A 110,771-nucleotide genomic window follows, 5' to 3' on the forward strand; every position below is an offset into this window, starting at 1 on the left:
TGTAAATACGAACACTTAGGAGGAGTGAAAGGTGTGCCATGGACACCTTTGGATGGATAAACAGGCTGATGTTGCTAACACATTTAATGTGGGACACTGAACACAGTAGTGCATTTGGTGACCTGAAACTGGGGTGATTTTGGGGCATGGAATGAAGGTTCAAAGGTTTGATGTGATATTACTGAGTCCCAGCAGGGACTTTGGAGCCAAGACTTATAGAAGAAATGAGAAAAAGCAGGCAGCAGAACCTTAGGAGTGATCAATTACAACTTCTTTGAGGAGAGGGAGTATTAGAAATATGAATGAGACAACCAGTCTCTTTAAAACTGAAAATTCTGAGCTGGTACCCCACTCTGGGAAGTCTGGGAAGGACACAAAAAGCTCCTACATGGCACAGAACAGTACAGGTTCAGTACATGTTACACACCCCTAACTAACTGCTGAAGAAAAATACCCCCGGCTTCCAAAATTTTTGCTTGATCAAAGCAGTAATGCAATGGCTGTTCTATCACTGTGCTTGCCTGTTTTCACTAAAAATGGTAGCTGAACAGGATGCTTTGAGGAAAAGGACTGCTTCTTATCTATGTTTTTATCAGTAAACCCAGTAGTGAGTAAACTGGCAGTGTTCCACAGAGACAGAGAGGGGGGTGTGAGGAGAATGTCACTTTGGGGTCTGGGGTGGCACCGACATACCATGCGGTATTTTGGTGGAATGAACATCACATTTTCCACTGCTGCGTAGGAGCACAGGAGGCAATAGGGACCCCAGCAAATGACCAGTGTCTTCAGTGGCAAACCAGTATTAAACTGGAAAACAAGAGCAATAGGTTTATGTTTCACAATCACACACTGCGACAAATCCCACAGGAGAGGTCCCACAGTCCTGTGGTTTGTGTTCAGTAGCAGGAGAGGATCAGCCAACAGGACATGGGACAGAACAGTGCAGTAGCACCAAAGCCCTGATCCTGGGCGTGGGTGGGGTGTGACAGAGGTGGCAAAACACCTTATGGTAGGTCAGATAAATCTGTGTGTGCTAGATATAGAAGCCACGGCCAGTATCTTCTCCTGAGGGGAGAGAGCAATTGAAAATGTAAGTGAAATAGAAGCAATTGAAAAGTAAGTGAAAATTTAAGTGAAAATTTAAAATCAGATTAAAAGGAATGATATTTTGCTAACTTCCTAGATGGTGTTGCAGACAAACTGTGTGAAGCCACTGCTACGCTGGTACAGATGCAGTAGCTGTGTTTCGGTAGGAGGATTTCTCTGTCCTTTATGCTAGGGCCTATCCATGGTGTTCCCAAGTATCTTATAAATATTAATGACTAAGGAAGTGATAATTTCATCCTTAAATTTTCTGCACTGTAACTTGTCTGCACAGCTACAGAGAAACGTGAGAAAGAAATGACATGCTAGTGCATACAAACTCACTGGAGAAAAGTAATAGACATAATAATGAACACTGAGATTTGTTGAAAAATATACAGAGGGCGCAAGTATTTATTCCAGTCAGCTACAAACAAGTCTGCCTGACTGTCTCTGTCAATATAACATTTCTCTTGAGATCTGACTGTCTTTACTGAGTGCAGGGGTTGGGCTGTGCCCACCAGCCATGCATAGTGCCCCAGACTGTACAGCCTGCACCTCAGCAAACAACTCATATAATAACCACATTAGATTCCCATAAACCTGCCACACTGGAGCAATTCCTTTGTTTCCAGCTCATAAAGATTTCTGAATTTCCTCAGCCAAGTGTTAACACAATGTGTACGGGAAGGCCCTTCTCCCCGCATGGGGTGCTTGTGTGTTTCCTTGCATAGCTGTAGTTCTGTCTGACTTCCTCAGCCATAAGCCAAAGGCCTGTAGCAAAGCAGCAAACAACAATCCTTCCTGAGATAAATTTCCCTGGGTAAACACTGATATGCTATTGGCAAATATTCTGTATGCTCTGTGTTTTTTTTTTTTTTTTTTTTTGAGGAGAGTTGGACCAGTGTTGATGGAAGGAAATCAGGATCACTGGTCCAACTTCCTCTTTGATGAGGAAATGTTTACAGCACTAGGCTGGGGCAAATGTGGCCATCTGGTAAAATGCTGACATTTCCAAGGATGGTGTTTCCATGAGCTTTCTGAATGGCCCCATCCTGTGTTGCGCTATCCTCCTACTCAAGTAGCACTGGGGAGTTAGGACAGAAGGAGCTGAGTCAAAGTCTGTGAAAAATTTTTTTTTTCAAGGACTTCGTCTCTACTGAATGCAGCCCTATTTTGTCACAGTGACTGCAGGGGTTCAGGGAGCTTTCTTACCTTAAAGTGCCCAGTTTTCCTGAACTTTTGGTGTATGGACTGATAGGCTGTCAGCATGATGAAGCCTGGGATCATGAAATTGAAAGTGGACAGAGCAAAAAGGAATGTGACATAGTTTCTGGGAAAGGTGAGGAGGGAAGAAAAAAAGAGGGTGTTAATTCAAGTCTAGTGCATCTATGTAAACTTGCTGTAAGTATTTACCAAATTGTAATTTTAAAATTGCTAAAACCACTTCTGTCAATGTGCTTCAGGTCCAGCATTTGCTGGAGGCCAGTGAAGTTGTGCCATGCTGCTGTGTGTGGGACGGATAGTCTTGTAGAAAATCACAACAGGTATTTGTATTCTATACCCAAACACCACTACTCAGACATCTGTGCTGGCCTGCATAAAGCCAAAAGCATTCTGAAAGAGTTTCAAGCCCTAAACCCAGAAAAGATGCAGTGTATAGATGAGTGAGGGAGTGGCAGAAAGCTGAGCACCAGGCTGTCCTACAGAGGAAGCTGACTTTAGCCGTTCCGTGTGCCACCATGCAAATCCAGGCAGCCTGGCCTGGTGCCTGCCTTGTCCCAGCTGCTGGGGGGGGACAATTGCCCCAGGAACAGTGGTGGGCACAGCTGGGAGCGTTTGTGTGCCACCAAGGCCATCCTGGGGGATGGCAGCCTCCACTCTGCTCCTGTGGGAGCTGGCCCTGGCCCTCACCTGTCCCCTTTGCTGTAGTCCAGGGTGCAGCAGGTTCGGAGGGGTTCATAGTCGTATTCTCCCCAGCCCAGTAAGGGCATCACGGCCCAGAAGGCAGCAAACAGCCATGCAAACACCATCATGGAGGCAGCTGTGCTCCACTGCAGCCTGCTCCCTGTGGGAAGAAGAAAGGGGGTCTCCATGCCTTGAACAAAACCACTGGAAACAGCTGTCAGGCCCTTGGGCCTCAGGCAGAAACAAGCAGCTCATGCTTTGTCTCCTGAAGCTGACCTGAGTCTGGAGGAATCAGTCTTCCATAAAATATGAAGGAAGCTTTTAGGAAACAGCAAACTGTACTTCCCTTTTGTGTGTTTTACTTAGACAAATGCTGCATTGCTGCTCAGCTTTGTACCACACTGGAGATACAGCTGCTGTTACAAACATTATATTCTTGTGTTTTGGGAATGTGTTTAAAGACACAGATGAGGCAGCGAGTACAATGAACAGGGTGATGCATTAAACAGTGTTTGAAGAAACTGAGTCCCATTGTAGAGTGTTGGTCAGGTCAGAATTGTGACTCTGCACACACTCCCCAGCCCCTGCCCTCTTCCTTCCTTCCTTCCAGGCCAGGAGTGCATGGCATGTGTGTATATATATCTCATACACCTTGTTCTAAAATTACTGGTCATCAACATATATATGTGAATATATTTATACAACCTGTGAAGAGAGCTTGTTCTAAAAATACTACTGGACAAGTAATTTTGCCCTTAAGATCATCACTTAGCCTATAACAGGAAATGTGAAGCTCAGCATTAGTAACTTTTTAATAATTTAATAATAAAGTGTTCCCTTGTGCCTATCTCATTCCATCAAATACTATAGGAATGTAATGGAAGATTGGAGACTTGAGAAGACAGAGGAAGTGTTTCTTCATGGAGAAGGCAGGCAGGCTTCCTTGCTGCTGCAGGATGTTGTGCTAGCCTCACTGCTTGCATGTACAAAGCTCAGGATAATTTTGTTACTGAGGCCAGTGTCTGTCATCATGCCCACGCTGAGCAACCCATGACGCCAGCAGCACCAGCAAGGAGAACAGTGACTTTCCCCAGCACTCCTTTCTAGTCCAATCTCCCATTAGGGACAATTAATGATGTAATTTTCACTGAGGTTGGGAAGCAATCTTTTTGTCTGCCCTTATACAGCAGCATCATGACAGCAGGCAGGAAGATTCAGGCCAAATTCTGATCTGTCCCTGAGAGGTGAAGGACTGGGGATGAGGTGCATTTATTTTTAGACCTGGTGAAATCAGCTGCTGGTTGACCCTTCAGAAATATTTACACACACTTCAGAAGTAGCTAAATACGTACGAATGTAAAATTAAACAAGCTTGAGATTATTTTAGCTTTACTCAGAAAAAAACAATTTCAGTAGAAGAACGGTGAAAGAATTGTGCTGACCTCACTTGTCCTCCACTGGGAAGGCTGAAAGCAAGAGCACAAGTTGGGAGCAGTTCAGTTGCTTTTGTGCACAGCAGACCATTGCTTTACCTTAAATGCCTTTTCTTGGCCTGATAAAATTTGATGTAATAACCGTGTAGGTCCTAATTCAATTAAAAGCATGTATATGGGGTTCAGCATATGCTTACAGATATAATTCTTAATTAGGGCCCCATGCTGGCAGTCTGGTCTTATTAAATCAAATCACTCTTGTGCCTTGCTTTTCTCTCTTTGAAAAGCAAAAGGGAAGCCTCTCTTTTCCACACAGTGAAATAGTAATGCAGGGAATTTTAAACGATTTCTCTAATTGCTTTGGAACAGAAAGACTGCTCCCTCATCATTCAAAGATTACTAAAATTGTGGTGCCAAAAGATGAACTTTTAGCAAGTTCTAGATAGAGCATGGAACCTTAATCCTTTTGATAATGAAAGACAGTTTTTAGTGATATAATCATAACTATATCTTGGGGTTTAGTTCTTGGAAACATTTATGAATGCATTTTTGTAAGGTTTATGATTTATTCAAACATTTAGCTGATTTTCACAGACTGAAAAATACATCTCTGACACTGGGCTACCTTTCAGCTAGATTTCAGACTGCTGTTCAAAAGGAGTGTCTGAAATAAAAGGTCAAGAGGATTTTCTATGATGGAGGGGAAAAATAGTCCTTTTTTCTCATTCTTGCAAATGGTTAAGTTATAATAGCTGTATAATATTATCATACATATATCAGGACAGTATATGGTTTGTACCAAACTTAATGGCATGCATCATTTAAAATCAGCTAAGTTTATCAAAGACAGGAATATCTGAAAAATCTGACAAGGAAAAATAGATCTCAGTCATAAATGAAATAGGTGTTAGCACCGACTTCATCTGCAGTGCAAAAAGCACCAGTCACTGGTGCTCACAAGTATTCAATTTTTGTAGGAATGAGAAAGCTGTAATGTGTAATAGCTTGTTTTGTGCATTCCATTATAAAAGCTCTTTAAAATAACCTAATTAAGGGATTTTTTTACTCCATTGTTTTTTGTGGTTTTTTTTATTTTGCTGTGGTTCACCATCATCTTAGACTGTCTTGGTGATTACCTCCTGCTTCAGTGAAAAACACAAGAGGTGTAAAAACATCAACATTCTGTCAGGGAAAACTGATACAGGTGCAAAGCTAGATGAAGGGAATGCAGTCAGTGTGACAGGAGTTTGGGATTTACTCCTAATTTGACAGAGCTGACAGCTGCAATTTTAGCAAATGGTAGTTTGGTAATCTTCGAATACTGATATAACAACCCAGGTTACCTTGGTTATTAAGGATTAGATAAAAGTCACTGTAATTCTACTTTTAGAAATTGAATGCTGCTGTGAAATCCCTGCTGGTTTTGGTTGTCTTCTCTTTTATAATATTGAGAGAAGTGTTGTTATAAATCACTTCAGATTTTCTGTTTCCCTCTAATTCTTAAACACAAGTTTAAAATTTGTATTTTTTTTCTTTCCTTTTAAATCTATAACTTTATGCTGTGCTTATGAACTGACCAGGATCCTTCCCCTCTTCCCAAACTTCTAATGGCAGTGTGAATGGCCAGAGAGGAGCTGACAGTGTCTACCTTGATCTAAACTATCACCTTCTGTCCTGAATACCTGGCTGCTGAGAGACAGCTTCCTCAGAATCTGCCCTTTTCTTCTTCACTGTCAGGCACGAACATATAACTACTCCTGCTTTCTCCTTTCCCCCCTAATGATCAAATTTTAAAATATTTTTTCCCATATTGCCAGGGATTGACATTGATACCATTCAGACTCCCCTGCTTTCTCTCCTCTTATTGCATACTTTTAAGTTATCTCTCTAGTTCTCTCCTCTTTGCTGAGAAAGTAGCATCTCATAGACTCCAGAGCCACACTTAGGGGATGAAAAGAGAGTTGCCCAGTGTGCTTGCCTAGAAGTCAAAAAAAAAAGAGAGGGGAGAGTAAAATATCCTGACCTTCTCTGTCACGTGGGGTGATAATACTATTTTCTTCCATATGCCAAGCAATATCAACCTGATTTCTGCTGAGTGACTTGTCTAGTTATCAATACACTTTAAAGGTAGTGCTTTGTCACTTAGGGCTGTGCTCACTTCCAAATCTAAAAACCTGGTCAATTTTCAGAATGTTGGTGAACAAATTTGTGATATTAGAATTCAGAATGGTTGTAAAGTCCTGAGTTATCCTATCATCATAGTAATCTCTTACATTCTCATCAGCTCTTTCTTCCCAGAAATAAGTGAATAACCAAGTGCCAAGCTGAGGAATGCCGCAACGAAGGTTTTCTTGGGAAACTGTTAGGATGTAACAAAAATCTGGGGATGATGCAATTGAGCTTGGAAGGAGTACCAGATCCTGGGGAATGAAGATAAAAGGCTGATAGCTTTGTATTTTAGGTAAAGGTATTTTGTACCCTCTGTACAGGCATGCAGCTCGCACCAGTGTCAACAGGAGTTTAATGTATGGATTGAGAACACAGTATAGCCTGTGGGCTTGGTGTAGCACATCTATGAAATATGACTTAATCTTCCTTGCAATCAGCAGGTGAAGAATTGCATTAGAAGGAGCTGGTTTTGCTGGAATAACTGCAGGGCATGAGCACCTTCTGGGTTTTTAGTTTTGTTGTTCAAAATGTTTGCTTTAGGAGCCATGTTTGGCCATCAGTAAGTAACAATTTGAGCAAAGTAAAGAAGCTTGTGCCCTTAGGGTCTTTCTGTCCTCTTAATGTAGTGTATATTCTTGACTGGAGGAGTGCATGACACAAAAGCATTAAAGTCAATGTGGCAGAGAGTAAAATGTCTTTCCCAGAGATGCTTATTTTCAGGCTCTCTCTTGTAAAATACAGATGCTCCTCTTCCAGCTCCAAAAGCATTTCAGTGTCCAGGGGTGTAGTATGGATTTAGCTCACAGCCTGCATTATCTGGGGCCTTTTTCCAGGCATGAAAAAATAAATTTCTTTGCCTGAGCTGGATTCCTGCAAAAATTGCAGAACAAAAAACTTGGGATCATCAGACTGACCATATTCCCTGTGTTCTTTCGGTGTGTTTTGCCATTTGCTGCTGGACTCATGTGGAGGCTCTGTGGATAAAAAATCTCTTGCACCCCAAAATGCCTGTGTGTTGCACAAAGGGGCTGCTGAGCTCTGTCTGCCCAGTCATGCCTCTGCACGGGCTCTGTTCCAGCCACCATCTCTGCAGAGGCAGCTCTCTGCTCACACCAAATTTACCTATCATTAGTAAACTCTGCATGGACATGATGATCTCTTTGGCACACAGCAAGGTGTTGGATAAAAGCCCAAGATGAATAGATTTTTCTTCAATATGAGGAACTGGATTTTATTTGGGATTTTGTTTTAAAGTTTACTTATGGATTTAAAGAAAGCACGGCGAGAGGATCACAAATTGGATGTGATCTGACAAGGAAATATCTCCTGAAGGTGGTTGAAAATTTCCCCTGTATGGGAAGAGGTCCTTTGGAGAAAAATTATTTATATTTGCTGTATCTTGTGTGTAAGAAAAACAAACTTATACATAAGATACACAAGTAATAAGTATGTGCTTGCTTTGATTCTCAGAAACCTGAGCCAGCTGTCTTTTCCAGCAGGGTAAGGTGGTGAGGTAAACTGCAGCCCTTACTTGTACAGTAGTGATGGTATCGGTCCCAGGCGACAGCAGCACTGGAGCTAATGCTGGCCAGGGCTGTCAGGAAGCCATGGAATCCATGGATTTGACAGCCATCAGAGCCATAAGGCCAGTATCTGTCAACAAACAAGGAATATGTTAAGAAAATGATAGAGAAAGGTGAAGACATGTTCAGAAATTGCATTAACAGAGAGGGTAAAATGATAGCCTGTGCTCGTCCTGAGAATCTGTCTGAGAAACACTGTGAAAAATGTTACTGTGCTGGCTTTTAGGCATTTGCCAGCATTACTCCTGCTGTGGTGTCTCTTACAGTACAACAGCTATTTGTACTCCTAATACTGAGAAGAAAATGTAACCCTGCATCTGTGTATTGAAAAGTTGAGTTTTTTAAATTTGAAATCTACGTTTCATCCAATTATCCAGATCTTCAAGATTTGCCTCCTTTGTGAGGAGGCAATTTGCCACTGCGTGCAAGTCAGTGCAACACAACAAACAGATAAAGACTTGCAGACAAATTTAGGGTCAATCTAGAGGTTTAGTGAAGTGATATTTTGATATTCAAGTAGCTTCTATAACCACTGGTAAAGCTGTCTGGCTAAATGTCTTCTCTAGTCAGTCTTATAATCTGTCAATGATGGTATGCAATCAAATCTGCTTTTCTACTTGCCTGGTAGAACCATGTAGGGTTTGGTGGTGTTGTTTTGGATTGAGGCAGTGAGAAGTTTGGCTATGACTTATGGTAGAAAGAGAGCCATTTACTTAGTTAGACCTCTCTTAGAAGTTAGGCTGTTAATTTTCATGTGGTTCTCCCGAGCATGCTTTAGGAAAGCCTTTGTGCCATACCTGAGGAAGCTGGAGAAGGCAGCGATGAAGGCGTTGATGCAAATCCCGCAGTCGGCCAGGGCGATGCTGAGAACCAGCAGATTGCTGGGCGTTCGCAGCTCTTTGATTTTTCGGAAAGAAATAATTGTCAAGCCATTCAGACAGAAACCAAGCAGGGCTGAAAGACAGAATTGTTTGGTGTGATTCAACTGGAAATTGAAAATAACTACAATGATACTGCTGTTTTCTTTGATGAGAGAACAGTAATTACAGTGGAATCTTATGCAGGGAATAGATCTGTAGTGGTCAGTCTGCACGCAAGTTGCAAAGGCTTTCAGAAGAGAAGTCATAGGTGACTGCTCAAGCCAGTGCTTCAGACTTCTTCAGTCATGTGGAGCAGAAGCAGTTTGATCTTATTTGTAATTCTGCCTTTTGTTATAATAAGAGAAACTGGATTGTCAGGCTCCGTGCAGGGGCACATGGTTCAGGGTTCAGAGCAAGTGAGATGCAGAGGAGGCAGTTTCAAGAGAGCTGGCAGCCAGGATATGCTGCTGGTGTACACATGTCCAGGCCTGACTTTGATAGAAAAATTGTTTGTATTTAATGCCCATTGTAACATTCTTTGTTGTTTAAGCACAGAAATACCCCAGCCATGTTTCAGTCAGCCTGTGTCTCTTTGGGCTTCTGTCTCAGGGTAGCCTACACAGTGCTTGAATTACACCAGCTCAATCTTATTACTGTCCCTCGTCAACAGACTATACATGGAAAGGAATAATCTAATTATGAAAAGCAGTCACTGATAGATTTAAAAAAATAAGTTTATGTTGTTCCTTAGGGAGGGATCCAAGCAACCAAGCTATTCACCCAGCACAGAGCTGTGCCACTCTGAAGCCCATCCTTCACCGGTTTAAACTCAAGCTTTGTCCTTTAATGCCCTTTTCAAGGCGACCTGAATTATTTTAGCTCTCATGAGGATCTGACTCAACATCCAGTCTCTAAGTCTCAGTTAGATGAGAGGCACTATGTCTTTGTGTTCTTCTTGGAAAAAGAAATGCTGTAGCACAGAAAAAATCCATATCCCCTAATTCTGTAAAGTAGTGTAGTTACTTATGCTTCTTGTCTTAATTCTGCAGTTACATAAGATGGATGATTTTTTTCTAGCCAGAAATCCTGCTTCTACCTTAATTGCATTAATGGCTGATGGCATAACCATAGTAACAGCTGATGTGTGTCTATCATTGCACAACATATAACAAAATATTTCCAGGAGAAATATTTGGAGTCATTTGAGATCTGCTGTTTTTATTTCCTCCCTGCCAGATTACCTCCCACCCACAGGGTAAAAGTGCTGTCAACTCTCTCAAATGCAGAGAAGCCTTTAGGAGAGATGTGTTCTGAGCATATTTAGAGTAGAGCTGAAGAGTTATTACTATATCAGATTTTTTTCTATCTTTTCCCTCTTTTTGGAAGCCTCAGGCTTTACCAGATTCTGCTGTCTTGAAGATCAGCATGAGTGCACAAATAGAGAACTTACTAATTTTTTTTAAAAGCGTTGAATTTTCATTTTTAGATCAGCAAATATATTCACTTAATAAAGTGAATGCAACTCATCACCACAACCTTTCTTTGCAAACTGCACTTAGAAGCTGCCATAAGAAAAGGAGAAGTCTTCATCGCCTTTGTCTCAGAGTGTTTCAGAAAGTGAATTAATCCTTGAGTGTTTAGCTTGGTCTTCTAACCCAGATGGCAATAACAAAGTTTTACTGCCAATCCACTGGGCACATTCTGCCTAAAACCCTATGGAAAATACTTATGTTTAGTAAACCATAAATGTATTAGACTACACCTAGTTTTAACTGAAGGTTGCCACGGGGCTCTTTGCTGGAACTTCCACAGGCTGCAGCCCCCAGCACAGGTCAGGGCAGGCAGGGCTGTGGTGCCACAAGCAGGTCCCCAGCAGGAGCCAGCTCTGGGGCTCGGCCAGCCCCCAGCACTGTCCCTGTCCTCCTGCTGCTTTCCAGCCCTCAGGATGGGAGCGCAGGTCCTGCCAGGCGGTGCACATGGCTCAGGGACTGTCGGCCACGCTTAGCCCTGTTTAGGCAGCAGCCTGCCCCTGGGCAAGAGGTAGAAGCTTTTTCCCCTCTCTTCCAGGGAGGAGTGTCTGACAGCATCTCCAGCTTTCCTTTACAGCCAGATACGAGCTCAGGTGCAAGGCAAAGGTGAGCTCCATGTTCTTGGGGTGAGCTAACGAGCATTTATCCCACTCTGAGGGTGCTCACAGCTTCTCCTCCTCTGCTGTTGGGCCCCACAATTCCCACGTCCCCCTCTGATCAGCACTATGCAGGAATGGGATCCCAGGCCCTGGGACTGCCACCACCATTTTCCTAGCTATGAGCCTTTGCTAGCTGCTAGGTAGATATAAATTCACAGTTTTGTTGCAGTCTCTCGATAAGTGGAATATGCCTTAAGAAAAGATCACATTGGCTAAATTAAATTGATATGGTTTGTTACTTTTACCCAGCAGCCATTAATTGCAGTGCTACCAATGCAGTCTGGATGCATGATAACAGTTTACAGGTTTTTTTGGAGCAATCATGTTTGATTGTAAGACAGCCATCACAACCCACAAAACAAGCAGCCCAATTTAATTGAGAGATTATCAGTCATTTCAACTTCTTTCCCCAAAGGAAGATAAAATTGCCTTTAAAAGTCAACAACAAAATATTACATCCCAAATTCTGAGAAGAGAGCTGAGTAGCAAGTACTTCACTGCCACAGCTATGTGTGAGTGCAGATCTTCACAGCAAAGAGCTTGCAGCTCTTCTGATTTACTCACCAGAAGTACTGGTGATGTAGCCACAGTAACCAGGGTCAGCATACCACAAATGCTGCTGTTCACTTCAATTTTCCTCCCCCCCCCTTACAAAAATAATAGGAGGAAAAAAATCTTATTGCTGCTGAGGTCCCACACCAAACTTACCTTCTACCAGCAGGGCAGTGCCAATGGCAAACACTTCTATTTCAGTGAAGCCTTCAGGGAGAGGGTGTGCAGTGACCATTCTTATGGTAAATACGCCAAAAGATTTAACCTCTGCCCTCTGTTATAGCTGTGGGGTTGCCTTTTCTCTGGATCTCTCTACTTCCAGTAGCCCAAGGCTTCTTAAAGGAGTAGCTCACGTGCAAACACATGCTGTTATTATATAAAAGCTTTGGGGTTTTTACTCCCACCACTACAATCCCTGCAGGAATGTTATTAATGATGGGACTAGCATCAGCCCGCACTCCCCCTTCCCCTGCAAATCGTATTTCAGACAGCAGCAAAATGAAAGCATTCATGGCAATTACAACAAGTTCTTTGTAGACACAAGATTAAGAAACCTGTCCAGTTAATTTTGCAACACTGGAAAAGAATTAAATGTTGTGGAACAAAGGAAACATGTAATTGGGGAGTGACCTGAAAAACAAAGGGGCACTCATTGAGTTGATAATTAGAGGAAAAGTATGAACCAATAATTTCTGCAGCTTGTAGATCTTCCCCTCACCCATTTTTTTTAGAAACTGGCCAGTGTATTTTTCTGGCAATGACTGTTCTCTATATTAACATATTTCCTTTTTGTAACTGAGGCTTAAATTAATATGCACACTGGCACAGCTTGATTAAAGACAAACAGAAATTACTGATTTGGGGCCTTAAACATACAAGGACATGAGTTGCTCAGTGGTGAGCACTCACAGGAATCACCTTACTGTCCTTCTGGAGATGTTTGAGGGCTGGAGCCTGGGTGTACAGTGGCTCTGGAGTACCTGCAGCCTGCAGCTTGTTCAACCTCCAGCTCATTGCCTTAACAAGGTGCCACTAGCATGATAGTTGCTTCTTTGATATGCAACTTTCTTCATCCTGATAATCCTACTGCAAAATGGGAGCAGAAAGGGATATGAGCACAGGGGATATGAGCTTCCCCCAGCTCAGGCCCCACACCGTGCTGACCTGGCTCCCTGTTGATTGAGGTCTCAGGCAGAGTGAATTCACTCCAGATGCCTCCAGAGCTTGCTCAGCTCTCCTGACTACATGGTGAAGTTTAGATTTCAGGGGTGCATTTGCAATCAGGGGTGTTGGTTGAAGATGGTGGATTTTTTGCAGTTTTCCTGAAATTTGTGCTTAAAGGCTGTGATGCCCAGGAGAACTGATTAGAGCTTCAGGGCTGTTGTGAAACCATCTTGCTGAGTTTTTTTGATCTCTGGTATTCAATTTACAGCTCTTTTTGATGTAGGTAATTGCCTTGATGGATATGCTCTTCGATTTTGAAGTAGAATTCAGGAGGGTATGATATTTGTTAGGCTATACAGATATTTGGTTTAAGCAGAGTAAAATTACATTGCACCACATAAATCCATTGTTATGTTTGCCTTTCACTCACCTACATGTCTTGATGACAAAGAAGGTGACAGTCCTGCCTCCTAGCATGGCAAATGAATTATATAAACCTGTGTTTTAATAGTGATCCATTGTATGTTCTTGCAAAAAAATTAGTGCTAGATCTTGTAAATGTGCTGTAAATCTTCCTAGCATGATAGTTCTGAAAATGGATGGCTCATTGTAATGCTTGTCAACATAAAGCTGCACAGCCCTTCTAGACTGGGGACACAGATATTTGAACTGCCCTCCTGAGGCCTGTCAGGTATTTTTGGTTGCCTGCCACTGTATTCCACCTTTGCTCTCAAGCAAATCTCCCAGATGTGTTACATTGCTGGTAGTTTTTGTGGAGTGTAACAAAGCCTGTGGTGCAAACTTTGCTCATTCCAATATTATTTCTTCCATGAAAGCAGGCTACTACCCCAGTCCCCTTGGATTTAACAGACCTATATTAGAATGATTATTATTGACTTGTTGACTGCTTTTCTTTAGGTATCCTAACAATTTCCATGTCTAAATCTCATTTAATTTATCAGTGCTGAGTCTAATTACACAAGTCAGTCATGGGCAAACTTTCCAGTGGCAGTTCAGCATCTGACTCAAGTGAAATTCATGTCAACAGAAACTTCCTGTATCAGTCTCTTAACTCCTGTGCTGATGCTGTGTTCAGCTGACTTTCTAAGGGTATGTTGAGAATGTATGGAATGATATATGGTCCAATATGGCTGCTAACTTCAGTTATAAGTTCAGGCTGTAAATGGTTTTCTTCAAGCAAAGAGGAGGTGCTAATAAGGAATAAATTACTGACTTTGATAGAATCTTCTAATGATAGTTCTTTTTCCAGTTGGTAAAACAAAGCTGCATTCATTTCCTTTCTGTCCTTTTTATGTAAGAGGTAACCTCACATCGTGTATTCCTGTGAAGTCAGGGAAAACATGCAAATGATAACAGGTTTGCCAAAGACACTCATTAACTCCTTAGTGATGAAGTTTTTTGTGATGCCTTTCTATTTCATGCACTCTTTCAATAGCTACTTGCTCTTTCCAAATTGAGGGGGAAAGGTCTTTTGCTCAACCTGATGTTATCCTAGAACTTCATAATTTGAATTCCACTGATCTCTTTTCTGCATCTATAACAGATCTATTTCCTTTTACCCTCTCACTCAAGAATATTTCACTGCTTACTAATCTGTTTGCAAGGAATACAAAGAAAAAATACATGATAGGTTCTTGCCAGATGTCCCTATGGATTTCATAGAACTGTATATATTTGGTGGGAGCATATTAATCTTTGTAAAATATGCATTGGTACAAGCACAACAAAAAAAGGTGCAGTGCAAAGATAACAGAGTGCTCATGCACTCTGAATTTTCTTCAAGCAATCAATGCAGATTACTGACACAGTATTTTATATTCACAGCAAGAACTTTGCTAAATTGATGTGTTATTATTCCTCTGCCTTCCTAATTCTTTCTTCTGATTCAAGTTTAGCCAAATTTGACTTTTTATGTTGAAATATGCCTTTAAATGAAAAATGGCAGCATTTCAGCAGAAGCAGGCTGGGAATGCAGTCACCCAGAACTGCAGTTTGGTATCACTGAAATGAGTGGTAATCTTGGTCCTCATGGGAAAGGCTTCTTGCCAAAGAAAAGAAACAGAAAACGCATTGTCTGGAGACCTTCTAGTTGCAGTTGTGTAAATTTGTTTCAGTTTGGTAGGGGTGGTAGGGAATATGACCCAGATCATAAATAGGCACCTGGTGCTGGCCATAGGAGGGACGATGCAGGGAAAAAGTCATCACACCAGTGTGTGGATGGGCATCAGCCCTTTGGAAATGCCTTCAGCCACACCATAACCCTTCTCCTCAACAGTGTGTGTAACACAGTACAGCACTCTGCTCAATCTGATTTTCTCTGCAGCTTTCTCAGAGCTGTTGGAGGAAGATGTAGTGGTGAAGGCCTGGGCAGGCCAAGGGTGCTGGGGGCAGGCAGGAGCCAGTGGCTGTGCTTTGGGGAGCGAGCCTGGCAGCCCCAGCTGTGGTGGGGAGGGTGCAAGGGACCCAGGGCAGGATGGGGGCCAGGGGTGGAGGTGCTGTCTGTGCAGAGGAAGGAAGAGAAAAGGGCTCACTTGCAAGTACAGAGAAAGCATCAAGGTCAGGGATAACACCTGGGGAAAGCTATTTGGCCATGCTGAGCAAAAATGAAGGAGCTGTAAACTCAGTGGGAAGTAAGAAAGCCAGGAGGGACAACTTCAGAGTCAGAGTCAGAGCCAGAGCAGTGCTGCATGAAAGTCTGTTCAGAAAAGGCAGATCCACTACCTGCTCCCCAAATATCACACACTAGCCCTGTGATTGGCTCCATGAGATGCAGCACCTGGGACCAGGCAGCGCTGGCACTGGCTTTCCTGCCTGCTGCTGCACCTCAGTCTTTCCAGAGTCAGAACTTCCCGAGAGGTGGAAAACATTGCCTCTACTGTTGGAGTTACCTTTCCAGAGACAGGTAGCTTAATTCACTGTAAATGGAATATATAATTAATAAATACATGTATATCCACCCAGGCTAGAAAATTAATAAAGTTACTGGAACATTGCAGCTTCCAAGAAGTTTACTAGAACTGCCACAAAGGTACTCAGCCTGCAAAATCTCAGGGCTGTATTCAGGTAAATCAGAGTAGGAAAGCCAGTGACTGTCAGACTGGCAAGGGGGCAGAGGGTTGCTGTGTAAAACACTGTGCTCCATCTGCATTCAGGAGCCAGATAAACAATGCTGGAAGTTCTTGCATGCCTGAAGAAGCAAAATAAAACAGCCACTGTTTCCTAAGCAGAGGTGACTCTGCTGGGCTTAGACTAATACTATTAAGGTCCAAATCAGAAAAGGTGGTTGCAGTCAGCAATATTACTGCATGACCCCCTCTGCCATGCAGCTGAGGATGCTAAGCCCAAAGTTAGCTGATTTTGTGGAACTGAGGGAACTGCACTGAATTTTAGGCAATAAAGGCACAACAGAGATATGGGAATATAAACCTAAGAAAGCGTCACTCATTTAAAACACATCAGATATGGCCATGGTATGTGCAGTCATTAAATTGGACTATTGTGGATATGTGTGTGGGTGAGGCATCTCAGAGAATAGTTCTTTTTTCAGTGAGAATGAGGCTGCTGGACAGACATTTATGCTGTTGTAGGTGTATGTTTTGGTAATCCCCGATAATCAGTTCCTCTGCTCTGTAGAGGAGTTCACAAAGGGTTTGTCCCAGAGAATTTTGCTCTGGGGCCCTGAATGTCCAATCCTGGTGGAATTTGCCTTTGTAGAAGAAGAGTAGAAGAGCTATGGCCATGGTGGCCGGCCCACTCCTCCTCTCAGGTGAGGCAAGAGTTTGTGTCCAGCTTACCTCACTGGTTGCTGAGGGGCTCATTCTCCACTGGACCTGGAGGCTCTGCCCAGCCCTTCCCATCTGCCTCAGCCAGGGCGAGGCCTCTGTGGGTGCCTGAGCGCAGAGGGAGCAGGCAGGGAGACACTGGGGGGGTTGGGTTACACTCCTCCATGCTCTGCCAGGCTTTGCCTTGCTGGGCACTGCTGACCACGACGGAGCCTTCTGCTGCATGGACAGAAATGGGTGCAGTGAGGGAGGTGTGTGAGTTTATCTCCCCACAGGCCAGAGGTCTGACCTCACGTCTGCTCTTCTGCACTGGCTGTAACAACCATGGTGAATATCCACAAAACAACTACCACCGATAGGCTTGTAATGTGCCATGCCAAAAGCTGTGTGGGTTTATTTCTTCAGCGTGTCCAGAGCTCTGTTAATGACTTTGGTCCTCCAGGTCTGGAGGAGCTGCCTTCATCAGCATTAAGTGCAAGATCCAATTTAGAATGACGTCATGCATTAGCGTGCGCTCAGCTTGCAGCAGTGGGAAGGATTTTCCCCTTCACATGTGCCCTGCCAGAAGCTTCTTGGAGGTGCAATTACCTAATGAAACTGATTTAGTGTCTGCCCTGTGTTGCCTGCTAATAAAATATTTCATACGAAATCATGATAATAAGGTATTTTATGGCTTCCGTTTATGCTAATATATGCTGTTTGATTTGCTTTACGCCATATTTTTGTAAGTATATGGAAAAAAAGAAATAAAAATAAATCCTGTCCAATTGCCATATAAAAAATGAGCGACTTAGTGGAGCATGCTGCGTTTGTCACTCAGGTTTAGCTGTAGAGTTTGTGAGGAGAATCTTCTGATAAAACATTTCTGGCTTTTCTGGGAAAAAAATGGAAACTATAATGTCAATTAACCTAATATTATTAAATACAAAGCAAATTTTTTTCTCTGTATTATAACCCCACCTAAGAAAGATAAGAAAGATTGCCATGGCTGAACACAGCTGAACTTTGCTAACCGTAGACTTTGACCTCATTTGCTTTGCATTTATTTACACCAAAAATATAAATAGGAGATCTGGTTCTTCTCAGAGAATGCAAACCAAATTCCTACACTTCAGATGAATGACACTTTCTGACTGCTTCTTTGTATGTTTTTTCCTACAACTGATATTTTTAGTTTGGTGCAGAGAAGAAACTGTTTACTTCCCTTTCTAAGTAAACAGCAAGGAGCACAGTTTTATTATTGGGAGTGCAGAACTGTAAGTAAAGAGCCTAACTCCCACTAGTTTCATTATGGAATGGAATTGTCTGTCATGGAAAAAAATGTTTTTATTCTGTACTGCAAAATGTGTTATTGATTTTAAAGTCTCAAATAAATATTATCTGCACTTACAAGGAAATTATCTAATGAGTGTTCATTTTACATTAGCTAGCATAAAGAGTGAATAACTGTTCAGTAGTTGGGAGGAGGTAATACACTTAAGCCTTAAAAATACCATGAAAATCTAGAAAGCTGTTGTACTGCAAACAGTGCTTCAGGATAAACCAGAATTTTGTGTGGAAGCAAATTCATAGTCTGTTGAACACAGCCATCAGATTTTGCTTCCAGTTTTATTTCTTCCATCTGCTTGAATTAGGGAGAGAGCATGTACATAAGCAGAAGCAGCATCTTGTTGCAGCCCAGTCGTCAATGCTGCCTCATGCAGTCTTCGAAGTGCAGGTACTGGCATCTACTCTTGCAACTTTAGGGATCTCTTTTCATTGTCTTTGTTTCACTGATTCTCTCTGTTCTCTTCTGCTTGCTTCATTCTGAGACTTCACCTCAAGTACTGCATCCAGTTCAGGGAATCCCAACAAAAGAAGGACCGGGACCTGCTGGAGCAAATCCAGAGGAGGGTCATGAAGATGATCAGAGGCTGGAGCATGTCTCCTATGAAGACAAGCTGAGAAAATTGGTGTTGTTCAGCCTTGGAGAGCACAAGGTTCTGGGGAGGCCTTGGAGCAGCCTTCCAGTACCTAAAAGAAGCCTAGAAGAAAGCTGGAGAGAGTTTTTGCACAAGGGCATGCTAAATTGGCAGAGGACAGGTTTAGATTGTATATTAGGAAGAAATTATTTACTGTTTATGAAGCAGTGAAGCACTGGAACAGAATGGCCACAGAAGGTGTGGATGCCCCATCGCTGGAAGTGTTCAAGGCCGCGTTGGATGAGGTTTTGAGCAACTGGTTGTAGTGGAAGTTGTCCCTGCCCACTACAGCAAGTTTGGAACCAGGTGATCTTTGAGGTCCCTTCCAAACCAAATGAAACCATTGAGTGATGCTATGATCTATGCAGCCCGTGAACCAGGGGAATATATCTGCTCCCCGTGCACCAAGGCCTTCCTCCTCCACTTCTTTCTCCTCCAGTTCCTTATGTCCAAAGCCTACCTGTGCTGGTTTCCACTCCTCCTGATGAACCTCTTGTTTTCTCCAGGGTGAGGGCAGACTCACTCTCTTGACCATTCAGATCAAGCCTAACATGGTATCTGTGCCTTGATGGTTAACCCATCATTTGTATCATTTGGTGGTGATGTGTTGATGAAGGATTCTAACATTATCCAGTCAACAGGGAGGGAAAACTCCAACATGTAAATGCTGATAGAACATAACTGGGTTAATAGTTGACTGGTCCTTTTCCCTCCCTTTTCCTCCTTCCAGAGACACACTTGTGAATACACTCCAAGATGTGAAACCTGTTAATGTTACCTCTTTTATTTATCTGGTTTTATTCATCTCTCAGCCTACCTCCAGGCCTTTCTCTTTCTTGCTCAGAAGGGACTCTGTCACGTTAAGTAAATAGCAGCTTTCTTGGCAAAGTGCAGAGCATTAGCTGCTGCTAAGGTATGCTTTATTGATTGCTGTTGATTTTTACAAATTAAGTTTACTTCTACTGCTCCTGACATTTAGTGGTAACTTAAATGTTTCATTAGTGAGGCAAAATTGAGGTTCATGAAAGCAAACCTTACAATACAGTTCTGCTTTCTACAAGTTTATTATCCAAGAGCTCCAGTGGAGGGAAACTACTTTATCAGATGCATTGAAAAGAAAACAGATGCAAGAGGTTAATTATGTTGCATTGCCTTTTCAAGTAGAATTTAACTTCAGATGTTTCAGTCAATGTTGTAAGTATTGAGCTGAGGCAGAGTCTGGGCAGCAAGGCAAGCTGACCAATGAGTACACTAAAAAAACCAATAAGCTTGGTCTTAGCTTGGAGATCATTAAGGGAACTGAGAAATCATTAAATCTAGAAATGGGACCTAATGGAAGTCAATGAGAGAACAACTATGGATGGTTAATGAGCAGCACTGCATTATGTTCTTGTCTCTTCAGAAATAAATAACAAGATACTTGAATTTCTCTTTGAACAAAAGTAAATGTAGAATGTAAAAACAGCAGGGGGAGAAGTAATCCTTTGGGCCATCCTCTCAATAAATGATTTCTGCAAGCCTTAATTAATTATTGGAGTAACTTGTGAAACAAGCTCATGTGAAACAAGCTTATATGAAACTATAGCACCATAAAATGTCTGTTTAATAGTTAGCCCCAAGCCACATCTAGATTACCTTGAAACTTTGAAAGTTCAATACCCAGAATTATTGAAAAATCACCAGCACGATTTCATTGTGAAGAATACAGGTTGAACTCTGCATGAGAAGAGCTCCACTCCAGAAATCCTGGTGAGCAATCTTCGTTAGGAACAGTACTGATGTAAGCATAGTCATTGACCTTCAGGTAGTCTGTACACAGATAGGTGTGTTATTGCTGCACTTCTGAGTGGTAACTTCTCTTTATGTATTTCAAAAGGAAAACAACCGGACCACAACAGTGAGGAAGGCTGGAAAAGTGAGGTGTCTTTGGCTGACCTTAAGAGACAGCTGAGCTTTTCTTAGCATCCCTGAATTCCTGCTACTCAGCTCTGCATCAGGTGGCACTCCGGCAAAGGGTCCCTTATCTGAGCTTAGCTGTGTCAGTGAGTCAGAGCACAGTGGTCAGTCCTGCAGGTGTGTGCTAGCTGGTAGAAACTGAAATATGTACATATTTACTGGGTTATTATCTGTTTATCAGTAACAGGCTCGTTGCCAACAGTTCAATAATTGCTTTATCAAACCAGGAGTCTTTAAAAGAAAATAAAGCCTTTTAATAGCATCACTATATACATATTTTTCTTAGATAGAAGGCTTACATTCCATTAACACAAATAACTGTTTTAAATCTTCCCAATACCTCTGCGAGGAAGTAAATTATTGCTAATTCCTGGTCAGATAACAGTTATCTTGCCTGTGATGTATGTCCCCCAAAAATATATTTGCTTTTTTCTCGCATGACTGCCAGAGGAGGGTGTTTTGAGGGGCTGCTGAAGGAAGAAATGCCGTTAGTGGTTCCGGGAAGCAATAAGCACCTTCATGAAAATAACTCAAGTCCCCATCCTTAATCCCTGCCTATCCTTTTTTATCTGATGGACTCAGCGAGGGCTGGAAGATCACAGTGCGGCTGAAAACAAAAGGGAGTTAACAAGATGTGACCGGCCGATGGATAAAACAATAGGCGAAGCCCTCCACGCTGCCTAGAGCCAGGTGTGCTGCATGCCCAGGTGGCCATGTGGCTGGCGGTGACTCTGCTGTGCTGCGGGGCGCTGGCGGGGCTGCCCCGGGCGGGCGGCTCCTGCCCCTCGCAGTGCAGCTGCGCCTTCCACAGCCTCAGCGAGGGGACCAAGGCCAGGTACGCCGGGCGCTCTCGCGGCGGGGTCGGGGGGTGCTGCTGCTCCTCTCCAAGGATGCTCGCAGGAGAAAATATGGTCTCTGGACTTTGTGGCCATTATTTTTCCAGTTGCTCCACGCTCCAGCTATATTTGCAGAGGATTAGCTTTTGAAAACACAGTAAGCTGATTTCAGAGAAAGCGTTTGGGCATCTCCTCTGTGAGAACCGAAGTGACATAATTATTGATAGTATAATGGCAAAAAGGGAATAAAATTTAAACAATATATACATTATTATTAACTTTTCTGCTGAAAATTCTGGTTCTAAAAGGTTTTATTCTGCTCTGCTGGTTTGTTGCTTCAGCGTGACTAGATTTGATTCATGTTGTGGTACAAACTCAACCATTTACTTTAAAAATCCTTCAGCTGGAGATTTTAGGCATAGCAATAGATTTTAGACAAGAATGAACTAAAAAAATAAACAGTAACAAAAAAAAAAAAAAAGAAAAAGAAGTAGTTCATTTTCAGACTGGAAACTTTCTGTTAAAAAAGAAGACAAGACCAGAAGGACACCAATCTTTGAATGCAAAGCCATTGAACATACATTTCTCTGGAGGACTGTTATAAAAGAGTCCTTCTGAAGGGTAAGCATGAAGTATCTGACTTAAAGAAAATAGAGCCCATATTTTCATAAGGTGTGGTTCACAGCAGAGGAGGTTTTGTGACCGAGATATAGGATTTGCAAAATCCTTTGTAATAAACTTTTTCTAGACTGAAATATTTTTTCATTACCAAAATGAGATATTTTGGAACCCCATGAAATAGCTCTACTTTATTATCTCTTTTATGGTGCTATAGATTTAATACTAGAAACTTTCCCAGTAAGAAGAAGCATTGTAGAGACACAAGTAGTCTGCAATTGCTAAAAGCAAGTGCAACAGCGTGAGAGCCAATTATTTTTCCATAAATGTCACAGTTCCCAGGGGAATTTCCTCTCAGTGACTGGAAAAAGCTGTTGTACATTTTAGTAAGATACATAATGAAGCAAATATCCATTAGTCCCTTAAGGAGCATAATGCCACCTTTTTTTTCTGCATTATGATTCATATTTCTCACTAGAAGGAGATTATCCCATAGATTAAATGTTTAGTGCTCACTGACATAATTTAGGGACACTATGAGAAGCATTCTGCTTTACTGCCATCATCTTTCTCTTAGTAACATTTTGTGATGTGACTACACAAAGTAAAATGTTTTATTTAAAGTGGATTTCTGGATTTTTCTTATTTGGTAGATTTTTATCTTCCTCAAAATCTCAACTTTCAGCAGAGGGTGGGCAGGATTTAATGCCACAATAAAAATGTTGGGTGACAGTAATGCACTGTGTTTTGATTATAAATTAACAATTTAACTGTAGGCTCAAATAGCATTTAAATCTGGGAAGTCTGCCTGAGCAGTTCAGCAATGTTATATATTTTTGTTGATAGTAGAGGAATAATTGCTTTCAGCCAAAACCAGCCTGGTTTTGACAGCTTTGTGATATTCTGTTTATACAGGCAGTTTGATAGGAAAACATTACTTGACTGATCACATTCCATTTCTTGTGGTGTCTTGTTCAGCGAGTGGACTGGAACATGCCCATCCAACCTCTTACCTTTTGCAGGTGGCTTGGTGTTTTGTTAAGAACTTGCCTTTCCCTACTTGCTGATAGGCAAATTAAAATTCAGTCTGAGAGACCTGTTTTGTCTCCCTTTATTTCTCATGGCTCTCTACAATCCCAAGTCACAATTTTTTGTATGAAGGCTGCAAAATGCAGCACAGGCTTTTCATGCTTTGACCTTTAGAGATTAGAAACAGGGAGGAATGATTAAAAAACATAAATCTGCCTTGCTTTCAGTGTAGCATTTTCCAAAGAGTTAATTTTCTGTGCTTTCACTCTCATGGCTAGATGTGCCTGCAGTGCAGTGACTGCTACCATCTTTACACACCCTCCATAGTAACGCAGAGCTTACTCCAGAGTACTTCCAAGGAGTTGTTAGCTGGCTTTCTTATCCTTATTTCTCAAACCAGAGTTCCTCTGTCATATTTAATCTATATAACTTCTTGCCCTTCCACATGTCCATAAGGCTTCTTTTTGTAGGGCTTTTGTAGTTCAGTTAATAGATCCTTTTGTTTAAACTTGCACTAGAATCCTCTGCTGTGCAAGAATGTTGTAACTGATATCGTAAGTACTCTAAAAAAACTGATAGCAAAACCCAACAGGAACACTAAATGGGCCAGATTTGGACTCACACCACTCCAGGAGAGGCACAACACTGTGATCTCTGCAGTCAGAAGGCACATATGAATTACTGCAAGTTGATGTATTTACAGTGATGATGCAGAGATCAGCAAGAAAGAATGACATGAAGAAATCTTGTGAAAATAGAAAGGCAGATCAAAAATCTTGCATTAAAATTAGGTTTCAAACCTTTTCAAAATAAAAGAAAGTCACATCTTTGCTTGTCCTTGTCTTTCCCCACCAGGACAGTGCTGTGTAATGACCCAGAGATGACCCTCCCTCCTGTGAACATCCCAGTTGATACAACCAAGCTTCGGATAGAAAAGACAGCCATCCGCAGGGTGCCAGGAGAGGCTTTCCACCTGCTTCACAACCTGGAGTACCTCTGGATGCCCTATAACTCCCTGGCCAGCCTCAGCAGCATCACCTTCAAGGGCCTTCGTCGTCTGCAGGAGCTGAGGCTGGATGGGAACAACCTAATATCATTCCCCTGGGAGAGCCTGGCTGGCATGCCACAGCTCAGGCTCCTGGATTTGCACAACAACGAACTCACCTCAATCCCTCCAGATGCTGCTCGTTATGTCAAGAACATCACATACCTGGATCTGTCCAGCAATAAGCTGATGACTCTCCCTCAGGCTCTCATTGCCACCTGGGCCAACCTCCAGGCTGTTCCCTACTTCCCCAATGATAACTCCAAGATCATCCTAGGTAAGAGAAGTGCCTGCCATTTTGCAGGGGGCACAAATGTCAAGAGCTACTCATCTCCTTGCAGCACTTTCACCCACTGTGGTTACCACAGCAAGTACCCTGCTATTATATGTATACAATTTAATACCCTAAATAATAAGTGTAAATTCATTTGCATATTAACACACTCACCTCAGGCTCATCACACCCATCTTATTATGCCATAAATTTGATTACTTGCTTGGATCTTTGCAGCACAAAATTTGTGACTCTTGCTTGAGACTTTTTTAGTTATTGCCACAGCCATTTTGGATAGAAATACAAATGTTTACAGCTCTTCATCATTTGTGTGCTCTTTTCTAATAGCACTGTGTTTGGAATTGATCCATTTTAAGCAGAACTAAATAAAAGGATGGATAATTTATTATGCCTAAATTAAAGAGGAATAATGCCACGACTGAACATAAAATCTGGGTCAGAGCTGCCAATTTGTCTCTTCCCAGAGCCTTGTTTATCTGTTCACATAGAATTAAACCCTAGTCTACCCGAACACACCAAGACAGTGCTGCCTCGAAGGACTGCTATGAAGCTCCAAGAATACCCTTTGTGGTGGCAGCTCTAGGCTCCCCAGAGGTATGGCTTTGGGGCAATTATCCATTTTTGTGTCAGGGTGTCTCACAGCCGAGTCTCAGTGGCAGGATGCCCAGGTAAGGTTTTGAGCACATTTCCTAGTTCAGGGGACTATTACATGGCCTTTTAGCCATTGCTCACCGTTCAAATCCATGGCAGGTTGATGATGGCTCAGAGTTGTTGCCATTGGCATGTACAGCCTCTGCAGCCAGGAGTGTGAGTTCAGGCACCCGCTGATCATCTCAGCAGAGACACTGCAACTTTCCTCTCATTCTGGCAAAGACCTGCTGCTCTTTGTTCCCTTGATGAATTTAGGGAGGTGAAGTTTTTAAATCTGGATTTCAGTGGAAAGAGATACAAGACTTTAAAAATATACAAAACAACACCTACAAAGCTTTTAGTGTCCTTAGCAGATGTTGCTGAAGGTTTCTCTAGCATCAGGAGAGGAGCAGGTGTTTCATGATCCTGTTTTGCCAGATGCAGTAACAAGTTCTTTAAACCAAAATTGGCAGTTTGGGATTGCCCATTTCATTCATGGCAAGACTGCCTAGATCATAATTTTCCTTTTTTATTTTTAGAGTCAAGTTATGTGTAAAAATGTTATTCCATTCAATATAGATTAGGAGAGTATTTTATCAAGAACAGATCGTGCCTTGATGCACGTGGCCAAACTGAGTAGTATCCAGCTATGCACAGGTTGATTGTGCAAGGGTCCTAAAAAATTAATGTAGCCATATGAGTACAATGCTAAAATTAATGCAGTAATGTACAGACACTCCAGCTTCTAGGTCCTATCCTGTGGACACCCATAGGAACCATATAGATAAAATGCATGTCCCTTACAGGAGCAGGCTGGAAAAACACAGCTGCGTGTTTCTGTTTCACCCTGCTCGACTGTTTCTCATGGAGGCATAAAAAATCATGAATAATAAAAAGAGTCAGCCCAATCCATTCCTTGTCTGCAGTGCATCGCTGTGACTCCAGAGCCACTGCTTGCAGACTCCTTCAAGAAGAAGTAATTCCTCTGCTAAGTTGCTGGCTACTAGTCTGTGCCAAGGGTGCAAGCTTTTCCACATGAGGACTGCCCACGTGAGCCCACGGAACTGTGCTGTGCAGGGCAGCAAAGGCCTCACTGGGCTTTGTGCTGCTGCTGCTTCAGCTGCAGCTGGGGCATCTGCTGGGGAACCTGGGATCAATTGTTATCTAGTGCATGGACTAGGAACTGCTAGCAAAAATGCCATAAAACAACAAAGCCAAGCTGACTGTTCATGATTTACTAAGTCCCCCTTCGCTTTAACATATTAATTTACAAGAACTGACCTCGTGCCAAAACCCATCACTGCCAGCTCCTCTCCTAAGCCCAGGGAAGAGGATATGGAATGCGCTCAGAAGAATTTTTCTGCAGCATCTTTAAAACAGTTGGAGGGAGTATCAGCACTCTTCCCTTTCAGACAGGTGCCAGCCCCCAGGCATGTCCTTGGGCTGTGCATGGAAAAGAGGAGGTGCAGCCCCCTCAGGGGGAGCAGAGCTCACTCCTGTGGCAGGCAGGAAGCCTGGGAGCCATGCTCCTGGTTTAGGCTTCAAATGTGTGCCTGGGGTTAGATGGCATTAATATCCCTAGTGCAAATTCTGCTAGCTACAATCATTAGAGACCACAACCTGTCCACAGCACAGCTGGATGTGAACATTTGTAAGTAGGATGACACAGATTTAATCAGAATGCAGCAACTTCTGTTCATGGATATGCATTGCTCCAGTTCCAAATTTGCTTTTTCAGTACTATCTTCACAGGTCTATTATTAATAATGTATCATTTTTCCAGAATTGGAATTCAATAGGTGCAAAGTGGGAGAGCAGAATAAAGAAGAGAAATATTCCAAGAGTCTGAAACAGGAGTGTGTTTTTCAATATATCTCTTTCTGTGTGTATAGCCTTAATATAGTTATGGTCTATCTACATTTTTATATACCATAAGAGGCATACTCTTCAATTTATTCCTTAAAACAGTTCTTTCATATTATCCAGTAAAAAATTAGCATTTCAGGAAAAGCACTGATTACCAAAATAATGATAATAACTTAGAGTAACAGGGCTGGAAGATAACTATGACAGGCAAGTAGGATCAGCCACAGCTATTGCAGGTGTGAAAAATGGCATGACAGTCTGGCTAGTATTTTAAGAATGTCCAGTGAGAATTTTCTGGCCTGTCAGACTTCACAGTCTCCTCATGCCAAAAGAATCCACAGCCCTTCTCCCATGAGTACTTGTTTTTTTCATCCTGGAAAAAAATGTGTTTCTAATAAATTCTTGTTTTGTTTCTCTATGTGCATGAATCACAATGTTTTCATGATATGAATAATCCTGCTTTGAACTTAAAGAATATGATTTTGGATCCAGATTTGGAGATACTTCAGCAAGTCACATTTATTCCATTCTGGATCCATCAGACTCAGCCAGCAGCAGTGGGGGGACACACCACTTCCCCCCCCACATACTCCTGCACAGGCAGTTCTTGTAGAGCAGACTGGGAGCCTATCAGACTGTGTCCTGCTGAAAAATAGAAACAAATGTGGCAGAAACAAAAGGTGCTGTTGGAGTGACTTAGTGCCCTCATTTCTTTTTGACAGGTTTGCAAGACAATCCTTGGGTGTGTGACTGCAGTCTGTATGAAATGGTGCATTTCCTAAATTTCCAGTCTCCTAACATAGCCTTCATTGAGCCCAGGCTGAAATGCTTCACCCCCAGGAGCCTTGCAGGAGTCTTCTTCAGCCAGGTGGAGCTGAGGAAGTGTCAGAGCCCCGTGGTGCACACATCTGTAGCCAAGGTGAAGACCATCCTGGGCAGCACGGTGCTGCTGCGGTGCGGCACCACGGGCGTGCCCATCCCCGAGCTCAGCTGGAGGAGAGCTGATGGGGCTCAGCTCAATGGCACAGGTGGGTTTGGTTTAAGCTTTTCTGCCACGTGGAGTGATTGAGGCAGACCTGTACTAGGTGCAATCCCCTCTTGCATTGTCATTTTCTATAGACTATAAAATTACTTATATATTGATCTTAATATTATCAGATAAATGTGTTTTATCATGTGTAGGAAGTTGGTTTTGCTTTGTTTCATAGCAATTGTAGTGAGACAAGTCAAGGGATTTTCTGGAAATCTGTCAGAGCCAAAGAAATGAAATATTTCCAACAGCAGCAATTAGCTGTTTTCAGTTAGTTATTCAGTCACTGAAAAGGCTTCCCACTGAATTATTCTATATTCTATTAATCTATTGTATTGCTAATCCATTAGCAAACATCTCTGGCAGAGAGATGTCTCACGTGAATTCAACTGGGATTCAGATCAGCTGTAGAAGAAAGAAAAGGTTGCAAACATACAGCATTACTGATATATTAAAAGACAAAAAACCACTAAAGTGCTGAAGGATACAATACTTCAGTGGGAATATCCCCAAGGAGTCATCCCCTCTGATAGACTGACAAGCTTTCCTGGGGAAAAAGGTCGGTGGAAGAAACCCTGACGACCTTGTCTGAGCACCTCTCCTGGGGGAAGCCTTCAGACAGACACTGGTTTTGTGACTGACCATGATTTCATTTCCATTCACAAGAAACTTTGGAGCTGTAATTGCAACACTGGTCCTTTAATTTGTGGGGAATTTAGGGAAGAAACCTTTGCTCTGCTGAAGACAGTTGCCCTTAGCTTTTTGTCCTAGAAGTTTTCAGTCAGAACCTGAACGTTCTTGCCTCCAACCTGCCCTGAATACTCCTGTATCCTAGTCCTGCCCTGACTTTCATAGAGGATCTAAACCCAGCAGATAAATTGCTAAGTATTGGGTCTGATCTTCAAAGGGTTACAGGGCTCCTCAGTGCACAGAACAGGGAAGAGAGCAATTCTCTTTAACAGCAGTGGAACCATTTGTAAGAAGTATAATTTTCTGGGATCTGCACAAGTCATTGCTCTGTTGTGCACGATGTGCAGGATGTAGCAGAGCTGCTCCTCATAATTATGTGTACTCATCATGCTGCAAACAACCCTCCTACACTTGAAAGAGAGCCACCACAAAAAAAAAAAAAAGAATGGTATGATTTCCTGAAAGCCTGCACTGAGTTTACTTTGAGCTACAACTGAGAATGATGCCCCACTAAATCAGCTGCTAGCACCTTTCAATAAAAAGTTGGCTGGAAAGATAGGTTATTTCTCAGCAATGGCAGCTTCTGTGCCAATGCTATACTGTGACTATTTGACATACTGGTGTTCTGAGCAGAAAGGAGTGAGAAACAGCCCACAGTCTGTATGTACAGGTAATTGCCACAGGTAGACCCATAGCTTTATGGTTTTTAAAATACTCATTCAGTAAATAAACTGAAAAAGTAACGCCTGTTACCTTGTATTTTGCTGCCATTGGAAGGGACCCTGGTTGCCAAGGCTGGATCCTGATCCCAAGAGGGCTTGGGAGAAGTTTGCATTCTCTTACCTTTGCCTTTCAGACATCTCCCTAGTTTACCTTTTAGCAGGAAAGGGCTGAGACAGCACGTGCCCATCCTAAGGGGGCTGATTAAATAATGAAGAGGGTGCTTTACCATTCCACAAGATCCCAACTCTTTTTTTTTTTTTCTCTGCACCAATAGAAAAAGGCAAAAAAAGCTAGTTTTAGTCTGCAAGTAAATCACATGAGCAAATCAACACTCAGCTACGTACATTTAATTTGGTGGTAACCAAATGTGCACCTGTGTAAGGATAAACACCTGCAATAATTAAGCAGTAGAAGGGATATTATCTTTCAACTATTTTTCCATATACTCTAGGCTAGTCTGTGTGTATTTATTACAGTAAATACAGTGCTTGTATTTTCTTTGCCTCCACAGTCTGCATCTAATGCTCGAATAGATCATGTTGCTGCCTGCTCCTTCCACTCTTTTTAAGTACTATACCTACATAAGAATTTCCAAGCTTTTATTTTTAATGGAAGAACCTTTCCCGTTATGTTTTCAAGGTGTACATCAGTTTGGAGGCAATAGCATCAACTTTTTCATGTATATTCACTTTGAAGCAGTTCAAATCCTGACATAATCTAATTACAGTCTTTTTCTTAGGTTTATTTTGATTTTGTAATGTTCTAGGTGGCAAGCAGAAGTGATGATACTTTGTCATATACTTTATCAAGCAGATATTTGGTGATGGAGTCTTAATATTTTACAAACATGGAATTAGTTCCATTTATTATTGCCTGTTTATTTAACATTTTTCCTGCCTTGCAGTTCACCAAGAGATTTCCAGTGATGGGATGAGCTGGTCTATCCTGGGCCTGCCTGTAGTCTCTTACCTTGACTCTGGAGAGTACATCTGTAAAGCAAAGAATTTCCTGGGGGCAACAGAGGCGTTCATCTCGCTCATCATCACAGACTCAGAAGGCACAGATGACCCTAACTCCAGTGCCAAAGGCACATGGAACGGCAAGACCAGCGGGATGGAGGCAGCTGCCTACAATGACAAGCTGGTGGCCAGGTACGTTATCACCACCTCCACCGTGCCCACCCTGGGGGCCGGGGCGGGCACCGGAGACAGCGTCCTCCTCCCGGACACGGCACAAGACAGCAACCCCCAGAACCTGCTGGTGAGCCCCACCACGGGCCAGCAGGAGCCAGAGAGGATGGTGAGGTCTGTCAGGGTCATAGGGGACACCGACCAGAGCATCACCCTGGCCTGGAAGGCGCCTATGGCAAAAAACACCACGGTGTTCAGTGTCCTTTATGCTGTCTTTGGGGAGAGGGACATGCGGCGGATCAATGTGGAGCCAGGGAAGACCAAGGTCACTCTTTATGGGCTGCTGCCAAAGACCAAATACATCGTGTGCGTCTGTGTGAAAGGGCTGATCCCCAGGAAGGAGCAGTGCATCATATTTTCCACAGATGAAGTTGTCAGTGCAGGAGGGACGCAGAAGCTCATCAATGTGGTTGTCATCAGCGTGGCCTGTGTCATTGCTGTTCCCCTGACACTGGTGGTCTGCTGCGGAGCACTGAAACGGCGCTGCAAAAAGTGCTTTGTGCGAAAGCCCAAGGACGTGCAGGAATCGTACGTCACCTTCGAAAGCCTGTCTCCCGGGGCCAAGGCCAAAGGCGTGGAAGGGGAGTACTTGACCAGGCACACTCCTGACGAGTCCAACAGGCTGCTGTCCGCCCGCTCCAGCGTGGACTCGGAAGCCATACCAAAGATAGAGGGACAGCCTAATGAATACTTCTGCTGACAGTACCTAGGCTGGCTGTCAGCTTGCCCAGTGGGAAGTGTGTGGCTGTACCTGTGACTCTGCTCCAGCACTGCAGGCCACCCTGTCCATGCTTCTGTCTCTGACACGTTCTGGAAGAGGATGCAAGAGGGTAGACGGTGCCCAAGCTTTACAGAAACATGTTGCTCACACCACTTGGAGTTGGCTGCTTTGTACCCAGTCAAAAGCTTCTCTGATAATGGCCTCGTTCTCCTGGACAACTTTTTTTTACTTTTTTTTTTCTTTCTTGTCAAATGAAGTGTGCACACTAAGTGTAAGGACATTAAAAAACATTTCTGAGTTTGCTCTGCTTGTTATTGTTTAGGACCTGCTCTGCAATATGCTACGTATTTTATTCTCAGCTCTTTTGATGTTCTTTTGGTTGACAAGCCAGGGGAGTATTTAGTAATTTTAATAAAAACACTTATGAAGGTGAAGATGGAGAATCTCACCTTTTACATCCCTCATGTTTGCATGAAGCATGCAGCTTGATGATTAATGGATCACTAAACAGAGATGTACACCAAGCCTTTCTAATATGTCAACATAATTACAACTCTATGCTCTGAATTCAGAGAAATGTGCAAAGGAGATAGAAATGAAGAGACAAAACCCAATCCACTCCAAAGAATGCATAATAGAGAGCATTTACTGATTGCATTTTGGCCCCAAACTCTGTTCTATAGACATGGAACAATAGCAAAGGTCTTTCAGTATCAGTCCTAGCTGGCATTTTGTATCTGTATTGTAATTAGCAGAATATGTTTTATACCAGCTGTGCTAGATTACAATCATACAATAGCCTACTTTGCACATTGTGTGTGGTGGTGTAATGCTTTTCCAATCATACTGGAAAACCCACATTAGACAGTTTTGCAAAAATTTCCCAAAGCAGCTCTGTCACTGGTGCCTGTGCTCCTGGCAAAACTGATGGTGAAGGCCCACATGATCAGCCAGGTACTTGTGACTTGGCCAGGGAAAGAAGTTGCTCTGTGCAGAGCAGGAGAAAGTGATGTGGTGTCAGACCACTGGCCATGGACCCATCTGCCATTCCTGACTATGGTCTCAGTGGTAGCAGAGGCTCAGTGCAATCTTTTTGGGTTTCAAACATTTTACAAATTCAAGGACTCTGAAAAAAACCTGTCTGATATTAATCTAGATGTACTTTCATAGTCAGGGTGAACTGATCAGTCATTTAAGTTCTGCAGCTTCACTGGAATTTGAATCTAAGTGCTTATCACAAACTAATTCCCAGATGTGTAATTTTCCACTCAAGCCTCTCATGTAGTAATACTGCATATAACATTTTTGTCTTTGTAATAAATATTATCTATGAAGAAAGTTATATATGTTCTGCCAAAGGTTGAATGGGAAAGATCCAGCCAAGTTGAAATGCAAAGGGATAAAGCTTGCTGAATTGTTCTGAAATGTGTTAGTGAATTTATTGGAAGGACTTCCATCACATTCTGGATGTGTATGTACAGTGTGGCTTAAGAAAATTCACTGGTTGGAATTTTGCACTGTACAGATTTTGCAAGTCCTCCTAGTTCAAGGGTTTCACTTATGTCAGATTACTTGGCCTGATGGAGAAAGCATGTCATTTGATCTCAACATAAATACCAGCAACAGGGATACATCACAAGAGTTTCTGATAGGACTCCCTGTATTCCTTGCATTAATGATAAGGAAGTTCTCTTGTATTGGGAGAATTTGTCAATCCCTTTATAAAATAATTAATGCCACTTCTATCACTGGACTGTGAAGATTTTTAGATTTACAAATAAAGTTTTGCAAAATTATGTATTTTAATGCAACAAATTAACTGATGAAAGATGGTATGTAATAGATCTATTCCCTATTTATAAAGTTTAATAAAAAGTTTTTAAGTTTTTTTCCCAGCCAGATTATTAGAGTCAGGAAAAAACTGTCTTTCCAGTAGCAGTTTTTGTGCTGAGTTGCAAGGATTGCTGTATGTAAGGCTGGGTCCTGCCCACATATGCAGCAGGAGCACTGGGCTGTGCAGAACTCTCCCTACCATGGCCCTGGATGGGGAAGCTCCTGAAGAAACAAGGCTGGCCTGAAGTTTTCCTGTGTTGAATGGAGAGCACCCACTGTCCAAGGACTTTCCTGTAAGTCAGGAGCAGACTGGGAACCAGAAGTATTCACTTTTCAGCTGACTGGAGACTTGAGCTGGGCCACTTGCTGCACCAGCCTTGGTGAGGAGCAGCCCTCACCTGCTGCGAGCCTCGGTCTGTGAGCTGGCTGTGGACAGGCACCAGCGGGGCCAGCACTGGCCCTCTTTGCTTGTGCTCCATCGAGGGATCATCCTGGGACATTCACGGTGGATGTGTTCCATTTTACAGACTCTACTGGATATTTTTTGTACTTTGAATAAACAGTGATCCCAAATAGAATAAACGAGACTTCTCTCATTCCTGTGCCCTCTCTCACTGTCTCATAGCTGAGGCATTGCAGTTCATCTCAGCTGCTGCTGTTCAAGACAAGCCTTTCTCTACTGCACCGGTGGTTCAGACACAACAGGCAATAGGGACAAACTTGCACAAGCTCTGTCTTGTCTGCCATTGGTAAGAGGAGAAACCCTGCACTTGCTAAATTATGAGGGAAATTTCAAACCATTAAGGAAGCTGATGTGATTTGAATGCTCTGAGTCAGTTTTTCAGAGGTATCAGACATGTAAAGATGTACCTCACTGGATTTTCTGTTTGTCATGGAAGGGCTGTTAGGCACCAAGTTTCATCCTCACCTCCAGGTAAGGAGGAAACCATTTCCTTCTTGATTAAAGTCAATTCCCAAGATGTGCTGTAAGAACCAAAGCAAACATCTGCTATTGCACTCCCTCTTAACAAGCTTGGACAGGATATTGCCATGCCCACTAAACCATACTACGTCAACTCATTTTTTAAGCACTTTGATACATGCACTGTCTGAAACACCCAACTGCAGCCTTCAGTGCTTATATCCTGCCCAGCAGTGATTTCTAACACTGAAAGCCATGGCAGAGGGACTAACTGAAAAGCATCAGCCCAGACTTGATTTCTTACAAGGAGAAATGTCATTTCAAGATGGAGTTTGACTCCCTGGCCATAGCTGGCAGCACACAGTGGGTGATCTCTTGGCATTTGCTTTGGCAATCAGCGCAGTCTCTTAACCTCAACTTCCCACAGACACTGTCTCTGTGGAGATTTATTTTGACAGCTTGAGTTTTAGACAGCTTGTTCTGCATTTTAGCTTCAGCCAGGATGCCACAGGATGTTAAAGAGCAGCTGAACTGAGTGGACATCTGCTGTCACAACAGTGACCATTACATTTACAAGCAGGCATAAACTGGGCTGAATTAAAAAGGCAGCAGAATTCCAGTCCAGTAGGGAACATAAGCATAATGACTGTGGCTAACACTGGGGGATTTATTTCCCTTACTTCCCCCTCCCCCCTTCTCCTCCCCCTTCTCTCTACCCTAATTCATCCAACTTTGCTAAGTGATTCACCACTGGACTCTCAGGTTAATACTGAACCTTCTGAGTACACTTGGAGTTGGGACAGATTTAGATAAATGGCCTCTCAAGCAGCAAATAACTATCAGCCTGAACACAGGCAGAGCATTGGCCCGTGGTACTGAATAACACCACTCTTTGAAAGGCCATTTTGCAGCCCTGTAGAAGATAGGTTGGACTGGCAGGAATTCTCATGAGGGAAAAGGAAAACAACTGCAATTCTTCTTTATTGCTTTTTCTGTTGAGCAATTCATTTATTCAAAATAAGGTATTTCTAACAGAGAACCCTGGACATTGTTTTGCTTCCTGCATCCCAGGACACTGGGCATTGTGCACCTTCTGTGCCTGAAGAGGTACATGGAGGGAAACTCCAGGAGTTTCTAAACCTGTAAATAACTAACACTTCACTTTTCATGAAAGATTTTTTGAATACACGATTTAGCTGCCACATACTGTAAGACCCTCCCCATGGGCCATGGAGGAGGGGTGGGAAGGTGGCAAGGAAGGGCTCTACCTTTTAAGCAAAGGAGGTTTTGGGCCTTAAAAGTGGTGAATTCCTGCAGCTGTCCCTCCTGGTGCCATTGGCACATCCAAAGCATCCCACCCCAGAGCCTCCCTGGTGCCACGGCTGCCGTGTCTATCTCACCTGCCTGGAATCTCAGGCACGGATGGGATCCCTCGTGGCTCCCACCTGTCCAGCCTGACTGAGCATGCCACTGATCTGGGGGGGCTTCAGCCACTGATCCCCTCACAGGGAGGTGTTCCATCCCCTCTAGAGCTGAACATACCAAAGCACTGATTTTCTTCTGCCTCTGCTGAAAGCTTCCTATTCCCAGGCCCTGCAGCTCACACATGGACCAACTCCAGGATTTGCTGCTGACACCCAGGAGTTTTCTAACTAACTACATCATAAATAGTTTGTTACTGTTACTGCCTGTTGTAAAGGGTAAAATCATACTATTATAGAAAAATTATTTTATTATAGCATCATTATATATTATATCACAATATATATTATTATTATTATATTATTATTATATTATTCACTAATACCAGGAGAGGGAGATGTTGGAATGCAAGCCCCTCAGGGCACAGGCCCAGAGGGAAATCCAGGCACAGGGATTGAACTGAAACCCTTGGAGAAATGGAGATATACAAAGCCACAAAGTGAAATAGAAATATAGATTTGGAATAGAGATTTTAGCTTTTAGTAGAAGCTTGAGTATATAAAAATATAATATAATATAATATAATATAATATAATATAATATAATGAATTATTTCTTATTTTATTTCTTATTTTATTTTATATTTTGTATAATTTCATTATTGTGAAATTATATTTATTATTATTGTAAAGTGTAAATATATAAAATTATTATTCTAATAGAAATTATAATTGTTTTATTAGGGAATATTTTCATGGCAGACCACAGAAAGAGACCAAAGGCACTGGTGACTGTGGCATTTGCTGGGTGGGAGTGGGGTCCCTGAGTCCCTCTGCTTCAGTGGCTGATGGCTGATGGGGAAGGACACACCATCCCCTGGCAGCTGCCACTGCTGCTCCTGCAGCATCCTCAGTTTAGCCAGGCAGCCCTGCTGATGGGCGTCCCCTGTATTTGGATTGTGTGCCTCACGTGACAGGGGCTGTAGCGGTGCCACCGCCACTGCAACAGCAGCAGCTTCCCCAGGAAACTCCTCAGCAGCCACCCCAACCCCCAGTGATGGATTTACAGCTGCTGCAGCTGCTGTGCTACAGACCAGCAGCCTTTCCCCTTCCCAGCTCACTGACATGTTTGAATACAGGGCGCTTGAAAAATCAAATACTGCACCATGGACAGATAAGGAAGATTTCAGCTAGAAAACCCAAACCATAAAAATCCCCTATGCTTGTGGTTAGACGTGAGGCACTGCCAGCAGCAGCATCCCCACAGGCCCATTCCTTGTGGCCTGTTCCCTGTACATGGGGGACAGAAACAGAGTATCAGTCCCCTGAAGTTTCCCCACCAGTTCATTTTGCTGATTTGCCATGAAATAAAAGCTCTTGTTGATTTAAACACCGCAGAATCAAGCCTGTGTCTTCTGTAGGCTGAAAGCAGCACAACCCTGAGAGCCACATATAGCTCTAAGCTGCCACACTTTAAGCACTTTTCTATCCTGGTCCCATAGGTTAGAGGTTAAGCAGGTTCAGGCTAATCTTGCTTTGCGACCCAGCGTCACACACAGCGGCAGTGAGGTGCAGCCCCTTTCCCAGGCATGCTCCCATGCAGGCTGTAGTGAAGCCCATCCACACTAGATGGCCCCAGGAGAACGCAGAACTCCTTGGAAAGGATCACTGAAACCTGCTATTTTGGCTTAAAAGAGATCAGTAAATTTGGTTACTCAAAATCCCTTCCCAGAACAGCTTAGTTTTTCAAGATGACTGAAAGGCAGTTGGCACGTGTCTTATGAGGGAAGCCAGAGAACAGCACCGAAAATTTGTATTTATACAAAAGAGATGGATTTCCCAGAGACTCTTGTCAGAGAAACCCATGGACTGGCCACAGCTATGCTTCAGAGGAAAAAGGTGCCATGCTTATGCTTCCATGCTGTAAGATCCTAGTTTGGGGAGCAGGCTTCACGCTCACCACGAGCAGAACACACCCTGCACAGCGCTGCAGGCAGGGTTTGGGGGAGGATGGACTGTGCAATGGGGCACTGTGGAAATTACAGCCTTAGTCTGGCCCTTACCCTGGCTTTCTGCCTTGGGAAGTCATTAAAATATAGGAGACAGAGACAGACACTGTGAAATTAAAAAAGAAAAAAAAAAAAGAAAAAAATTTGGCCTGGTTAATTACTTGCAAGTGCTTGGCAAAAGAAGTGGTTTTGGCTCCATCTTCATATTCCCAACCAAATAAATATGTCTGTCAGAATCTCCTCAGCTGGAGGAGAAATGCCAAGAGTGGTCCTGGGGTGGTTTTTAGCACTTGGACACAGACTGAGAACAACACTACATGTCTTCCTTAGGGTTGGGTCCCCAGCAGGATTTATTTCTGCGTCAAGGAAGATTACAGTTAATAGGATTTGCTTCTTGGAGGCTGTTGGCGTGTTTGGTGCAAACCCCTGCACAGTGCTTTCTTAAAGGAGAATATGGACCCTGTCTGTCATATTTTTCTTCTTCTTCTGGCCTTCCACAAGATAAACCCATCTGTTTCATCTTGCATCACAGGATGCTCTTGTTCTCAGGACGGCTTTGGAAGGTAAGAACACTGATACCCCTGTTGTAGCGCCAGTGAAGTGGCTCAGACAGCCCCAAGGAACTGGCTGATGATGTGAGCACCAAAACCAAGCAGACTGATGCATGGAGTGCCACGTCTAACACTTGAATTGTGCTGTCTTGAGCACAGAATGAGATTTCTCTTATTTCCCTGAGATGTGTAGTTACACACATAGCCATTTTTATGACTTAATTGCATTCTTTATGGCAAAATTGGTGTAAACCCCAGGGATGGATGGATGGATGTCTTATGCATGCCCTACAATACCTTACAATTACTGAAGTGCTTGTAGACCTGCATAGGGAACTGGTTTATTGGCCTCAAATGTGGTCTGTGACCTGGAAAATTTTCTGATTTCTTCCCTAGGAGTTTGCTCTGCATGTCTGCACTGCTGAGGCAGATCCCTTCAAACATCCCTCAGGACATCCGGAAAATTAGAATAGAAAATTCTCACCTAACCGAACTGCCTCGTGGGTCTTTTGAGAACGTTAGTGCCTTGGAGTATCTGTGGCTCAATTTTAACAACATCACAGTGATGCACATCAAGAGCCTGGAATATCTGCCAGCTCTGAAGGAGCTGCGCTTGCAAGGGAACAAATTAAGTTCGGTGCCATGGACAGCATTTCAAGACACCCCAACTCTGAAAATCCTGGATCTGAAGCACAACCGGCTGGATGTCCTTCCAGAACACGCACTCCGCTATCTGCCCAACCTGACCTACTTAGATCTATCCTCAAATCAGCTTACCATCATATCCAGGGATGTCTTCTACAACTGGCCTGTGTACCAGAGAAGCCAGCAGACGGAGGGGCCGCTAGAAGCTATTTCCAATGCCGTGCTGGCCCTCCATGACAACCCCTGGATTTGCGACTGTCGCCTGCGGGGATTTGTCCAGTTTATCAAGTCTGTGGGCCCACCCATTATCCTGATGAATTCCTATTTAACTTGCTCAGGCCCAAAATTCAGGACAGGGAAGTTTTTTCACGAAGTGGAGCTCAACAGCTGCACAAAGCCCCTGACCTCAGCCCTCGACACCAACCTGACAGTCCCAGCAGGGTTAAACGTCACCCTGACCTGCTTTGTGCAAGCCAGCCCTTCCCCAGCTGTCTGGTGGACCTATGCACTCAAACTTTTAAGGGCATTTAATGGTAAGCAAAGCTTTTTCTTCTTCCTTTTTTTTTTAAATTAAAAATTTATGCTGTACTCTTCTACTTACATAGGTCTGCAGGCCATCACAGTCACCACAGCAACCCAGTCCCTTTAGAACACCACAGTTATTGTGGTGGCTGTAATCCAAATTATTTCAATCATCCTGTGCATCTAAGCACATCTGACCAGCATAAGAACAGATGCTTCATGCAGGATATCAGTCAAAGACAAAAGGAGCATGGCTGCATTTTTACACAATTATCACACTTGTGGGTTTTAAGCAGCTCTTTCCTCATGATATATGATTGTAGGAGCTACTAATCTTCTACTAGTTGTACATATTTAATAAAAACATAGTTATCTAAATATGCATGTATATTTACTATATATTATATACTACATAATTTACTATGTCATATACTACATATATACACGCACACGTTGTATAATTATATGTGCACACAGATGTATTTGTATGAGCCCACACCCATATACACAGACTTGTATGTTCCTACATTATTCTCATGTATTCCCTCAAGAAATACTACACAAACTACAAAACTGTGCAGCCCTGTTTCCTGCCTGTGTCCATTCATGTTCTGAATGAACTGAAACAGAGGTGGTTTTTTACCTGAAGTCTTGCTTATTTATATTCTTTAGGAAAGGTGTTGTAATATGAGACCTTTTCCTCTTCCTCCCAATCATCCTCCCTCATGTTTATTTTTACTAAGAGCCTTCAATAGGACAAGTTGCTATTTTCATCAGGTGGAGTAAGACATACAGGCAGCCAGCACACAGGTTCTGTGTCCCTAATAAGCCAGCTAACTAAATAGGATAGCATTAGCCCTTAATCCTGGGCTGATATTTGCTTCAATTGCAGTGCTGTAGCAGCACTTGTGTGTCTTTCCACAAGCACATGCTGATTAATTACATACAGTTTCTTCTCAACCACAGCCACACACCTCTGTTTGGGTAGATGACAGGGTTTCACACTGTTCTTAAAACTGCATTTCACTTCCAGCCCAACACTTTCTAGCTTCATACACCTATTTTGGTCTGAGCCTCTTGAGACTGACGATTTAATCCTAAGAGAGGATGGAGCATGTGTCCAAAATGCAGGTGTGCCTCCCCAGGGCCTCTCCCGGCTTGCCCTGACCTCAGAAGGCTGATGGCAGAGGGGCAGCTCGGCCTGTGCCCACAGCAGCTTCTCCAGCCGCTTGCGCTGGGTCAGGGGTCGGACACACCCCGTGTCCCCCACGCCGGGGTGTCCCAATGCGTTTACTGCCTTTCAGACACAACGCTTCGCTATCAGCTCTGTGGGGTTTGGCACGTTCCTGTGCCGCTCCTCCTTTGTCGCTGGGCGGGGCGGGTCCCGTCCCACGCGGGCCTCGGGGCCCAAGAGGGTGGCTCGCCGCTGACCCACTCACCTCTGCCCGCAGTGTCCACGGAGCCCGTCAGCGAGGACACCGTCCGCTCGGAGCTGCTGATCCCGGCGGCACGGCCAGCAGACGCCGGCAACTACACCTGCACAGCCGCAAACTTCTTGGGCAACACCTCGGTGGCCATCAACCTCCGCGTGGTGGCCCCGTGGGCGTCCACCACGCCCCGCGGCTGGGCGCCCGTGGGCCCCGCGGAGCCGGGCGCTCACGTGGAGGTGCGCATCGCCAAGCAGACGGTCTACGGCATCACCCTGGAGTGGTTCGCGGCGGCGGCGGCGGCGGCGGAGCCGGGGGAGACCTGGTACACCCTCCTCGTGGGCCGCTACGACGCCGCCCAGAAGGACACCATCTACATCGGGCCCGGGGTCAACACGTACTCGGTGACCGACCTGCTGCCCGCCACCAAGTACGAGGTGTGCGTGGCCGTGCGCAACCAGGCTCCCCGCAAGGGCCAGTGCGTCGTCTTCGTCACGGGCAGCGACGTCAGCCAGATGGAGCAGCGCGAGAAGCTCATCCACATCGTGGTCATCGTGTGCGCCATGGTGCTGGCCGTGCCGGCCGGCATGTACGCCTGCACGGCCGAGGCGCTGCCCGGCTGCCTGGCCCGCTGCCCCAGCGCCTGCCCGCGCCGCCGCCGCGGGGGCCCGGCGCAGGCCGCGGGCAGCAAGGAGAGCACGCTGGACAGCCTGCCCGCCGGCAGCGAGGACGGGCTCTGCCGCACCGACGGCGGCGCACGGCGGCCTGCGGACCGCCCGGAGCCCGGCAAGGCCCGGCCGCCCCACAGGAACAGCGCCGACCTCTACTAGCCCGGCCCTGCCGCGCCGCGGCCCCCGCCGCACGCCGCCTCGGAGCCACGGGAATGGAGGCGCCCGGGCTGCCCGGCCACAGGTGTGGGGGGAGCTGCGTCTCCGCAGCCCCGGGCTGTCCCTGCAGCACTGTCGTGGAGCAGCGCACGCTGACACACCAAGAAAACCAACACTAACAAAAACCAACCCCCGAACCGAGAGTAATGCTTGTGGCCAAAGGCCAGAAGCGTCCCCTCACTCACCCACACAGGTGTGTCTTTATTTATGTGTGTCCGCAGCTCTGTCCAGTGCCAGGTGCCAGCCTCTCCTGTGTGCCAGCTCCTGGGACAGACAGGGGAGCTGGGCACGCCTGCCCTCACAGCCCGGCAACAACAAACAGTGGGGAGGATTGGGTCAACATGATGAAGGGATTTTATTTTAGTTAGAGAAAATAATTTTTTTGAGCAGAGGTGTTGGTTTTGGGGGTAGTTTTTTTGTTTTGTTTTTTTTTCTTCTTTTTTTTCTTACTCCTCCTTAAGGTTTACGCAGCCCTAAGAGATTCACAGCTTTGGTTGTACCACAAACAGGAGAAGTGCAAGTGCTTGAACCAGGCTAGTGGGACAAGTGGACAGGGGCAGAGAACATCGTGGAGCATGGGGTTGGGAGCTGAAGATGCAAGCCAGGCACATTCCCTGAATGCAGACAGGTGTCTGCCTATCCTGCTGCTTTGAAACCAAAGCTCGCCTCTTTGCTAGAGGGGAAAAAAGCCCAAAGATGCATGTAAAAGCAACTGTCTCCTGCTTGTGAAGCAGCTCACTGCTGTGATTCTCAGAGGTCTGAGGACATGTGACTTACTATTTTTCTTTTTTTGACCTCTTGTTTTCCAACCGAAACATGTGGCCCATAGACCCACAGCACTTGTTAGATGTGTTACAGATCGTCTCAAAAAGAAAAATCTAGAGTAGACACCCCAGCTGTTGTGAGCTTCATGCTGTGGTAGCTTGGCTTTCTAATTGTATTTTGGTTTTTGTTGTGTGTTTTCCATGCTGTCTCTCCTCAGGCCCTATGATTACTCCCCCAGCATCTCCTTCTGCTGTACCGTACTGCACAGCTTTTGAACAGAGCTCTGTTTTGTCATTGCTGACTCTCGTTGTTAATACTTCACAGGACTTCCTAGTCTTGTCAGTCTTTTAGTGTCAAAGCAATAAACGTGACCGGTTTTCAGAATACACAGAGGTCCTCTGCTTCATCTCTGGCCTTTTACAGTTACAAATGGCAAAGAAACCTGGATTCCAAGGAGCTCTGGGGTTTGGCTGCAGGGATGGAGGAGGCCAGGCAGCTTCAGGACAAGTCACAGGGATCTGGAGTGGTGAGGAAGGGGCAGCAGCAGCTGGCCAAGCAGGAAAACCTTGTCCTGGGAAAGCCACCCACAGACACAGCTCATACAGAGTGAGCCATGAGCTGATGCTGGTTGAAGGCCAGGGTGGGGCCGTGGGTGAGGGGGAGTAAATAACAAAGCATGGTCAGTAATGACCGGCCTTCTTCCACCCCAGTCAGCAGGGAGGGACAACAGCATGCTGTAGAGACTGGAGAGAGCCGCTGAATCACTGAGGAAACAGCCAAGGAAAGACAAAACGTCCCCTGACTGTGTGGATTTGTTCGTAACAAGTTGCAGACACTGGATACTGGCACTGGAGACTGAGCCTGCTGCCTCCCTGCCCCTGGGACCATGCTGCAGTGCGCTGTACCACGGGAGCTCGGCCAGGGGCTCGCTGTGGCCCTGCCCATGGCCCGTGCCAATGGCATCCTGCTTCTCACCTCCCCTCCTTCCAGCCTGGTGTTGTCCAAAAACCACACAGCCCCTCTCCTGACTCACAGCACACAGAAGGGTCCATTTGGTCATCCTAAAAAGTGGCCTGGCTCCCTGTGGCTGCCTGGGAACGTAACAGTTGGGCACAAGGCACCATTGCCTGCAGAAGCACACAAAGCACAGAAGCACCTTTTGCAGATTTTTTGAAATTTTTTTTTTTATTAAAAAAACCCATTGAAGTTGAAATACAGAGTAACTGGGAAAGAGTCTCACAACATGGTAATAAAACATCTTTATTGCCTCTTAAATATAATCTCTAAGACTATAAGCCTGTAATTCCTGTTAAATCTGACTTAATTGAATGGTCTTTATAGGCTTTCCTCATTAGAGAATGAACACTGAATACTGGCAATAACACAACACTGAGAAGACAGTGGAATGGGGAATAAATCAGGAACTTGGGGGAACATTGCAGAACCTGCAGTCACCCAGCCAGCAGAAGGCAGGTGCTTGCACAGGGCAGCAGGAGTGGGGTCAGGGGCTGCATGTCCCCTCCCTCCAGCCAGCTTATGGCCAGGGGACAAGGATGAGGTGGTTGGACAGGTGAGAACTTGGCCTCACATCACAGTGCCCCAGGAGGAAGGATGAGCAAGAAGACAGTAGAGAAGAGGAGAGATGTGACAGGAGAGGCTCTGGAAGCAGCGCTCCTGCCATGGCCCCCAGCTGGGACTCTCCTGGATCTCTTGGCTACAGCTGCTGGCTCAGCTCATGGGTGACATGAGCCACGAGCACTATGGCTTCTAGGCAGATTGAATTGAAGTTAAAAAAAGACAAGATTTTCCTTGTAAGTGCATATTTTCATATTCAACCAGCTATCTCCTAAACTGATGAAGTCTTGGTGCAAAAAGAGGAATTATTTCAGCTACTGGAGTGAGAGGAGATCCTGTGGGCCAGGTCTGCTGGTTCAACTGAAATGACAGCTGGAGAACTCTCATGAACCCCTTGAATTAACATGGTGTGCTCCCCACCTTGATGTTCCTGGTACCATGACAGCTCCATTGGTGCTGCCTTCTCCCCAGGGGATGGGGAACAGCCAGGCCCAGCTGAAAAACATCTCTTCAGAAACAAACCTGAGGGGGAGATCCGGTGAGAAAAGTGCTCTGCTCTTGGTGCCTTTCTACCATCACGTAAGAGGAAAAAAAACCTGTCAGCTGCCCTGCCAGTCCCCTCCCATGAAATGTTGTTTAATTCACTCAAAAATACTGATAGGAAAAACCTGAATATTTTATGGAAACCTCCTTTTGCACACACCAGTCCCTGCAACAAGCCAAGAGAGGTGATGAAATATATTCCTTGACACCTTCTGCTAGCAGTGTATACCACCACACGATCTTTCCAGACACTTCCCTGACCAACATATGCAACTTTCCAGCACTTGTCTCTGTCTGCCACTTATCATTTGCCTCTCAGTTTTACCTTGTCTTCCCAGTGTTTTTATTCATGACCTTCTCCTGCTGGGCTCCCACTCTTTTGGGGTGCAGTGTCAGAAGGAGGCAGTGCTGAGTGAGTGCTGCTATTGAACTTCCATGCTCAAATCTTGCCCCTGCTGGTTCAGGGAAGGCTGAGGTGCCCCTCCCATCCCTCCCCAGCAGGCAAGTCCAGGGCAGAAGCAAAGCACAGCATCATGTCAATGTGCTCTGGCAAAACCCAGTGTAAGCTGCAGGAAAATGAAGGACTTCTCCAAGCCTGCCCGCTTACCTTCTGGGAATGAAGGGACTCGGGCCACGAGCACATCGCTCCGCCAGCTGTTGCAAAGCACACTGTGCACAGGACAGAGCAGTGCCACTGCTGTAGGAGACCTGCACCTCGACTCAGTGCTGCTGCCACAGCCAGGACAACGTCTTCAAAAATGGCTCTGGGATTTGAAGTGATGGATTTTCAGACACCTCAAACCCACCTGCCAGACCAGGTCAGAAGAAGGATCCAGCAGGGCCTTGGCTGCAGAGCATCTTGTTTGAAAACTCAAGCTCTTGAGTAGAAACCTCCAAACCAGGGGCAACCCGAGTCCCTGTTCACCTGGGGAGACTGTGGCCAGAGCACTCAGCACCGTGGTCAGACACAGCTGCAGGGAGGGCCCATGGGACACGGCCGAGGGAACCACGGTCATGTGGTTGCAGAAGGTGAGGGGTGGCTATCACAGTGGGAAGCTGCTCTGGTTCACAGGGTGCTGACAGACACAGGGAAGAGACAGCAAGTAAAAACATCCATGCCCAACCACAGTCTGCAGTCTCTGGGGCTGCTGAGAACCCCTAGATGTGGGGCTCCCCGAAAGCTGCGTTCCTCTTCTCAAACCTCATTTTGAGCTCTGACACGAGGGCGTTGTGGGTGCTGCTGTGACCTTTCTTCTTCGGTGGCTTGATTACATGCTTGGGAGTGAGGGAGCCGGACACGGTTGGCACCCGCCACCCTGGGGCATCGCCTCGGGGAGCCAGGGCAGGGGGTGGTGGCGGTAGGGGGGCTGCGGGCGGCATGGCGACAACCTGGACGTTATTGTTGCTGTTCTCGTTGTGTAGGCTCTTCACGTCCTCCTCAACCACAAACTTCTCTGCAGCGTTGCTGGGCCTCTTGAACTTCAGCCACTCCATCCTGACTGTCCGGGATGGCGGCACCTGTCTCTTTTTTATGATCCTTCTCACCGGCATGACTTTGTTGGACCGCTTGTTGCGCCAGAACATGGCAGTAGAGATCATGATAGTTATCAGCACCATTATGCCCATGACACCAGCTAGCACTCCTAAGGCTTTCATGGGGTTATCTTTAGTTTGCATCAAAAAGGCGGCCATAGGCCCTTTGTGAAGAGTCTGTAAAGGAGTACAAAGAAAACACATGACTTACTCCAGGGGACAGACAGTGACCCAGAAATTTCATTTGTCCAAAATATGTTACAAGTAGAACTGATTGATGGAAGTTGTCTCTAAAAAAAAAAAATGAGAGTCACACAGCCAGTCTGGTCCAGGGGTGGAGAATTTAGATGGGGCTGGAGACTGGGTAAACATTATAGTACTGTGAGGTAGATGACTTGAACACAAAAACTTAGAGAAGCGCTGCCAACAAATTAGGGCAGATTCCTGCACGTCACCATAGTGTTTAACTTGCAAGAATGGAGCAAGAAAATAATTGGCTCAATTACTGAGCATGGCATTGAAAAGGATTAGGAGAAAGCTTCTGCTTATAAAATGTCAGTGTACAAACGAGTAGTTAGCAGATATGTGCTGCATTCTGTTTTCAAGTACTCTTTTACAGACATAACAAAACTCTTTGAGGTAGGGGAAATAAGTGGAGCTAAAGAGCTTTGTTTATAGAAAGAAAAGAAATCAGCAATGACATAAGCTACATATGGCATATTAAGGACAAATGAATGGCCAGTTCACTTTCCAGCTCAGCACACTGTGCGTCTTGGAGGTCCCCGTATAATTTTGCGGATTTTGCCCTGCGGGTGGAGCTTGGATCTTTTCACACTTTTCCAGTACATGATGGTGGAGATCACCATTGTAACAGAAATGGTGGAAAGGACGCCACTCATGCATATTCCATATATTGTCCATGGACGCTTCTTGAGGCCTAAAATATAGGATTTTACCCTGGACTTGATCTGGAAATATCAAAAATAAGAGAAATGGTCAACCCTCACATGGTTATATTTGAAAGAGGCCAGTATCTATTATAAATACAGCTGGGGAACTAGGCTGAAATGTGCACAGGATAGAGAGCCTATAAAGTAAAGGGAGCTAAGTGTTGAATTAGGCACAGGAGAGGAGGCAGTTGCAATGATGTTGAACTGGATCCAGAAACAGTAAAAGAAGTTAGGAAGCACATACAAACACCTGGCTGATTGGGAAATAAAGGCTAGAGGCATGGCACATAGATCACCCTTATTCAGGGCATGGTAGCCTATCCTTGGACTGCATTTCCAAAAGAAGTTCATCATGAATACGGGTGGTGTCTGAACACAGTAGTGCTATGTAAGGCCAGGAGATCCTTCAGAAATGGCACATTCACACGCAGGTTTGGTTACTGAGAGTTGGCCATAAAGTGATGTGAGGCTGCAGAAATACAGGGCTGTCCACTGTGCCCTAGTCCCCTGTCTTTGACTACATGAGGGAATCCTCACCCAAACTTTGCATGTCTAGTGAGCTGTTAGAGGTCTAAGCTCCCAGCTCTTGGTCAAAGGGGAGAAAAGGACCTCTCTGGAGCAGTACTCACCATATGCTAAAATAGGTATCAAAGACAGCGTGTATAAGGAGAACCTTGTCAGTAGCTTGGACTCGGACCTCTGCCTTGCAGATCAGATGGATTTCCCTAATGACTCTAATCTAGGATGCCCATCTCTTTGCCCTCCCCAGTCTGTGGGGAAAGATAACTAAGAGTACCCCAGAGTGTGCTTCAGAGTACCTCTTGTCATTAATGTCACATCCATAAACTTGGGGCATGTAAGTTAGCTAATGAACACCTCCTTGTCTTAACTTCTGTTTTTTCACAACCTATCTCAAACACATTATCAAACCCATTCTTCTCTGACCCAGAATGTGTCCCATTGCCAACAAGAAAGCGGCAAAGAAATGCTAGTGAAACTCACAGACCACGTCACTGGGCAGGTAGGGACAAATTTTCATCATTTTGCTGTACAGAGAGTTCTTCCAGTACTTAATTAGGAGTGGACCTGAACTAGAAACCAAAAGCAAAGCAGCCCATGGCTTAGGTGGAGCTTAGACTCACATCAGCTTTGCTGTTCTGCATTACATGGCTTTTTTTTTTCTACTTAAAGCCCAGCAGATGATAGAAATTCTACCCTGGTTTACTTTACTTCACTTCATGTGAAAGTCAGATAAATTGTCAGATAAACCCTGCTAAGTAGTATGTGACCTGAGTCCACCTGTTATGAGTTTTGTCAAGATCTATTTTATAGGAAGGCACTGATGGCTGAAGGGTATTTGACTAGGTATTTGAAAACCTTGAATAGATGAGATTAGACAGAAGTACATGTTGCCCATGTACTACAGCTGCAGAGGTAAGAACAGATAAAAATTCTATGGAGAGTTTTGACATTTGGCTTCGTTCAGTCGCCTGGTCTCAGAAAATCTGGCATCTGTTCAGAGCTTCCAGTGATGAAGAGATGATTAATACCAAAACTAAACCCATTAACAGCTAGCTGGTTCAGCCTCTATTTTAGTTACTTGACCTCTACTATACAAAGCTTTGCCTGGAATTAGCCTTGGACAACAACTGTTCTGCATAAAAACATCAGACACTTTGTAAGCACACAGTGGGAGAGTTTCTGTTTGTCATGGCCATGACACTGGCAGGATAAATAGAAGGAATTACTTGCAATACAGGCCAGGAATGTCATAATCTTAGCCAGGCTGCAGAGAGACTTATGGGAAGTGGACAATTAAAACATCAAGTCCTTGTGTTGATTACCAGCAGTGCCATGTAGCCAGCTCAACAAATAGTGCCACTTTGCAATTGCTGAAGCTGTTATTTTTTCCTAAAAGGCGTGCTGCATTTTGAAGGGTACTGTTTTTTCTGGTGCACATAAAATAAAAGCAGATACATGATTAAATGAAAGCTGTTGTATCTCTGTGGGCCAGGATGTGGAAGAAACACTCTTTAACAATCATTAAGGGAGTTAAAACATCAAAATACCACTCTTCATAGAAGATAATGCTCTGCTGTTTTTTGGGGTTTTTTTTTGGCTGTGGCAGCTTCTCAAGAGCCTTCCCTAATGCATGGGTTGCAGTGAGCAGAGCATGTGGGCCAAGTGTCCTGAAGCTGGACCCAGAAGGAATGTGGTTGAGCTCTTCAATCACAAGAGCACCTTAGGCTCACCAGCTATATTTAGGAGCCTAAGTAAGTAGGCAAACCTGTTAAGAGCCCAAGCTATTGCAGATTATTTGTAGATGTGGCACTTAAGGGACGTGGTTTTGTGATGGACTTGGCAGTGCTGGAGTTGGACTCAGTCGTAACTGTTTGGTTCAATGATTGTGTTACAGACAACTTGGGCTGTGTTGCCTCGAGCAAGGAGATCTGTACAATCTGTGCAATGAACCAGCTGCTTCTGAGGAGTCCACTTCCACACATCCAGTGTTTCTGGGGTTTTGTTCTAGCCTGGTTGCAGGAAGGGACTGCCTGTTGGTGCCCAGGCACACTAGGTGTGCTCCTAAAACACATTTTCCTCTGAAAGAAGTCCACCTTGTATGCTTGGAGCTATGTGAGGCACAGGCGATCCCACAGCATGTGGGGATGATCAGGAGATCATCAGAGCTTCAGAAGTGACTCCTGATGCGAGGTAGAACACCAGCTGCCCCTGCAGGGCTAATCCCAAAGCTCAGTGCTATCACTGTATATGAAGGCTGTGTTTGCATCACTTTGCAATACAAACACCAGCATGAAGCAAGACTTCTCAAATCAAACCAATATTTTTTTCAAGTCCATAAAACTGTGGAAAGAAGAGGCTAACTGCTCTGCAAATGTGGCAAGGGCTGTTCAGTGCCAGCAACCACAGCTCCCATGGTTGCCATTAGTACGAGAGAGGAGAAGATCTCCATGTTACTTCAAAGATTTTTGTCAAGCCTTTCAGTTTAGAGAATCTAAAACTGAGACTCACCAGCTATATTTAGAAGTCTAAATGAGTGGTCAAAGCTATTAAGAACTACAGATTATGCTGTCTAAATACTGACTTAAGCCTCAGTCTGTGAGGAGGTGTAAATAAACGCCCCCTCTACATTTGCAGAATCTCAGTGGAGTCATCAAGAGGCCAAGGGATGCCCCCATCAGGCCAACTTTCAGGAACAGGAGTGGGAATCAGCCTTCTCTGAAAATACCAGGCAGGAATAGATTTCTGAGCGAGACATATGGAGGAAAAAGACTGGCTTTTCCAGCATATGTTTTTTATTCTGTGAAAGGGTATTTTTTATTTATTGTGAAAGGATAGGATATTAACAGATGCCCCTCAATACCAATTTCCATAAAATCAGTTAAATTAAAAGGCTTTTGGATTCTTTTAGCACTGTATTATTCCAAGAGAAGGTCCTTTTGATGTGCAATACTGCTGAACTTAGCCACAAGGCATCCATCTCAAAGGGCACAGACTTGTGCTAATTGCAATGGTAAACGTTAATCAGAAAATATGCCTGTTTAATTACTTACTGTGATTAACACTGCAGGAAACCTCTAGAGGATGCATTCAAAAATATCCTCCTTATCCAAAATCAGTAATACGTAAATGCCCACCAAACAGTGAAATAAGAGCCTTTGTACAGCTGGAGCACAGAGGGATGAAATGCACATTTGTAACAGCCTCAGAGAAAGAGAGAGAGTGTATATGCAACATGCCTACATCAAGAGAATGTTTTCTTCACAAAGTGCTAGCAGTGACTGTGCTGTCCCTGGGACACAGGCAATGAGCAAGGGTTTTGTACGCCGGCACTGCATCTCACGTACCTGCAAACTGAAATCTGTTTCTGCAAAAAAGATGGCATGCTATGGGATAAAAAAATCTCCCAACCTAACCAATCCAAATCATTGCAAGCCATGGAAGAAGTAATAGAGACGTGTAAAAAAGGTTATGGAGGATGTGACACTAGATTAGTAGCCCAGATCCTGCTGAAGAAACCTACTCAAAGAAAGAAGATGCTGTTGCTATCTCAGATTCTCTGTTGGGACTTGGCATCAAGAAGAGCATGGGAAGAAGGGAAAAAACTGTGTGTGAGGAAATCCATGTCATCACATGCTCTCTGCTTCCCCTTTAGACTTCATGAGGAGGGCTCTCCCTCACTTTGTGCCAAATATGTACCCCTGGAGGGGGAGAAAACAGAGCAGACAGGGGACTTCATACAAGACACCATCTTTCATCAGGTACTGCTATTGCTTCAAGCACTAGAAGGAAATTCAGAAAATTCCTTATCCCAAAGCATCAGCTACTTTTGTTTTCCTTCCAGTTGTCCTTCTTCAGCTGGTTCAGGGACATGATGTCCCCCAGCAGGGAGGTGTGGGACACCCTCCCTCCACTGACACCCATCAGCCCCACATGCTGACAGAGAGGTTTCCAGCTCACCCAGAAGGGAAGGGGAGGCTGGTGCCCACCAGCAGGGACATAGATGAGGACTGTGCCTGGGTCCACCTGCTGCCACACACTCCTGAAACGAGCAGCCTGTGAGGAGCCTGGAAGCAAGGCTGGGAGGGCAAGTACTCCTACTCTTGGCTGTAGGCAGCAATTCTTTTTTGTTGTATAAAACCCACCAAAACTTCATTTCCATGAGGAATCCAAGTGCTAACCAGTGCATTTCCTTTGTATCTGTAAGAACAGCTAAATCTCTAGACTTACCACAGACACCCTGCATGCAGAGTCCCCCAGCTCCACGTGGCAGAGCCTTGCAGCAGCAAGCCCAGCCCATGCTCACAGGGCTGGCTGGCCCCAGAAGGCAGCCCCATGCCAGGCACTGCCCTGCTAGGGCAGATGCAAGTCCCCTGGCAGGCCAGCAGGCTCTGAACTGTGTACAGAAACTATCATATGAATGAACTATCATATCACTATGCTGTCTGTAGGAGGAGATTTGCCTCTTTGCCCAGTTTATGTGTGTGGTCCAGAGACTGTCAGGCTAATGATGTGTTTCTCATCTGCTTTAAAGCCCATTTCCTCCCTGCTGATACCCAGTTAAAGGCATGGCAAGACAGTTACAATAAATAAGAATCGTGCAAGCGCGTGCTGCACACCATAAATCGCTGCTTGTTCTTCAGCTGACTTAAAAGCTGGTCTAAGGAAAATCTCAACCTACATGTGCAAGAGTCTTTTAGAGTCTTCTTGTTTCATCTGATATACTGCAATTATTAAACTCCCATCCAAAGTTCTATGTATTTTAAAGCATTTCTGTAAAATTTCTCACTTTTCCTATGTCACTTTGGTTGATTTCTCTGATTTACTTCACTCTGACCCCAGCTGTTTTCCACTCACTTTTTGCAAGGGAAAAAAGGTTTTTTTTTTCTTCTGGATGAAAATAAAACAGCAAAAATTTAGCAGTCGGGATTTACCTTTACTCTCAGAAGTCTATAGATCTTAATTCATATCTAACAATCTCTAACAAAAAGCTCATCTCCCAATTACATTATGCTCCTACCTCTGCACCTTTGCAATATCTCTGATCAAAATATCTTTCACATTTGTGGCTGTAGAATCCAACTTCACCACAAGGCTATAGAAATACTCTGCAAAACAGAGCTGGCAAGAAAACCTCAGAAATGAAACAAGCAATGTCTACCCTTTGGTGCCTTCCAGGGATTGTCTCCCATAAGGATTTTTCTAAAACACTTGCTTACCTCTTCTGTGATATCAATCTTCAGAACTGCTGTGGTACTGAAGGACGGGGAGCCTCGGTCTTTGGCCTGGACCACCAATGACCATATGCAGTCTTTATTGTTTGTGATGTTGTGGATGATGTCCAGAGATCGGATATAGGATTTCAGCTTGATTTCTCCAGTACTTTGGTCTATGTCAAACACATTGGCTGGATCTGCTTGCATGATGGAATAATCCACTATGTTGTTGGGTTCTTCTGCATCTTGGTCTATAGCCTGGTAGGGGAAGTGTGAAAAACAAAGGTGTTATTGTTTGTAACTTTGCCTGAGGACAAACACCTTCTGAGCATTCACTTCTGATAGTATCTGTGCCATGACTGGGCTGCTTTCATTTCATCTTGGAAGTTAGGCTACATTTTCTAGTGAAAAACAGCAGGACTAGGCTCCTTTCTTTATAAATTACTTCTATTTGAGATGAAATAAAATCAGAGGAAAAACTGAACTGTAACTTATCTGTAGAATGCAAATGGTCCTCAGCTGGGAGCTTCTCACACAGTGTGGGGGACAAATGTGAAGTGATAAAGAACAATGGGATTAGCTCCATGCCATAAATTATAGCTGCCTTAATTTTTGTGCTGGGGTATTTATTCTGCTAACATTAGGTGTTGTGTGATCAGGCTTCATGATATGCATTTAAATGTGTGTAACATAGGATGTTCTGCCTGGGAATTGTTATTGCATTTTTTCCACCTTCTGTTCCGCACTGGATTATTGGATATGGTTCTTCAAAAGAAAGGGAACTAAGTTGTGTGGTTGAACACAAAGGGGTGTCAGGAAGGTTACATGTTCAAAATACTGTACTTTCATTCACTTATCTTGTTTGGGCTTCTTGTGATCACTGTATAATCCAGGACTGTCCCTCAGCTGATTGTTCAAATACTATAACAGGACTTTATATTCTGCCTATAGAATTTATTTCTCCTTCTCAGCAGTCAGTAAATACTATAATTCTACACTTTAATCCATTTGTTACATCCAAATGGATGTGCAAAATAAAGCTGCAAGAAAAGGCAACTTTCAGACATTCATCGTGACCCCTGAGAGTAAACAGCAGAGCCAGGGCTTTTCCAAAGCACTCTGCTTTGTGACACACGGTGCCATCGCTCACCTCTATCTTCACCGGTGACCCAATGATCATCGTCTTTTCCTGGATGTTTTCATTGAACTCTGGAGAGTGGTCATTGACATCTAGCACGGTGATAAACACTTCAGCCAAGCTGTATTTCCCATCTGTGTCCTCTGCTTTCACATAGAAATTATACTTTGAGTTCACTTCAGCATCTAGCACAGCCCAGGGCTGGGTGTAAATTATACCTGTTGATGGGTGGATTAGGAACCTGGAAAAGAAGTAAGAAAAGATTTTGGTCACTTATTGTGTGTTTAGATCCCACCTTTGCTCCAGGCTGTAAAGACTGAAATGCTGTGCCCAGACACTGAGAGTCTTCACTTAATTCCTCTCTGGGAGATGTTCCCAAATCTTTCACTCAAACTAGTTTTTGCCTAGATCCTTTAGGCTTGAAAACCAGAGAACTATCAGTGTCTCATAGTTTTTCTCTCTCTTGTGCTATTTTAGCTGCATTTTCCATTAAAAGTCTTTGTCCTCAGTAAATGCTCAGTGTGATGGCCTTCTCCCAGAGTGATTTTCTTGCATTAAGAGGAAAAAAATATTAAACCTAGTTTTACTTTTATTTTTTTTCAGTTTAACAGTACAGTGTAATAGATTATGTCCTGCATAAATTAAGATTGATTTATGTCACCTAAATATCTAAAAGAAGTGTGATGCATATCTTCACTTCTCAGAATAGGTAGGAAAAAAATCTGCTCTCAAATCTCCCAAACTACAGGGCAAATTATCTTTTCCAAAAATAACCATTTTTCCATAGACTGACACTGGAATGGAGTGGGTGTTCAGATTTATCTGTTGCAAGTTCAGTTTTACACATTTGTAATTGCAGAGACACTGTCAAAAGTGTCAGCCCAAAGTTTGGATTTATAGAGAAGATACCAACACAGTGTCTTTTTAACATGGACTGCCACTGTAGGCTCCAAGCAGCAGTGCTTTTAACAGATGAAAGTTTTTATATTTCCTTTGATCAATGTACAAGATAGCAAAATATTTTCTGTATTCCAACTCCAAATGCAATTGAGAGTGATTATAAAAGGGGCATTTAGCAACCCAGAATCTTCAATTGCTTGCATAACCCTGTTAAATACAAATGCAAATTTTAATGACATGCAAGATCTGGAGGTGGGAATAGCTGTGTAGGAGACAGTGCCTGTGCTGCCTCCTCATCTCCCAGCCCAACCTAACCATGCAGACAGCACTCTCATCATTCCCATTTTAGTGGAAGAATAGAAAGGCTCCCACTGGCAGCTTGGATCACCAAAGTAAGATTACCATCAGATTGGTTTAATCTTCAACAGTTAACACTATTTCTCTTACTCCAGTACAACTCATCTTTCTGCCCACGCAACTGCACACCCACTGATGTCATATCCAAGACAGAAACATCGTGCTTCTAGTTGAAATTCTCCTATCTGCATCAAACTGTGTGTTCAGCACATCTAGAGGTGCCAGGGCTAGAAAATCAATCCAGCCTTGCAGAGCAATGCCATTCTGGCAGGAGGAAAACAAACAAAAATACTTAAGAAGGAAAAGAAAAGTTCACATCATAATTTCTTCATTCAACAACATAAGAACAGTGAATCTGAGCAGCCCCATAATGCCAATCAGAATCAAGTTGTGCTTACATTTTTTCCCCCTAAATCCTTTGTCAACAACCTTCTCAAGCTTCTTTCCACCAGCTGCTACATTCTAAACCTAAGAGGTCTGCCTGCATGACATGACCTTTTCTTGCTTCTCTCTGTGCAGTTAGCAGCTAGCTTAAAGACTTAGTGAAGAGCTCAAAATAATCCATCGTGGAAATGCTCCCAAATGTGTATCCTTCTGGCTACAGAAGAGGTTCACCCTTAACATCCTGGATTTTGGACTTTGATTGTGCCTCCTAAATAGCTTTCACCTTAACAAGAAGAGTTCAGCTTTAGCTCCAGGTGGATAACATACAGAGGAAAAAAGATTCTTGAGATGAGTGCCTGAAAAGCTCATTCATTTCCAGCATTCTGCCCTGCAACAGAATATCTGTGACAGCCATGTCACTGATCCCAGCCATGTCTGGGAGCTGGGATGGACATGGTGAGAAGGAGCCAGTGTTTCAAGATGTTCTACCCCCAGCACTGTCCCCAAAGAGAGGGAGAGGGAGGGAGGCATTATCACCAAATCAAGTAACATCAGGTTCCCTTTTTCCTGATGCAGGACTACTATGTTTAAATAGATGAAAGGCTTTTAACACCCAGTGCAGCTGACTTCCAAGTGTATATTCTTGAATATCTTGTCTTCCTTGATTTATCTTGACAAGAGGTATTTGTAAAGCCATATGGAAAGGGAAGGGGAAAAAAACCCAAGAAATTATTTTTTCTGTAGAACTGACTTTTCACAACTAGACCAAAACCTCTCTTTCTCTTACAAGTATCTTTGAAATGGTGATTGAACAAATCCTGTGTATTGATACTTTATCTGCCCTGTATCTTTTTGGGGGTTTGTGGGTAGAATTCCTTGGGTTCATGAAGTAAATGTTTAATGATCACAGTAGCTTTACTGTTGTTTTGTTCACAGAACTCACAAAGAGCATGGCATAAATGTCCTTGGAAATGAGCAGACCAAGAATGAGTCTGCTAGCTTTCTTTTAAAATTATTTCAGAACTCTGCTTAGAGGTTATGTAGTTTTATTTATTTACTTGTTACTTACAGATCTGCGCCTGTTCCATAGATAGAGTACTTGATTTCTCCCCAGAGCCCTGAATCCGGATCTGTAGCCTTAGGAAAAGGAAAAAAGAGAGTTTTACTTTACTAAAATGGAAAATGAAATGTTTCATTTTTCTTTTAACAGGCCCAAATACTTTTCACTCTCTTTGCCATCACATTTTTGGTGGGAAACCACATAAACTAATATGCACCTAGAAAGTGCACAACCAGGAAAGGTCCCCTTCCAGCCCCAGGAATGCTGTCCCTGGTTCCCGGGGGCTCTGGCACAGAGAGTGACACTAGATGGCCCCATCTATCCACAGTTACCTCATCCTCCTTTGATAGAGATGGAGATAATCTCAATGACATGAACACACTGCCAGCTCTCAGACCTTCCTAATTATCAGTTAAACATTAACGAATATTCCCTAGACAAAATTATTTACTTTATATATTGTATTTTTAAGCTTCTGCTTGTTTAATTGAGTCAATTTATAGTAATGAATAACAAAGGTTTCAATCTATACATTGTATTTCAGCTTTGTTTATTTTTTAATCACTCTTGTGCCTGTGTGACTTTTAATAATGCAAATACTACTACGAGATGATATCTCTGTTTCATACTCTTGTTGGCTTCCTTCCTTAGCTCAGGCTTAGGAAAGCTATTGATTTGGTAGCAGCTATTTCCATAAGCTCCTGTTTCTCTGATAGCTCTGAGAAGGTGTTATGCCATTGTACCTGGCCATCAAAATTCATGGTGGTGCTGGTTGATTCATTCATCTTCCTGTTTAAATATTTGAGAATTTGAACAATGTCTTTGATTCCTGCATGGTTAACATAACACACCTGCAGCCCTGCTGGTAGATGTAGTTTTGTTCTTTGGCATGAGCTTGTCAGATTCTCTCACCCCATGATTTTGACCACAGCCTAGTTTAGTACTGTCTAACTTCACTTAAAACATCTGCATACCTGGGACTTCTTCCAGAATTGCCATTCTGAGTACTTGAAACATCTTAGTTTTTCACATATAGTTGTGAATCTGGGTCAAGTACTGAGTTGGCAGCACATGTCTAAATTTTACATGGGCTCCTTCAGCTACACATTCCTGTGCACTTTGGCTCAAAAGTTTTATTGCTTCTGCAAACATTTTTAAAATCTCTTCTTTTTTTGCTGTCCACATCCTAGAATATTTTTATTCCTCTTACCTCAAAGATAGTTATGTTTAAGAGTCTTTCATAGATTTCCTATTAGTTTCATGCAATAACTTTTTCTCTATTGTTTATGTTTCAGTTCTTTGATTCTTCCATTACTGAAATTTGCCTTCAGCACTTTATTATTCTGATTATTTAGTTGTCTTTCTTATGCGTTGCCAGCTTCTGCTGGAGATCTTTGGCAGCCTGCCTCCACCATCCTGACTTGTGTGGCCTCTGCAAGGTGACTTGCATCCCCCACCAAGGTCCAGGTGGCCAGGAGCTTTCTTGGCTTTGTGACATGAGGGCTGTTTCCAGTCTCAGCAGTTGCATTAGAGAGAGGCAGCTGGAAATGCTCCTCCAGCACTCAGGGCCCGTGTAACAGCCCTGACTTTCTTTGTATGAAAATGCAAGATATGGGAAAATCTATAGGCATATTTTTCCCCCTGTGAGAAGATACATACATAGGGATCTTTATTTCCCAGTCCTAAGCACTATAATTTTATATTCCTGCCCTCATTAGCAGTTTAATTATTCCTTCAGCAACCAGGTTCCTCCCAAGAGGAGGAGACTAATACCTACTAAGCAGCCATCATGTTTTCTTTTTACTCATACTTAAGCAAGCAAATCCAGTAAATCCAATTCCACTTAGCCATAACTGAATCTTCCCCCTGGACACTGATTTGGCTGAGGCTTTCTTAATACTCAAAGGCCATGTGATTTGTCTTAAAAACAGATGGCCTTTGTGTTCTAAATAATATTTGTCTGAAACTTAATTTTTTCCCAAAGTGGGTTTTTTTTTCAGTTGACTCTGGAAAGGAATTGGAGTTTGGTCCAGAAGTCAAATGTTGAGTAAGATTTGCTATTTGCCCTGTCCACTATTTTTAAGGTACTTGAACTGTTTCCACAGACACTCAGAAAAGAGAACATTTCTTAAGAAGCGAATGAAACTTACTGTAACAGCAACTACATTGGAGCCCCCTGGGGAGTTCTCAGGGATCCTGGCAATGTAGTAGTCAGAGGAGAACTTGGGGACATTGTCATTGGTGTCCAGCAAGCGAATCACCACGTCAGCCGTTGAGCTGAATTTCTCCGGAGTGTTCACCTCTATTGCAAGAAGCTAAGAAGAGAAAAACCAGAAATCACTACAAAGCAGCTATTAGTTCTCTTAAAGAAGCTCCTTCCACCACCCGTGGCACATCAGTGCACTTTAGCCTGGCTGGACCAGACAGCTCAGAACCAGGGAGATGATGAGCCAGGTCAGCGTGCAGCCTCAGCTTGTTTGTATGTGCTTGCTTGAGATAGGCAGTCAAGCTGTGGGGAGAGGCCTTCAAACCTGTGTATTCATATTAGAATTCATGTGATGGATGTGACTAGTCATAACTAACCAACACAAATCCAAAAACCGTAGCAGAATTTGTCAATCATCACTGGGCAGCTCGTAGAACTTTGGGAAACATAAGCACTGAATTATTTTCAGTAACCGTATAAATTGTGATCTTTTGTAAAGGAAGTTCTTCATCAGGAAAGAAGTCAGGAACAATAAACTGCACCAAACAGGGTAAAAAGATGAGGGAACCAGTTGTTTTGAAGCAGTATGATACCCAACCCAAATGCTGGATTGTCGGGCAAATACAGCAGAATCCCATTTCCCAAAGATTGTGAGGATTTCTACTACTGACTTCATGGCACTTCTACCTTCATTGCCTCATGCTGAATAGGACTTTATCAGATAAAATGAGGGCTTTTGAATTGCCTGTCTCTGAGGAGAATGGAACTCTCTGACATCACACATTGTTATAACTGCTCATCTGAAAGGACAGGCAATCACATAGAGTAAACTGAGTATTCACTGTGTCTATCTGCTCCTTACTGAGCAAAATCTGCTGGATTTGGGGAGCATCAGTAGGATGCCTCAGCTGGTAGAGCAGCAAGCTCCGGTGGTCTGTGTTGGTTCTGTAAGCAAGAAAGAGCAGTTTCAACAACGGGTACTGAGAGACACTGGGACCTTCACAGCATCTGTCCCAGGTGTCTGTATCACATAGGATCAGCACCAGGCCATCAGTCTTGGGCTCTGTGGGGGCTGAGCCCAAATGGCTAACACTGAAAACAATGGTCTAATGTTCAGTTTTCATGCTTGGGCAGAGACATAGTTAACACAACGCAGGAGGGCTCTAAGAAGACAGCACACCACTAATCGACTACTGAGCAGGACGTGAACTGAGATCTAAGAGGCTCAGCTGAGAAATCTGGCTGCAGGGGTTTTAATTGCTAGGAGACGTGTCCCAGGAGCTCCCACAAAGAGGGAGTGCCTAAGGGAGCTTTGGCAGGAGCAGCAGGGCTGCCACAGCACCCCCTGCTCCCCTGGGAGCTGTGCTGGTGCCGTGGGAGCTCATCCTTCCCTGCGCAGGGCCCGCGGCTGATGCTCCCCAGCAGTGGCACCCTGACTGCCAGGGGGGACACACTCCGGACTCAAGGCCCTGGTCTGCCGGATTTGGACAATATGTATCACCTCCAGGTGAAAGCAGAGGGTGGGGAGCTGTTCAAGTTGACAGGGAAAAGGCTATCTCAGTGTCATCTCCTAGAGCTGTGCCTGCTGTGTGGACATTAATAATGCTTGGAAATAAAGAGAAGAAATTAATCTCAAAGGATTGCTTGCAATTACTGCAGGGCACTGCTGCTCTAAAAGAGGAGCCTGGTCACTCCGTTGCTGTGCTTACTTTTGTGTTTGGGAGTCTCAGGTGGTGTTACAGTGAAAGAAATTTTTGAAGGGACAGCCATGCAGACATCAGCAAAAACCTCCTCATGAGAAATCTCAGATCCTAAAGCAGTACAGAGGTAAAATCTTAGTGCTGATTGTGCACATGGAGCTTTTACTAAATTATAACATCTTTGCTGCTGCAATCAGCCCATCTTAGTACACCTTATGAAAGCTCAGTATTTTTACTTTGTTTTCTACACTCATTTTTTTATTCCCTCTCCTTTAAGCAGCCACAGTCCTGCCATGTCAACATGCTGACAACATCTTCCTTCAGGGAGAAAATTTCATCAGCTTACTTGCCTGCAGTGCCTTATGCAGACCTGTATTGTTTGTTTCATGCAGAGAGAAAAAAATAGTGTAAAACTATTACTTCACAGGACTACATGTCAACAATTCATACTTAGGTGCCAGGAGAGCAAACTGGCATGTAATCTCAAAAGCGGTAGGTAAATTTTTAAAATAGAGTTTGATTTTGGCAGCTGACAATAATTTCAGCCTCACCTGGTCCCAGTCTGTAGATGTGAGTGTCTGCAGCATGTCCAGGCTCCTGCCAAGGCAGGATGTGCTCTAAGCTGAAGGAGATGGAGGCAAGAGGTTTGCCCCAAAGCATGGCAGCCCATAACAAGGTGGGACAGCAATATCTGGCCCCTGTGGCAGAGGGACTGCAGAGGTGTGTGAATTACCATAGCTGCGATACTCTGGGAAACCCATTTGAGCTCTTAGCTGAAAATGAAGAAACTCCTGACTACCACCTACATTTAAGAGCCAGCACTAAACAGAAGATAGGTTTCCCTAGCAGCCTTTGCTTCAGAAAGTTTTTCAGTGCATCTCCCAGGCAAATTAGCTTTAATTACTATCTGGCATTTTACTCTTCAAAAATGAACTAGAGGAGAGGGATCTTTGCTTACAGAAAAAAATCCAAAACCCTGAAGATATATCTCACAACAGTTTTGAGAGGTTATTTCTATTTAATGTGTATCTCATCCAAAATTTTAACCAGAATGACTACACTGACAACTAAAACTGGGTAGGAAGTGATTTGAACTTTGCAGGAAAGTGAAGCCAGCAATGAGGTCTCTATAAAGTATTTGCTGCCATATATTGCTACCATATCATCCATCTGCACCTTCTCCATTTGGAATCCAGGAAAAGGCTGCACTTTTTAAGCCAAGTCTTATAGTCTCCATTGGAAATAATTTTGGCAAGTCTTTCTCCAGTAGAAATAATTAAAACAAAAGAATAACTGCTTAAGCTATAAAAATATATATCCTTTTTCCTGGTAATTAATTCTTTTGGTGTTCATGGCAATCACATTACCTACTTTGATTTCTATTGGCATTCATGAGGAGGCCATGTTTAACTCCTTTACTGGTCTTTTGATAGTTTAACCTGAATAAATGTGTGCTTGTTATAATTAGTTTCAGCAGCACTTTATGGCCTTTCAGAATCTTCCACGTTAATGCAGTAATGATGCCTCATATTTTGTAGCATCTATAACCTATAAAGCTCAAAATGGCTTAGGAACACTACAAGAAGAGGCCTGAAACATACTGAAGTGAAACTTGCTAAGGACACAAAGCAAACCATACAGCGAGGGGGAGAACAAAATTGTGGAATTTTGGCTTTTGGACGGTGCAAAAAATGCCTCTCTCTGCATGTTACAAAACTAGCATATGTTAACACTCAGCTAGATTTTTTGGCAGTTTTTAAAAATTATTACAGGAATTGTCTATGCAGTTCTTTGCAGTCAGAACTGAAACATCTACACTCATGTTCAGAAGCAGCTGACAGAAAACCAGACTACTTAATTATCTTGTTGATGAGCCGAAGAATCCATCAGGGAAGGTGATAATGCAAGGTTCCAGCTTTTGGATGAAACTGGTTCTTGCAGGGCTGGTTTAGAGCATGGGTGAGCCTCAGGTCAGCCTGCAAATGGCCGTATAGATAGGCAGACTCTGACAAAGGCAGTGAGCAATTTCGGGGAATTATCTTCCAGTCAGCTGGGGTCTTCAGGCTGCCAACATCCAAAAGCATGATCATGAATCAAATTACTTAGCACTAAGTAGGTAAAGCTCTTGCTGCAGAGAAATTAGGATTTCATCCTGTGAATGTATCATTACGAGTGCAGAAATAACACCCTGAGGGTTCAGTCTAGAATGATTCAGAGCCACCAACATGTACAGTTTCCAGAGAGACACAAAAATCAACATTTTGCATTGACTGGACTAAATCAGTCTGCAGATGCATCCATTAAACCTTGTGAAGGTGGTGAACCAGAGGCAGAAAGGAGTTTCCATTACATTGACTACCATGTCTCTGATAATGCATCAGACAGCTCTGGGTGGATTAAGAAGCTAAATCACATCAGATACAAAAGCCATCGTACTCACACTGTATACACTGAAAAAGAAGACCTGGAAAGCAGAAGTACCTTGAAGGTTAACACCTTGAAGCTTTCATAGTCAATGGCAGCAGAATTTTCCACTATTATTGTAACCTGAGCCTCATTCAGGACAGTTTGAGGAACCACTCGGAAGATGCCACCAGGTCCAACAAGACGGAGGTTGAATTTAGCATTGGCTCCCTGTTAATAAAAGCAGATATGACACTGATTTTTTTCAGTAATGTCACGTTTCTTACAGCCTAGATTGCTCTGTTTCTTCAAACCATATAAAAAGAGAACAAGCCTTACTGCTGAGAGCGCTCTGCTCTCCATCCCTTGGGCAAGAGATCACTAAGAAGCTTAGTTGTATAATCCCTCCAGCCCTAGTCACAAGACAGACACAGCTTTTCTTAAAATAGATTGACAAGCTTGGTTATTCTTTCAGTCTTAATGGAAAAACCCTGCAGCAGGCCTGGCTAAGAGAGGAGTCTTGTGGCAAGCAGCCTTGGGTTTCATGCCACACACCAGGAGCTAGACAGAGATGACACCTCATGCATAGTGGCAGGGAAGTCCTGCCTCTTCCTGCTTCCTACGGAGGAAAGACAACTGAACTGCTCCAGTAAGGGCACACAACCTTCACAAACCCAGTCTCACGGAATGGTTTGGGTTGGAAGGGACATTTGAGATCCCCACATTTCAAACCCCTTGCCACAGGCAGGGACACCTCCCACTAGACCAGGTTGCTCAGAGCCCCATCCAGCCTGGCCTTGAACACTTCCCACGTCCAGCCTGTGTCCTAATAACTCACATGCTGTGGGAGTTGTTCTTCATGCAATCTGCATGATGAAGATGCAGAATCACAAAGACAGGCAATTTCCAAACAGATGTGGAGTATCACATTTTGCACTGATTGGATTAAGCTAGCCCAGGGGTGCAAACACCAAATCTTTTTGAAGTTGATGCACTTGTGGGGAGAGAGGAGCTCCACTTGTGCAGGACAAAATCTGACACGCACTTGACAGCTCCAGGTGAAATGAGAAAGCAAATCCCCTTACATAGATAAACCTTCTAGCCAGAGAGAACATGGGAAGCAGCAGTATTAGGTTATCTAAAAAGGTGAAGGTTCTCATCACTTGTATGCAAGTCGGGAAGAGTGAGCCAGGCTAATTCTTTTAAACCAAACTGGAGCATGTAAGAGAAAAGATGAAAGGGAGACCCTCATATTTCTGTCTTACAGGGAAGATGTAAAAATGAGCTGAGCCTACCCCACCAAACTCTCTGGGTTCACCAATTTCTCAGCGTCATGTTTACACTGTGACAAACAGCCAGTTTCACTGCCTGCCTGGTGCCACGCTCTGCCTATAGCATGAATCCTGAGATGATGAATTTCTAATAATAACTTTCAAACAGGACAACTTTACTTTCAGCTGTATCCCTGGAGAGCTTGTTATGAGCAGTTCTTGAGCAGCTCCAGCTCATGTCAAGAGAAAAAGTATTCAGCAGTAGTCCCTTAAGGGAAACAGAATGACCTTGTATCCAAACTCAGTGGTCTGTGTTGTTTGGTCACACAAATCCGTTCCCCAACTACAGAGATGATAACGGGCTCTCTTTTGCTGGGTGGTAAAGCCAAACACACAAAGCCAGAGCTGCTGGGCTATGGAAAATAGTGCTGATGGGAGAGTGGACAGTCTGACAATACAAAGTCAGACAAAGTCATACAAAGTGTGTGGCACATGGGACTGTGCATGACTAGAAGGGTGGCATGGGACAGGGAGAGAACTGCCTCCCTCCACCAGCTGAGTGATTTCTGCCACTGATATCCACTGAACCCAGATCTGCTCAGAGCCAGCCATGCTGCTGCAGGTCTTCAAGCAGACAACCATGGGACACAGCAATGACTGAAGGAACAGCAGCACTGAGCCCTAAGCCATGTCAAAGAGGTCTGGGAGAGAAATTTCTGTATAATTTTCTAGCAAGTAAGCATGGTATTTCCATCAATCTATAGTCCTAAACCAGACCTTAACCACAGCTTCCTCCTCCTCCTCACTTGTATCATCCACTCCCCCAAAACAAAGACTCTCTAGCAGCTGTGACAGAGACAGACAAATGCTTAATTTTCTTCTCTATGGAATCATCTTGGATGGAAGAGAAAACATTGCATTCTCTGCCTTAGAAGAAAAGCAACCCATCCCCCCTAGACTGATGCCTGGCGCTGTACTAGGAAGCTTCTTGAGAAATCTATACAGTGTATTTATCAGTGTTTTGTGCTTATTTTATAGCCTAACTTGCAGCCTGAATATTTTGTCAGCCTAGATATATATTTTGTCTCTAAAGAGAAGAGATGGGTTTTGTTTCTCCCCTTCTGCAGCACCATCCCCCATGACAATAGCAGGATAGACATAGCAGTGCTTTGAAAGCAGTCATTTATCTGCTCGCTGCAGAGCAGCAGGAGGGAGGGGGAAGAAGCCAGTGGGTTTGATAAAGTACAATGCCATCAAACCAGCACAATACTGAGCACAGTTACAGAAGAGAGTTCTTTCCAATAGTAATACAATTGTCAGATGCATTAAGCTTTTTTCTTGTCACTACCTAACCCGAGGCTAACTCAGATGGATGTCATTCGTACCGTATTTTGCTTAGGGGTCCCTATAGCAACCACTGCCATAGTACCTACAGGTATCACAGGTCAGTAAGACAGCAGGCTGAGATGGATGGAATCTTCTTCCCTTTTCCTTGATCTGGTAAGAGTTAGTTTGGCTTGGGCATAATTTTTAGGAGTACCTAAAATATCATTCCAGTGGGAACGATTAATCAAAGCATGCACTGCAGACCCTGACAGTAACATAAGGGCCAGAAGAAAATGCAGAAGTAATTGCACCTGAAGTTACTAAAGGGTTTGGAACCTCCAAGAAAATCTTCAAAGGGAGTATTTTCTCAGAAAATACACTGGCAAGAAATGAACACAACCAGCAGTTAGGGAAGTTCATAAGGATTGTTCAACTTCAGTCACCACAAGACCTGGGCTGCAGGTTTAGGACCACCCTTCCCATTAGCATAACAGTACATGGCAGACTAACTGAACTCCCGGGTCCAGTCTCTCTGTGGTACTGGACCCTACCACTACTTTGTCTGTCCTAGGCTTTTAGGGAATGCAGGTGAAACAGCTGAGTTTCTAAAATGACATTTCTCCATCTGAGAGCTCTTTCTAGTCTTTAGGAAAATAGGACAGGAAAACTGCATAGTTTCCATTTACCTGATCTGAATCATTGACTGTAATCTTCAATCCCCGTAAGATTTCACCCTCTGGGGGATGCTCGTACATGGTCAGCTCAAACCTGTTCTGGGGACCATTTTCTCCATAGAACGTTGGTGGATGGTTGTTGAGGTCCACCACCCGTATGGTCACCATGGCAAATGCGTGCTCGGAGATGTCACCTTCCTGACTGACTTCTGATGCCTGCAGCAGGCAAGAGGAAGAAAAGAATGATGAAGCAGTTTTCTCCTTCTTCAGATTCATGTTCAGATATTATTCCACATGTACAAAGCACTCTAACTTGTAGGAAGATTCCTAGACTTATATTTCTCTAAAACCTCAGTCCATTTCACACTGAAGTTTATGATGATTAGAAGATTATGGTAATAAACCACTCCCAGTAGAGCTCCAGTCGATTCTCCCTCTAATTTTGTCATCTTAGGTGAAAACATGACTCTAGGTGAAAACAGTTCTCTAAAAACAATCCAATAGAGGTAAGGTAATTGCTTGCCTAAAGTGTTGATAGAATAGAAAAGGAAGACAACGTTTAAATTTGCTGTGGTACCACAGGCAGTTCATTGTCTCATTGCTGCAAGGACTGTAGCCTTTAATACTGTGAGAAAAAAACATACTTGTGGCATTTAGGTAAATATTTGAAGAACTGCATGGGGTTTTTTTGAGATTGAGTCTGATTCAAAATTCTGCTGTGACGTTTAGATGAGCTTAATTTAAAGTGGATATAGATTAAACAGACAGGCATACCTAGCTGGTATTTTTCTGAACCATGAGATCAAATCTGTCTGGGTTTCAACAACTGCAACATGTGGCCTGATTCACTGGATTGAACCTGAGACATTTCTTCTTCCAGGACAGAAACTGGCTGGTATTTTTGTCCCAACAGCCACATCTAACATGCCTTTTTGCTCAAAGGGCTCAAAACCAAAGGCACTTTCTCCAAAGACACTAGTCTGGCAACTGAGGTGCCTGTCACTCTATATGCTGGGTAATATAACACCCTTCTGGTTCCTCTAGCAGCTTTTGCAGCCTGCATGAGCTCTGGGTCACCACACACAATCAGAAGATCAGAAAAGCTTGCAGGGCTTTAACCCATTCTGCATCTGGAGAGTGGCAGCAGAATGCAGTGAAGCAGAGCTGGTAGAGGAAAAAATGGTGCCTGAGTTTAACTGAGCCCATGAGAATCCATGTTCTCCCAGGTAGCTGTACTTGTACCTGCACTGTTTGAGCCCAGGAGCAAGCAAGTGCCCTTGGGGGTGCTACACACTGGCTCTGGCAGTGTGCAATTCCTCAAAGCTGCCTTTAAGCCAGCATTGTCCTTATCACAACAATAATGTGCCGTTCCAATGTGCTGGAGAAAACTGATACAGTCTTCACAATTTAATTCTACATTTTAAACAGTTTTTCTTTAGAAACTGCTTAAAATAACACAGCCTGTCACATGAGTACTGGCTCATCGAGGTGTTAGCTCATCAAGGTGTGAGCATGTATTTGTGTGGGGCTGATGAATGCCTCAGGAGTGGATGCTGACATGACACTGCGTGCTCTGTCCCAGTCCTATTACCAATCATAGATTTGACTGTTACCTATCTCATAACATGGAGATTTCAAGACATTAATTCCCAGTTTACCAATAAAATCTGGAAACACAGAGAACAGGTATCTGTGGACTGTAAAGGACATTGATTCTCTGGCCTCAGAGAAGAAATTAGGACAAGATATTTTCATTTGAAAGAAATAATTTTAGACACTAAATATCCCAACATCAGCAATTAGTGCAGCTTTACACTATCTGGCACTCTGCTCAAATAGGGGAGGGAGTTTCTAAAACAGGTAAAGCCAGCTATAAATTGAACAATTTTGGACAATCATGCCTACTCCTGGCATTTTAGACCAATAGTTTTAAAGTGGCTACAGTACCTACCTTAACTTTTAGTTCATACACTTCTTTCTTGAGCTGATTTGGGCTTTTTATCACAGAAATGGCTCCAGTTGTGTTGCTGATTTCAAATGAACCTTCACTTCCTGCAATGAAACCAAGATGCTCTGGTTACATGCCACACTTTCTTTCTTTGAACAAGCATGGGCAAATCAACTATACTCTTCACTAAGCACATCTTTGTCCATATGTGTGTCCATATGTATCAGTAGATCTGAAGCCACTCTTCAAAAATGAAGGATTTCTATGACTGGTCACAGTGAGATGAGAACACAGATGAGGGCCTAAAAGGGCTTCCTCCCCTAGGAACAGCTCAGTGGAGTTCTTCCCTTATGGGCAACCATCAGCATTTTCCTCTTCCCATCCTGCTTGGGCTCCTCAAGCCTCAGCATCCAGGCATGCAAATTTGGTATTAGTTTTGATTACACTGTCTTCTTTATATGCTGGTTTAAACAAAAATAGACATTTGTCATTGTAAGTAGCAAATGCTTAATTAAGTCTCTGGGAAACAAGAACATTTCTCTCACTAATATCAACTAAGATGAGAAGCCTGACAATCTGCTAAAAAAAACCACAGTCACTTCCCTCAGACAGCATCTTGGGAGAAGTGTGTTCTGGTCTTAAACACTGAGTTGTCAAAAAAAAAGCTTTCAGCCTGTGCAAGGCTGCCCTGAACAATAAAGTTTTTTTGGAGTATCTGGGGTAAACCCCAAGGTTTCTGAACTGAGGAAGAGTCTGACAGAGGCAGGACAGGGCTGCAGGCTGACTTTGCTACTGCTACCAACTTCCATTGATCTAGAGAGAATAGCAGTTCCAGGCAGCAGTTTATTGAGGTTGGTGATTTGTGCTGAAGCAAATGCCAGCTTGCAGAGGGGCAGCAGTGTCTGACCAGGATGTTAGGAACCATCTCACATCACAGCCAAGGGCAGGCTGGTGCCCAGGAAGGGCAGCCCTGATGCTGCCTCATGTACAGTATTGGCCACATCCTGTGCTTTGTGGCAGTCTGCCATTGAAAGGAAAAGAGAGGAAATCCCTTTAAATGTAGGAGATCAAGCCTTCAGAAATAAAGGATGATGATCCCAAAGCCCAGTCATTTTTCTTTTCCTCAAACTCATTTCCAATGCTGATTTTTAAACCATCCGATAGTATCCTCTTCTGCTAATACCTACAATAACTGCAACTTCATTAAAGCACTCTAGACACAACATTGAACAGATATTGACTCACAATACCCAATTATTAAGATACATTGGCCTGCAAAATACATTCTGATTGAGAAGAAGCTAAAGTCAATAGTGGTTTCAAACCACCATACTTCATGTTATTGTCTAGTTATCCCAGGGAAACTGGTAACCTGGAGTATATGTAGCAGTATGTGTGTTCCTCCAGACAGCATGTTCAGAAGATTGCAGCATTTCCTATCATTATCCCACACTTCTGGGATAACACAGGCTTATTAAGAACAAACAATTTCCTTTTTGCTGTTAGTGTTTTCATGTCCTTTAACATCCCAGCCTGCAGTTATTGCAATAATGGCTTGTCAAAAATAATGCCAGTGTCTGAGTTGCAGGAGTAGGAACCTGTTGCAATCTTCTGTTCTCTGTTTTTTAACTTTCTATGCACTAAAAGCATATTCCCTTCCCCTCTTTTCCATTTCACAAAAACAAAGCCCTTTGTTAATGGGCATGAGAAAAGCCTGCTCCCCATTAAGTCATATTTTGTTCTACTTACCTGTTATCCCCTTCCATCTTCCTTTTCCACTCTTTCCTAAACAATTCCCATTTATTTTTATCCCAGTGAACCCTTTTGGTCCTTCTCTATTTTCTTTAGCAATCCAGTATCTTTTCTCATTTATCTTACTTCTCTTTGACATTTTTCCCTGGTTCTTCTGCCTTCACTTGTTCTCCTTACTTATTTCTCCCTTGTTTAGCATATTTTCATCCTACTTACTTGTTCTTGCTCCTCATTTTGCACCTTTCTTTTTACCTTTTCTCATTTTCTATCCATTGTCTCCTGCAACTCTCTTTTCCTTGATATTTCTACCTTTCTTTTACCTGTTCATTTCCTCACCTTAAGAAGGAACCTCAGCATGGGTCTCATCCCACACCAACACAAAAACTCAGCTGTATCTCTCTGTTCTGGCTGTTTAGATCACTTAACACAATGAAGCACTTACACCATAGATCTTCAACTACATCTCAGATTTCTCTTAGGAAGTTTTGGGATCTTTCACACCCATGAGTTGGGTACCCAGTTCTACAGAAGCCTTGTTTTGGAAGGGAGAGTGCATAAAATTCCAAGTCCCCAAAGCTGCAGCCTGGAGTTTTGTTGCTCTAAGCTGTTGTTTTCACCATCTAATGAATCACCAATTCCACTAAGTTTCACATTCATGCTATTAAAAGATGTGTGACAGACACTCTCAGAATAGCTCATGGAAAGCATTAATCTTCTGATAGCATCTGTTTTCTTCCACTTCAGTGTACAGCCAATGTCTCTTCACTGGTAAATATAATTTCTTCCAAGAAATCAGAGGTTTGACTGTTTAGCCACTTTCATCACCGTATTAATAAAAATATCCCTCCAAATGCCATGTCTGGGTCTCCCAGTAAATTATCTCACCTCCCAGATTAAGTGATAGAGATGCTCAGAAGAGTGAATGCATCTCCCTTTACACTTTCTGAAATGACAAGCAGGCTACTGATGCCTAACAAATCAGCAACATTAACAGCTCCAAGCACAGTTCTGTGAAGAAGATACTAAAACTCACTGAACTGAATCTTGGCTATTCTCTGCTAGACAGGGCCCTGAAGTTGTTTAAGGTACCTGACATTATTTTCTGAGATTTTGTCTCAGGTTTATTAAATTCTAGCATATTCTGTTCTAATTTAATGCCAGATGGAGTTTTGAGTGCCCTTCAAATTTCATCTAAGACAAGCCTACTCACCATTCACGATGCAGTAATGAATACTGTTAGGCTTTCCTCTGTCTCCATCAAGAGCAACAACAGTAAGGACCTCAGAGCCCTGGGGAGAAATGGGAAATCACAGTCTGTGTGCTGAGATCAGAGCAGTGAAATTGCAACTGCACATTAATAAACTGAACTCCTGTAAGTATTTCTGCAGTGAAGTGCTGGGGGCAGAGTGGGCACTTGTGCTTGTGCCATATGGGGAGCACAAAAAGGGCCAGTGCCCACTGCCCTGGGTGTGAAATGGCTGCAGACCCTACGTGGCCATGGGTGCCTCAGCCCTGGGGGCTGGCTGGTCACAGGAATGGTTGGAAGTTGGGGCCAAGGACACCTGCCTGGAGCCACAGATGTGGAGAGAGGACTTGGAGCAGCCAATCTGAAACCCAAAGTTTAGTTTGGGACGCTACCAAGATTCCCTCTGGCTGCTTCTGTGTCCCATGGCCACACAGTGTGCTGAGACACAGGCAGCTGCCAAGAAGTCATTGAGTCACTTTGGTCCTTCCTAATTAAGTTCAGACAGACAGTAGAAGCAGAGATCACAGAGCAACTTGGCCCACAGAACATCTAGGACATAAAATTGTGATGAAAATGATGGTGATTTAACTGCCCTTAAACCTTCACTGTCTGTCTTTCTGCACAAGTAACGTGGCCATGGGCCATACGTACAGAATTTGTGTACTGAGGACCATTTGCTCATGTGACTGCTCCTATCAGCTCAGAGGGATGATGAGTGTCACATTAAAATGCTCGCCCAAGTGGCAATGAGCTGTACAATTCAGGCCTTTGAACTAAAGTCTTACTGTTTGAGGCTGCAGAACTGGGGAACATTGAAGTAACTGTCAGTGAATCACAAATGGCAACAAGGAACATTTTCATGACAACCCTTGAGTGAATTTTTCAAACAAGAGCAAGACTCTGTTAAAGCAACTAGAAATACAGAACTGTGTTTATTACCATTTATGCTGGAAGCAGCAATAAAATCTGCCTACTGGGCAAAATGCAGTGCAGTCCCTTTGAAGGTGACAGAGTACTTGTAAATCCTGACAACTCCACCAAAGGAGAAAAGAAGCAAGTTTACAAAATTAACAACAAATGCACAAACACCACTAAAATCAGCTATTGCCTCTTTCTCTGTGGAGTTCATTCTAATGGCAAAACTCACACTGGGAAGGACTGATTCGTGCTTCCATCATTATATCATAATGGTGTAAGTTATGAGCTCAAGCTGGATGTAATTAACATTTATTGATTCTCATTTCCATAGTAAACACTAACTCCTGTGTGCACCTGATAGTTACTTCAAGATCTATATGTAACTCTGCAGAATAAATCAATATACATAATATCATTCATTTTAAACACCTGCAAAGTACAGGAGCATTACTTCTGTGCCCTGCTGAAATGTAAGAGCCTCTGCAGTGAACTGCAGTATATAGTCATGCATGGGCTGCAGTGCACATTTCTGGACAGAAAGGTAAGACAATCTTTCCTGCAACTCAAAGGAAGGTCAAATGAACAGAGTGCAATCACACTGCTAAACTGATCAATAGCCTAATGTTGGGTAATTTCATGGGTAGATACTATTTCTTGTCCTATATATGAAGAAAATTTTAATTAAATCTTATGGATCAGGGTGAAAGGTGATCCATACACAAATCATGTCACTGCTTAGATACAGAGAAAATTCATTAGTTTGCAGCTTCAAGAATATATGGCTGAAAATGACTGGTTGAGTTGATAATCTGGTTGAGTTTAGGCCTGGGAGGCCTTCCTGGCCCATCCTGCCTAACCAGCCATCACTGAGCAGAAAGCATCCTGCATTTTGGGCATGTCAAGGTTGCTTCTCCCCAGGTGATGTCCATGGGATAACACAGAGAGTCTGGAGTATTTGGGCATAAATTCTGTCTGCATCTTGTACAACCAACTGTTGGTAGCAGACTGATCTGAGCTAGAAGATAAAAGTACTGTGAGACCACAGAGAAAACAGACACACAAAGGCTTTTAAGTGTGATGTGTTCAGGTGAGGTGACTGGCAGCCTGCTTAAGCCTTCAGCCAAGTGCCTCTGGAGGTCTGAGCTACAGAAGTGCTATTAGTCACTGTCTGGGTTTAGACCAGTGTAAATGGGCAGAATACTTTTTGACTTCAATGAAAAAAACAGGAAGCCTTGCCTGGCAAATTTGCAGTAGACATAAGGAAGAACAAGCGTGAAATTAGGTCAGCTCAGTTCACCTAGGAGTCAAATCAGAGTTTAGGTCCTATTTCCAGTAAAGCCTATGCCAAAAACCTTAGGACTATCTTGAGTAAGATGGGAAAGGATGTACTTGTTCTCCCATAGATGAAACCAGAACTTACTGCAAGCGTGTCCTCATAGACATATCCATAGTAGGGGGTCCCGATGAACATAGGAGGGGTGTCCTGAACATCCTCCACGTTGATAGTAACTGTTGTTGTGGCTGAAAAGACTTTGTTGTCTCCCCTGAGCTTCCCACCACCATCCTAGAAAAGAAGTCATTGTCAGATGCCTCTGCTGAAGCATGCCTGCAAATCAGCTGAGGCATTGCATGGACCTTATGAGCCTTCAGAAGCACAGATCCAGGAATCCCTTCCCTCTCTGAACATATAGATTTATTCTGTGCTGCCCTATTCCTTTCTCTTTTCCATTTGTCCTGCTCTCTCTCTGATTAGGAAGACAGTTTGCAGTGTCTCATAAGTAATTTCTTATATTAAAAGTGATTGAGCCAATATATGCAGTCATAAATGATCTTTAGAGAAGGGACAGGGAATTCAAGGGCTTTTTCAGGAAAAAAAGAATGCTGGAAACTGATGCAAAAGTTAGTGACCAAGGTCTACAACTTTTCATCCCACCTATAGTCTCTTCAAGAACACAAGACAGTGCACAGTAGTAAGGTAGTGCATCTCTAGAGGGAAATAAACAGTGTACATGCTCAAAGTCTCCTAGGAACTCCAATGTGATAAAGTGCAAGCACAGAGTAGCTGTGCAGCCAAAACCTGTGAGAAAGCCACACTGTGTAAGCAGTCTCTGGGGACTTGGCACAACCAGCTCTGCACAACTGATACAACACAGCCAATTAGGAAGACAACTTGCTATTTCAGAGGCTTTTAACACCCTCAGTCTCAGAGCACCGGCTGTAGGTCAGTAGTCATGCTGGTGTGTAAGAGTGTGAATTGTTCAACATGTCTGCAGTACAAATTCTAAAAATTCCAACTTTTTTTAAAGGATACACTGATTTTTTTTCTTCCTTACTGCCCCAAAGACAGAATTTAAGCCAAATTTTGTTACTCCTCCTCAAATGAACCTTGGCAAAAAACACATGAAAAGGTCCATACATTTTTTAAAAATACGAGCAACTCCAAGTCCCCATAAGTTACAGCAAAACTGCCCTCTTTCCACCCATGTGAGTCTGTGTGACAGGTCCCCACAGGATTGTGAGAGACTTCAGAATCTATAAACTTTTAACGCCTGTTAGCTTGTGCAGCCACAGGCACAGTACTGCTGGGAAAGACAGTGGCAAGAAGGGATGTGCAGCAATATTTGCAGGATTTAAATAAGCTCCTGCCACGAGGCAGCAGGGAAGTGAAAAAAAGAAACATTCACAGATATTTCCAGAAAAGAAATCCATCACTTGTGCTGTGCTGGGTCTAGCTGTGCTCTGTGTCTCACTGTGAGTAGTGGCTGTGGCCTGAATGCCTGCCAGGGGTCTGTCCTTGTGGTGGTAGGGCCGTGCCCTGGGCAGCATGAGGAGCCCTGAGCTCACAGGCTGATGCTTCTTAAAGCCAGGGCTGGATACACCAACCCTTCACTTCTAGGGGAATCTCATGGCACAGGTAACATGAATGAAATGTGGGAAACCCCCTCCCAAACCTTCCAGATGTTGAGCAGAAGACACCTGCTACCTTTCCTCCCTCACCTTTCCATGTAACCCCTGACACCTCCAGATGTTACAGCAGGAGTAACTCTGCTGCCTTCATGTTTCAGCAGCACTTGTATTCAAACAGATCCCACTCAAACACAAGACCACACCTCCTCTAGTCTCACATAAAAGCCTTTTACCTTGGCTACGACAACAACAAAATGTGTTCTTGATTTCTCATAGTCCAGGGTGACCCCTGGTTTGATGCGCAGGACACCGCTGTGACGGTCTATCGTAAACTTGTTAGCATGGATGTTCTAGCAGCAAAGAAAAGAAGAAACAGCCAGAGATTACACATATGGAGATAGGACAGCCATAGGCATTCATCTTTTATTTCATCTGCTAAGGGAGAAGACTAGAATAATGATACGGTTTGGGTGAATAATGTATTTGATGAATTTCACCTCTGTGTTTATGAACAATTCATGAACCTACCACAAGTCTGTCATTATTCAGAATAAATCAGTTACTTGTAATGTAGATTTTAAAAATCTTTTAGTATTTCATTGTGAAAACTTGTGGTTAACTCAGTTAATTGCATGGAAAGAGGTAGGTAGACTTAACAGAAAAAAAAAAGATGAAGGGAAAAGGAAGAAAAAAAGAAATAGTGTTACCCCTTAGTGTTTCAAAGTTCTACTGGTTTCAAAAAACAGCAGGAAGGTTGCATGTATAGATTATTGTCAAACACAGTGGTGGCCTGGTGATTTTTGTGATGTACAAACAAAATCTAAAGGACATCTGATTTTAAAAGAGGCCTAAAAAATGCCTCCCTCCATTCTTCTGAACTGGAGATACCTGTTCAAACACCACTGTTCCTATATCCAGACACAATTGCCACCTCAGATAATCTTGGCCATTTCAGCAGACATCACCACTTGCCTTTATCATACTTATGAAGAGGTTTTTTTTCTGTGCAACTTGAGAATTCTCAGAGACTGTGCCCAAAGACATGGCAAGATTTTTTCAACATAGACATATTATTTATTATCCGTTTTGCCACACGAATATATTATAAACTAGTTACAGAACTTTGAAACTGTTGTCCCTTGGTTCATAGACTATCAGCTCTCTGGAAAAAGCCCTGTGCAAAATTGAATCCTGCACATGGATCATAATTTGTGAAATCAAAGCTAAATTTCAACAAGGCACTCAAGGTGTTCTTTCACAGTATGCCCAAGCTCTTAACAGGATTAGCTTTAGTGCTATGTAAATATCTTTCAACTTGTCTTCATATTCTTATCCAAAATTAAATATTTCAACAAATTTGCTGTGGTTTTTGTTTGCTTTTTTCATGTTTCCTCTTGAATAAAGGCAACAGCAGATAACCTGGATGAAACTGTCTGTAAAAAGAAGGAATTTGAAGGACATAATGCAAAAAATTGCCCTTGTGGTATACAGAAGATCTGTAATACAGAAGTTCAGCTTTAAATCTGGAGCCCTTTCAGTTCTTCACCGGTGGGCAGCAACTGAAAGTTGCTGGTTTCAGGCACTCACTGTTTTGTCAGGGAGAAGATTTAGTCCTCTCATTTCACACTGTGATCCAGGTATCAATTATGCAGCAGCCTGCTACACTAAAGGGCACATTTATGTTTCCAGTGTGTTTTGCTCCCTAAAGAAAGCTATTTCATGCTTTAGGAATCCCATAAGCATACAAGATTACCAGCTAATCTTGCTCTCCCTGTCACTCCAAAAGAAGGGCCAGTAAGAGCCCTGCCATGAGGGGTCCTGCTGGCAAACACAGGAGTGTCAGTGGCAACTCCAGCTCTCCTTACTGCCTGCTGGATCACCCTTGGCTGCTTGCAATTGAACAACATCCCGTCTACCAATGCTTATTTTCTTGTGCATGGTACAGAATTGGTCCTATAGGCACTAGCAGCACACTCAACCCCCAAAATCTTTTTAAAATCTGCTTCCTGAAATCTCAGTAAATGAGAGACAATTTTTGAAGGTACAGACAATACTTTACCTGCAAGAAATAGGTGATACTTCCTCCAGAACCCGTGTCTTTGTCTATTGCCTCAATCTTAAAGATACTGCTGCTGGAGGGAGTGTTCTGTGACCAGAAAGAGTTAGCAGAGTCACACAGAAACAGAAAACCAGGTGAGGTAAAAGAAATGAAAAGTGAGCATGCAGGGAGGCAGAAAAAGAGAGTGATGGTAGAAAGAACATAAAAACACTGAGGGAACCAAAGAGCAGGAGGGAAAGAGGGAAGAGATTAAAACTGGAAAACAAGAAGAAACACCTTGTGAAATAAAAATAGCAGGACATTTTAGCTGAGACTGGGTGTATCCTATTCCCACTGTATTCAATTCTAAAAACTCACATTGACTCACATCTTGGAACTTACCCCCAAAGTAGCCCACCTTAAGAACCTACAGACTTATTCCCCAAGTTTGCAGTGAATATTAAATATCTACCCAAACCCTGAACCAAAAGAATGCAAGTCTGTCCTGCACAACTTGTTATTTTACTGAAAACATATTAGCCCCTGTTTACATCCTAGAGAAGTATATTTCCAGTATGCAAAGGAATTTCACCAACCTCTGGGACTTGGACTATGTAAGGTGTATTGATGAACTCTGGGCTCTCATCATTGGCATCCATTACAAGGATCCTGACTTTTTCAGAAACCTGGAGTAGAATATGAAGAGCATATTATTACTCTCATTATTTATGAATCCCATTATTTCCTTTTTACAGAGGGTTGCAGGGCAGTTGTGCCTGTAGGAGGCTGGAACATCCCAAACATTTCTTGTAATAATCTCAATTAATTTATTTGAGATGAGGAAGAGCTCTAGATTTATCCAGACTTGTACATAAGAAGAGGGTTCCACTTTTGTGGTACCTCCAGTGATGAAGCCCATATCCTCCTACTGGCAGACTGCCATCCTGGCCCTGACAGCATCAGTCCATAAATTAAAAATGCCAAGAAAATCTGTGGAAACAGGACTGGAGGCTCAGTGCCTCAGATAAGTCCTTAATGATTGGGCACGAACAAAGCTTTATCTAGCAGCAGACAAGAAACCCCCCACCACCTTAGCCTAAGCAAATCTTCTTAACATCATGCTAGAGAAATACTGTGGGGGTGGGGACAGGCAGCTCTTAGGCACCCAACACTAGTTCCTATAATGTCACACATTTCTCCAAAAAGCCTCCAGATCTTAGGCACAAATCCGACTGTGCTGGCAGTGAAACTTCATAGGAAGCTGCTGTAATTCTGCAGGCTGCTAAGTCAGTATTTCAGCTCACACTTCATTGTAATTATCCTCAAATAGCTGAGCCAGGAAATGAAATGAGACTTGGGTAACTGTGAGTTCAGTGGCTTTTGGAATAGGAGGTAGGACTCTAATGAGATTATGTTTTCTGATCAAATGAGATGGTCCCTTTAAGGTAATTTAATAGGAGTACGTATATGAGGACAGACAGTTTGACAAGCTACGGCATAATTAAATACTTACTGTACTCAGGCCATCTGAAATACTGACAATAACTTCAATCTCATCTTCCTTCTGTAAATGAAGAAAATTCTTTTGTAAGAGAGATGGTGTTTGTCCTGATTGGAAAAGGGACTGCAGATTTAAACCTGTCTAGGCAGGCAGAGGAAAGTAATATCACAGAGCAATCCCAGCAGAAGCCAGGAAGATCCCTTGGAAGCTCCAGCTCCTTGAACCTTCTGTGGCTACAGGAGATGGTTGCTCTGGTAATCCCTGTTGCTTCCTAAAGTGCTCATAAAAATCAGTCACCTTTCTTTCTCAAGATACGTCCCCTAAAATGGCACTATGGTTCAAAATTGTTCTGTATTAGTGTACAGATTTTTAAAGGGTTTACCAAATATTGTGTAAGCTTCTCAGTAAGGAGATATGAAGGGTTCAATACCTTATTCCCAGAATAAGGCTGGCTTTAGGCATCTTTAACCAGCATAGTTACATCAGCTGAAGGGCTATGATGTACCAGAGGAGTGTCCTGAACCACTGCTTACACAAATCTCTACTTCTTCCTAATGACAGGAGAGTCCCCTGTCTGAGGATTTGGTGACTGTAGCTGCCCCTGAGCTCTTGATGGGATGTGGGTGGGGGAAAATAAGAAATAAAGAATATACTTCTCTTTGGAAAAAAGCTGGACAGACAGCTGCTGAAAAATTTGATAGCAACGTTAGTGGCACAAGTCAACTGGAATCCAATGTGATGGGTGAAGTATAATGTCTTAGAATTGCAAAGTATATTACATGCTTCAGGGGGTAATAAACTGGCCTTGTCCCTCAAAGCCTCAGATCAAATTAAACTGAAAGAAATTCCACAAACACCTGGAGTGGTGCCATTTGATTGTACCTCTCTGTCAAGCTCCTCGATCAAAGTAACATTTCCAAGATTCTTGTCAACAGAAAAGTAACGCCTTGATCCAGCTTCATAGGTCAGGCCATATGTCACAGGATCTCCTTCTGGGTCAGTTCCATTCAGAGTGTACACATGGGTACCTGCAAAAATGATATTCAACAGCATTTCCCTGTGGTTATTTCAATCAGTGAGTGTTTCACTGGCCTGTTCCTTAGGAACCTGGCTACCCTGCAGCAGGAAAAGGCTTTGTCAATCAGGCCCACTTACTGGGAAATATGGATAAGCAGATAGTCCAATAGCCCTGATGGCAACTTTTTAGCCAGCTGGTTAAATTGAGTCCATCAGTGCTGGTTTTTGTCACTCTAGGCCCTTTCCTGTGGAGCTGCACCCAGGCCAATATTGTTCATACCCAAGGGTTTATACAGGCACCAAGCTCTTTGCCAGCTCTTAGCCCAGGTGAGGCAGAAGTGATGCTGTTGTACTAGTGGATGACAATCTCAGCAGCACCAAAAGGCCCTCACAGACCTCTTCTTTGTAGGAACAACAGAACTGCAAACTAGCATGCAGAGAATCTGGCAATTTCCCTTCATGGAGAGCTCCCTCAGGATTAGATCTGAGCTCTGGAACTTGGGAGGTGCAAGGACATTTCATACTTTCCCACTTCCAGAATTATTTTATGCAGAAGTCTTCTTTCCTATTTCACTCCCACTCATTAGTTCACTCTCATTAAATTCTTTACTTGACACACCCACTCATGCTCATACCAATTACTACATTCTTCAAACTCATCAATATATTTCCTTCAGAAGCTGGAGAAAGAGTGTTATTTCTGTTTTTATACATTGAGAAGTTGGTGCCAGTTTTTCCACCAAACTGACTTTGTGTATTATAAATGATAATTCCTGGGGGAGTTATAACACTCATATTTTCAAATCATGGTGAGAGTGTTTATTAGTATTATTTTTTAAACTTACATGTCTGTCATTCTACTGTGCTTTAACACCTTCATCTAAATAACTTCAAGCAGTTTACAAACACCAGTTAACTGAGCCTGAAATATAAAATGAGCCTGAAATATAAACCACTGTTGTTGTTTCCTTCCTATCTGCTGTGCCTTGGGTAAGTTACCTGAGACATTCAGGTTGGAGAGGTTAATTATAGAAACTGCTTTACATCTAACAAAGCCCTCTGCACTGGAAATACTCTAGCCGAGGACTCACTGGGTATTAGTGAGTTTTGCTCATGCATGCAAGCCAAATACAGGATGGAAGGATCCCTGCTAAGAAAGTTAGCATAAAGTTAAGGCTCAGTTTTGAACTACTCTGGCCCTGAGTTTGACAGATGTTTAATTCAGTAAAAGGGATAATTTTTTCTCATCTGCTCTCTTCATAGATCACTGACCAGATCTGTAAGTTTGTGCTTAGTTCTAGAGCTTTGCCCACACCATTGACAGGTCAGCTTCTCAAAGGTTTCCTCAGTTTTGCAAGGCAACCTTTTAGACCTCATTTGCTTCTTTCTTGGCATTCAAACTGTGAAGCTGCTCAGGGGCCTTAGTGGCCATGGGACATCCAGCCATCAGTGGTGATATTTGCAAAGCATGGCTGTCTTCTTGTCATAGCAAGAGATTATACTAAACCATGTGGAATCTGTGCTCACTTAGGAGTAAACTCTCCTGTGATAATTATCAGGGCAATATTTGGGCACCTTCGTACAGAAAAATGTTACATTGCAAAACCAATGCACCCACAAGAGCACTAACAAGAGATCCTGTTATGAGCTGGTTCAGCCAGCAACAAATAATCAAGACTTGAAAACAGTTCGCAAAACTACAAAACATTTTTCCACGTTTTTCTTGTACTTTTCCTACAAAATAGAATGGAAAGTAACAACACATCTGTAACTGTGATCACTGAAAATTATTAGGGTAAGACAATGAGCAGAATGATGAGACACTTCTGACTGTAACAACTCTCTAAACACAAGGAAATGAAAGGAGAGGAATTAACTGGGACTGATATAAAATAGTATCCTAAAGGACACCTGCTTCCTGATACAACTATCTATATATGAGACAGAAATTTCAAAACTGTGGAGGGTTCTGCAGCACCAGCACTGACTCATTTATTCTTGTTTTTCAAAAGCTTTTCAAAGTCTTAATACCACAGCTGGGTCCAATTGGAGATGTAAGGTGTCAATTGCCATCATCTCACTGATATCCTTATAAATATAGTGCTTTTCTGCAGCCTTTTTTTGGTCATGAGTTGTCTCTACTTCTCAGTTGTTTTCTGCCCTTCTTACTACCTTTTCCTGTCCCTTGCACTTGACACAATGCTGGCTGTCCTGCCTGTTTCTAGCTTGTGTGGATGTCTGCAGCAGCTGCTGAGCAGTGCTCTCTGTGCTGTGGAGAAACAGGATGGACACCAGGTCTGGGCTCTCTCAGATCCTGAGAGCAACCACCAGGCACAAGGTCTCTGCAGTGGCTGCCCTGAAATACCAATACCAGCAGTACACAAATGCAAACCACTCCTCGGGGGGCACAGGGCTGGAGAACAACAGACTGAAAGTTTGTGTGAACCCATTTGAACTTGGGCTGGTTCTTTAAATCTCATAGTTTCCTTTCCTACATTTCTTACAATTTTCTTGTAAGGAAGATAGGAACTTTCTTGCTGCTAGATGTGAGTAGAAACATTGATATTGGTACAGACTGAGATTACTGAGCTTTCTGAGCAAATAATGATAGACTTGATTGATCTTTACACTGGACTCTTTGCTTTTTAGCTAAAGCTGATACTTCATTTTTCATAATACAAAATACTCGCATGCCTTTTAAATTAGATTGTGGATCAAAATTTATTTTCTAACTCATTATAATTCCTTATTTTTCCCAAACTGTAATTTCACTGCACAGTACCCTCCATATCATTAACACCCCCAGGAACACTTCTCACCACAGTGTTAATGCCAATTAAAAATCTGTTCTCAGTGTGCTGCCTCTACTTGCTGAAAAGGAAATAAATGAAAAAGACAGATAAAATCTTACCAGAGGATACCAAGTAAATACCCTCTCCCTGTCATAAAAATATGGGAATAGAAGATTCTTTACTTGAGGATATGGCAAATGCCACAGTTAGAAGAACTGGATACTGTGAGTACCCAGGGGATGATGCAGCAGGCTGGGACAGGGGAGTCCTGGGGCGCTACTTGCTGCTCCCTGCTGTGGCTTCCTCCCACGAGCCGTGCTAGGCTTTTTCACTTTGTTTTTTCCTATTCCATCTTATAAGTCATTTGCTCTCTGCTCTGCCACTTGGGCTGAATGGCTGTCTCATGATGTCATTGCTCCATTTTAATTCATTTTTGACTCAAATTTAATCACAGCTTCTGCCCTGGGCTCTGGAACTGGTTTTGCTTTCTCATTGAAGACACACTCTCCCTCTCTGCTATGCGACACTCCGCAATCAGATCCCTTCCCTGTCAGTTAAACAAGCCAAGAACATTTTGGATTCATGCTCAGTCCTGCCACTGTCCTTTGCCACCACAGCTGACAACTGTTAACAAGAGGCTGAGAGGGACATGCATGGCCATGCTGCCAGGACAGGACACCTCTGTTCCTAATGTCACAGCAAACACCACCTTGCCCGGGGTCACATGTCTGCTCTCCACCTGTCTCAGCCAAGGGCCCACTTCCCCAGCAGAAGAGGAGATGGGCAGTTGAAGCTACAGACAGCTGTTTTCACACCAAGCTCACCCCAAGCACAGGCTCCTGGAGGCCATGGACACACACCATGACTACCCCAAAGCCCCTTCCCTATCCACTGCCTGCTCCCACTCCTTCCAGACCATGCCCAGGTGACTCCTGCTCCCCCCTGCAGCCAGGTACACCAGCCAACTGGCAAAGCAGAGACATGGCAGCATCAGCAGCAGCCAAAACATGCCCTGGAGCTGCCAGTGCCTGTCCTGGAGAGATGGGATATGGCAGCAAGGGCTCAGCATGGGGCCTGTACCATCACCCCACAGACAGCAGCAATATGTCCCTGCAGCACCCATGGCAACCAACTCCAAAGAGAAGCCATCTGAGTGCAATTTTCTGATGTATCTGCAGTTTCTGTCAGAAGAATCTAAATAAAATTGTGACACCTGTGAGTCCTCAGAGCATCTCTGGGCAGTGCTCGGCTTTGCAGGGGGCTTTGCTCTGTGCACGCTGGCACTGCCTCTGGGGTGCAGAAGGCAGGCTGTGCTTAACACTGCTGTTCTGGCAGCTCCCAGCTTTCCTAGAGGTGGACCAGGGTGACAGAAACAAGGAAAGAATGATAGGTACCACAGGGGACAAGAAGGCTCTCCTCAGTCAGCTGTGAATGATGGGAAGAAAGGAGACTAGGAGCATGTAGGAACAGGGCAAGCTTGAAGGATGGAGGGATCTGAAGGCATCAGTCACCCAGTGGTGAGTAGGTGGCAGCTGTAGCTTTGATCAAAGAACTGCCACTGCAAACTGGCTTTTAATGGGAGAAGTGCCTTCTTGGGGGCAAGGGAAAAAACAGCAAGGGAAATGCAAGGAGATCATGCAGAGATCTACAGAGCACTGATGATGTTTGGGCTTTGAGAGAGTAATGAACTTAGGCCTTCTGAGTATGCTCCAATCCCCTGCTCTGCAGCTGTTCCCAGCCCCACTCTGTCCCCACCATGAGGCTTACAGGGATTATGAGGTAAGATGAAACAAACAACCTGAAATAGCACCCCACTCCTGCCTTAAGACCTTGATTAGGAACACATGCACATTTTGTATGTACACATGCAAAGAGCTAATTACCCACCTGCCCCACCAAACCACAAACACCAACTGCTATTTCAGTTCATAACTTCTCCCATTCTTCTTAAATCTGGCACTGAAAGGGGCTGCTGCTCTTCTGGCCCCTCTGCCCTGATGGGTCTCAAGCCCTGCAGCAATCAATAGGATCTGGGAACCTGCAGGTACTTTCAAGCATTCATGCAGAAATAGTATTTCATGGTTTTATGATAACTTGGTACACAAGTTACAAGCATGTGTAAATAATCAAAACTGGACAAAGGAAAAGAAGGTCAAGTTAAGGATGATACAAGAATGATAAGGAATTTGATGTGTTCACACACAGCTGCAGAGCTGCAATTTCTCTTTCTACAAGCCACACAGAGAATCCATCATGTCCTTTCAGCGTTCCCAAATGTTGCATGTCCCTTGTATACAGATGTCTGGGAATAAAACTAGCACATACTACTTTGCCAACCACTTGCAATCTCAGCAGGGTCAAAGACTGTAAAATTTCTGGAGGTTTATTAAAGCTGCTTTCTGTGGCATTGCACAGATCAGACACCAGCTGCTGCCAAGAAAAGCATCCTGCCCATGACTCCAAACTTTATGTAAGGACAGGGAATATCTAATAGCAACCTGTCCATTTTTGCAGCACATAAACCTGAGTGAAGCCATCCAGAATCAAACACATAGAAGTTTTAGTTCCCCTGTTTTGTCACTGATCATCCTGGTCAACCTGAGAGACAACTGCAGGAGTAGGGATGCTTGGGACTGCACATGGACATGGGAGACCAGATGCCTTCTCCTGCTTCTGGAGGAGATCAGAGCAAGTGATGAAGAACAAAATTATTCTCTGCAGTGCCACAGAAAAGGGCCAGCCTGGTAGCTATTTAGCACTGAGCTCTGGCACAAAGATCTGTGGTCTGATTGAACTCTGGTCCTCTTGCCCTGTACAAAGCTGAAAGCACACCCAGCACTGCAGCACTGAAGTGTCAGTACCGTTTGTGCCCTTCTCTGTGACTGTCTCTGCCAAAGCCTCCCTGAGGAGTGGCTACACTGACATGGGCAGCAGCAGAATGCAGTAAGCAAATCCAAAGCAACCATGTTCCAATGGAACTTCTGAAAGTGCTTTCAGAAAAGAGGACCTTGCAGTACTTAGAGCTGGTTGTCAAGGTGTTCTGGGAATTAGCCCAAAGAAGCACTGGAAGCTGTGTAACAAAGCAATCACATTTGGTTTGCTCAAAAGTAAGGTCTTATCTCTCTTTCCCAACAGTTTCTACAGGTCTTTTGGAGCTTTCAGAGAGAAGCTGTTTCTCTCTTGTCTTTTAAAGCACATTTACACATCCAATTAGAAGTACAAGCCAGCCAATTTAAACACATGTAAGCCCATTCTGGATGTAGCCAGTAGGCAGGAAGCACAGCAGCTCTCAAGAAAGAGCAGCCTGAGCTTTATCACTGCTGAAAGCGAAGCACAAACTCTCCAGAGACCTCTATGTTGCTAGTCTGGTTGCTAACGTTACAAAAGTACATACAGAAGCCTATCACATATATCTCATTATTCTTATTTGGGCTAATTAGGAGAGCACTAACACAGGCTCTGATCCCTCACACTGCTGTTTTGCTGTTGAGGCATACTGTCCTTTTTTTGGCTGCTGGAGCACCAGATCAGATGCAGTGGAAATTACTGCTGTACTTCACTGCTGCAGGGAGTGCTGTCATCTGAGAGACCATGTGGTGCTGCAGTCCTGACAGGAGGGACATTTTTGCTCATGTTGTGGCTCTGTGCCATCCTGATGTCCTCATCCCCACGCAGGTGCCTGGAGGCTCCCAGTGGTGGCAGGCAGAGGCTGGCACCACACCAGGGAGTGGGACTTTGATGACAAGCGAGCTGCACTGCCTGCAGTTTCAGTGGTGGAGTTGGCAAGCACCACCCCAAACAAACAGAGCTGGGGTCCCATTTTGTGGCTGTCTGGCATTACAGCCTTATCTACACTTGGACAAGTGACTCCACTGGCTAATCTGACTCCAGCTATCAGCAGAGCCATAGGGATTGCCAAGGCTGAACTAAGTGTGGTTTCCATGAGAATCCAGGCAGAAGTACAGCAAAAATTGCAGCTCCTTGGTCTGCCTCTGACTTTTGCAAGTGCCACTACATAACTACATTACTGTTGGCCTTCAAGATGGGGTTTCCACTTAAGCTTGACCAAGCTTATAGGAAATTCCTGCTGCATCATAAGCCAGCTCCTTTTAAGTTCATTGTCAAGATGTGTCGCTTCTACACTATGTGCTGCCTTCTCCCCCTCCTCTTCTCAAGCTGAGCAGGTAAAGGAGAATTTGCTGCTTCCAAATACCCCCCTCCCTACCCTCTAGCAGGCCCAGCATGGGTCTTGGATGACATCAACACCACTGGGTCAGAAATGGAGACTTTGAGCAAACCCAGGCAGCTGCTTCCCAGTGCAGAGTGACCTTGGTCTGCTTTAAGAAGGCGTGGGTGGCGATGTCAGGCTTGCAGAGCAGGCTGTGGCCTCTGATCCCTCCCTCATCCTGGCCTTCCCCAGCTGCCTAAGCCCTGGGAGGAGGTGTTTGGCTGCACCCCCTGTGCAGCCATATCTCTCCTCTCTGCATGAGGCACGAGTAAAAGTACCCAGTTTGCATTAACTAAATATTTTTCTGATTCAGCCTGTGAAAGGTGCAGATGAACAGAAGAAAATCCTAAATAAAATCTCAGTGCAAAGGTTGAAGTAAAGGTGATGTTCATCACTTAATATATTTTTATGTAATTGTTTAGGTCTTAGGAGATTATTTTTCCCCCACAGAAAATATGGATTATAAATCACCTTTGTTCTTATTTAACTTTTCTTAATGCAACTATAGTTAAAAGAAGCATAAATAGACCAGCCTCAGAGTGCTGAAATCTGAAAACTGTATGAATTTTTGAATTTTCAATAAACAAAACATTTTTAAAAAACATGAGTTATTTAGACCAAACAATTTTCACTGCAAGTGGAAGCATTTTCTACCATTTGTACATAAATATTAAAAGTGTGTTTAGAAAAAATCATGCCCCTTAGTTTTTCAATGTACAGCTTGCTTTTATCAAGGCTGATAAAATTACTAGAAATTAGGCTTTCTTCTCATAAGCATTTACAGAATTGGTAAGAAGCCTCCCACCATGAATTTATTCTGACCCCAAGGTCTGTGCTCTGAAACTGTGAATAGATTGGCAGACAAAAAAAGAGGGAGCTAGAATTCATGTTTTAAATTGCAGCTACAATTCAAACATGTCATTTTAAATTGAGGCCAAAAATTAAAATCTTGAGAGAAAAACATGTAAGATCACAGCATATAACAACAAGCTACAAGAAAATGTATATGTTAATCATAAGAGCAAGCAGTTCCAGTTTCACAGTTTAAACATATAAATTTTAATACTGACCAACAGGCGTGTCCTCCGAAAGGCTGAGAAGTGCCATGTTCCCATTTGTGCTTCTGGCTCCATTATCAAAGAAATAGGGGGCATAATTTGCCTGAACTGCAATTAAAACAAAACAGAAGCCAAACAAAAGCATTTTGTAGGTGACTGTTATTTGGCTGTCTCAGTTACCTGACTCTCAGTAAACAGGAGCTGTTTAGGGAATACTGGGAGTGCATAACACACCCAGTTGCTGCAATGGACTTTCAGAACTGTACCTGCATAGATATTTTTAATAAAATTACTTCTATGTGCCACTGTGCCAGTATTTACACAGCAAGAAATGGAGAGAGTATATGAAAAAACCTCCCAGCCAACAGAAACAAAACAAATAGCAGGATCTACCTTAAAAAAACTCAACCAGTTCCAGACAGCTTCAATGAAATATGAACTTTTTCAGCTTGCAATGATGGAACACCTCTCCCCTACTCTACACTTACAAGCCTGAAACTTTCCCATGCCTCAGTACCTTACCCAGTGTTCTAAGCACATCCTGCCTTAAAATTATGCCTACTACATGAGCAATTAGCCATAATTAAATACTTACTTGCTGCCAGACAACAGCAAAGTTTAAAAAAAAACAAAACAAAAAACAAATTAGTTGTCATTCTACTGACTGACTGTCAAGAGATTCAAAACAGCCCATTTGAAACAAAACTGCAAGTATATAAACACAGAGGGTAACATTCGCACAAGGACCAGTTGCCAAGGAAAATATTTCAGAACAACATTACCACGTCAGTAAGGATAACTACAGGATTTAAGGTTATGCTCGTATTCTCCTATATTTTTACTTAACAAAGTGATTATTGTACTCACCCAGGCAAACATGCACCAAACTGAGAAATAAGGAGGGGGTGAAATGCCTTACATTCTTCATCCCACTGAAGAAAGAGCCAACTTCTTCTGTGTTATAAGGGCTTGGTTTTTGTTGGTTCTATTTATTTTTATTTTTTTAATCTCTCTGAAACATCCAGGAAAGTGCCCTTCAGACTGATGTAGCAGAGAAATGTGGAAGAGGCAGTAACAGATGCTAAGATGTTAAGCGGATGACACGTCTTAATTTCTGAGGAATTTAAAGAAGCTCCTTCCTACCACCTAATTAGACCAATTACTTTGCAGGGAGCTGTGGGACTCATCTCTGAGACAAGATTTGGAGGAATCAGTGTAACTCTCATGTTTTGCCTTCAGTACTGTATTTGTGCTGTCCAAACACACAAGTCAGGGAGAAGGTAAAGTAGAAACTTGTTTTCTTTTGGAACTCTATCTTTAATTCTCTAAGGCAGTTATCTGTTTTTAAGAGCTAAATGAAGTTTATTTTCATATTAGCTCTAGTAATCCTGAGAAACTACAAAAGAAGAAAATCTAGTGTTAGCAAAAACAGTAGAAATGAGTGCTACAATTTCAAAGAAAGCACTTATGATAACAAAAAAAATACACAACATTGCATATTAAAAATGCAGAAGTCAAAAAATCTTTTTTTCATGAGTTGGCCTGATCATTTAATTCTTAAACAGCATGAATTGCTGAAAGCATCTTTTAGTTTCAGCAGGAAATTTTCAACATACTAAGAAGTGTGTTTAACCATCAACACATCAAAAAATTTAACAGAATAGCTTCTTAAAATTGCTTGGTTTTAATGCTTTTTTTACAGAAGGTGTTTTCACTAACTAAAAATATATATATTCCGATGCACTACATGGTTAAAAATCAGCCCCACTGAGGATGCTCACAGATAAACCTGCTTGCAAGGAGCTCCATCAGTGACAGTATGTGACTCAATGACCCTTGTGGCCCCCTCCAGCTCAGATGATTCTGTGACTGTGATCCTGCAGCACCTGGCTGCCAAGCACAGAGATGTTTACATTGCAGCTGAGCTGTTTAAACCTGACCTGCAGCAAAGCACTTGCTCTTTAAGGATGTGTTAATGGAGTTTTCTGGGTTAATTAAGAGCCAGAGTGAAGGATATGTTCAAGGAATTGATCAGTCAAAGAGTTCCCCATGATAGTGCTTAAAAATGGCAGAAGCTGCACATGCTGGGGCCTGCAGTGGCACAGGTGAGGTGAGCACATGCACTGGAAACACTGAAAGCAGGTGCAGAGCCAGGAAGCAGCTTCACACAGGGCAGCAGGGGAAGCTTTGGCTCCCTCAGTCACCCACATGTTTTATCATTGTTTGCTAAAGCTGCAGAAGGGAGCGGGTGATTGTTCCCCAGACATGATCCCACAGACAGAATCTCCCCTCCCAGCCCTGGCCTGTGGGGTGCAGAGCTGAAGATGGGCAGGGCTCCAGGGATAGCTGGGCATCATCACTGGGCAGCTCCAATACATTTTCCTACAGAAGGAGCTGACAGCTGGATCCTGTCACACATTTATAGTGTACCTTACCCTGACAAATGCTGGAGGGGGCCATGGGAGAGGCCTTTCCTGCAGACACAGTGCTGTGCTGCTCCCATGCTGTGGACAGGCCTTGTGGGATCACAGTGCTGCCTGCAGAACAGATCAACTCCAAGGCTCTCCAAAGGAGAAAAGCAAAACTCTTGGGCCAATATTAACAAAACTCATCACCCATAATGGAATTTACCAGAAAATGGTACAGAGGGCAAAAGAAGGCTGCAAATGGATGAGACAAATTAATGAAGACTGGGTTCACTGATGACTAACAAATGTGATGACACAGATGCAAACCCTGGTTCAGTTCAGCACTACATTATCACCTGCCAGAAGCTTGGAAGGTAAACCAGGGGAAGGCTCTTTGACATCTTTATCTCTTTCTGACCATCTCCTATGGGATGAGACCTTTGTTCTGGCTCTCTATGATTATATTTGTAGAGCACAATTTAAAAAAGCTCCGTGTTGAACCAATCTGTGACTGCAGCAGTGGCCTGTAAAGCTCAGGGAAACCTGCAGCAGAGTCAACTATGAAAAACAAATGTATTTTTAGTGCATTTAAATTCAGGATATGGGGATCCAAAGCTGAAAACTGTGTGGGAGCAGATACACATATAGAAGATGGATATAAATTTAGTCCCTGTTGTAGATTTAATCATCCCACCTCTGTCAAAAATAGTATTAAACCACTGAAAAAAATCACAGAAATAGATCAGCATGGTGCCCAAAAGAAGATATAAATAGCACCTAAATGTCTTCTCATCTGCCTCCTCAACCCAGAACTAACAACATGCTTTTTTTCTACAGAGAATTTTCCTAGAACAAGTGATGGAGAGCTCTTGTCAAAGTTAATAGCTGTCTGTTCCCCTGGTTTCATCCCCTGGGGATCTGAATCTCTAGGGCCTGCATCTCCAAGGAAGCAAAATGCCTCCCTCCTGAATTTCAATGAGTTTGAGCTCTTAATCCCCTTACAGTTTGAAAACCTAGCTAATATGTGTCTGTGCACAATCAGATTCATACCTAACACAGCAACATTCAATAGAGCTGTTTTTTTCCTGTCAGAAAATATGCTTTGATCAAAACCAACACAGCTCATGGATCCAGGCTTATTTTGATGAATTTTCTCCTTTGGAAGAAAAGGGGCAGGAGGGGGTTTCAGGAAAGCAGTACCTTCTGTCCCAACATTTTTGGGAATGGTAGGATCTCTCTTCCCTATGTAGAAGAAACTTGCTATTTTGTACGTCTTTAGGATATCAAGTAGCAAAAAACGTAAAAGAAAAATGAAGTATACCCATCTGATCTCAAATATACCCACCTGATGTGGACCAACTGGTTTCCCAGGGTTTTGTTTACTATTCAGTACAAAAAACATCCAGAAAAAATTCCAACATCTTCAGAACAGAAGTTTGGGTGACTGATTAGCAATATCTACTGGAGCTTGTTAGACAATTTTTATACAAGTTTAAATGTTGAATGATGCTACAATAATGCAGTGAATATCTTTCAGACTTCCCCGCCTCTGAGTGCAGCTGGGGTGTTGGAGAACTGCTGGATTGTGCACTGAGAAGCCCCTGGGATGCCCTGAGCCATGGATGCTTTTCTTCCCCCGAGACAAAGCTACTTCCCAACATGAAACCAGACACCAAACCAGCCACACACAAGGCCAGCTCCTACCCTGTTACTCTCATCTCTTGGAGCCTTTGAGAATCTTGGAAAATCCTGGGCCCCACCATGTTCACATTTTTAGCCCTAAAACTTAAGCCTAAGACTAGAAATCCTCCTTGATCAAATAAGGCTGACAAGAAAGGGGCTTTCACCACTATTAAGAGCTGCACTTTTTCTGTTTACACAACCCTGAATGGGGGAATTGTGGGTCCCACAAAGACAGCTGCTCTTGAGCCCAGTCCAAAGCACAGCCTAAAATGTTGGCCAGACTAGAACTGGCAACAGATGCCAACATAAAATGGCACCTAAACTTCCAAGAGCACAGCCCCTCACACTGCACAGCAATGCCACCAGGAGCTCGGGATGGGGGCAGTGGGAGGCCTGTTCACATCTGAGGGAGGGATTCCCTGTCGTGCCACTGGAATCCCAGCTGGCACCTGCTGCCACCTGTGCTGGCAGGCTGAGCAGAGGGCTCTGACTGAGCTGGCAGGAGGGAAATTACTCTTTCCACATCGTGGGTGGCCCTTGCACCTCAGGGCAATCACATTAGAGCTGCCCACCTGGGGAATGCCTGCTTGGCATATAAATGGGAGGCTTTCATGAGCTGCATTTTGATCAGCTTTTGGATGCTTACATGCATTTGCAATTTAAAAATAGTGAGAAAAATAAAATAAATAATATATTATTTTCCACTGTCCTGCTTTTTAACTACTATGTACTGTCTTCAGATTTTGTGTTTCCATTTTCCTCTGTTCTATGCTCTGGACAAGTATTGATAAGTAATAAAGCTCACACTCATATAACAACAGTTCAAGCTACTTTTTTTATATGCTTGTCCTTGAATTCAGGGTGTATATGACATTAGGCATTACCCTGGAGAGGAGTACTCAGCATTTTTTGTGTGCACATTTGGGCATGTACATTCAACACAGAAAGTGCTTCACCCTCTATATAAACCTCAGCATGTGCAGAAAGACACCAAATCACACAGTGGCCTTCTCTTTGTAAATCACATGCTAAAAGGGGCTGTGGGACTTACCATTAATACCTAGAGGCATTATGAGCAGCACAGTTCATTCAGAATTTCTCATGCAATTCTACAAAGGAGAGAAGTGGAGCCTCAGTCAGCTTTTCTCAAAACTCTCTCTATTCTCACATCTTTGACAGTGATTGGGAAGTTCTTTTTTTAGCTTGAAAACAAAGGAAGGGGCTATGACATAAACCATAGGTACGACAGACACCCTAACAACCCTGGCCCCAGCTGGGCTGTTCCTTGCACACGGAAGGAAGCAAGTTCAGTAGCAAGTCCCACAGCATGGTGTGAGCAAGAGTTGTCTCAGCTGATCTCCAAACACCTTAGGAGCAGCAGCACATGCTGAGGTAAGGTAAATGTAGAGATCACACTTGTTGCCTGGGTGTTTGCTGCCTGGCTGGCACCTGGGAGGGCTCAGAGCAGTCTTGTTTCACCAGAGCTGAGACACAGTTAAACACACAGCTCCCACCACAAACCAAACAGAGCACTCTTGCCTGCCCAAACAACATCATTCCTCCTCCTAAAAATCTTCCTGCAAAGGACTGAGAGATGACTTGTACTGGAGCATATCATCACTCTCCACCAATTCCCATTAATACAGAACACAGATGATGCTGGAAATCCAGGGGCAGCTATTGATTACATTTCAGATGACTGGTTTTGGTGGAGAAGCATTTTACACAACCCAGATTTTACATTTTTGCAGCACAGCACCATACCTTCTGTCTGATTGCTGGGAGAAACTTTGGGAACTGGGGAATCTGCAAGAACCTGGGCCAGTTTGTTGGCAGAAGAGAAAAGACTAAAGTCCCCTCAGAAGCCTTCAAGGTCCATCTCTACATTTTGAATTACCAGCTGTGAGAGAGAAACAGACTTGCAATAGGTCAAACATTGCTCAGTAGGAACTACAAAAGAGAATCAGTCCTATGTCCTGGTGGTTAAATCTAATCAGAGACATGTGCTTGAGTCCTTGGCCATTCTCACTAAACTCTCCTAGTTGCCAGAACAAATATGCCACCTCCTAAATGAGAGTTTATGCATCTCTCTACAGCCCACTCTCATCACTTAGGATAGGCAAATTTATTAAAATGATGTGGAAATTTTAGTCATTGTGACACATTAAAATGCAAACAAACATCTCTTTCTTCCTCTCACTTTTATTTTCTTGCTATTAATTGAACAAATTTAACATTCTAAAAGGGAAATGAGGTCATTGTTACAGTTCTGACACATGGGGGTTTTCATATCTAGCACAGACAGTCTATAAATAATCAGCCCAAGATCACTAAATTCACATAAAAGTAATCAAAAGATACTGATGTAATCATGAGTGACCTTGGTTAAATTTATAAACTTTCTTAGTTCAGTAACTCCAGGCTGAAAGTGACACTGTACTGTTTGGTTTAAGGAGTTTAATGGACAACATGAATTGTAACTCAGCTGTCTACACATCCTTTTTTACATTGCAGCTCCACTAGGCAGCTATGCTGAACGTCAGCAGTATGCAGGAGAATGGTGAAACCTGGCTAGTACCATAGAACGGTTTGTGTTGGAAAGGAATTTTAAAGCTCATTAGTCCAGAGCCCTGCAATGAGCAAGGACATCTTCAACTAGATCAGGTTGCTCCTGAATGCTTCCAGGGACAGGGCATCTACAGCTTCTCAGGGCAGCCTGTGCCAGTATTTCACCACCCTCATCAGAAAAAATTTAGTCTGATAAAACACATAGCATGAAGAAGACTTTGTAACTCCACTGATTGAGGAAGATACACCCACAGAGCAGAAGAAAGAAAACATTCCCAATTTATGGAAAGAAAAGCCAAGATTTAGAGAGGTGACTACAAGCATTGTATCAACTTGAGCCCCTCAGGTTTGAACTCCATGCATTTTGGGTAACAAGAACAGGAACACTCAGCTATGATGTTCTAATCTCAAAGAAATTAAGATATTACTATGTTAGGAAAACAGAAGGAGAGCAAACACCAAATATCTACCAGTTTTAGCATTTCCACAGTGGCTTTAAAACAGACAAAGTGCTTTGCCAACAGAATGTGGTGGGCATTTTTTCCACACAGGTAAAGAGATGGCTCTTTCATCCCATCAGAAAAAAATGCTAGCCTACACACCAAAAATCTCAGAGCATTTGCCTGCAAGATTTATCATGAGTTATTGTCATTCACTGTGGGTGGCAGCAGAGGTTTGGGGAAATCCTGGGAGAAAGAATAACTTCATCTCAGATACAGCTTCTCCTGGCTTTAGTCTGCCAAAAAGTGTTTTATAGCATTTGCAAAAAAGGTGCTGCAGGTAACTGAGAAAAGGGGAACATTTTCTGCAGCTGCTAAGTAATTAAAGTTTCTGCTATCCATTTTGCTAGCTTAGAGGCTTTTAAAGACCACTGCAGAATCCATTTACAATTCAGTAACTTTGCTTCTTTGGAGCTACGAATCACTCTCCTCATTTTCTTTTGACAGGGATGGAAAATGAACAAATAGTCCCTGGAATATCCAGGTATATTTAGATAGCCTACATTCACTCCAGCAGCATGATCTGTGATGGATGTGGTGCTGTGGAGCATGACACAGATCTGTGTGAAGGATGCCATTTAGCAGCAGATAGGCAGTCCAAGTTATTTATGAAAGAACTAGTATTGTTCATTGTTTTGCCTCTAAAAATTATACATATAACTCAGAGTTGGCGTGTGAATAATGAATAAATCAAGATTTTATAGTTTACTCAGTGTGGCTGAGAAAAATAACGAGACTTGTTTAGGCAGAGCAAAGAAGCACTCGTGTTCTCCCCATAAGTCTTCTGGCTGGTGTGCATGCCGTGGGCATCCCGGTGTGGATGTCCTGCTTACAAGACTGTAACATGACTTGTTGAAGCAGAGGATGTATGAAAATGAAACCTGCTCCTTTCACTGCCATGTCTGACCAGACTCAGCTGTTCGGTACAGGAATGGCATGAATGCAAAGATTGCAGGTGAACCAAGGCCCTTGCCAGAGATTAGTTATGAACCACACCAGCACTTTGGCCACAGGGGTGATGCAGCCCCTGGGCTTTACTCAGGTAAATAAATGTATGGCACTGTGAGTGCAGGTGGCTCTTCCTGTGATCTCTCTTGGGAATGCAGGGGCGTGCCTTAAACCATTCTCAAAAGGGACTCCCACAAGTCAGCAAGTCTCACACTGGGTAAGTGACAAGGTACTTACCTTGTGAGGTTATGGAGATCCCACTGGCCAGGGCATACACCAGCCTTTGCCTTGGATTGCTGTGTCCAGAGGAAACCTGAGTATCCAGGCAGCCGTATACCAAAGCAGTGCTTGTCCTTAACCTAGAAAACAAGATACATGTCCACAAATTTTTTATTAAATACTCAGCTTTAAAGTAATTTACCTCCAAAACATGTGGGACTACTGCTCTATTCTCACATTTTCCATCAACTATCTACTCTTTGCCTGGAGAAATTTCTACAATCAGTGTGTGTATGTAGTTCTCAAATCAAATAGTTTAGCCTGGTTAGAGCCCAGAGATTGTCTCTTCATTCCTACTAGCTCCACCTATGAGCACTGTCCTCTCACCATCTCCTCCCACAATTTCTAGTACTTTATCTCAAAATGCTGTTGGCTTTTTTTTTTAAACAACCTATCAATAAGATAAATCAAGAGAACTACATAGCAAGAATCTCAACAATAGATGTTAAGTTGAGGAATGAATAAAATATCTGAGAAAAGACTTTCACATCTGCTAACTAAGATTACACAGTCCAAAGTTACTGACTGAACTGAATGCTGAAATACAAATGACAGAAAAATCTCTTCTCATACTATGGCTTTAAGATGATTATATGGGGCCTTGAAACAGAGATGTTAAATCCTGTAAGTGTCCTTGGTACAAAATTAGTGTCTGAAAGCAAAAAAGGCAACGCAGTCCCATTTTACGACATATTTTTTTGAAAACATACACTCCAGTCAGTCTTATGGACAGAATTTCATGGAGACAAATCAATGCAGCTCAGCACTTGAGGAAATTCAGACAGCAGAATTTCTTTGAGATCCCACATAGACAAAGAAGGGGTGAGGGACCATCATGCCAAGAGGCAAAATATTAATTTTCTATTCAATGAGAACTGACAAGGAGGAAGACTTGACATGTTTAGGAACAAAAGAAAGCACGGAAAGAATGTTGAGGAAGGAAATAGAAAGTTCTGTTCAAAAGACAGGAAAAAGTGCAAAGCACATTTTATAATAAAATTATGAAGAGTAGATTGACTTTTCTGCTCAGACTCAAGGATCTGTTTTAAAAACTGCTGAGTCCTGACTTAAATGGAAATTTAAGAGGAGCTCCTTGCAAAGACTATCAAAGGTGGAGCTTATGAGGTTAAGGTCAAGACACACAGAGTGCTTTCTCTCTTTTCATCAACCACACTCCTGAAGATGTGTGCAGAATAAAGCAGCAGTATTGGTATAGATTTAACTAAGTAAAAGGAAAATGCCGAATTGTTTAACCTTGCTACACTCAAACAACATCAAGATAAGAGCTCAATGACAATTGACATCATTTATGGTTTCCCAAATAATGGAAGTTAACAACTGGAAAGCCACTGAGTCAAAAATAATGCTTTAAAGAGGGACTTGAAGACTCTGCTGCATTATCTCAGCTCATTTAGAATCTTGTTTTTAACCACCTCACTGTTTCTCTGATAGCATTCATAAACAGATGGACTATGTCACACTTTTTTTTTTTTTTTTTTCTGATGAAAACATCTTCCTATACAGGCATATTAAGCCCTTGGGGAAAAATCCATGATGCAAATAGGTTTTAGTATTGCTCAGTGAACAGCAATCTGGCACTGACTGGGACACAGGGTTCTGGTACAATGCAAACAGGAAGCTTTGTCTGGAGGACCCACCTAGCAAAGACGTCATTTTCAAGTGCACTTCAGTTTTGGGAGACAATTTGAAGCACATGCTACAGAGATTTGCTTTTCAGAGACCAGGCAAGCACCAAAGGATGACTCAAGAATATGTCTTTTGGCCTCCTGAGGTGCTGGAGACCAAACAACATGACCCAGCAGAAAAGTACTCTTCTTCACTGACCTAAGCATTACCTTGCTTGTCAGGTGCTTGAGGGGAAACCCTGCTGCAGTTTGGCTTTTGCACTCAGAGTTCCTTTAGCCAGGATGCAACCATTGCTGTGAGTGCACCACATCACAAGTGGAGTGCACAGCAATGCAGTTAAACAATTGGACATGCTGCAGTTGAGATGACCACAACACACAGACTATCACCACACAATTTCAGGAAGCTTCAACCCATACAGAGTAATACCACACCACTTCAGAAGGCTGCAAGCATTGCCCTTCTTGTTCTTTAGCCCAACCTTTTATCCCCCTCATGTTGATGCATTGTCCCTGTGTGCCCTCTGTTCCTCTGGTGGTTGGTCAGTGTCCCTGGGCACTCCATGTCTCATTGCTGTCAATGCTGCTCTCCTGCTTCTCACAGCTGCACCCACTGGGGATGAGGCTCAGCCACAGCCCCACTCCCAATCCCCACAAACTGTGCACTTCCATGTACAGGTGCCTGGTGGGCAGTTTACGAACAGGCATTTTTGTGTGGTGGAACCTTTGAATGCTGGGACTCCAATGCCTCCTAGACCAGGTGTGGACCATCAGCCCTGAGTGCCTGTGCTGTATGAGCAGCTGGGAGCAATCAGCTCTTAGAGGAACATCCCAGATGAAGCCTGAGTGTCTAGCAGAAACTGGGCCTGGTGCAAGAGCTTCTTGGAAGAACTGTGATATGGGAAACATGTATGTATATGGAAATCCAGAATTTTAGAAGCATATAATGTACTTAGGCAGGTGTAGGAAAACAGAAATATATATATATATTCAACAAATTTGCAAACGTGCAGAACACAGTTTGTAAACACAGGGATGTAACCTGCTAAGTACAGACAACTTGTAACAGAACACGTAAGAATTCAGTTGCTAGGTAAAGGCCATAAAGATAAGAAAACAGTAAAGCAAGACTCGGGTATTGTTGAAACCCATAAAGCATAACCTCTTGCTTAAGGAGCCAACAAGAACCAGGCTCCTGGTTTTAGCCAGAACAAACTGACATGAGAGAAAGCCAAACCTCCACCATGCCTGCCCAGAGGAAAGGGCCAAGCAGCAAACATCAAGGAAGACGATGTTGCTTCATCAAAGAAATCCACCCACAACCACCAAAGACTCTGGGTGGGGAATGGTTGGGCAGGGAGGTGTGAGCTTGGGGGATCAATGTGTATTTAAACCTGAGATCTGTCTCACCAGGTATATGTTGTCTTTGGTGGAAATATCCCCCATGCATCCCAGCTGGACTAAAACATACCTGCAATGTTATTCCTGCTGGAATAAAACATACTTGCTTTACAATTTTTAATTGTAAAGTCCTTATTCCACAAACCAGCTGAGGTTGTTGTGGCCATGAGGCTGCAGAAGCCAGACCAGTCACGTTCACCTGAGGATCGCTCACAGGCACATAGTGACCTGATTTCTCTGATAACGTGTTCAGAGCCTGAGCAGATGGCACTGTGAGTGTAAGGTGCTTATCCTATAGGAAATCTGTCCTTAGCTCCCTTGTGGAGCATCAGCCTGGAAACGTGGGCTTAAGTCCCTCACACTTGAAGATATTCACAGTCAGTACTTCTGAAACACACAAACAGATGTTGGCACAAAGGTTGAATGACAATGTGAACAAATCCATATCCTGAACTTTTCTAGCAGAGATCCACTACTGAGACACTGAAAACAGGAGTAATTCCTGGGAATTCCTTCTGTACCAAGAGCCCAGCTCTAAGATCGGAAGACAAAGCATGATGGAACAGTTATGTGTTCAAAAGCAAGGTAGATTATCCAATGGCCGCTGTCTTAGAATACTGAGGGCTACTGGGAACCACGGGCATACACGGATTGGAACCAACACCCTTGCTCTGGCCATTAGGGAGCTCTCCTTGCTCCCCAACAGCAATTAAAAAAAAAAAAAAAAAAAAAAAAAGTGTCCTGCAGAGCAATCAGTTATGGTAAAGATAACTGCTTATATCTAATGACGACTGAAGTAAAAAAGACTGTATACGTGGGTTTTCCCCTCAAATCTACAAGAGGGACAAAGAGACAAGCTTTGGATAAATTCTCCTCGGAAAAAACTTCGGTAAAAAGGGCACATGCATCTGATCTGTCTCCACAATCTGACAACACTTTCCTAAAACTAGTGAGCAATAACTTTGGACAAAACAGAGTCAGACAACAGGTCCTCAGACTTGATCCAATGAATACTGAAGCCACCATGAGTATTCTATTCAGTTTCGGCAAGAGTTAGCCATGTATCTACACAGGAAATATCCTTCTGCTTTTATATTCAGCTGAGTTTACTGTATGAGATGACATTGTTCATGGGGGAGTGTAGTTTTCCTTGGCAAACAGGATCACAAGAAGTTGCCCCTGCAGTCCACACTTTGGATAAACAGAACTTCTCTATAGCCAAAATCCTGAATTCCTTGAGGATACCTGGGCCCCTGCATCAGTTGTGAGCCAGTCTAGAGAGATGAAAAGCCAACATCAAGAGCCCCCATTGCACCTTTTGGGACAATGTTTTGTATTAAAAAAATACATGTTTTTATTTCTCCTACTACCCACGTAGAAAAAGAGATCCCAAAACTTGCCTCTAAACCAACAGTCCCTGTCAGGAGGGATCATTTCTCCTGTGCTCCTGACAATTCACAGTCACAGTGCCAAATAAAACAGACTGATTTGGTGTTAGCTGGTGGTATTAAGCTGTAAACAAAGTGAAGAGAGACCTGGTTCACTTAATTGACAAGGTCAGACCAGGATTCAACATCTGTTCTGTCAGGCATAGAGACACTTCAGAAACATCTTTATTGCAACTTAAGGGCTGTGCAATTTTCTTGCTTGACAGCCGACTGCACACAAAAACACAAGACACAAAAAATGCATTTGTCAGCTTGGACAAGATAAATTTACTTTATATGAGCATACAGCTTTTGCAATTTGAAAAGCCACTGAGCAAACATGTTTCTCTTCCGGTAATGCCAGACAAATACATGTAGAAGTGAAAGGAAAATAAGGAGGAAGAACAGATGCCTGTAAGTGAAACCATGATCAGATGGTAGCTCTGTTGTACCACATGGGGAAATGGCCTGGTACATAAGAGTCAAACTCTGCTGACGAATTACTTTCAAGAGGATAAACAACATTCTGATACCTCTATATGAACCAACAAGGCATTTGGGCAGCAGTCACAATCCATGCTGATATTATTTGGAGGCTTCTGCTGCAGTCTGCTCAACCAAGGCTAGGACTTTAGACAAGTAGCATCTTTAGCTGGAATAGCCCCCAGCCAGGGACTGAAGCCAGCCTGGGAAACTTAGTGAGTAAAAATACTAAAGTACATTAAACTATGTGCTGAGATCTCTCCAGATATCCAGAGCTGTCTCAGCACACGCCTCAGTCGAGATGGCCACCATACACAGAGTACCACCATACAATTTCAGAAGGCTTAGGCACTCACCCATACACAGCAACATCTTACCACATCACAGGGCTTCAGGTGTCTGCCCATACAGAGTAACATCATTCCACTTCAATGGCTGCAAGCATTACCCTTCTGGCTCTTTAGCCCAGCCTTTTATCCCCCTCATGTTGATGCATTGCCCCTGTGTGCCCTCTGTTCCCTTTGGTGGTTGGTCAGTGCCCTGGGCACTCCATGGCTCATTGCTGTCAATGCTGCTCCCCTGCTTCTCACAGCTGTGCCCACTGGGGATGAGGCTCCCACAGCCCCACCCCAATTACCACAAACTGTGTGCCTACACAGAGTATTTCTGTAAGAATTGTGTTAATCGTCTCTGGGGCTTATGCTTTTCTTATCAGAGGGAACATTTTGCCTGAAGGAGGATTGGAGAGTTTGGAGGGTGTAAAGCAAAGAGGAAAATCTTAGAGCATTTTTCAGATATAAAAAAAAAAGGGTTTAAACTCACATTAGAGAACAGACTCTTCAAACCTGTGAAGCTTTATACAGAGCTGTAAACACATAGCCATATTTTACAGAGAAAAACCCTGCTGCAAAAAAATACCAAAAATGCCTTTTACATTTACTTGTCATTTATATTCTACAGATTCTTTCTGCGAGCTCCAAAAAACAACAGAAATAAAATATGTTGGCCCCCTGACCAGCAACCAAACAATGAAACACAGTTCCTCCACCAACCTCCTGATTCACAGATCTTGCAAGGAGGACTAGCAGTTCCTTTATCCTTGATATAAAAAATGCTATGCATGGTCAGGCATTCAAAAATAGGAAGCTGAGTGTCAGATCTACCTACTCTCAAAACCAATATGAAAATAAAGTAATAGCAAGCACACAGAAGAGCCAGAAATAGGTTCAATTGCTCAGTACAATAGAAATATTTTCAATAAGAGCAGGACCCTGAGCAAGTGCCCATAAACCTGACCATTTGGAATTGCATTTGCCTGTGTGAGTTACAACAGACCTCTGACTGTTCCCATTCAACTCCCCCAAATTGGGAAGGGCACCGAAACCATTTCTATCATACTGACAAATATGTTAAGAGAAAGAGTAGTACTACGAGTACTGACAGAAAAATTACTATTTGCAATCTGCAATTTACCCAGCAGCAGAAAAGGTTTCTACTCCTCCTCATATTCACTAGAAGGAGAACTGAATTTATGAACAAGCAAGTAATTCAGTTTTAAGGACTCTCCCCCAGGCAGAGAAATAGCAGCAATGCAGAGGACGGTTAGGAAAGGACAGAAGATACATGGCTAAAGTATCAGTGGGTGCTTCAGTTTCTCTGTTATTCAGCCCTTTGTTATTATTCTTAGCATTTATTTCATGCTCCAGTAAGCTTTGTTTATTGAGGTGATCACACAACTCCGCTGTCTTGAAAGAACAGCTGCCTTCTGGCTTCAGAGGAACAGATGAAATCTGATTAGGTTTAATATCTTTTCAGTATGCTCTTCAATAACCACCTGATGACACTCTTAAGGAAGTGAAAACCAGGCCACTTTGATTTTAAAGTCAGATTTAGCCCCCTCAGAAGACATATTGAAAAGCTTACTTGAATCTGGCCCATCACCACTATTTTAATAATCTGCTTATCTACTTTCTCAGCCCTTTGTAAGTGATGAGATTTTTATCATTTGTAGAAATTTACTTCCAAGTGGATTGCAAGCACCGAGCACAAAGGCTGCAGGAAAAATCATCAATGATTGATGATCACACAAACACCTTTGTTAATATAAAATAAATGATTCAAGAAAAGATTAAATATGCATGTATACTGATAACTAGAAACAAAAGCATCAGCCCTTCACCACCTTTTAGGCAATGGAGTGCCTAAAAGGCATTTAGAAATGCAAACCAGTGCAATTCAGCTACCTCTTCAACCACCTTTCCTCATTCTCTTACTTGAGGAGCTAAATCCCTGCTTGGTGCAGAGGAATATTCCACTGACACAAAGTCTGGTGGCAGCCAGACAACTTTGCCTGACTCTTTCTGCCAGGTTAATACTATCAAAGGTGCCTGAATGAAGGAATGAATAAACAGTAATGAAGCCTTTCCCCAAACAGAAAGCAATGTACATTCATGTCCTGTCTGTGAAAGGAGGGTCCTCAAGATAGTGAAGCACTGTTGGATGTGCATGTAGGCAGATGCTTTTCACCCTCCTCTCAGTCTGCTTATTTTAGCTGTGGAAGTGGTCCAGAAAACACTCCAGGGACTCGCGGAGGACAAGGCTTGCAGTATCTCCTTGTTTCCACTGGAGGAACTTTAAAACTTGCACCTATAAAACAAACATAAAAAAGAGACAAAATTGAGAGATTTGTTTAATTGGGAGTGTGGAGAATGGCAGAAAACTTTAATTCTGAAATTCAGCCATGTTTGTGCGGGCAGGCTTAGATTAGCAGTGATCTGAAAAAAAACAGGGTCGTGATGGCAATTTTTTTTCTTTCCATTAGGTTGCTGGAGATCACTGACTCCCAGCAGTCTGTTTTCCCTTTAGTGAGGGTGCTCAATCACTGCAAGTTTGCTGCTGCTGGAAGTTTCCATAGTCAGGTGAAAGTCTTCATAGACACAGGATGGTGCTACCGTCTCTCCAGAGCTTGAATTCTGCAATTGACACATTAAACAGTATCTTCCCCTTACTATCATCACATTCTCCCTGTTCCTTGGTCAGAAGCCAAAGATTGACCTTGGCTTGAAGCATTTGCTTTCTGGGACAGCAACTGTTTCTGATGGAATGGCAACATTCTAGGAAATCAGTGGTTTTGCTTCAAAAGAAGTAGCCAGTGTGGTCATGTATGGTTATACATAACCCTCTCCTCAAGCCACACTGAGCTGGTCTCCAAGTGGCTTTGCAGCTTGCCCGTGGCAATTGCCCAGCACAAAGAACGCTGCTCTTTTCCAGCAGAGCAATGCTGGAAAACAGTCCCTGTGCTTTGCCTGCAGACTATAAAGCAAGTAATAATTCCCTAAAAAAGACAGCACAAGTCACCCTGAAATCTCATAGCAACAACACAAAGCAAAGCCAACACTGTACAATTTCAGTCAAGAACCATGCATTAAAACAGAGGAATTCAGCTTTGGGCAGTTGCTGTATTAGGCCCAAGCTTTTACAACTGCCTCTCAATAAGAGTAGAAGCCAATTCAGATCAAGCATTTTGATACAAGCAGATTTGAGGAAGTCATTTGCAGCAGAAAGATGAACCTTATACGGAAGCAAATAAACAACAATCCCTGACCTAAAAAGGGTTTGGCTGCAGGTAAAGACAGGAGATGATTACAGTAAGCAGTGGAATGCTCTGAGAACCAGAGCAGAGTGTAATGGGACAAGCAAAGATCATAAAGTATTACTGTGTTTGCAGCAGAGGAAAGCATTTCAGATTCCCTCTGTAGGAGATCTTTGTGGTGAATTTATAGGTTTTACTGGAGTGTTTCCTTTGTACTCCTTTCTCCCCCTCAGCACAATACCTTCCATTGCTCTGTGAGACCAGCATCACTGGACTTCATCCCCAGGAAAGAGCAATCTGCTTTCAAAGGAACACTCTCTTTGCAAGCACTTTTAGCAGAGAGTTTTCATGCCTGTTGCATGTAAAAAAGGCTGAAACACCCCCTATTTTGTCAGATAGCAGAAAGTGCTCAGATTGAATAGTAACAGCTGTGCTGATCACATGAAGCCTCAGTAATGTGGAAAAAGTACAGGATCAGGCAGGCAGCAGCACACGCAATCCAGCTCAGGCTAGGAGTGACAGAAGCCACCTCTGTGCCTCTGGCATTGCACCACCAAGGCCTTGTGGGCCGGCTGGGAACCTGCTATTGCTCAAATTCCCAGTTGCTACTACACCTGCTGATTAAATGAGGAGCCCCAGACAGCTATAAACCCCTGACCCATAATAATTCTGCAATTTGTTCACAGCTCCTGGTACCAATGGGACTCTGTCTATAAACAGAGCCCATGATTCAGCACTGGGAGCCTGGACAGGAAGGAAAGGCTCCAGTTAAAGGAAAACTGTAGAGTAACTCAATGATTTTTAGATAACCTAAGTTATCTAAATATAAAAAGTAATAAGGCATTTAAGATATTTTATCACCTAGAAGGAATTTGTTCAGAACTTCAAATTAGTAATTTAATGATTAAAAGATTAGAAATAGGAAATAAACTATTTCAGATCAAATTCTTTATCTTTAGAGTTTAACAGAAGTTATCAGCTAGACATTTTATTGAAATTAGAAACATTAAGATTTAAGACGCTAAGATTCTAAGGAGCATACCAATCCTTTTATCTTAGACTTGTTCATGGTTTAGCTTTTTTTCCACTGGGGTCTCACTGAAACCAGAGATATTATGTACTTTTACTTGCACAGTCTTTAGATGCACATATTTAGAACAAATTCAATCTCAGCTAATTATTGTTCCTGGTAGAGCTGTGGGTTCAAAAACTGGATTTTTGGGAATTTACAGAACCACACTTTGGCTGATCTCTCAAAACATAAAGATGAATGCAGCCACAGATGAATGGTGATGGAATACAGCAGGGCAAAGCCAGGATAATATTTCACTTTTGCAACTGTTCTTATCAATGAGGAACATTGATACTCCTTTAATCAGACTTGATCATATTTCTCTTGATTATTTTATACTATGGGCAATAAATGGGTTCTAATCTCTTCTAATCTTCTTCATTCCCAATCTAAACACTCAGTAAATTTCCTACGAAAAAGAGAACAAGTTCTCTTGATTCAATGTAGCTAATATTTACCTGCATGGAAAATTCTGAGAAGTCTGTTGATGGAAAAAGCCCAGAGTGCTGTGATTTCTCTCTTATGATTACCTAATTCATCTAATGAAACTGTAAACCTTTTTACCTTTATGATTTTTCTTGACTGTGTGTGCTTTTGAGCAGCAGCGTCTTCTAACCTTCTGACCTAAGGGTGAAAAATAATACATTATCAGTGGAGACAGGTAATGCAAATAACTGTAATATACAGTAAATATGTCAGAGTCCACAGACATTTTGCTTACTGTATTTACCATGGACAGCCTAGTGTGGAGAGATCTGTAAAACAAAGGATTATCATGATTTTCAGATCTCTGCATAGCTTTGTCCCTAGTATGGACCAGGAACTTATTTACTCTTTTCCATCATTACTCATAGATGCATCAGATACACATTGTAAAGATTTCTTTATCCTTCAAAATGTCACGCTGGCAGGCAATACAATTACAGTTACACCACTTTAAGAAAATATAAAAAATACCAACAGGAAAAAAGAGCATCTCTGTGTCCAGATGCACAGGAGTGTAGAATAAATTGCTTGGGATGGGCAAAGCCACTGAAATATTCCCTCCCACCACACCTAAATAAGTGAGCTGTTGACTGCAGTTGACCACAGTGCTGGTCACAATAAAGGGGAAAAAAACTGTTTACTCTGGAGTTGGGGGGAGCAGAAACGACAGTGACACATGATTTCTCACCAGCAAAATCTAACATATGGTCAATGTTTCTGAAAATTACCGAGGCACAGTTTACAGCCAAGGCTGGCGATGGAAGCTGAGTTATCTCATCATCATAATTTAGTTCTGATGTAACAGGTTTGACATGCAAAGTACATTTATCTTGCACACCCAGACACTTTTACTTTGGCATCGGTGCTTACAGATAAAGAACAGTGTCCTTTGCACATTTCCTCCCCACCTTCTGACTCGTGGAAGTACCACGCACATCAACAAGAAGGAAATGCTATTACATGAACTAGCAGGTATTCATTTGTGTTTTATTGATATGGCCATCTCCTGTCCTTCCTGGACAGACTTCCTTTATGCTCCTGAAGACACTTCTAGAAATTCTCCCACTCCCCTTGCACTGTTCCTAAAGTTTTCCTCAAGGGTTATGGGAAAACCTGAATAAAAAGAAGTAGAAAAGGCAAAGAGAGCAGAAGGGCTTCGGGTACCACTGCTCCGGCAAATAGCTCCACCAGCACAGACACCAGTAAATGACAAAACTGGGCAGCTGACTTAACCAATTAAAAAAACAGCTTCCACATGTTTCTCCATGCTCATATTTACACATAAAGCAATTCTTAGAAGGTTTCTTGAAAATACCAAGCATGGCAAGTCTGCTGTTCCTGACCTTTAGACACTTACCTTAGCTTTAGACACTTAGCTTTGTTTATCTCACATTTACTCTCTACATCTTGTATAAAATACACATTGTGAAAAATCATGGTGAGTCTCAGAGATTCACAATATCAAACCTCAAGTCTGCACAGGTAGCTCTAGATTGCACCTCTCAATTTAAAAATGCTACTGAACTGTCCTTCTGCAAATGCACAATGACATCTGCAGAGATGTAGCCATAGACAGATGGAAAATCCTCTGTTTTCAGGATTTTAACTGCTCTGTGAATTTGGAATACTGCAAAATGATAACTAAGTGCCTCAAGGTACTGCAGATGAAGTGTGGGTTATCAGTGGTAAAAAACCCAACCAACCAACCGACCAACCAACCAACAAAGGAAAACAAAGTTTAGACTGATTGAAGGTCAGAAGAGTTACTCTGATTTGTTTCGCTGTTCTACAAAGAACTTATCGTATACTCAACCTGACTGATTCATGTTCCCTTATTTCATAAAGGTAGAAGCTTTTTCCATTAACACATTTCCCAATATTGAGAAAATTATACTATTTTTACATTGGTGGGTGGTTGGTTATCTACTGGGAAAATATATCAGGAAGTATTTTCAGAAGAGCAGATTTTAGAACACAGATTAAAGTTAATCATGCTGTGCAACAGGCTATAGCAGAAGAAACACTACTGTACAAACCAAAGCACTGATATGCTACCACATTCTGCAGTCTAAGTCCTTTTCTAAGTTCAATTCTCCTTTTCATTGTCAAGCTCTGTTTGTTTTCTTTAATTAAAATCAACACAGTAAATAAGCATTTTGTATCAAAAAAGGAAAGAACAGGAAAAGAGAAAGCTGTGTTAGAAGACTATAATACTGTACCTTCTGCAGCAAAGACATTGAGGCACAAAAGAAAGACAAACAAAAAGCCACAAAGTGCCAGGAGCTTCATCCTTCCAGCTAGTCACGAGATGTTTCTCAGGAGGCTGAAGGAGTGTCTTGGTCTCCTCCAGCACAACCTCAGCTTTTTATAAGATAGAGCCAAAGGAATGTTGTGTTCAGAATGGGTGGAGAGTTGGCCTTTGTGTTGCACCTCAACAGATAAAAAGAAACAGCACTTCCTATTACAAGATGCAATTTACTCAAAATGAGGCAGCATAGAGAGTTCCTTACCAGTTACACAGGAGCTTGAAGCGTTGAAGTACACAAGTTCTGAGGCAGAATCCTTGTCCTGTGCTTCAGAGCAGCCTCTCCAGAGGACCTGGTGTGCTCCTCTGCACGCTTGGAAAGGGAGAGAGCACAGAAGAACTGAATCTGTACGGACAGTGATCAGGGCTTGAAAAGGCAAAACAAATCCATGGTGTTTTAATCATAGCAATTGTCAGTGTGTTGTTACCATAATTAACAAGACAGCTGATTAAGCAGCAGATTTCTGAGTTTATTATTAACTTCTCAGTTTCTATTGTATCTGAATAACTAAGTTGTGAAGATTCCAGATAACACTTAAGATTAAGAAGTCATCAAATTCAACATAGTATCAAGGTTCACAGAGTTGAAAAAAAAAAAAAAGTCCTTCAAGGAGGGATCAGCTATAGAGCCGTGTCTCTTAAAAAGGCAAAAAATTTAGGTTTGAGAGCCTTCAATTCTCCCAGATTAATCTGGTAAGATTCGGGTCTCTAACAACAGAATATGTTAAAACGTAGGTAGCCTTAAAAGGTGGGAGCAGTATCTACAAGCCACCCAGACTTGGAATTACAGCAGGATAGAAGGCTCCACTCTGGTGCACAAATATTGCTCCCAGCCCCTATTTTAAAGGTTTTCTATTTCAGTTTTGGGATTTGGCTTGTTTTTTGCATTCATCAGCAGCTTTCCAAATTGGGCCACCCCTTTATCTACCAAATTTAGCCCCAAAAGCTTATTTCTGCAGTCCTATCTAGCAATATCCATATATGGTGAAGATGACAGCCTTTTTTGTTTGCCACGGCTGGCATTACCGAGGTTCAAGAATCAAATCACTAACAAAACTTGCTACAAGATAGTATTACCTTCAAAGTGTTTTATGAAATCCCTGCCTCACACTGGCACACCCTGTTCAGCCCGTAGCAAGGCTGTTAGTTCACCTCCCTGCTGAGCATGTCAGGAGGGACTTCCACAGCTCAGTTGATGCAGAGAAAGATGAATGACAACAATGCTGTTGTTATCATCTCAGGCTTCTTTTGAATATTAAAACATATGGGTGTGAGTCCTCATTTTCTACTTTTAAAGTCAACACTTGCTGGTTAAGACTGAATCAAATAACATAAATCCCAACATAAACTGAGCATGTAAAATGGAGCCAGTCAGCCTACTTGCAAAGGTTTGCAGAAAATCTGAATTGTCAGTAAGGCATAAGAAAGGGTTGGTAGGAGAGTAATTTCTCTGCAACATTCAATCAGGCTGTCTGAGTAGTGGTAGCACTGAAGCAAGGATTTCCCTTGGTGACTACAGTATTTTATCTACATTACACTTTCTGAGAAAGTTCCAGACAAGCTCATGTACTGGGGAAAGTGAGTGAATGGCTGTGTGGGGCTCAGTTGCCAGCTGGGGTTAAACCACAATAATACCCAAATAATTTTTCATGTATTTTTAGCCTTTACTAGAACCACCATCTTCTCTTTTTGTGTACATGATAAGAAATAAAAAACGAATACAGAAAAGTAACCAGGTAAGATGGGAGATGACTTGCAAAACAGAACCCCATCATGTGATGGCTACTGAGATTTCCAACTATGCTCATTTAAACAAAAAGTGCTGCCAACACCTACCTCAAAACCCCTCATCTTTCTTCTGAAATATTTACAACATAATATTGGCAACGGAAGTTATTTACAAAGACTTGTTTTTCTAAGTACATATCACTGCACTGTGACTTTACCAATCACCCCAAGCAAGAAAACAGCATGTGCTCCCTGAATGCCCCACTTGTTTTCTGTGTGGAAGAGGCAGGCTGCTACTTGGTCTCCCCTGTTACAGCAATCCAAGCCTTCCAGCTATTATGAGGGGAAATGAGGCAAACCTGTACAGTCATCACTGCACACCGAAAAGCCCCAGAGAGGGGTTTGATAGGAACAAGAACAAGTGCCCATTTTTTCAAGGACAGCATCTGTTTGAGGAGTATGTACTGTCTTACTGTCAGGCTGCTCTAGGAATGCAAAAAGAAAACCTGAAAATTTTCTAAAACTAAAATACTGCATGAGTTTATCAATATAACTTATTGGGGTGAGGATATTGTAATTTATTTGTTTATTTTCACCAATTGAGAGGTCCAGTTGCCATCCTTGAGAGATTGTTTTGAATAGGAATTGGGGTCCATGCAGTATATAGCACCATAGCAGTTTTGACAAGAAACATAACTGAGGAAGATCTTTTTTTCCTCCTAAACTGAATACTTTCAGAAGAAATTCCTGTGCTTTATATCTTAAATTTC

At 43.1% G+C, this 110,771-nt stretch overlaps 4 protein-coding genes across 6 annotated transcripts in view; 2 read left to right on the top strand and 2 right to left on the bottom strand.

Annotated features, from left to right (window-relative positions):
• The window catches only part of RGR (retinal G protein coupled receptor), a 13,474-nt gene extending 1,324 nt beyond the window's left edge, over nucleotides 1–12,150 (bottom strand). Inside the window, exons 1-6 of the mRNA XM_038141341.1 lie at nucleotides 11,933–12,150; nucleotides 8,974–9,130; nucleotides 8,125–8,246; nucleotides 2,998–3,151; nucleotides 2,299–2,416; nucleotides 694–807 (exon numbers count right to left, since the gene is read on the bottom strand). Coding sequence (XP_037997269.1) covers nucleotides 694–807; nucleotides 2,299–2,416; nucleotides 2,998–3,151; nucleotides 8,125–8,246; nucleotides 8,974–9,130; nucleotides 11,933–12,011 — 744 coding nt within the window. The 5' untranslated portion in view covers nucleotides 12,012–12,150. The remainder of the gene's footprint in view (nucleotides 1–693; nucleotides 808–2,298; nucleotides 2,417–2,997; nucleotides 3,152–8,124; nucleotides 8,247–8,973; nucleotides 9,131–11,932) is intronic.
• An 8,975-nt stretch (nucleotides 12,151–21,125) lies between these two features.
• On the top strand, nucleotides 21,126–33,744 carry LRIT1 (leucine rich repeat, Ig-like and transmembrane domains 1). Its single transcript, XM_038141486.1, has 4 exons — nucleotides 21,126–21,495; nucleotides 23,999–24,465; nucleotides 27,702–28,007; nucleotides 30,327–33,744. The coding sequence occupies exons 1-4, from the start codon at nucleotides 21,374–21,376 to the stop codon at nucleotides 31,310–31,312; spliced, it is 1,881 nt and encodes a 626-aa protein (XP_037997414.1). The 5' UTR covers nucleotides 21,126–21,373; the 3' UTR covers nucleotides 31,313–33,744.
• Nucleotides 33,745–37,824: 4,080 nt separating this feature from the next.
• Nucleotides 37,825–42,703, top strand: LRIT2 (leucine rich repeat, Ig-like and transmembrane domains 2). The gene is made up of 3 exons (XM_038141572.1): nucleotides 37,825–38,081; nucleotides 38,466–39,247; nucleotides 40,688–42,703. The coding sequence occupies exons 1-3, from the start codon at nucleotides 37,972–37,974 to the stop codon at nucleotides 41,491–41,493; spliced, it is 1,698 nt and encodes a 565-aa protein (XP_037997500.1). The 5' UTR covers nucleotides 37,825–37,971; the 3' UTR covers nucleotides 41,494–42,703.
• A 1,633-nt stretch (nucleotides 42,704–44,336) lies between these two features.
• On the bottom strand, nucleotides 44,337–88,576 carry CDHR1 (cadherin related family member 1). 3 transcript variants are annotated; one of them, XM_038140618.1, is made up of 18 exons: nucleotides 88,343–88,576; nucleotides 88,071–88,073; nucleotides 87,488–87,583; nucleotides 79,263–79,408; nucleotides 78,393–78,443; nucleotides 77,476–77,565; nucleotides 76,901–76,987; nucleotides 75,075–75,191; nucleotides 73,355–73,498; nucleotides 70,981–71,059; nucleotides 68,022–68,122; nucleotides 66,083–66,286; nucleotides 62,878–63,030; nucleotides 58,641–58,805; nucleotides 56,500–56,567; nucleotides 53,802–54,030; nucleotides 52,655–52,909; nucleotides 44,337–46,143 (listed from the first exon to the last, which is right to left on the bottom strand). In XM_038140618.1, exons 1-18 carry the CDS (start codon nucleotides 88,401–88,403, stop codon nucleotides 45,592–45,594), a joined length of 2,601 nt encoding a protein of 866 aa, XP_037996546.1. In that variant the 5' UTR covers nucleotides 88,404–88,576; the 3' UTR covers nucleotides 44,337–45,591. The 3 variants fall into 3 exon arrangements, with proteins under 3 accessions (XP_037996546.1, XP_037996547.1, XP_037996548.1); XM_038140620.1 differs by having other exon boundaries at nucleotides 46,004–46,934; nucleotides 88,343–88,556; XM_038140619.1 differs by lacking the exon at nucleotides 88,071–88,073 and having other exon boundaries at nucleotides 88,343–88,556.
• Between the last annotated feature and the right edge of the window lie 22,195 nt (nucleotides 88,577–110,771).

Source organism: Motacilla alba, chromosome 6 (assembly GCF_015832195.1).
Source record: "Motacilla alba alba isolate MOTALB_02 chromosome 6, Motacilla_alba_V1.0_pri, whole genome shotgun sequence".
Taxonomy (NCBI): Eukaryota; Metazoa; Chordata; class Aves; order Passeriformes; family Motacillidae; genus Motacilla; species Motacilla alba.

Coding starts and splice junctions, on each gene's coding strand:
- LRIT1 (XM_038141486.1), top strand. CDS start 21,374: ATGTGGCTGGCGGTGACTCTGCTGTGCTGCGGGGCGCTGGCGGGGCTG. Junction 24,466..27,701: donor TAACTCCAAGATCATCCTAG/GTAAGAGAAGTG, acceptor TCTTTTTGACAG/GTTTGCAAGACAATCCTTGG. Junction 28,008..30,326: donor GGCTCAGCTCAATGGCACAG/GTGGGTTTGGTT, acceptor CCTGCCTTGCAG/TTCACCAAGAGATTTCCAGT.
- CDHR1 (XM_038140618.1), bottom strand. CDS start 88,403: ATGAAGAATGTAAGGCATTTCACCCCCTCCTTATTTCTCAGTTTGGTG. Junction 56,568..58,640: donor CCAATGTAGTTGCTGTTACA/GTAAGTTTCATT, acceptor CCTTTTCCTAAG/GCTACAGATCCGGATTCAGG. Junction 52,910..53,801: donor GGTCACCGGTGAAGATAGAG/GTGAGCGATGGC, acceptor TTCCCCTACCAG/GCTATAGACCAAGATGCAGA.
- LRIT2 (XM_038141572.1), top strand. CDS start 37,972: ATGGACCCTGTCTGTCATATTTTTCTTCTTCTTCTGGCCTTCCACAAG. Junction 38,082..38,465: donor TCTCAGGACGGCTTTGGAAG/GTAAGAACACTG, acceptor TTTCTTCCCTAG/GAGTTTGCTCTGCATGTCTG. Junction 39,248..40,687: donor ACTTTTAAGGGCATTTAATG/GTAAGCAAAGCT, acceptor CTCTGCCCGCAG/TGTCCACGGAGCCCGTCAGC.